The sequence below is a fragment of the Gymnoscopelus braueri genome, assembly GCF_963280865.1.
Source record: "Gymnoscopelus braueri genome assembly, chromosome: 4".
Classification (NCBI taxonomy): Eukaryota; Metazoa; Chordata; class Actinopteri; order Myctophiformes; family Myctophidae; genus Gymnoscopelus; species Gymnoscopelus braueri.
In genome coordinates this window covers 33,002,888-33,147,066 of record NC_137605.1, presented here as the reverse complement: position 1 = coordinate 33,147,066, position 144,179 = coordinate 33,002,888, and the positions used below count along the sequence as shown (strand labels likewise).

Here is a 144,179-nt window from a genome sequence, read left to right as displayed (position 1 = left end):
CAAAAGTAGCAAGAATCGCTGATCTACGAGCTCACAACACGTTGTGATGCGGTGAGATGTGAGCTTGTAGATCTGCTGATTTGTATGTGTTTGTGAAAGTGGTTAAGTGTGTCTGTGGGTTTTATAATTATTGATCCAATGATAAATATGAACAAGCGCTTGTGACTAATTAATAACTACATTTCATCCATTGGAGCACAGATAATTTTTTCCATTACCTGAAAAGTAACAGTTTTGGACACATAGTTTCCACCCAACAGCGACGATATAATAAGAAAAATAGGCTGGCTCCAAATACAGGGCTAACAAGGTTGCTTTTGCATTAGGGGTGAAGATAAGATAATAAAGAGCAACTTAAAGATTTCTAGGCTGTTCTATTGTGAAGATGGATGGATTACCGTACAGGTATACCAGGCACAGGCCCAGTGGCCCAAGGGGTCAGTTAAGCCCCTAAGCCAGAGCCTTGTTATGTGAAATCACTGTTATTAATGTTTTCACTACCAAGTTAAAGGGCTTAGTTAAAGGGCTTAGTTATTACTGTCAGTAATACATCCCCAAATATCCTTCCTAAAAAAACAAAAGGAATAGACTAAATATTCACTTTGAAGATTTCACAAAAAAGAAACCATCATGACACCTTCAAAGTGAATATTTTACTTCCAAGCTCCGGACGAGCATGGATAAAAGTTATAAAGCCTTTATTGTGTTGTGTCAGGGCATAACTATTCAAATCAATTAAAAATGCCATGGACGCTGACCGGTTTCAACCCACAGGTTTTCCTGAGATAGAGTAGGCGACACTGGTCAAATATGTCAGTAAATTTGGGAGTAAAACTATGTTTGCAAAGCAATGTACAGTACCAGGGTTTGCTGTTTTTCACAATGAAGCAGAGGACAATGAGAATGATGAAGATGGCCAAAGCGGTGACTGATGACAAGGTTATGTACAGAGCAGGACTGATGTGTCTTCTACTCCACAGTACAAGTGTCTGGTCTTTGGCTGGCCTGCCATCTACAGTACAGGACAAAATAACAGGGGTTCTGGGGTATCAGACATACACTACAGATCTCAACAATGGAAGTGTTATGTAGGTATAGATACTATAGAGGCATATAAACAATATATATATATATATATATATATATATATATATATATATATATATATATATATATATATATATATATATGTGTATATATGTGTGTATATATGTGTGTGTTCTATAGAATATATAGTTGTGTCACACGCTAATGCAGTCTTTTAGTAGCAGATATGATACCTTTAAACTTAATCGTGTGTTGAATCATTTTAAGTTGTTTTGTATAGGTATTATATTGTCCCACTACCACCAGTCTCGTCTCTGTGGAAACACCAAATTTTGAGATATCAAAATACAATTAGCAAGAAGTACACAATCATACATGTATGGGAACCTTCTGTCTTTTTTATAAAAGTTTGAACGTGTCAGAACTCAGAACAGCAAGAAATATATATCATAGCTGGTACAGAATTCACATATACTTTGGCTAGAATTAAACAATAGCTATTAACTTAAATCTAAGTTATTAGCTAATAACTATTATTTGGCAAAACAGACAATATTTGAATCATAAAAATACTTTACTGTACTATACTAAATAACATATACTAGTTAATTTCATAATGGAGGGAAATGTACAGCACCTTGAAATTGTCTCAGTTCAATCAATGCCACACGCTCCCCATTTCTGAATAGAACTGGGCCCTAGAAAGATTACAGCATTTTATTTTATTTTAATATTTAAAATATTGTTAGTCAGTCAACAAAGTTGATTTGATTCAATTCTATTCAATTCAATTATATTCAATGAAATATGGTCATGGAGTTGCTCAAGTATAAGTACTGTTATGACGCCTACAGTAACTCATAATTTGGAAATCACTGAAAACAAGCCAACGGTGCCGGAGATTAGCTGATCACAGACGGACGGACACACGGACACAAACACGGACACACGGACGGACGGACAGGGTGCAAAACATACTCTCTTGCCATGCCTTTCGGCCTGGTGGAGACAATAACAGATGTATTGCTTGAAAATGTGTCAGTGACGAGGTACAAATGAGGCCTTACTGTTACTCCTTCAAACTGCATCTGCTTCATAGAATCCAGCAGTATTTGTCCTATGTCCTTCTCCCTGATGGTGAGGTTGCGCTGAACACTGTATTTCTCTCTGTGTCTCACTGCCTCCATGACTTGGCTTAGAGCTTTGGCTATGACCCACACTCCATCGTAGGCAAAGCCATGGAGGTAGCTGGCTTTGACCCCTTCCTGCCTCACTTCTGTGAAATACGCATCTTCATATTCCTTGGGGGTCTAAGAAGAAAGGAGACATTTTATTTTGTGATTTATTTAATGGTTGGAAAGATTCTTTAAAAAAACAGTCATAACGTAGCTTTTACTCAAACACACCTCTGCTGTTTATAAATGGCTGAATTATGTTATGTACTTAAGCTTGAAAGAAGTATTATCTCAAGTGTTCTATTAGTGTATTTGTTACAAAACTTTCTACAATAACCCAGTCTGTGGGTTATTGTAAAATGTTTGAGCTTCTCATCATGCTTATCTTGTATGACTTAAATACATATAAAAATAAAAAAAACACACCCCTGCAAGGTGAACACACGGGGACAAGGGGGGGTTAAACACTCTGCAAACTACTTTTATATTTTAACCACTTGAACCCCAGCATCCATATTCCCAGGGGAACATAAATTTCTCACAACAGCTCACAACACGTCGCAACGTGACACGTTGTGAGCTTGTAGATGAAGAGATTTGGTGGCAACGAAAAAAGCGGTCCAAGTACAGAGCCAATCTCAGGTACAGTTTACTGCGGGTAGAGGGTTTAATTGGTTAAGGAAGGTGAAGGCTAAGGTTCTCACCCTTCCAGAGATGCCTCTTATGTTTCTGTCACTGAGGTGTGTGACATCCAGGGTGATGGAAGCCTCCCTGGCAGTCAGCAGACTGTGTGGAGTGCATCCAGAACCCTGCATGTCCAGCCTCCACCTGGTTAGCCCAGACCCACTGGTTAGAATCCACTGGTAGCTCCCTCCAAACAGGTTCAGTCTGTAGGCCTGTAAACAGAACAGAAATCACTGGGTCTACATTCACAGCTACTGTTATGTACAATTGTTATTGAAAAATAACAAGTCAAAAGGTTTAAATGGAAGATCCCACTGTGGAATGTTATGTGACCTACACACTCACGTGCTCCATTACATTTTAACAACTATGTTTTGAGCCTAGGCTCTTATATGTACTTATGGGGGTGCTACCATGGATGTTATGCATTGCTGTTCTATCCGTTTTTTGTTTTAAATGTATCTTGGTCTGGCGCCGCACGCACGCAACACACACACACACACACACACACACACACACACACACACACACACACACACACACACACACACACACACACACACGTTCCTTGATATTGTAAAACACATCCTCATATTTTCATCTTAATCATGTACTCACACAGCAGAAGACATCTGATGCAGAATGTTCTGCAAACTGTCCAATGATTATCCGTGTGTCACTATCCTGTTAAAGTGGGACAAAAGTCACTATTCCATTCATTATATTAAATATAATGTATATGTATTGTATAAAAGATTACACATTAAATGCACGTTATATGCTCACATCAAATCCTGACCTAATAACCCCAACTAAAAACAAACAAAATGTGAAATATTTAATCACAACAGACTCTGGTTAGTTATAGATACCAAGCTGGTATGGTACCAGCAGAGATATAGCCTACCTTTTTATAAATACTTGATATACCTTTGTGTGCACACTGGAGTAAAGCAGCCTGAGCTTTGACCACACCAAATTCCCTTTCAAATTCCCCTATTTTTACTCCATGTTTAATTAAGACTGTGCAGTTACCTTCAGTTTCTTGAGGCTCATGCACGGGTCGTCAGAGTAACTCTCTGTTGCAACAATCTGAATATCAGCCTTCATTAACTGTTTAATAAGATCAGTCTTCATCTGCATATAAAAGAGAGAAAAATAAACATTTAACAAATATGCTCTTGTCCCTATAGAGTGTCTGTGTATAATGTATACAGTATGTAAGGGCTAGATAAAGGCCCTTCTATTTAAAATGGTATGTGAAAGCACCTCTGAGAACCGCTGCCCTCTCTGGGTGAGAATTCCCACTCTGCTCCATCTGTAGCTCTGCAGGAGCTTCACCACAGCTCGATTCACTGTTCTTTCTGATGGAATGGTACTGAAGAAATTAGGATACTTCCCCCTGTCAGTCAAGGCAGGGGCTGTGGCAGCAAAAGACACCTGGAAAATCACAGAACATTAATAGCTGGAAGCAGTGAGCAAAATATTGGCTGGGAAAAATAAACATGTCACTAATGTCTTGCACCATAACAAGTCACCTTGCAAAACCTTTCAAACTCAATACACAGTGAAATCATTAGAAATGAAACAGTACTAGACTACTAACTAAGTTACTAAGAATGATAGAAAATTGTGTGGAGGTGCTTAATTATAACTGGGCATGAAACTGCATTGAATTGCCTTGGTGTAAGAAATACTTACCTAGAGCTTTTACTTCAAGTATTTACACTATGCAAGCAAATCATTAAGGTAATTGTTTTTAATGTGGACTGAGATTCATCACAGCAGACTTCTTGGGAGGAACCTCAATAATTCTTTGAATTTAGACCCTTTGTTCTTAGTCTTGACTTGGATTAGACTTGCCCCAATCATAACTCATCTTAACCTCCACTCTGGTATACTCTGAATTAAGTTGCAGTCACACTTAAGACAGTTTCACCCAGTTTTAGATACCTGCACGAGGTTCAGTGCTTGGAGGGAGCGAGCCATGAGAGTCATCACTGAAGAACACACACCTCCAAAAATCACAAGGTATTTTGGCCCTGTCCACACAGCATCAAACAAGGCTTTTAGTCCTTTGGCACTATCACACTAAAATAGAAAATCAAAAATAGAGCATATATAAACTAAAATCACAGTTTAAAGTATGTTATTGTGCTCAACATAATTCAAATTATATCTGCAAATGACATGTAAAAACAATTGTCAGTGCCTCTCACAGAAACGCAGACACCTATGTTTACATACACAAAAACACACGTCACACACATACTTTTCACTGTGGCCACAAACAGACCTGTGAATCTAGTAGCTGAAAGTGGATCTCATAGCTTCCCAGTGGAGGAGGTTGTCTCCTCAGGTCTTGCAGGGCCAGCTTGATGGCTGGTGCCACTGCTGCAGTTAGGTTCTCCTGGCCTGGAGGAGGTGTGACTGGCATGAGCCACAAGACTGGCAGTGGGTGGTAGATCTGTGAGCAGCAGGGAAATACCATAAACCATGCAAATATCAGGAATCTTCCCACCTCTGTCCATCTATTCATTCTCTGCTCTGCTTATGGACCGCTTTCCCTCTATCCTTGCAATGCACTTTTCCCGGACAAGCCAACAGCCAACACACGGTCCCTGCAAAGAATCCCTAATCCTTTGTTAGAGAATAACCAGCTAACTCTGTGTTGACTGCAGGCTGCTAAAGAGGCCATGCGGTGGGGATAAAAGGATCAAGATCACCACAGATCGCTGACATCTGCCACTAGGATCCCTGGCTTAGACTCTAAGAGCTCTACCGCTGAGGTTATAGTAATTTAGAGAAATTAGGCGTTTGTCCTCCTTGACTCCAGAATCTATTTGCGCATTGTGGGGACATCATAGGCACAATAGTATTGTGCCTTGTATGTTTGCCCTGATGAAGGTCTAATGACCGAAACGTTGAGTTAATAAAAGAGCATCCTTTTTGCAAGTTCCAGACAGTGTGCCAGACCTTTTTTCTTTGATTTGACATGAAAAGAGACCAACAAAGCAGTTCATATTTACCACCCAAAGTTGGATTGCTGTTAGGCCTGTTCTCCTTCCACAGTTAAACACAGATTATAATTTCCTGTGATTTTATGAAATAGGGACACTACTCTCAATAAAACACTTTTTTTGCTGTAAGTGAAAACAGTGTGCAGGATCTAATTTTTTTCCTGTCTCGTGAAATAGGGACACAGCATCACAAAACAGACATTGAACAATTATTCAATTTATCAAACAGTATTTAAAGCAAATCTTCTCCCTGGTTTGGTTTACTCTCATGAAACTTTCATTTTACACTCAGTTCTGTTGTGCATTTCTCTGTTAAGATAAGATTTTAAAATAGTTTTTAGGCCACCACAGGTTCACCTCTATCTATGATCTTATTTATATTAAGGATGTATATTCTCATGACACTTGACCTCCCAATTCTTATTTCTAAGTACCTTTGTATCTGCCATTAAAAGCACACATTCCCTCTTTTCCTGTTCTCACACCTGATACAATGTGGTGAAAACTCACCTGTACCTTAAATGTGTACTGTAGTCCCAAATATGTATTTGGAGGACCATGACCTAAACACAACGAAAGTCAAGTGGGAAAATTAACTGGGTCAACTGTTGAGCTTAACTAAAATACTATTGAAAGGGAACACTTAAAATGGTCCACTCCTTCATGTGCCCAATTGGGGTTTATTCAATTTAAAGGTTTTGCACCGGGCTCATCTACAGTAATTAAACCTAGGTTTGATGACATATAGTTTTCAAGACTATCTCCTAAGAGTGGCATTAACACCTTGTCCTATGATGTCTATATTTCGTTTACCAGATAAATCTAACCCTAAACAATGACATCACTGGGGAAAATGTCCTGTTGGCACACTGGATATGCAATATGACTGTATAAAATGAAAATGTAAAGAAATCATTGGTTAATTTTATTTCTCAAACAAAGTCAAAATTACTGTAAAGATCTAGACTGAGGCGTATGCCTTCCACACACTTCTTGTTGAAACAAATTAGACCCCAAAAGTTGATAGATTAGGTAAAAAGAAAACGTTGGTGATTTCCGGAGAAATATAAAATAATACAAGTTACCTTGTTTAAAAGCAAATTAAAAGTCCAAAGTAATGAAGTTACCGTTTTCACCCATCAAAATAAGAAAATACACCTTAAAACAAAATGGCTTCAGCTGCATGGCTGTGAGGAATCGCATGAAAGTAAAAGCATCTATCAATGCAATTTTGGTACAATGTAATTAACAGAACGTTGTGATATCAGAGCGTTTTATATCAATGTTCTGCATTAAGGTGGTCAAATGATGCAAGCAGTGGTAATAAGATCCTAGTTGGCTGGACATAAAATAGCTGAGTGTCCAGGTGTCTATGTCTAACTTAAATATATTTTTCTAACCTACATGACCTTAATTAACTCTGGCCTTTACTTGGCTCTTTTGGCCGACCAGTATGACGTCCAGACCCTCCCTTTCCTCTGCTGCCGCTGCCGCTGCCTCCACCTCCTCTCTTTCTCTTGTGTCCATGTCTCTGACCCCCAAAAGCCCCTGCCTCTTCTTTGGCTGAATGAGCCCAGAGGGCATCAAAGTTCCCTGGAGCCTGGTACCCTGGCAGAGTGGAATCTACAGGGTCCCTGGAGAGGAGGATCCAGATGGCCGGCACATTCCTGTTGACTGTCAGACTGTCCAGCCCTGCCGTGGGCTCCAAGGGCTCCCACACCTCCTCCACTGTGCTGTACAACAGCTTGGTGTGCTGGTGCAGCCCCTTCACACGGCGCTTCATGATCTCCACACACGTGATGGCTTTGGAGACCCCTTTACCAGTCGCTGTGAACACTATCTGCCGGCTGAGGGACTTCTCGGTGGTGAGCGAGCGGCCTGTCACTTCCCGATTCTCCATGGCCACTACATCGCCTTCATCAGTTCTAGACTGTCCCTTCTCCTCATCCTCAGCCACTCTCTGCTTGGGCTCCATGCGGCTCAGGGCATAGCGCATTAGGTTGCGGATCTTGCTGCCATCTTTGACCCGTACTTCCGGGGTGGTGTTGGGGAGACCAGGGAAGGGGCAGGGACAGGGCTGTTCCACTGTCCTGGCCTTACTGTAGTTTTCCATTTGACAGCTGCAGAGAGAAACGTTTTGATCATGCAATGCAAAAACGTAATGGTTATTAACAGACAACAACACAGTTATGAATTACCTGCAAAGAAATTCAATTGTAACATAAATCATATCATTGTTATTGGAATTTATGTATAGTAAGCGTTATGTAGTCTCATAGTATGTCGACATTCACTAGCATACAGGACATTAATGCTCAGTATTAAGTTCTGTTGTTAACATGTCACTGTGCAACCTACATTATGCAAATACCAATGTATTGTACATATTTAGGATTTGATGACATGATCAAAATCATTACTGACATCCAGTGGTGGAAAAAGTACATTTTTTTTACTTAACAAAAAGTATCAATACTGCAATGTAGAAATAATCTGTTACAAGTAAAAGTCCGGAATTAAAATTTTACTTGAGAAAAAGTACAAAAGTATTGGTATAAAAATGTACTTAAAGTACCAAAAATAGAAAGTACTCATTATGCACAATGTCCCCATTTCACAAGTTTTCTAATGTATAAAATGTATATAAACCTTTTGAAAATAGTAGATTGGCTATTTTCAAATGGCCGAAATGTATGGTTGAAGTGGGTATTGTATGTTTTGTAATAATAATAAAAATCTACAACAACTAATACCTCAAGTTTTCAAATAATTGTAGTGGAGTAAAAGTACAATATTTGCCCCTGAGATAGTGGAGAAGTAAAAGTACTGAAAATTATAAATACTGCAGTAAAGTAAAAAAAATACCTCAAAATTGTACTTCAGTACTTGAGAAAATGTACTTAGTTACTTTACACCACTGCTGACATCTAATGTTAGTTTGTAGAATTATTAAACAGCTATGATACTCATTGACACGGCTGTAGTCCACCAATACTACATAAGCTAAGCAGCGAGGCTAAGCTAATCAATTAGGGTGGACAAAATTGTGTCTAGAAATAATTCAGTTGGTTAGCACTTAGCATGTAACGTTATGTAATTTAACTACAGTCATAGCCTGGTTCAACCAGCTAGCTAGATGTATACGAATACTGAATGTATATTTAATAATAATCTCACTTGAGGTAAAACTGTCCACATGTTTACTGCTCCTGCGAATTTCTAACGTGAGGCGATACCAACTGCCGCAAATTGCTGTGATCTTCTTTTTCTTCTCCTAATTTCCGGCAGTGGGCAGCACTGTTTGATACTATGGTTTGATCAGAGCATAGGGATCAGAGCCGTAACGAGAGTTATGACATTAGCGTTAACTCCCATCGTAAAGAATGGACTGCGAAAGTGCTCTGTCTATCTCATCAATGAGATAGTTACTCTCTCTTCTACACTCTGGGTTTGATACCAGTTGAGCAGTGTTGCCATGTCTGCTTATTATAAGCGACTTTGGGCTCGTTTTTCTATAAAGTTGCTTGCAAATATTGGTAGTTGCGGGTTGAGGTTTTTTGGGCTTGTTTCTAAAGTGTAGTATCTTATTGGGGCTTGTTTCTTAAATGTTGTTAAAACCAGTGGTTCTCAAACATTTTCATGTTAAGGACTGTTGGCTTTCTCTTCTGTGTGTATATTATATATATATATATATATATATATATATATATTTTTTTTTTTTGTACATATTCTAAGTTTAACCCCAGAAATGACCCCTCCCGCCCCCAACTGTCTTTTTTTGTACTTTTTTGTTCATTTTGCTTCTAGCGTTAATGATGGATCGAGCAAAATGCGGAGCAGGAGTCAGGACCACGGAAACAAGGGCTAAAATCGTATCACTGTACTGTTTACAAACTGTTAATAAAGAATTCAATCCATCAATCAATCAATCAATAAATACATGAAAACAAATCAGGCAGGCTATTAATTGTCTCCTCCGCCAACGGTGTGCGTGTCTATCTATCAGAGACTTTAATTATCGTTAAGGATTTATTGTTCCAGTGCAGAACACAAAGGGCTGAGGTCATTCTACAGTATGCAACCACAAGCTTGCCATAAATACACACTTATAATAGGCTACATAAGAGTTATAATGAAAGACAAGTCGTCGTCGTCATCATCATCATCATCACACTGCTGTCATGATGAAATCAATTATATCTATCAAGGTGCAACAGTGCCCTCTTGTGTCTAAAGGTCGAAAGGAAATGTTGCTCGTGACGTGAGGTTACTATTTGTAGAAGCCATTTCACTGTTTTTGTTTATTATCATTATTGTAGTTGTTATTTTAGCATGTTTAGTTTTATTAGTTGATTGATTAATTGGTATAGATTTGTGGGCACCAAGGGCACGCCTCTAGGGCATATCAGGAGACAAGTGATTGTGAGACAGGATGCACCTGAGGGACAAATGGTTTTTACCAGCACACACAGCAGCACACACAGCAGCACACAGAACAATGCCATGACAGAGAAATGTTTGTATCTGTATCTGTATATGTTTTGGAGTAAAAGCAACACAAAAACTACAACTCAAACCTGTGGAAAATGTGTTATTTCGCCTGCGTAGAGCCACCACATAGGTGCATCAGTGGGTTTTGATGAGCAATTGGGAGCCAACAAAATAGCCATTACACTATTGGTTTTCTTTTCCCTTAAGTTTCATTTTCCTGACCTCACTGATGTCATCATCATGACTCATGTTTATAATTACCTACCATGGCCAGACCTTTCACAGCTCCGCCCACTGCGCTCCTCAGGCAGAGAGCCAGAAAGCACTGGCGGAGCTGTGGAGAGGCTGGGCATGCGATCAGACTAATTATTACCTAGTATAGTAACCTGCATGACTGGCAGTCAGTTTTATTTGACTATTCATCATGCCATCGCGGGGACATTTGTATTATACAGTATCGATGATGATGTTTGATATAGACCTACCTTCGATCCCCTTCAAAATTGACTCATATAAAATTGATAAAAGTAACAAGGATCCACACACACACACACACACACACACACACACACACACACACACACACACACACTGGATGATCCGCAATCTGCTCTGCATCCTACAGGAATTTGATAGCATATACCATGGACCACAAATATACTGTATAGTAATGTAATACACAAATATATTGTTTAGCTACTGCAGTATCCATAATGAAGCAGTATGTATAGTGTATATAATTTACATATAAGAAGTATGTGATTGTGAGTTCTGAAAAATAGGCTTCATTTACGGTCTGTAGAGTCTATGGGCATAACGCTGTCCATTCTTTTTTTACAGTTATGGTATGTACACAGTTCTTTGCACATTTGACAATAACAAAATAAGGATGTGAGGACATGTTCTTTAGACTAGTATAGACTCTATTTCAGGTAATTGCATGAGTCCTTGCTGGTAATGGCACTATCATCAACAACATCCTTATCTCCCCACACCACATTCACCTGGCTCCAGATGCAAAAATCTTGCTTCGCACACACATTTGGGGAATCTGGTTACTTAATACCACGCCCATCTGGCGGAGTCAGGTTAACGCCACATGACATGAGTGAGGAAAGGAAAATGAAACTTAAGGAATAGAAAACTGCAGATTGCTATACATACAGGCATCACTCAGTTGCACTGGACATCAAGGCACAGAATCTGAACTCACAATGGGGATCTGGGGCTTGACTACCTTTATCGAGAACAACTGTCAGATATTTAGAGATATTCGTTTCAGAAACAGTAAGCTTGTTATTGACGGGGGTAACTTCTTTCATTTTCTCTACTTTAAAACTGGCTTGGAACAGAACCATGGTGGAGAGTATGATGCATTTGAGGACATTATTACAAAGTTTGTCAAGGCTCTGAGAGATTGTGGGATTGAACCTTATGTAGTACTGGATTTACACTACATAAATGACACCCTGATGAAACAAGCTGAAGACAGGATCAGGAGAGCCCATATTGCAGCTATGGGTGGTAAGGGTACGTACATCCTGCCAACCCTGGTTAAGTTGGTGCTCAAACAGACACTGACCAACCTGAAGGTGCCATTTGCACAGTGCTTTGGAGAGGCTGACAGCCAAATCGCCTCCTTGGCTAGAGAGTGGAGGTGCCCGGTATTGAGCAACGACAGTGACTTCTATGTCTTTGACCTCCCCGGAGGGTTACTGCCCATCTCACACTTCAAGTGGGACGCGGTGTCACAGAGGGGGAGACAGAGCTATATTCCCTGCAAATACTACTCCACATCCTGCTTCTGCGTCTATTTCGATATTAAACTCCAACTCCTGCCTCTCATGGCTGCACTGGCCGGCAACGACTATGTCAAGCTGCATGAAATGGGCCTGTCAATACGCTGGCCTGAATACATCCCACCGGGAAGAGAGACCACGAGCCGCTTTGACAGGATAGTGCGATGGCTGAAGGACTTTCAGAGTCCCGATGATGCTTTGAAGGCGGTGCTGGGGCTAATGGGTGGCTCGAGCAGACAAACAGATGCTGAGGTCCTGCAGGCCTTGACTCTGGGAATGAAGGAGTACCAGTTCCCTCCAACCTGCCTTCTCCGGTTCTTCAACGACGGTACAGCGCCGGATCTTGAACCAGAGGCGGTGGGCATAGTCCCCGACTGGGCTCGCCTTCCTTTGACCCAGGGCCGGTTGACCTCCAACATTCTAGACGTGCTGCTGCTCCAAAGACTGGTCCAGCCTTTACAGGTGGACCACGCCTACCTGCCAAGCGCCAATATTACTTCTCGGCCTATCCGACAGGTGATGTACGGGCTGTTGTTAGGTAATAAGACAAGAACCAGAGTGGAGGAATGGGACAGAGAGGGCACACAGCTGTCAGAGATCATGGTCCGACCAATCGTCCGTGGTGTTGCCCAAAAACTAAAACTGGATTTACTGCATCAGGTAAGATATCATGTTTTTTTGTTTTTACATAGCTACAGATCTGAAGGCAAGGTTAAATGTGGAGCAAGGTTGCCTCATGCTGTAAAGACACGTAACTTGAATTTCTTGCTGCTATCGTAGCTTTGAGTTGTTTGAGAAACACGGATTATAGGCTACAAATTATGCTTCTGTTTCAGTGCACATAATGTGCATACTTAATTGTGTGTTGTGTATTTAACAGGCTGAGCAGTCCATTCTTGAACGGGTATTTTTGGAGACGCTTGGGGTGAGCCATAACATTTTGAGTGGAGTACCACCCAACCTGCGCCTGCCAGTCGCTGTCACTTGCTACTGGTTGCAGCACAGCAGGCCTCCCCCTGATGAGAAGGTCATTCAGGCTCTGCTGCTTGGGATGGTGGCTGGAGAAATCAACAGACAACAAGGTAGGACAACAAAAGAAAGATATGCATGCATGTGTAGGCTACTGTAGTATTCAACTACGAGCTAAATACTAAATACTCACACATGTGTGAGTCAACTCATTCTTTACAGGGTACCTTTAACGTTTTGCTAATTACATTCAGTAACTATTCCATGATAGGCCTGGAGGACAATTTCCATTGCAAATCATCATTAATATTCAGCATAATTATGTAAATGTTTAGTGTTTGGTTATTTGAAGCCCCCAACAAATCTTTTGTTAAAGGTAGGTGATATTTTTTGGTTAAAACAAAAAGCTATAGAGTGTTTGCTATATCATAGCAAACACTCATTGCTATAGAGTGTTTGTTCAGTAACAGGAGTCTCCCCGTCTCTCCAGCTCTTAAATAAACAGAAAATACATTTTCCGGTAGGTGTCAAAATCTCAGTCAATCAGGAGAAAGTACCCATTTTTAAGCTAAGACTTTTATAGTGTTCCAGTTCCAATTTTGTCTGCTCATTTCTTAGCGTCATCACTTCCAATTTCACTTGTTTAATCTATATCCTGATTGAGTTCTCTATCCTAATTGGCTAAAATTGGAAATGAAACTGAAACTGAAACGAAAATGCATTTTCTGTTTTATAAAGAGCTGGAGAGACAAGGAGACTCCTTTTACTGAACAAACACTCTATAGCAATGAGTACTATCAGAATATAGAGCTATTTAACACTTATTTTAACCAAAGAAAATCACTTACCCTACCTTTAATTGGGTCTTATAGAAAGTTAAAAATGTAGTTAGGCTATCATTCATGGAAAAGTAATAATATAAACAGCTAAGCTTAACACATTATGTTTGAAAAATGGTTACATCTCCAAAACATTTGGATATCTTTTCCAAGCAGTCAAACTTACTTGGCAATATAAAATAAAACAAGAACAGTGACATCAATCATGTGTATATGTGTTTGTTGTAGGCTTGAAGCGCCACATAAAGAACTACAGACGCAAACAGGACTTGGGTGTAGCTCATGCCTACAACCAATGGCAGGTCTGCTTGAACGACAGCATTCACCTCAACCAGCTACTATGTTTTCCTCTACCAGAGCCTGAAATTGCATGGTAAGGCACCCTTACGGGTCAATGTTTACACACTCTGAGTTAAATTAACACTGGGGATTTTGTCGTATAAAGTATATCAAGCAGAAAGACCCTAAGAGGTCTGTACTTCCCTTGAGGACTTGTGCCATACAAATAGAGTTTACTATTATTATTATTAGTAGTAGTAGTAGTAGTAGTAGTAGTAGTAGTAGTAGTAGTAGTAGTAGTAGTAGTAGTAGTAGTAGTAGTAGTGGTAGTGGTGGTAGTAGTAGTAGTAGTAGTAGTAGTAGTAGTATTCTGTTGGACTTGATAAAATATAATGGAATTGGGTGTTGGGTGTAGTTATGGCTGCAGATATAGACTATAATTATTCATTATAATTTGACAAATTATTTGGAAAATAATTCTCAATGATTGTTGCCTATTTATGCATCTGATCTGCAGTCCACTTTACTTCTGGATTGGGGGATCAGAACAGCTGTGATTACCCTCCAAGCTGATCTGATATGTCTTAGTTAATGCTCTGATGTGTCTAACTTTTCATTTTGTGGTGTTGAGCAGGTTGTACAAGGGAACACTGGTCCACTACCTGGTGCATAGGCTGAGGCTGGGGGCGGACACTGAGAAGCTCTTGCGGAGGAAGGCCACCAGCAGGCCACTCTACAAGATCTTGCTTACTGCTGTGCTCCAACACCAGCCAGTAGATGACCTGACTGCCCACCTGAATTTCCTGCAGTTCCAGGAAGAAGACCTGGAAAACGATGGAAGGAGGGGCGACACAGAGGAATACCCAAGCTGGGATTCAGGATCAGTGAAAACACGCTACAAGGCCAAAGACAGGGGCCAATGGTACAAGAACCCAGAACTCACCCGAAAGCAGGGGCGTATTGATCGGGACTTCAGCATGCGTCCTCAGATCCGTGGTTAGGAATGTAGGATAGCTTCTGAAGCAACCGATTTGGACGGCCAAATCTGGGATGTTTATCATCAGCTATATCATCTATGTAAGCGGCAATCTGGGTCTTTGTAGACGAGAGCTGTGTGAAAAGAGATTATTAATACCCAGCACCCAGCATAGTGACTCTAGAGGAATACTCAGACAGGGATTCAGTATCAGTGAAAACACGCTACAAGGCCAAAGACAGGGGCCAAAGGCCCAAGAACCCAGAACTCTCCCGAAAGCAGGGGCATGTTGCATGGACTTCATAATGCAGATCAGATACATTTTTAGGAAGGCAGGCTAGCTTCTGAAACAACCATTTGGATGGACAAATAAAAAGGGCAAATGTCATGGGTTCACAAGGTGTGCTGGGTGTTATGAATTATGATTGACCCAGTACACACATGTGGTGAATCACTCATCTACGTAAGCATAAGATACCTGTGATGCGATGACCATACTTACTGACGTCTGTGCACAATGATACGAGATGCATGTTCTATTTCTATCCATTCTGTTCTTGTCCTTGTTCCATATCTTCTGGTCACGTCATGTGTCCACTGTCCAATACTGTACCCAGCAAGCACAGTTAGGACCCGGACGAATCAGTGACGTCTCGATTGGGGCTAGATCCAGTCAAACCAAGACTAGTCAGATCTGGCCCAGAATATCACCTGATTTCAACCAAAATAATTCCTGACCACGAAAATGGACGTCCTGGATGAATCAGAGAGAGTACGATCGAGGCCAGATCAAGTCAAATCATAACTAGTCGGATCTGGCCCAGAATATAACCTTATTTCAACTAACATAAATCCCACAGACAGAATACTTTTAAAAAAAACTACTCATAATGAAATGGTAATATTGGTCAAATCACATATTTTTCAATCCTGGTCTGTTATTATTGAAAATCTGATCATTTGACAGTCTTACTAGCCTTAGGCCTACTATCAACTAATTGTGTTGATTTACAAGCTGTTTTCATAGGCATAAAACAACATTATGAAATACCTTCACTTTTCCTGTGGGTTATTTTCGTATCAAAAGGGGCCCGTTTATTATTCAAATATTGAATGTATCTGAATGTGTAACTACCCTAACTAGGGGTCATCAACATGTTACATGTCTGTACACGGACTTGTCTATGTCCGTGGCCCATTTTATTTAATTGTATTTATTTTGAATAAATATACATTATAGTCTATGTATTATTTTTTCATGACAATGTAAAAACATACTAAATATTCACAATCTAATCTTTGAATTCAAATTGGTTTGAATAATTTTGGTGACTCGTAAAGTGTCTGGATGACATGCTCATTAATATGTTGCAGGAGATTTGTGGTATTGTACAAGGTACTGTACATGCATCAGGTGAGGACAAGACAGCTAGAAGTAATGTTTGATAATAGCTAATAGCAACCTGAAAATAGCAAAAAATCAATCAATCAATCAATCAATAAATACATGAAAACAAATCACATCTCAGGCAGGCTATTAATTGTCTCCTCCGCCAACGGTGTGCGTGTCTATCTATCAGAGACTTTAATTATCATGAAGTATTTATTGTTCCAGTGCAGAACACAAAGGGCTGAGGTCATTCTACAGTATGCAACCACAAGCTTGCCATAAATACACACTTATAATAGGCTACACAAGTCGTCGTCGTCGTCATCATCATCACACTGCTGTCATGAAATCAATTATATCTATCAAGGTGCAACAGACAGTGCCCTCTTGTGTCTAAAGGTCGAAAGGAAATGTTGCTCTTGACGTGAGGTTACTATTGGTTTTCTTTTCCTTTAAGTTTCATTTTCCTGACCTCACTGATGGCATGTTTATAATTACCTACCATGGCCAGAGCTTTCACAACTCCGCCCACTGCGCTCCTCAGGCAGAGAGACAGTACTGGCGGAGCTGTGGAGAGGCTGGCCATGCGATCAGGCTAATTATTACCTAGTAACCTGCATGACTGGCAGTTTTATTTGACTATTCATCATACCATCGCGGGGACATTTTTATTATACAGTATCGATGATGATGTTTGATATAGACCAACCTTCGATCCCCTTCAAAATTGACTCATATAAAACTGATAAAAGTAACAAGGATCCACACACACACACACACACACACACACACACACACACACACATACACAGACTGGATGATCCGCAATCTGCTCTGCATCCTACAGGAATTTGATAGCATACCATGGACCACAAATATACTGTATAGTAATGTAATACACAAATATATTGTTTAGTTACTGCAGTATCCACAATGAAGCAGTAGTATGTATAGTGTATATCATTTATATATAACAAAATGTACTGGCCCAGTAGGGTAAAGTTATGGTATAGGCTATCTACAAGACAATTGATAATTGACAAGACAATTGATAATTGTCTTGTAGATCTACAGATCTGGTCAATAGTAATTTATATTGACCAGATCTGTAGACGGCGCAGTGGAGTTAGGGTTGCCAACATCCAGAATTGGAGAACATTGACAATAACAAAATAAGGATGTGAGGACATGTTCTTTAGACTAGTATAGACTCAATTTCAGGTAATTGCATGAGTCCTTGCAGGTAATGGCACTATCATCAAAAACATAGCCTTATCTCCCCACTGACCCACATCACATTAACCTGGCTCTGCCAGATGCAAAAAGCTTGCTTCACACACACATTTGGGGAATGTGGTTACTCAAGTCAGGTTGACACCACATGACATCAGTGAGGAAAGGAAAATGAAACTTAAGGAATAGAAAACTGCAGGTTACTATAAATACAGGCATCACTCAGTTGCACTGGACATCAAGGCACAGAATCTGAACTCACAATGGGGGTCCAGGGCTTGACTACCTTTATCGAGAACAACTGTCAGATATTTAGAGATATTCGTTTCAGAAACAGTAAGCTTGTTATTGACGGGGGTAACTTCTTTCATTTTCTCTACTTTAAAACAGGCTTGGAACAGAACCATGGTATGATGCATTTGAGGACATTATTACAAAGTTTGTCAAGGTTCTCAGAGACTGTGGGATTGAACCTTATGTAGTACTGGATTTACACTACATAAATGACACCCTGATGAAACGAGCTGAAGACAGGATCAGGAGAGCCCATATTGCAGCTATGGGTGGTAAGGGGTACATCCTGCCAACCCTGGTTAAGTTGGTGCTCAAACAGACACTGACCAACCTGAAGGTGCCATTCGCACAGTGCTTTGGAGAGGCTGACAGCCAAATCGCCTCCTTGGCTAGAGAGTGGAGGTGCCCGGTATTGAGCAACGACAGTGACTTCTATGTCTTTGACCTCCCCGGAGGGTTACTGCCCATCTCACACTTCAAGTGGGACGCGCTGTCACAGAGCGGGAGACAGAGCTATATTCCCTGCAAATACTACACCACATCCTGCTTCTGCGTCTATTTCGATATTAAACGCCAACTCCTGCCTCTCATGGCTGCACTGGCCGGCAACGACTATGTCAAGGTGCATGAAATGGGCCTGTCAATACGCTGGCCTGAATACATCCCACCGGGAAGAGAGACCACGAGCCGCTTTGACAGGATAGTGCGATGGCTGAAGGACTTTCAGAGTCCCGATGATGCTTTGAAGGCGGTGCTGGGGCTAATGGGTGGCTCGAGCAGACAAACAGATGCTGAGGTCCTGCAGGCCTTGACCCTGGGAATGAAGGAGTATCAGTTCCCTCCAACCTGCCTTCTCCGGTTCTTCAACGAGGGTACAGCGCCGTATCTTGAACCAGAGGCGGTGGGCATAGTCCCCGACTGGGCTCGCCTTCCTTTGACCCAGGGCCGGTTGACCTCCAACATTCTGGACGTGCTGCTGCTCGGAAGACTGGTCCAGCCTTTACAGGTGGACCACGCCCACCTGCCAAGCGCCAATATTACATCTCGGCCTATCCGACAGGTGATGTATGGGCTGTTGTTAGGTAATAAGACAAGAACCAGAGTGAAGGAATGGGACAGAGAGGGCACACAGCTGTCAGAGATCATGGTCCGACCAATCGTCCGTGGTGTTGCCCAAAAACTAAAACTGGATTTACTGCATCAGGTAAGATATCATGTTTTTTTGTTTTGTTTGTTTTTACATACATATCTGAAGGCAAGGTTAAATGTGGAGCAAGGTTGCCTCATGCTGTAAAGACACGTAACTTGAATTTCTTGCTGCTATCGTAGCTTTGAGTTATTTGAGAAACACAGATTATAAGCTACAAATTATGCTTCTGTTTCAGTGCACATAATGTGAATACTTAATTGTGTGTTGTGTATTTAACAGGCTGAGCAGTCCATTCTTGAACGGGTATTTTTGGAGACGCTTGGGGTGAGCCATAACACTTTGAGTCGAGTGCCACCCAACCTGCGTCTGCCAGTCGCTGTCACTTGCTACTGGTTGCAGCACAGCAGTCCCCCCCCTGATGAGAAGGTCATTCAGGCTCTGCTGCTTGGGATAGTGGCTGGAGAAATCAATAGACAACGAGGTAGGACAACAAAAGAAAGATGTGCATGCATGTGTAGGCTACTGTAGTATTCAACTACGAGCTAAATACTAAATACTCACACATGTGAAAACATTCTTTACAGGGTACCTTTAACGTTTTGCTAATTACATTCAGTAACTATTCCATGATAGGCCTGGAGGACAATTTCCATTGCAAATCATCATTAATATTCAGCATAATTATGTAAATGTTTAGTGTTTTGTTATTTGAAGCCCCCAACAAATCTTTTGTTAATTGGTTCTTATACAAAGTTAAAATTTGACTTAGGCTATCATTCATTGAAAAGTAATAATATAAACAGCTAAGCTTAACACATGATGTTTGAAAAATGTTTACATCTCCAAAACATTTTGGATATCCTTTCCAAGCAGTCAAACTTACTTGGCAATAAAAAATTAAATAAGAACAGTGACATCAATCGTGTGTATATGTGTTTGTTGTAGGCTTGAAGCGCCACATAAAGAACTACAGACACAAACAGGACTTGGGTGTAGCTCATGCCTACAACCAATGGCAGGTCTGCTTGAACGACAGCATTCACCTCAACCAGCTACTATGTTTTCCTCTACCAGAGCCTGAAATCGCATGGTAAGGCACCCTTATGGGTCAATGTTTACACACTCTGAGTTAAATTAACACTGGGGATTTTGTCGTATAAAGTATTTCAGCAGAAAGGCCCCAAGAGGTCTGTACTTCCCTTGAGGACTTTATACAAATAGAGTTTACTATTATTATTATTATTATTATTATTATTATGAGTAGTAGTAGTAGTAGTAGTAGTAGTAGTAGTAGTAGTAGTAGTAGTAGTAGTAGTAGTAGTAGTAGTAGTAGTAGTAGTAGTAGTAGTAGTAGTAGTATTCTGTTGGACTTGATAAAATATAATGGAATTGGGTGTTGGGTGTAGTTATGGCTGCAGATTTACAGTATAATTATTCATTATAATTTGACAAATTATTTGGACAATAATTCTCAATGATTGTTGCCTATTTATGCATCTGATCTGCAGTCCACTTTACTTCTGGATGGGGGATTCAGAACAGCTGTGATTGCCCTCCAAGCTGATCTGATATGTCTTAGTTAATGCTCTGATGTGTCTAACTTTTCTTTTTGTGGTGTTGAGCAGGTTGTACAAGGGAACACTGGTCCACTATCTGGTGCATAGGCTGAGGCTGGGGGCGGACACTGAGCAGCTCTTGCGGAGGAAGGCCACCAGCAGGCCACTCTACAAGACCTTGCTTACTGCTGTGCTCCAGAAGCAGGATGTTGTGTCCACCTCAGCAACAAGGAGGAGAGGAGCAGCTCCAAAGCAGCACCAGCCAGTAGATGACCTGACTGCCCACCTGGATTTCCTGCAGTTCCAGGAAGAAGACCTGGAAAACGATGGAAGGAGGGGCAACACAGTGACTCTAGAGGAATACTCAGACAGGGATTCAGTATCAGTGAAAACACGCTACAAGGCCAAAGACAGGGGCCAAAGGCCCAAGAACCCAGAACTCTCCCGGAAGCAGGGGCATGTTGACTTCATAATGCAGATAAGATACATTTTTAGGAAGGCAGGCTAGCTTCTGAAACAACCATTTGGATGGACAAATAAAAAGGGAAAATATCATGGGTTCACAAGGTGTGCTGGGTGTTATGAATTATGATTGACCCAGTACACACATGTGGTGAATCACTCATCTACGTAAGCATAAGATACCCGTGATGCAATGACCATACTTTATCAGTGAGACTGACATCTGTGCACAATGATACGAGATGCATGTTCTATTTCTATCCATTCTGTTCTTGTTCCATATCTTCTGGTCACGTCATGTGTCCACTGTCCAATACTGTATATATTAATTCTCTGTGTGTGTATTAAACTTCAGAACTTGTCGTGTGATACTGCCTGGTTCATCATGTTCTCTGCACGTGCGACTCAACTGAAACATCACTCACCACCCATAGTTAGATGGAGACTCTTAAGGGACCACAAGGTTGATCAAGTGTTCTGCTATTCTGTTCATTCTTCACACTTCTACTTCCGTTCCTCCACCATGTGTGATGCCTGTTCAGCTGTAAAAAAAATCTTCAACAGGCTTTGTGCGTGTTTAAAAATAAACAAAAAAATAGATACCCCCACACGCACGCACACACACGCAGGCATTCGTCTGATGTGACCATTTTATGCAGAATTATTTCAGGTATAGGGTACATTACAGACTCCTGCTCTTTTATCCATTTTTGTATTACTCTTCACCTTGTGATTACAGTTGATTACCAAGACACCCAAGTCACTGTATTTCTATGTTGGTGGCAATCAGGGGCTGCTTTGATATATGAAAGACCAGAGCAGTGTGGAAAGAGATTATTAATACCCAGCACAGATTTAAAAAATGCTTTATGGACAAAATCAAATATCATGGTATTTTTCACCAAATACCGTTACTAATATTGTATTGTAATATCTATATATATATATATATATCTATATATATATATATATATATATATATATATATATATATATATATATATATCTATATATATATATATATATATATATACATACTGTATATATATTTATTTATTTCCAAAAATGTGCCGATCTACAAGCTCACAACATGTGGTGATGCAATGTGTTGTGATTTGGCAATTTTATTTATTTTTGAAAATGTTTTTAACTTTTTGAAAGTTAAAACTGTCCAAACACACTCCCTGGATGCCAATTCAGAACCTCTGCCCCACATTCTTCACATGGGCCTGTTATAGCGCCCCCAGGAGGACAATTTGTGCAAAACATTTTTTTTAATATTACTCCTACAGATTTTATCCAAACATCACGCAAATCGGTACACAGTATCTCTATAAGTCATGTGATCAACACGGATCTGTCCGATTTTCCATATTCCATCCTAATTGGCTAACATTGCCTTCCAAAGTTTGCAGGATTGGTTCGTTTTGAACAAAATGCCTCAAATCATGAACGCAGTATGCGATTTCCTTTAAACTTTCCATGTAGATTCCCACTTGGCCCAGGAAGAAATGCCACTTACAAACTTTCAAATCAGCCTCATGGTGGCGCTATAACAGGCCAATTCACATTTTTACCTATAACTGCACCGATCTGCGTGAAACTTTGCACGCACACTCCCTAGAGGCCAAGGAACAACCTTTGCCCTGCATTTCTTACATCTGCCTTTTAGAGCGCCACCAGGAGGCCGACTTTTGTAAAACAAATGTTTTGCTCTTACTCCTTCAGATTGTGTCCAAAAAACACGCAAATCGGTACACAGTATCTCTACAGTCATGTGATCAAGACGGATGTGTCCGATATTTCACATTCCATCCTAATAGAACATTCCATCCTAATTCCAAAGTTTGCAGGATAGGTCCGTTTTGAAACAAAATCATGACGCATGAAATTTTGCACGCACATTACCAATATGCAGAGGAAGAAATGCCACCCTCTTCACATTGGCCTGTTATAGCGCCACCAGCAGGACTCATTTAGCAAACCACATTTTTGGAATAAAATGCCTCAAATCATGAATGCAGTGTCCGATTGCCGTGAAAGGCCTAAGAAGAAATGGCACCCTTTTCACATTGGCATATTTTGGTGCCACCAGGAGGCCACAATAACCTACCTGACCTGGCGGAGACTTGTGCTCCGAGGAGCACCTTTTCTAGTTTTTATCTGTTTCAGTTCAATACTGTCTTAATATTAATAAAAAACTATTTATTGAGCCTCTCTAACTCAAGTTTACAAATTGCTTTGAAAGTACAATAAGACAGAGGCAGTGAAAGACCATAACAGATAAAGGACTGATTGATTGATTGAATACTTCATTAACAGTTTGCAAAGACAAGCAAAGGGTAGTACAGTTCAATACAAGGTCGGTTAAGAGGATTTTAAACCCAAGAAAGTACTATGGCTTGTTTCCATTGGGGTCCTTTGTGCTCAATTCATCGAAGACAATGAAATTAGTAAGAATAGTAAAAGAATCACAAAAAAGTTTATGAAATTGATTTTTAGGAGAGTGTTCTTATAAGATATCAAATCCAGCAGTATATGAAGAAAATTAACCAAGCACCAAGCACCAACTCATACAATGGTGTTGTGGGCCACAAATAGCAGATTTACAAGCTCACAACAAGTCATATCCAAGACATCATTATACGATGGATCATAAATTAAGCATCTGAACGTTGTTGAGAAAAATCGCAGTGGTCTGAACCTGATCCTAGGGATCAAAGGCTGCACTGAGATCTAGGAGGACAAGACTAGAGGGGTGCCCAGCATCAGCTGATAAGAAATCATTCATGACCTTAAGGTGGGCACTGGGAAGTTTCAGTACTGGGGGGGTTCTATGACCTGACCCCTAGATTTGAAATCTTTCAAACCTAGAATAAAAAGTACTTCAAGCTGTTAACCACTAACTAGACATACAATAACGATCTGCAGGGATTCCACAACTGATCTAATTTATATAAATATATGAAATAATTAATTGTATTGCATTATTGATCAGAAAAACTACCTCCTGCAATGTGCAATAAACAGGTGTTCTGTTTATTGTAGCCATAGGTTTCACATTCCTCTCAAGTAGAAAACTCTCACATAGAACAATAAACAGGTGGAGTGTTTATTGTAGCTATAGGTTTCACTTTCCTTCCAGTGGAAATCTCACACATTGCACAATAAACTAGGCCTAGGGTATCAATTGGCCAACTGATTATCTCAACTGGAGCAGATGACAGAGTCAAATTATGTGTAAACCGTGTTAAAACGCAGGAATCATTGTTCTTCCCCTAAGGAAAACTGGAAATAACAGCATTAATAACACTACACTAATAAAGCATTCTCTCTCACTTGTCTCTTTGTTGGTTCATTCTCATGATGATTAATACAATGCTTACAGATATTAATTAAAAAGGAAGAAATGTAAAATCTTCTCAAAGTTCGTGCACAGGCCTGTTACAAATCAAATCTTTCCTAAAATATAAGATAATAATTAATAGTTTTACTGTTTTGAAGTTTCATACTCAATTAAACATACTATAAAAAAACAGGATCTGTGTGCGGTTGAAAGGGATATGAGTGTATGTATACTATAAAACTGGATTGGATCTTAGGGGGAATGGTGTTCATAGGCCAGCCTATTTCATGCAGTGTGTAAGGAGTTTAGTTGAAGTAATACGACTAATAATAAATAGCTGGTTCAGAATATGTATCTGTCACAGTGGGGTGTCCATCAGAGACTTGATGATCTTTAAGGATTTATTGCACCAGTGCAGGCACATAAAGGTGTAACACAAAGGGCAAAGGTCGTCCTATAGTATGCAGCCACATGCTGACCATAAAGACATTCTTAAATAGGCTATGAGTCTATTCTATTAGAAAGTCATTTATGAATGGGAGATATAATGAAAGTCATCATCATCATCATCGCACTACTGTCATGAAATCAATTATAATCTATCAACGTGCAACAGTGCCCTCTTGTGTCTAAAGGTCGAAAGGATATGTTGGCACCCACAGGGAGGCGGGGTTGTTTTTCACATAGTGATACATGATCCTGACATTGGTTTCCTTTTCCTAATGTTTCGTTTTCCTTACCTCACTGTTGTCATGTCTATAATTGTGACATAACCTGACTGGGCAGTTTGTTTCATTTGACTATTCATCATGCCAAATATGCCAAAGATTGTTAATGCTACTGTAGGCTATAATACAGTATCGATGATGTTTGATATACCTACCACCTGCAAATGGACTCATAAAAGTAACAAGGCTGTACACACACACACACACACACACACAGACACACACACACGCACGCACGCACAACCCTCCTCGCTACTCCTACCCACCTATGAGCACTCATTCTGGGAATAGAAGTGAAACTGGAATAACGTCCTTAAGTAATGATATATTACACTTGGTTAAGTTCACCATGTACAAGATCAATTCATGTATGAGTTTATCATTAATTAAGCGTTAATTATGTGTCTGAATTTGAAGTCTCAAGTAAAGTGTGATCGATAGAGTCAATTTCTGATAATTGCATGAGTCCTTATTTCATGTGTGGAAGGTATTGGCACTATCATCAACAATGTATAAAGCCTTATCTCCCAACACCCTAAATGAAAAGCACAATGTGACAACTGGTCTGTGTACTTTGTTTTTGCCTATTTAACTATTCATGACATCAGTAAGGAAAATGAAACTCAAGGAAAGGAAAACTCAACTTGCTATAAATACAGGCATCACTCGGTTGCACTGCACAACACTCTGTTCCACTGGACAACAAGGCACAGAATCTGAACTCACAATGGGGGTCCAGGGCTTGACTACACTTATCGAGTGATATTTAGAGATATTCGTTTCAGAAACAGTAAGCTTGTTATTGACGGCTGTAACTTGTATCATTTGCTCTATTTCAACGCTGGCTTGGAACAGAACCATGGTGGAGAGTATGATGCATTTGAGGACCTTATTACAAAGTTTGTCAAGGCTCTGAGAGACTGTGGGATTGAACCTTATGTAGTACTGGATGGGGGGTCAGACTGCTCCGATATAAAATATGACACCCTGATGAAACGAGCTGAAGACAGGATCAGGAGAGCCCATATTAAAGCTATGGGTGGTAAGGGGAACATCCTGCCAACCCTGGTTAAGTTGGTGCTCAAACAGACACTGACCAACCTGAAGGTGCCATTCGCACAGTGCTTTGGAGAGGCTGACAGCCAAATCGCCTCCTTGGCTAGAGAGTGGAGGTGCCCGGTATTGAGCAACGACAGTGACTTCTTTGTCTTTGACCTCCCTGGGGGATTTCTGCCCATCTCGCACTTCAAGTGGGACGCGGTGTCACAGAGCGGGAGACAGAGCTATATTCCTTGCAAATACTACTCCACATCCTGCTTCTGCGTCTATTTCGATATTAAACTCCAACTCCTGCCTCTCATGGCTGCACTTGCCGGCAACGACTATGTCAAGTTGCGTGAAATGGGCCTGTCAATACGCTGGCCTGAATACATCCCACCGGGAAGAGAGACCACGAGCCGCTTTGACGGGATAGTGCGATGGCTGAAGGACTTTCAGAGTCCCGATGATGCTTTGAAGGCGGTGCTGGGGCTAATAGGTGGCTTGAGCAGAAAAAGAGATGCTGAGGTCCTACAGGCCTTGACTCTGGGAATGAAGGAGTATCAGTTCCCTCCAACCTGCCTTCTCCGGTTCTTCAACGACGGCACAGCGCCGTATCTTGAACCAGAGGCGGTGGGCATAGTCCCCGACTGGGCTCGCCTTCCTTTGACCCAGGGCCGGTTGACCTCCGACATTCTGGACGTGCTGCTGCTCGGAAGACTGGTCCAGCCTTTCCAGGTGGACCAGAAACCCGGTTTATAGGCTACATTGCGCCTCTGTTTCAGTGCACATAATGTGCATACTTAATTGTGTGTTGTGTATTTAACAGGCTGAGCAGTCCATTCTTGAACGGGTATTTTTGGAGACGCTTGGGGTGAGCCACAACACTTTGAGTGGAGTGCCACCCTGACCCAACCTGCGCCTGCCAGTCGCTGTCACTTGCTACTGGTTGCAGCACAGCAGTCCTCCCCCTGATGAGAAGGTCATTCAGGCTCTGCTGCTTGGGATGCTGGATGGAGAAATCAACAGACAACGAGGTAGGACAACAAAAGAAAGATATGCATGCATGTGTAGGCTACTGTAGTATTCAACTACGAGCTAAATACTAAATAAACACACATGTGAAAACATTCTTTACAGGGTTACCTTTAACTTTTTGCTAATTACATTCAGTAACTATTCCATGATAGACCAGGAGACAATTTCCATTACAAACCATCATTAATATTCAGCATAATTATGCAAATGTTTAGTGTTTTGTTGAATAACTTATTTGAAGCCCCCAACAAATCTTTTGTTAATTGGGTCTTATAGAAAGTTACAAATTTACTTATGCTATCATTCTTTGAAAAGTAACAATACAAACAGCTAAGCTTAACAAATGATGTTTGAAACATGGTTACATCTCCAAAACATTTTGGATATCCTTTCCAAGCAGTCAATCTTACTTGGCAATAAAAATAAAATAAGAATAATTACATCAATCATGTGTATATGTGTTTGTTGTAGGCTTTCACCTCAACCAGCTACTATGTTTTCCTCTCCCAGAGCCTGAAATCGCATGGTAAGGCACCCTTACGGGTCAATGTTTACACACTCTGAGTTAAATTAACACTGGGGATTTTGGGGAAGTATATCAAGCAGAAAGGCGGGGCCCCAAGAGGTCTGTATTTCCATTGAGGACTTAAACGTGCAATACAAATAGAGTTTACTATTATTATTATTAGTAGTAGTAGTAGTAGTAGTAGTATTAGTAGTAGTAGTAGTAGTATTCTGTTGGACTTGATACAATATAAAAAATGGAATTGGGTGTAGTTATGGCTGCAGATTTAGACTATAATTATTCATTATGATTTGACAAATTATTTGGAAAATAATTCTCAATGATTGTTGCCTATTTATGCATCTGATCAGCACTCCACTTTACTTCTGGATGGGGGGATCAGAACAGCTGTGATTGCCCTCTAAGCTGATCTGATATGTCTTAGTTAATGCTCTGATGTGTCTAACTTTTCATTTTGTGGTGTTGAGCAGGTTGTACAAGGGAACACTGGTCCACTGCCTGGTGCATAGGCTGAGGCTGGGGGCGGACACTGAGCAGCTCTTGCGGAGGAAGCGGAGGAAGCGGAGGAAGGCCACCAGCAGGCCACTCTACAAGACCTTGCTTACTGCTGTGCTCCAACACCAGCCAGTAGATGACCTGACTGCCCACCTGGTTTTCCTGCAGTTCCAGGAAGAAGACCTGGAAAACGATGGAAGGAGGAGCAATACAGTGACTCTAGAGGAATACTCAGACAGGGATTCTGTATCAGTGAAAACACGCTACAAGGCCAAAGACAGGGGCCAAAGGCCCAAGAACCCAGAACTCTCCCGGAAGCAGGGGCATGTTGCATGGACTTCATAATGCAGATAAGATAAATTTTTAGGAAGGCAGGCTAGCTTCTGAAACAACCATTTGGATGGACAAATAAAAAGGGCAAATGTCATGGGTTCACAAGGTGTGCTGGGTGTTATGAATTATGATTGACCCAGTACACACATGTGGTGAATCACTCATCTACGTAAGCATAAGATACCCGTGATGCGATGACCATACTTACTGACGTCTGTGCACAATGATACGAGATTCATGTTCTATTTCTATCCATTCTGTTCTTGTCCTTGTTCCATATCTTCTGGTCACGTCATGTGTCCACTGTCCAATACTGTATATATTATTTCTCTATGTGTGTATTAAACTTCAGAACTTGTCGTGTGATACTGCCTGGTTCATCATGTTCTCTGCACGTGCGACTCAACTGAAACATCACTCACCACCCATAGTTAGATGGAGACTCTTAAGGGACCACAAGGTTGGTCAAGTGTTCTGCTATTCTGTTCATTCTTCACACTTCTACTTCCGTTCCTCCACCATGTGTGATGCCTGTAAAAAAATCTTCAACAGGCTTTGTGCGTGTTTAAAAATAAACAAAAAAATAGATACCCCCACACGCACGGGCACGGACACACACGCAGGCATTCGTCTGATGTGACCATTTTATGCAGAATTATTTCAGGTATAGGGTAAATTACAGACTCCTGCTCTTTTATCCATTTTTCTATTACTCTTCACCTTGTGATTAGATTACCAAGACACCCAAGTCACTGTATTTCTATGTCGGTGGCAATCAGGGGCTGCTTTGATATATGAAAGACCAGAGCAGTGTGGAAAGAGATTATTAATACCCAGCGTTTTAAAAATGCTTTATGGACAAAATCAAATATCATGGTATTTTTCACCAAATACCGTTACTAATATTGTATTGTATTGTAATATCTATATATATATATATGTATATATATACATACTGTTTATATATTTATTTATTTCTAAAAATGTGCCGATCTACAAGCTCACAAAATGTGGTGATGCAATGTGTTGTGATTTGGCAATTTTATTTATTTTGGAAAATGTTTTTAACTTTTTGAAAGTATAAGAAGAAGAGTTTGAAAATAAATTTGTCCATGAAAGGTGGAGTACAATTTTGTCCTGTGTAATAGCAAAATTGTGTCTGTGTGTCCTTCCGTGTGTCCATCTGTCTCTGTCTGCGAGCAGCTAATCTCCGCCACCGTTGGCCCGCTCGCTGCGAAACACACACACTCCCTGGATGCCAATTCAGAACCTCTGCCCCACATTCTTCACATGGGCCTGTTATAGCGCCCCCAGGAGGACAATATGTGCAAATCATTTTTTTTATATTACTCCTACAGATTTTATCCAAATATCATGCAAATCGGTACACAGTATCTCTATAGTCATGTGATCAACACAGATCTGTCGGATTTTCCATATTCCATCCTAATTGGCTAAAATTGCCTTCCAAAGTTTGCAGGATTGGTTCGTTTAGAACAAAATGGCTCAAATCATGAACGCAGTATGTGATTTCCTTGAAAATTTCCACGTAGATTCCCACTTGGCCCAGGAAGAAATGCCACTTACAAACTTTCAAATCAGCCTCATGGTGGCGCTATAACAGGCCAAATTCACGTTTTACCTATAACTGCACCGATCTGCGTGAAACTTTGCACGCACACTCCCTAGAGGCCAAGGAACAACCTTTGCCCTGCATTTCTCACATCTGCCTTTTAGAGCGCCACCAGGAGGCCGACTTTTGTAAAACACATTTTTTGCTCTTACTCCTTCAGATTGTGTCCAAAAAACACGCAAATCGGTACACAGTATCTCTATAGTCATGTGATCAAGACGGATGTGTCCGATATTTCACATTCCATCCTAATAGAACATTCCATCCTAATTCCAAAGTTTGCAGGATAGGTCCGTTTTGAACAAAATCATGACGCAGTGTGTGTCAGGATCTGCATTGCACGTGTTTTGTGTTCTTGAATCTTATTTTGTTTTGAAGTATGGTCTTGTGTTTCCTGTCTTCCACTGTGGTTGTTACCTGTCTTGTCTCACCTTCCCTGATTTATGGTTCACGTTTATCACCTGCAGAGGTGGGACAAAGTCCCTATGTTGCAAGTCCAAGTCGAGTCTCAAGTCTTTGCTCTCAAGTCCCGAGTCAAGTCCAAGTCAACACAGCCAAGTCCCAAGTCAAGTCCAAGTTCTCAGCTTTTTGTTTCGAGTCCCAAACAAGTCCTAACCTTTTGTTTCGAGTCCCACACAAGTCCTAACCTTTTGTTTCAAGTCCCAAACAAGTCAAAATGTTAATTCAAGATATGTAAAGATTTACATAAATCATGAGCATTTTTCACAATTTGCATTTGTTTTAAAACAAGGTTTCTTCCAGGCCAACAGAACGCAGATACTGTACTTTTAATTTCCTCCTTGAGGACAGGGTTTAAAAGGGCCCTTTTTAATGAATATAATGTAATTTTGTACAATCTGTATGGTAGAGTATGTTACTACAATATAACTTATACAATCAGGGTGGTTGTATTTTGTCTCCCTGCTCTTCTATTGAGACATTTAGATAATGTCAAAGGCCATGTCTCACCTAGACACAGGATCTGACACAAATTCAGTGTATCCTCTGATCAAGCAGGCAGGCTCTATTATCACAATGGTGAAATTTCAGCAATTGCACTGGAAACCGCGTTCAAATCCGGGGTAGAAGAGGAAATGTATATAGCGCTGAAGTGGTCAATGTATGTTTTGTATTAATAACCAAAATCTACAAAGTAACTGGTACCTAAAGTTTTCAAATAATTGTAGTGGAGTAAAAGTAGGCTAATATCTGCCTCTGATATGTATGTAGTTGAGTAGAAGTAGGTAGCTGATATATTGCACTTTTACCTTAGCGCTAGGTATACTCTTGGTTGCTTGTTTTTGCAGAAAATGCACTTAGGACTTCTGGTGATTAGTAGTTTCGTTCCCTACCTATGTTGAATGCACTTACTGTAAGTCGTTTTGGATAAAAGCGTCTGCTAAATGACTGTAATGTAGAAGTAAAGTACTGAAAATTGCAAATACTTCAGTAAAGTAAAAAATAAGTCAAAAATGTACTTAAGTAAAGTACTTGAGTAAATGTACTTAGTTACTTTCCACCACTGGTTATACTGTAGTTTGCTCTTAGCACGCCGTAATGTTAATGTGAAGTATAGGTCTTGCCTTGCATACTGCTTTTCTCGTCTTGTCTTCCACCTTGTAATCTTTAAAACCGAAAGCTATAACTGCTGGAGTTGACATTTTATTCCACCTGGCTTCAGTTCCAGCAGCGACGGCAGGAGTGAAGCCGGTGTGTTGTTTGTTTGGTAACGTGCAACATGTGGGCCAGTGTTGCCAAGTATCGGGACAGAAACAAGCGAACCGACTTCCAAAAACAAGCCAAAAACAAGCCAAAGTTTGTCCAAAAGTTAGGGTAAATAAGCAGCTTTGGCAACACTATACTAGGTGTCACTGACGGCCGGGATTTCTGACTAATAACATTATAGTTGATGCACACTTTTTAAACATTTTTGGCTTGCTTAAGTGACTTGAAAAGACTTGAATTTTCAAGTCAAGAGGGCTCAAGTCAAGTCAAGTCTCAAGTCTTTAGTGTTCAAGTCAAGTCAAGTCTCAAGTCTTTGGCATTCAAGTCCCAAGCAAGTCCAAGTCTATTTTTGATTTGGTCAAGCAAGTCTAAAGTCATCAAAATCGGGACTTCAAGTCAAGTCGAGTCTCGAGTCTCGAGTCCAAGTCCCCACCTCTGATCACCTGTATCCTGTTTGCCCCAGCCAATCCCTGTGTTAACTGTCTGTTGAGTTCACCTGTGTCCTGCTGTTATCCTCGTGTGTATTTAAGCCCTGTGTTTGGGCGTGTATGTTGCTTTGTTGGATTATTGTGTTTGTAACCTAAGTTTCCCAGTCTGTTCATGTATACTGTTTTTGCTCTCCTGCAAACTTCTGTTTAATTAAACTCTGCCTTCCACTTAAATATTCCAACTTCCTTGCATTTGGGTCCTACTAGAAAAACGCCCTGACATAATAATCCAACCAAAATTGGACCCAGCAGGAAGAGTTTTTTGTTTAGTTTTTTATTTTATTCTAGATGCCAGCAGTTTGGAGCAAGCTGCTAATGGGCCTAGTGGGTCCAAGACTGTCAGTGCACACACCTGTGACACTTGCCTATACTCTGCCGTCTCCTGCCCATGCCATGCCCACCCAGGGGCCCCACGTTCCTCACCCTGAGCGTTATGGAGGTGATCCTCAGACCTGTGACTCTTTCATTGCCCAGTGTTGGGCAGTTTTTAAGGACCAGGCACCTGCCTTCTCCACTGAACATTCCCGCCTGACTTATGTGAGGTACATAACAGGAGAGGCCCTGTCCTGGGCTATTGATGTGTGGGAGGAGGAACAAGAGTTTTGCTCCAGCTACTACTCATTCACAGCAGAGCTGAAAAGGGTTTTTGGTTCTCCAGTTTCCAGCGTTCAAGAGCCCGTGCTGCCCAGCACCACAGAGCCCATGCTGCCCAGCGCCACAGGGCACGTGCTGCCCAGCATCACAGAGCCCATGCTGCCCAGCACCACAGAGCCCATGCTGCCCAGCGCCACAGAGCCCATGCTGCCCAGTGCCACAGGGCCCGTGCTGCCCAGCATCACAGAGCCTTGTGCTGCCCAGCGCCACAGAGCCCGTGCTGCCCAGTGCTGCTGACACTCTGCTGCCTAGCACTGATGAACCCTCATTGGCTGTCCCTACACCTGCCTGTTCCATGATGTTCCCTGATCCTGACTCCGCACCTGTCTGTCCTGAGCCGACTCCAGCCAAAGACCCATTTGAGGGGTCTCGTTTGGTCGTGTTCAGGGGAATCCGTGGGTCCTCCAGAAGGGGGCGTGATCGCCATGGTTCCCGACACCCCCAACACTCCCTGTTGCCCAGCGCCCTGGAGTCCCCGCTGCCCAGCGCCTTGGAGTCCTTGCTGCCCAGTGTCCAGTGTGTCTCGCTACCCATCGTTCACAAGGCTCCACTGCTGGCCAGCGCTACAGTTTCTCCCCACCCAGTCTTGCCTGAGATCTTGTTGGCTGTTCCCGCCTGTCTTGCCAGATTCCTCGTTGGCTGTCCCCACCTGTGTCCTGTCTGAGTACTCGTTGTCTGTCCCCGCCTGTGTCCCGTCTGTGTACTCGCCGGCTGCCCCCGCCTGTTTCCCACCTGTTTCCTTGTTGGTTGGCCTCGCCGACGTCTCGCCTGAACCCCCGTCGGCTGCCCCCACCGACGCCCTGCCAGAGACTTTGTCAGTGGACTATGCCGATGCCCGAGCAGATGTCCTGTCGGCTGTCCCTACTGACAGTCTGCCGGGACCCTTGTCTGTTTCCCCCGCTGACACCCCCGTTGAACTTTCTGAACTGCCACTGGTTGTCACTGCTGAACCCAACTCAGCACTCCAGCCATTGGACCCTGGTCCCATACCCAAGTCGTCAGGTCTTGGGTCTGCACTCCATTGGTTGGACCCCGGGCCGGCACTTCAGTTGCCGAGTTCTGGTCTTGCACTCCAGTCGCCGGACCCCGGGATTGCTGTTAAGCCACCTGACCCCTGTTCTGTCCTCCAGTTTTTCAGCCTTGCACCCCTGTTTCTCCGAATGTCAGCCCCTTTGTTCCCCAGGTCTCTGTCCCTCAGTTTCCCCAGGCTACTCTCTCTTCCCGGCCCCCTCTGCTCCGCTCTGGAATGTCCTGTCCTTTGGTGAAGGGTTCGCTTGGTCTGCCAACCAGCCCGTTAGCCGCTCTCCCTTTCTGTTTGTCTGCCTGTCTCCCTCTCTGCTTGTCTGCTAGTTTGTCTGCAAGTCTTTTCGTCCGTCTGTCTACTCCCCAGTCCTTCAGTCTTCCCTCTGACTTGTTTTTCCGCCTGTTTTTGTGTCAGTCCACTTTCTCCACATGTCTGTCTGTCAATTGATTTGTTTGTCACTTGGTCTGTCTCAGCTTGTGCCTATGGGTTTATCTATGTGCCTTTCTGCATGTCTGTCTGTGTGTCTGCCGACCTGCCTTTCTGTGTGGTTCTGCTGGTATGTTTGTTCATCCTTCTGTCGGTCTCAGTCAGTCTCGTTGGTTGTGTGTAGTCTCTGTCTAGTCCTGTCTGTCTGCACCTCTGTCTATGTCTTGGTTTTCCTCTCGTCTGTCTGTCAGTGTTTCCTTGTTCTCTGTCCAGTTTATCAGCATTACAGCTAGCCGTCTGCCTGTTGGCTAGTCTGTGTGATGTCTGTTGGCTGTGATCGGTCTCTTTGTCTGGTTTAATGTGCTTGTCCTTGTGTGTGTCTTCTTGTATGCCTGTGTGCTTGTTTCCTTTTCTCTGTCTTGTCTTGTCTCTTCTCTGCCTGTTTCTCTTCACCTTTTCCCTGCCGGTGTCCTCAGTCCTTCTCCCCGTACTTGGTCAGTTTCCCCAGTTCTTAACCACCCTGCCCCGAGCCAGTTTTGCACTGTCGTCCTGTTCTTACCCTGCCCCGTACGAGTCCTGTGCGTTTGTTCTGTCCTGCCCTGTCCCTGCCAGTTCAGTCCTGTTCCCCGGTGCAGTGCCCCGGTCCCTCCACCGGACCGTCCCTTTGAGGGGGGGTAATGTCAGGATCTGCATTGCACGTGTTGTTTGGAAGTGTGTTCTTGAATCTTATTTTGTTTTGAAGTATGGTCTTGTGTTTCCTGTCTTCCATTGTGGTTGTTACCTGTCTTGTCTCACCTTCCCTGATTTATGGTTCACGTTTATCACCTGTATCCTGTTTGCCCCAGCCAATCCCTGTGTTAACTGTCTGTTGAGTTCACCTGTGTCCTGTTATCCTCGTGTGTATTTAACCCCTGTGTTTGGGCGTGTTGCTTTGTTGGATTATTGTGTTTGTAACCTAAGTATCCCAGTCTGTTCATGTACACTGTTTTTGCTCTCCTGCAAACTTCTGTTTAATTAAACTCTGTCTTCCACTTAAATATTCCAACTTCCTTGCATTTGGGTCCTACTAGAAAAACGCCCTGACAGTGTGCAATTTCCGTGAAATTTTGAACGCACATTCCCACTATGCCGAGGAAGAAATGCCACCCCCTTCACATTGGCCTGTTATAGCGCCACCAGCAGGTCTCATTTAGCAAACCACATTTTTGGAACAAAATGCCTCAAATCATGAATGCAGTGTCCGATTGCTGTGAAAGGCCTAAGAAGAAATGGCACCCTTTTCACATTGGCATATTTTAGTGCCACCAGGAAACCACAATAACCTACCTGACCTGGCGGAGACTTGTGCTCCGCGGAGCACTTTTTCTAGTTTTTATCTGTTTCAGTTCAATACTGTTTTAATATAATAAAACACTATTTATAGAGCCTCTCTAACTCAAGTTTACAAATTGCTTTGCAAAATTAAAAACATATGCTCTAAAGTACAATAAGACAGAGGCATTGAAAGACCATAAGAGATAAAGGACTGATTGATTGAAAACTTTTTTAACAGTTTGCAAAGACAAGCAAAGGGTAGTACAGTTCAATACAAGGTCGGTTAAGAGGATTTTAAACCCAAGAAAGCACTATGGCTTGTTTCCATTGGGGTCCTTTGTGCTCAATTCATCGAAGACAATGAAATTAGTAAGAATAGTAAAATAATCACAAAAAATGTTTATGAAATGGATTTTTAGGAGAGTGTTCTTATAAGATATCCAATCCAGCAGTATATGAAGAAAATTAACCAAGCACCAACTTCATAATACAATGGTGTTGTGGGCCACAAATAGCAGATCTACAAGCTCACAAGTCATATCCAAGACATCATTATACGATGGATCATAAATCAAGAAATCAAACTAGGTGACTACATCCAAAAATAGTCTACTACAGTATGTGTAAATACTGGGCATAGAAGTGAAACTGGAATAACGTCCTTAACTAATGATATATTGCATTTGGTTAAGTTCACCATGTACAAGATCAATTCATGTATAAGTTCATCATTGATTAAGAGGTAATTACATGTCTGAATTTGCAGTCTCAAGTAAAGTGTGTCAATTTCTGATAATTGCATCAGTCCATTGCATGTGTGGAAGGTATTGGCACTATCATCAACAATGTATAAAGCCTTATCTCCCCACACCCTAAATGAAAAGCACAATGTGACAACTGGTCTGTGTACTTTGTTTTTGCCAATTTAACTATTCATGACATCAGTAAGGAAAATGAAACTCAAGGAAAGGAAAACTCAACTTGCTATAAATACAGCCATCACTCTGTTCCACTGGACAACAAGGCACAGAATCTGAAATCACAATGGGGGTCCAGGGCTTGACTACATTTATCGAGAACAACAGTAAGATATTTAGAGATATTAGTTTCAGAAACAGTAAGCTCGTTATTGACGGCTGTAACTTGTATCATTTGCTCTATTTCAACGCTGGCTTGGAACAGAACCATGGTGGAGAGTATGATGCATTTGATGACCTTATTACAAAGTTTGTCAAGGCTCTGAGAGACTGTGGGATTGAACCTTATGTAGTACTGGATGGGGGGTCAGACTGCTCCGATATAAAATATGACACCCGGATGAAACGAGCTGAAGAGAAGATCAAGAAAGCCCAGATTGCAGCTATGGGTGGTAAGGGGAACATCCTGCCAACCCTGGTTAAGTTGGTGCTCAAACAGACACTGACCAACCTGAAGGTGCCATTCGCACAGTGCTTTGGAGAGGCTGACAGCCAAATCGCCTCCTTGGCTAGAGAGTGGAGGTGCCCGGTATTGAGCAACGACAGTGACTTCTTTGTCTTTGACCTCCCTGGGGGATTTCTGCCCATCTCGCACTTCAAGTGGGACGCAGTGTCACAGAGCGGGAGACAGAGCTATATTCCTTGCAAATACTACACCACATCCTGCTTCTGCGTCTATTTCGATATTAAACTCCAACTCCTGCCTCTCATGGCTGCACTTGCCGGCAACGACTATGTGAAGCTGCATGAAATGGGCCTGTTAATACGCTGGCCTGAATACATCCCACCGGGAAGGGAGACCACGAGCCGCTTTGATGGGATGGTGCGATGGCTGAAGGACTTTCAGAGTCCCGATGATGCTTCGAAGGCGGTGCTGGGGCTAATGGGTGGCTCGAGCAGACAAACAGATGCTGAGGTCCTGCAGGCCTTGACTCTGGGAATGAAGGAGTATCAGTTCCCTCCAACCTGCCTTCCCCGGTTCTTCAACGACGGTACAGCACCGGATCTCGAACCAGAGGCGGTGGGCATAATCCCCGACTGGGCTCGCCTTCCTTTGACCCAGGGCCGGTTGACCTCCGACATTCTGGACGTGCTGCTGCTCGGAAGACTGGTCCAGCATAGCCAGGTGGACCACGCCCACCTGTCAAGCGCCAATATTACATCTCGGCCTATCCGACAGGTGATGTACGGGCTGTTGTTGGGTAATAAGACAAGAACCAGAGTGGAGGAATGGGACAGAGAGGGCACACAGCTGTCCAAGATCATGGTACAACCAATCGTCCATGGAGATGCTAATAAAATTCAAATTGACTTACTGCATCAGGTAAGATATAATGTTAAATTCCAATAGTACATGCTTTATTTAGGTAATTTCAATGCACGTATTATGAGCACATGCAATGAATTGTGAGCTTTATCACAAGCTTTATTAGTGTTATTATGCAGTAGTAAGCCTAACTAAAACTAGTTTTAGTTAAGTTTGCTTGCTCAGGGGAGAAATAGAATTTTGACCATCAGTAGGCCTACCACTTGCCAACCACTCGTGTCAAACCAGACACAGGATCTAAATGTCTAAATAGAAGATACAAATACAGTCATCCCAATTGTATAAGTTATATCGTATTAACATACCATACCGTACAGACAAAATATCATTGTAATCACACCAAAAAAACGATTCATATTTTATTAAATATTTTAGATGTGCCAATTTAAGAACATAATAATAATTAAATAGCAAAAATAGCAGATCCAAAAGCTCACAATACGTTGTGATGCGATGCGTTGTGAGCTTGTAGATCTGCTATTTTTGCTATTGTTCTGACCTTGGTAAATCTCGCCCCTGACTAATCCATATACAACCTAAAACTAACACTAAAACTAAAACTAATAAAAACTAAACTAAAACTGAGCCTTCAAAACTAAAAGAATAAACTAAACTAAACTAGCAAACTAGTAAAAAAAACTGAAAAAAAAGAAGAAGAAAGAAAAACATTTAAAAAGAAGCCAAAACGGAATGAAAAACTACCTACTAACCTTGCTGTTTACTCCTGCATTAACAGGCTGAGCAGTCCGTTCTTGAACGGGTATTTTTGGAGACGCTTGGGGTGAGCCACAACACTTTGAGTGGAGTGCCACCCAACCTGCGCCTGCCAGTCGCTGCCACTTGCTACTGGTTGCAGCACAGCAGTCCTCCCCCTGATGAGAAGGTCATTCAGGCTCTGCTGCTTGGGATGGTGGCTGGAGAAATCAACAGACAACGAGGTAGGACTGTTCATGACAGCAAGAGAACTACTGTAAATACAACTGTTGTAACTATACTTGTACAAGGTAGCTTACATTTCTGTTAATCACATACAATAACTATTCCATGATAATGATATAGCAGAATTTCCATGACAAATGTTCATTAATCAGTATTATGTAAACGTTCTGTTTTTGTTGAATAACTTACTTGAAGCCCATCTTGCTTTGATTATTTCATATAATACAGCTAAAACAGCTAAGTTCAAAATGAAATGGTGGGAAAATGGTTGAATCTTTGATCTCCAAAATCTTTTGGATATCCTTTCCAAGCAGTACACCTTATATGGCATTGGCAATTCAAAATGGTTGTGTGTGTGTGTGTTGTAGATGTGACGGGAGAGATCAAAATGGACGTACATGAACAGCCCAAACAGGACTCTGATGTAACTCATGCCTACAACCAATGGCAGATCTGCTTTAAAGACAGCATTCACCTCAACCAGCTGCTGTGTTTTCCTCTACAAGAGCCTCGAATTGCATGGTAAGGCATCCTTACAGGACTATTGTTACACTACAGTTAAATGAATACAGAGGGGGGCGCCCACTGGCCTAGCGGTCCAGGCCGCATATCACATACACTGGAAATCCAGCTTGATAGCGTGTCGCGGGTTCGACTCCCGATCCCGACGACCTTTGCTGTGTGTCACCCCCCCATCTCTCTCCCCGTTTCCTGTCAGCCTACTGTCCTGTCAAATAAAGGCATAAAAGACCCCAAAAATATTTGAAAAAAAATACACAGAGGATTTTATTGTGTTAACTGCATCAACCAATGGGCCGTGTCAATCAAGTTTGAGAGGCTCCGAGATTGAAGTCGTGCAGTTTCATTCCTTTCCTTTATGGTGTACAATGAGAGCAGCAGTAAGATATGCTTCAGTTCATTGATTGCCAAAGTTACAAGCAACCAATAATAAGGAGTAGAGCCTAGAGCTGCATGATGACAAATCTATGATATTGTGGGATTTTCTCTGAACTTTGCAATAATATTTCAATCATGATATTTGGATGCCTTATTCTGTAGCACTTGAAAAAGCAGTTGTCAGTAATATTCAAACAAACATGGTGATCAACTTAATCTATTTTGCTTTTGCTGATGCTCTGATGTGTCTAACACCTTTCATTTCTGGTGATGACCAGGTTGTACAAGGGAACACTGGTCCACTACCTGGTGCATAGGCTGAGGAAGGGGGTGGACCCTGAGCTGCTTTTGCAGAAGGAGACCAGCAGGCAACTCTACAAGGACTTGCTTACGGCTGTGCTCCAGTCTCAGGATGTGACCACCTCGCCAACCAGGAGGAGAGGAGCAGCTCCAAAGCAGCACCAGCCAGTAGATGACCTGGCTGCCCACCTGGATGCCCTACAGCTCCTGGAAGAAGACCTTGAAAAAGATGGAAGGAGGGGCGACACAGAGGAATACCCAAGCTGGGATTCAGTATCAGTGAAAACACGCTACAAGGCCAAAGACAGGGGCCAATGGTCCAAGAACCCAGAACTCACCCGAAAGCAGGGGCGTATTGATCGGGACTTCAGCATGCGTCCTCAGATCCGTGGTTAGGAATTTAGGATAGCTTCTGAAGCAACCGATTTGGACGGCCAAATCTTGGACGTTTTTCATCAGCTATATCATCTATGTAAGCGGCAATCTTTGTAGACGAGAGCTGTGTGAAAAGAGATTATTAATACCCAGCACAGATGTAAAAAATGTATATAATATTTTCAGTATTTAGAAATATCATTGGGTATTGTTGTATAACTTGTATTTGTTTTTAAATGCATATTACTACTACTATTGATGATTCCTAGATTTCCTACCGTTGAAAATAATATAAGTTACTGATTTCTTTGTTTGTTTCTGTTTAATACTGTTTTAAGAATAAAAATAGAGCATGTTAAATGGGGTTTATTCTTGCACACAACAAGAGTAATAAATCTACCAGGAGGGTAGGTGTAGAAATAAACCAAAACAGAGCCCTAACTAAAATCCTATTAACAAACAAAAAAAGGGATGGGCTGGCCAGAAAGCAAAAGTGGAGAGTCTGGTGAGCCAAGCACTATGTGCCAGTCGTCTCACCAGACTCCCATAAACTACCAGGACAACAAGTAAAAGAAAAACGCGAAACAATACTTACGACCAAGCCCATCATAACTGAAATAGATAAATACAAATGAGGAATCCCATAACTCAGGTGTTCTCTAAAATAAAATGTAAAAAATATACATATTAAAAAATTTGTGCCAATTTTCACGATCTTTCACAATGGCGCAGATGCTTTCCCCAAAAACCGTCAATAACAGCATTAATAACACCACACTAATGAAGCATTCTCTCTCTCTCTTGTCTCTTAGTTGGTTCATTCTCATGATTGATAATACAATGATTGCAAATAAAATAAAGGAAGAAATGTAAAATCTTCTGAAAGTTAGTGCACAGGCCTCACCCTGTTGCACATCAAATCTTTCCTAAAATATAAGATTATTATTATTATAATTATTTTAATCAAGTTTCATACTCAAACATACAATAGAAAAACAGGATCTGTGTGCGGTTTTGAATTGGATATGAGTGTATGTACTGTATACTATAAAACTGCATGGATTGGATGTTAGGGGACTGGTGTTCATACACATAGACCAGCCTATTTCATGCAGTGAGTTTAGTTGAAGTAATATGACGAATAAATAGCTGGTTCAGAATATTTATCTTCCTGATGGAATTGATCCGGTAAGAGAGTTGCTCCGAATATGAATCTGTCACAGTGGGGTGTCTATCAGAGACTTGGTGATCTTTAATGATTTATTGCACCAGTGCAGGCACATAAAAGTGTAACACAAAGGGCAAAGGTCATTCTTCAGTATGCAGCCACAAGCTTGCCATAAAGAAATTCTTAAAAAGGCTACTATGAGTCTATTCTATTAGAAAGTCATCTATGAATAGGAGTTATAATGAAATTCATCATCCTCATCATCATCTCACTGTTGTCATGAAATCAATTATATCTATCAAGGTGCAACAATTCCCTCTTGTGTCTAAAGGTCGAAAGGAAATGTTGCCAGTTGCCACACACAGGGAGGCGGGGTTGTTTATGTTTTGCACGTGCCACATAGTGACACATGCTCTTGAACACGAGGTTACTATTGGTTTCCTTTTCCTTACCTCACTGATGTCATGTTTATAATTGTAAAAAATGTGACTGGACACAAAAACGCACGCGCGCACACGCACACGCGCGCACACACACACACACACACACACACACACACACACACACACACACACACACACACACACACACACACACACACAGACACACACACAGACAGACAGACAGACAGACAGACAGACAGACAGACAGACAGACACACACACACACCAATGGTAAAACATATATTCTTTCCCTTAATAGACAAGAGTCACACAAGAAATCAAACAAGGTGGCTACATCCGAAAATAGTCTACTAAGTGTAGAGTTCCTAATCAGAAGCTGTGTCATATCCATAGACTGTAAAAAGAATGGACAGCTAGCTTTACGCCCCTAGACTACAGTCTCTACAGGGGGGGGGGGGGGGGGTGAATGCTATTGGTTGTGTAGCTTGTCAATCAAATCATCCCACCCCTCCTAGAGCATAGCCTACTTTATCGTAAATTTTAAAATAAATGGGACCATAATTTAGCAAAACGCATATCATGGTGATTGAAAGGAGACTTTCAACTAGCGACTGGAAGCATATAGTATTTATGAAAATTTTTATTAAGGTAAGAAAATCGAGTCTAAAGTTTGTCAAAAAACTATCCGCCTGCGTTAAGATAAATTCTTTCTGACACCAGCAGGGGTAAAACAGCGAAACTACAAGCCATTCATATGAACTGTCTCTTCCGTATTGGAGTCAATGTAAAAATCTCAAGCTGGCCCCTTGGTCATATCATATGGCTCTTCCTTCAAAACCCTAGACTGCTGTAGGCTACGCTGTAACTCACAATACTTCTTGCCCTAATCATCCCTTTGTACTCAGTGGTCACACTACTTGAGCATACAAATTCATACACATAATTAATGGTGAATTAATGATGAACTCAAACATTAACTCATCGTGAATGTATCATGAACTCATCATTAATTCCTGTTCCTCACCATTAACTAATGGTGAACTTAACCAAGTGTAATATACCACCTCTGATGGTTGTTCAGAGACCGACCCTCCTCGCTACTCCTACCCGCCTATGAGCACTCATTCTGGGCATAGAAGTGGAACTGTGGAATAACGTCCTTAACTAATGATATATTACACTTGGTTAAGTTCACCATGTACAAGATCAATTCATGTATGAGTTCATCATTAATTAAGCGTTAATTACGTGTCTGAATTTGCATGCTCAAGTAAAGTGTGACCCACAGAGTCTATTTCTGATAATTGCATGGAGTCCTTTGCATGTGTGGAAGGTATTGGCACTATCATCAACTATGTATAAAGCCTTATCTCCCCACACTCTAAATGAAAAGCACAATGTGACAACCTGTCTGGACTTTGTTTTAGCCTATTTAACTATTCATCACATCAGTAAGGAAAATGAGACTCAAGGAAAAGAAAACTTCACTTGCTATTTTTTTTTTTTTTAGCGAATGCGAAGTCCTTAAAGGAGGAGTTCACCCAAAAAATGACTTATTTTCTATCAATTGCACACCCTATGAAGCCTTGAATCCATGGATTCTTTTTTGTTTTTGTCGCATTCTTAAGCTAATAATTTGATTCCCGTCTCCTACCGGCTAATGTATCCGGTAGGAGACACAAAGTAGATTATTTGTGTCTCCTACCGGAAATACACACAGTCATCAAATTATTGTCTTAGGAATGCCACCAAAACAAAAATAAATCCATGAAATCAAGGCTTCATGGGGTGAGTAATTGATAAAAAATAAGTAATTTTTTGGGTGAACTCCTCAGTTGCCTCCTGGTCTGCTGTGTGGAGGGTGACTAATCCTCCTTTCAGTCTTTGGAGAGGACAAACTTCTATGATGTGCTCCATAGTTTGCTCCTCTCCACAAGCACACAGTGGGCTTGGGCTACTGCCCCACTTGTGAAGGCTGGCCAAGCAGGGGCCATGTCCAGTCCTGAATCGATTGAGTGTCGACCATTGTCTCCTTGGGAGGTTGGTGCCAGGGACCTGTTGGTTGGGGTCTGACACCAGATGTTTGTTTGGGACCTCCTTGGACTCCCATTCATTTTTCCAAGCTGATTGGATGGTGAAGTCAGCTGGTGGGGTGTTCTTCCAAATTGGCCGTCTGGATGGAAGTCGAGCAGTGGGTGGGTTGTAGATGTCTGCATGGATTGGTAGATGGGGGGAGTCTTTGGACTTTTGAAGCATCCTTTGAGTAAATGCTGCTCGCCGGATATGTGGAGGAGCTATGTTCCACATTTCCATTTATAGCCACTTGCTATAAATACAGGCATCAGTCGGTTCCACTGCACACCACTCTGTTCCACTGGACAACAAGGCACAGAATCTGAACTCACAATGGGGGTCCAGGGCTTGTCTACCTTCATCGAGAACAACAGTAAGATAGTTAGAGATATTCGTTTCAGAAACAGTAAGCTTGTTATTGACGGCTGTAACTTGTATTATTTGCTCTATTTTAACACTGGCTTGGAACAGAACCATGGTGGAGAGTATGATGCATTTGAGGACCTTATTACAAAGTTTGTCAAGGCTCTGAGAGACTGTGGGATTGAACCTTATGTAGTACTGGATGGGGGGTCAGACTGCTCCGATGTAAAATATGACACCCTGATGAAACGAGCTGAAGACAGGATCAGGAGAGCCCATATTGCAGCTATGGGTGGTAAGGGGAACATCCTGCCAACCCTGGTTAAGTTGGTGCTCAAACAGACACTGACCAACCTGAAGGTGCCATTCGCACAGTGCTTTGGAGAGGCTGACAGCCAAATCGCCTCCTTGGCTAGAGAGTGGAGGTGCCCGGTATTGAGCAACGACAGTGACTTCTATGTCTTTGACCTCCCCGGGGGATTTCTGCCCATCTCCCACTTCAAGTGGGACGCGGTGTCACAGAGCGGGAGACAGAGCTATATTCCTTGTGTAACCCTTTTCCTCACTATAAAGGGCCAAAAGTCTCATAAAATAAAAACAGGATCCTGTGTTCTCAGCTGTTGGTGTTGAACTGGCTGATTCACCTAGTTTACCAGTACTAATGCAGGCTTGAGTTGATAGCAACAGAATACTTATGGTGCAGTGCCTCCACTGGAGATTACTAACCCATAAACTATGAGCTTTCTTTGTATTCCCCAGAAAAATGTGAATAGTTAGTAACAGTACCAAAATTGACAACCTCAGAATAGTAACAATAAAGTGCTCAGGACAACCATATAAACGGAATAACAAACAAAGGGATTTATTCCGTTTCTGTTGTATGAGTGGATGGGTGTGGGTGTGTGTGTGTATAATGTTTGACAGCAATAACTGTTTCAAAACAGTTGACAATAACCAAATTAAAGATTTAACAAACCTCTGCATATAAAGCCAATAACACTTATTAACCTTGAAATAACAAATGTACCTTCTTCAGGGATATCCCAAACCAACACAAAAATAGTGTGTGTGTGTGTGTGTGTGTGTGTGTGTGTGTGTGTGTGTGTGTGTGTGTGTGTGTGTGTGTGTGTGTGTGTGTGTGTGTGGAGTTCACAATTCACAGCTCACTCAGAGCAAAATGTTCAATAACACTAATACCAAGCGCTTGGATTTTGTAAAACGGTGGGGCCCATACGTTGGTGCACAAAATCACTCCTTAGCAACACGTTCAGTCAGTGTCAGATATCCTCCTTTTACTCACGGCTCCGCGCGAGTCACGGCCAAGTTCACAAGGGCTCCAAGGGCTTGAATGAATGAGCAACACAGTATATTCCACAGGATATATTCCACCGCGGCAGCGTTGACGCGCGACCCGTCGGCGACTCCTCTTCTCCACCGGTTCTCCCGTTTAAGCCCGGTTCGCGGTGCTACTGTCCTCACAGCAGGTCGAGCAGACGTTTAACGTGAACGTCCCCGAAAAACAAGCATGTAAACAAAACACCGGACCCGTCGATTCTTCCGAGACAAGACTGAACTGGAGAATAGTTTTTAGCGAGGCACTAGACTTACAAACAAAATAAAATAAGACAGAGAATACTTGTGCCAATACTGTGAATGTCTTTCAGTTTACAAAACCCTCGTTTTCTTAAAGAAAGTGGCTCTTTCCCTCGCAAACCACAATCAGGATATTCACACTCTCCTTCTCTTTGGCGCGTTAGAAAACAAGGAAGTCTTTTTATATGCCAACCCCCTCGCACTGATGCCACATTGGCACAAAAACAGGCACCAGTAGGCAGGAAGTATTATTAGCAAAATAAAAGCTGAAGTTAACCAACGCTGCATTGCTGAGAGAGAATAAATAATAAACATATATGCCACATATTCATTTCCATTCATTTCCTATATTTAGCAGGGCTCTACATTCTCCCCCCACCAAATTTCAGCATGCCCCCATGCTGGCAACATGACATAGAACCAAAGTTAACCCCACGTAACTTAGATGCCTGGTACATCAGTTTTTTTCTTTAATGGTTCCCTTGACATACACAACTTACATTTAGCAAAAGAGTTACACCACCAAGTATGACAACTAGTGTAGTGTTCAGGGAAATGTAGTGTGTGTGATGTGGGTAAGTGAACAATATGCGTCGTCACTACAGGCTCTATGCATGGCTCTCCTAGCTTTTCATACGTGAATCGTTCTGCTGGCTTCCTGTCTCTCTCTGATTTCCTTAATTTAGGTTCTGAGTTCACTATAGTAGGATCCGTTGCAGTGCTGGTACTTTCAATAGGGCATTCCCGTTCTACTTCCCTTTCTTCACCGGCATCTACTACCTCAGCACTATCTTCTATTAAAGCAGATAGATCTTCTGAACATTCTGAGACCCTGGGCACTTCTGGGGCAGATTTAGCAGCATCAGACTCTATCACCTCCGGGTCTGTCTGATCACATATTTCCAGAGTGTCAATGACCACGTCCTCTAAATAACACCCATACTCAGACTCTGAATCTGAAGAGTGCTCCAGGGGTACATTAATGGCGGAGTCAACTTTGTGATCATCCTGAGCTTGTCTCCTTTCCTTGGCCTTCCTGCGCCTGAACCTTCTTTTGGTGGGAGCAGGCTCTGGGTCAACTTCAGGACTTAATCTGACTCCTTGGCCCAAAGGCAGAATATGATTCCGGTGCATGACCTTGACAGGTCCTGACCCATCCACAGGCTTCAGACGATAGACCGGGAGATCAGATAATTGCCCCTCAACCACATACAGAGTTGGACTCCAACGATCAGCAAGCTTTTGTTTACCTTTCAGGCCGAGGTTTCGAAGGAGGACGTTATCCCCAGGATTCAAGCAATGGTACCGCACTCTCTGGTCATATCTCTCTTTGTTACCTTGGTTCATTTTAGCGGCAGTGGATTTAGCCAGCTGGTATGCTGCTTGGAGTTCTTTCTTCATCTTAGATATGTATTTCAGGTGAGAAGTCGTTGATGTTCCATCTGCTGACACTCCAAAACAAACATCCACAGGTAACCTGGCTTCCCTTCCGAACATGAGGAAGTATGGGGAATAGCCGGTAGCCTCATTTGGGGTGCAGTTATATGCATGTACAAGATGGGTGATATGCTGACTCCATTTGGACTTCTGACTGGGTTCAAGAGTTCCTAGCATGTTCAGAAGTGTTCTATTGAAACGTTCGGGTTGAGGATCACCTTGTGGGTGGTAGGGTGACGTCCTTGATTTCCTCACTCCTAACATGGTCAGCATCTCTTTCACCAACTTGCTTTCAAAATCACGACCTTGGTCGGAATGTATGCGAGTCGGAACCCCATAGTGAATGAAGTATTTTTCCCATAGGGTTCTTGCCACTGTTATGGCCGTTTGATCCTTTGTAGGGATTGCCTGTGCATACCTTGTGAAGTGGTCCGTTATTACTAGCACGTTGCACACATTGCGGGAGTCTGGTTCTATGGACAGGAAATCAATGCATACAAGATCCATGGGGCCTGAACTGTGGATATGTGAGAGTGGTGCAGCTCTTTGGGGCAGAGTCTTTCTCTTTATGCATCGTTCACAAGTCTTACAGTACGCCTCTACATCAAGCTTCATGCGAGGCCAGAAGAATCTGTCACAAACTAGGGCATACGTCTTGTCGAACCCTAGATGTCCATTGCTATCATGCAGTGACTTGAGGACAATGCTGTGATATTGCTTGGGGAGCACCAACTGTCGCCGTATACGCTGGTCAGACTGCTTAACTGTTCTGTATAGCAGACCCTGATTGATCGACAATTTCCCCCAATCTCTTTTCAGCAGTGTAATATCTGGATGGTCTGTCGATATGTAACTGGCAGGTGCCTTCTGACTGACAGCTAGCCATACTTTGCCTAGGCAGGGGTCACCTTTTTGAGCAGCCTGAAGCTCAGCTGGGCTGAAAGTGGGCAGTTGATCAGCTGCTACTGCAGTAGTGTGACAGAAAACCTTTGGAATGGCAGACACACTAGCTCCCATCGGCTCAACCATGCAGGGATAGTGTCCAGTTCCGGTGTCAATGGACATGGTCTGGCAGAGAGCCCTTACCCCAGGAACTGGAATTTCCTGCCATTTGTCATCCGGTGACGCACTATCATGTGGACGTCGGGACAGAGAGTCGGCATCAATGTTCTGTCGACCTGGCCTGTATTTCAAACTGAAGGTGTAAGTAGACAAAGCCGAGAGCCAGCGGTGTCCAGTGGCATCCAGTTTAGCTGACGTCAGAATGTAGGTCAGTGGGTTGTTGTCGGTTATGACTTGTACTGGAACTCCGTAGAGGTAGTCATGGAGTTTATCGACAACAGCCCACTTCAGTGCTAGAAACTCCAGTTTGTGTGCTGGATAGTTTTTCTCAGATGGCGACAGACTCCTGCTGATGAAAGCGACTGGGCGTAGACCATCACCATGTTCTTGGTATAAAACACCACCTAAGCCGTCCAAGCTGGCATCCACATGCAAAACATAAGGCTTCTGGGGATCTGCAAACAGCAACACAGGGGCCTTGGTAAGCCGAGTCTTGAGTTCTTGAAAAGCATGTTCACACTGCTCATTCCATCGGGAACCAAAAGGCTCAGAAGGTTTGAAGTAAGTCTTGTCGGGCGAATTCGCAGCCTTACTTCCCTTTGAGTGGGAGCTGGGAGGATACCCTTGAAGGAGTTCATTTAGTGGACGACAGAGCTTTGAGAAATCCTTCACGAAACGGCGATAGTAGCCGCAAAATCCAAGATACGATCTGAGCGCCGTCACAGTTTGAGGTCTTGGCCAGGTGGCAACAGCCTCAATCTTGGATGGATCTGTCGCTACTCCATTTTGCGACACAACATGTCCAACATAAGTGACAGAAGTCCTGCCAAACTGACACTTGTCAAGTGATAGCTTTAAGCCTTCTTCTTCCAACCGGTCAAGAACTTTGAGCAGCCGCTCCTCGTGTTCTTCGAGAGTTCGCCCAAACACAATTACGTCATCCAGATACACCAACACTTCCAGAAAGTTCATGTCACCGACTGTACGTTCCATGATTCTCTGGAATGTGGCAGGGGCTCCTGAAATTCCTTGGGGCATGCGCTCGAATTGGTAAAAGCCCAAAGGACAAATAAAAGCAGTCTTTTCCTTGTCTGACTCGCTCATGGGAATCTGATAGTACCCACTCCTCAGGTCAAGCACGGTAAACCATTTACTGCCGGACAGAGAATGGAGAGCATCTTCTATTCTGGGAACAGTGTACTGGTCTGGTATCGTTCGGAGGTTAAGGGTTCTGTAGTCAACGCACATTCGAACCTTCCCTGATTTCTTGCGTACAACCACGATTGGCGAGGCATAAGGACTTCGTGATTCAGAGATAATGCCATGGTTTTGGAGGTCATGCAAGTGCTTCCGCACATCCTCGAAGTCAGCAGGCGACAAGCGGCGTGACCTCTCTCTGAAAGGTCTGGCATTTTTCAGTCTTATCTCGTGCCTTGTGCTCTTAGAGCAGCCCACATCCCACTCATGGCAAGAGAAAACCTCTTTTCTCTCCATCATTCTTTCACAGAGACGTCTCTTTGCCTCCTTTGGCATAGTAGAGGTCCCAAAATCAAAGGACTCAGGGGTCAGCTCAACAGCATTTTCAGTGGTACTTTGCGCCATTGGCAGTGGAACAGAGGCTACCGGATAAATGTGGGCTAGGGGAGTTCCACGTTTCAGGAAAATTTCTCTTGATGACATGTTTTTAACAGTCACTGTAATGCGCCTACTGAACACGACCTCAGACGGGTGAACCTCAGGTCTCACCTGTAACTCTTCGGGAGAGGAAGTATCTTTAGGCTGATCAATAAGAGCAAGCTGGTCTGTGAACTCACCGGGGAACTTGGGGAGGCCAGTGACTTTAAACACCTGTCCCGGTTTTACTGTAATCGCCTTGCGTTGGGCAAACCACACCGTTCCATGCTTGTCTGTATCTTTTGGGGAAAGGTCAGTCTGTTTAATAGTCTTGTAGGCTTCTCGGAAAACAGGGTGTATGGCCAAAGTTTTTAGGAATTCTTCCCCTGCCTGTTTTCTGCAAGACTCGAACATTGTTCTCACCAGCTGAGTGTTGGTTCCCACCAATATGGCAATGTTTTCATTTGTCACTGGGTCAGGACAGACTAGAGCCAAGGTGTCAACTGTCTGTGGCACTCCGGTTACAGTTTCAGTAAATCTGAGTTGGACAGACAGGTAACCATCATAGGGGTACTTGTGAGTGCTTAAGCCCCATATTTCAAGTTGTTCGATCGGTTGGAGAGGTAAGTGTTTCAGGTAAGAGTCATAGAAACTACGATACAGGAGAGTCACTTGGGAACCACTGTCAATCAGGGCTCTTGTGTAAATTCCTTCTATCTGCACTGGTACATCAGATGAGGGGCCCACCAGACCTGAAGGTAACTGGTTTTGGCTTCCCCTCACTGGGGGCGAACATGTGGTGGAACGAACCTCATGTGGAGCCAAGGACCGTTCCTTTACCTGGCTCCGGGGAAGTTTCCCTGCTGCCGGGACCCTCTAATCAGCTTCTGAGTCACTTTCCGCAGATCCTCAGGTTGCTGACAGTTAGTTTTAGTGTGCCCATCTTCCCCACACTGGTAGCAAAAGATTCCTGGCTGTGGAGCTCTGGACGTTCTCACTCTGGATGGTGCATCCCGGGCAGCAACTTCTGGCATTTGAGTTACAGGCCCAGCCATCACCATCGAACGCTCAGGGGTAGTAGGAGTTACTGGAGCGACGTTCAACAGTCGGGTTACTTGAGAAGATAATTCCTTCACTTCGTTTCTTAAACTGCTCAGCTCAGAGGTCACAGAAGTCTGGGTTACAGTGGCAGCAGCGACGGTAGCAGCAGTCTTCACACCTTCTCTGGCGCTGATCCAATTTTCTTCTTCTCGTACGTCACGCATCAGCTGTGAGAAGGAAGGGGGTTTCGCCAGAGTGTGGCTCAGTCTTATGCGCAGAGCGACCATGTCATGAGTTAGTGCACCCTTGACGAGCTGTTCTATCCGTGCTCGATTCATGTCTTCTGCCCTAATTCCTCCCTTTAGAAGAGTGCGGTGGAGAAGTTTGTCAAGTCGATACAGGAACGCAGAGAGTTTTTCCCCTTCATTCTGGTATGTGTGTCTGAAGGTGGCCAGAAGGTCTGCTCCACTTTCTGTAGTGCCATAGGCTGTGTCAAGAGCAGATAAATAATCAGTGGCTGTGGCATTGGGAATGCTGACCTTCAAAAATCGAACAATATCAGCAGCAGGCCCTTTTAAGCTCTCCACTATGCGCTGTCTCTTTGCGGCATCGTTGCACTGCCACTCACTGATCATTTGAGTAGCCTGCTCCATCCATGCATCATATTCTTCCTCACCAGGGGATACAGGTTTCAATCCTGAAAACAATCTGAGCTTTCTGTAGCTAGGTCCGTCTGCAGAGACCTGGTTGCACTTGTCCACTAATTGGCCAATAGCATGTACTAAATCCATGTTCACATCTGCTTTAGGAGATTGGCTTTCTGATGCAATGGCCCGGAAATCTTCCATAGATTTACCTTCTGTTTGTAGTAGTGACAACAACTTTGTTCGGAAAGCATCTTCCACAGGAGCAGTTTCTGGTGTTACAAGAGTTTCAACTACATGCACAGCCCAGGGTCCAGCTTCGCCATCAATGCCTATTTCTGGAGGTACGGTAAGAGGGTCCAAATCTCTGCTAGCCTCCAGTAACAGGAACAGCTGGGTGCCAGTGGAGTCTCCGCGGCGGCCACAAATCTTAGGATTCCCAAAAATCTTTACTGTATCTAATACTTTAGTGATAGTCTCTTCCTTAACATCTATAGGTACCCTGCTCAGTAATATGGCACGAGAAGGGCTGACTTTTTCCTGTTGAATCCATTCAACAGCCTTAGAAAGATCCATTTTGTCTTGTCTCTTTTTTTTTTTTTCTCAAATGGAAACAAAAAACATGTGCCTGTCTGGTAAATAGGTGAAGAAAATAATAAATCTCAGTAGTGCCTCCAAAATGTAACCCTTTTCCTCACTATAAAGGGCCAAAAGTCTCATAAAATAAAAACAGGATCCTGTGTTCTCAGCTGTTGGTGTTGAACTGGCTGATTCACCTAGTTTACCAGTACTAATGCAGGCTTGAGTTGATAGCAACAGAATACTTATGGTGCAGTGCCTCCACTGGAGATTACTAACCCATAAACTATGAGCTTTCTTTGTATTCCCCAGAAAAATGTGAATAGTTAGTAACAGTACCAAAATTGACAACCTCAGAATAGTAACAATAAAGTGCTCAGGACAACCATATAAACGGAATAACAAACAAAGGGATTTATTCCGTTTCTGTTGTATGAGTGGATGGGTGTGGGTGTGTGTGTGTATAATGTTTGACAGCAATAACTGTTTCAAAACAGTTGACAATAACCAAATTAAAGATTTAACAAACCTCTGCATATAAAGCCAATAACACTTATTAACCTTGAAATAACAAATGTACCTTCTTCAGGGATATCCCAAACCAACACAAAAATAGTGTGTGTGTGTGTGTGTGTGTGTGTGTGTGTGTGTGTGTGTGTGTGTGTGTGTGTGTGTGTGTGTGTGTGTGTGTGTGTGTGTGTGTGGAGTTCACAATTCACAGCTCACTCAGAGCAAAATGTTCAATAACACTAATACCAAGCGCTTGGATTTTGTAAAACGGTGGGGCCCATACGTTGGTGCACAAAATCACTCCTTAGCAACACGTTCAGTCAGTGTTAGATATCCTCCTTTTACTCACGGCTCCGCGCGAGTCACGGCCAAGTTCACAAGGGCTCCAAGGGCTTGAATGAATGAGCAACACAGTATATTCCACAGGATATATTCCACCGCGGCAGCGTTGACGCGCGACCCGTCGGCGACTCCTCTTCTCCACCGGTTCTCCCGTTTAAGCCCGGTTCGCGGTGCTACTGTCCTCACAGCAGGTCGAGCAGACGTTTAACGTGAACGTCCCCGAAAAACAAGCATGTAAACAAAACACCGGACCCGTCGATTCTTCCGAGACAAGACTGAACTGGAGAATAGTTTTTAGCGAGGCACTAGACTTACAAACAAAATAAAATAAGACAGAGAATACTTGTGCCAATACTGTTTACAAAACCCTCGTTTTCTTAAAGAAAGTGGCTCTTTCCCTCGCAAACCACAATCAGGATATTCACACTCTCCTTCTCTTTGGCGCGTTAGAAAACAAGGAAGTCTTTTTATATGCCAACCCCCTCGCACTGATGCCACATTGGCACAAAAACAGGCACCAGTAGGCAGGAAGTATTATTAGCAAAATAAAAGCTGAAGTTAACCAACGCTGCATTGCTGAGAGAGAATAAATAATAAACATATATGCCACATATTCATTTCCATTCATTTCCTATATTTAGCAGGGCTCTACACTTGCAAATACTACACCACATCCTGCTTCTGCGTCTATTTCAATATTAAACTCCAACTCCTGCCTCTCATGGCTGCACTGGCCGGCAACGACTATGTCAAGTTGCGTGAAATGGGCCTGTCAATACGCTGGCCTGAATACATCCCACCGGGAAGAGAGACCACGAGCCGCTTTGACGGGATAGTGCGATGGCTGAAGGACTTTCAGAGTCCCGATGATGCTTTGAAGGCGGTGCTGGGGCTAATGGGTGGATTGAGCAGAAAAAGAGATGCTGAGGTCCTACAGGCCTTGACTCTGGGAATGAAGGAGTATCAGTTCCCTCCAACCTGCCTTCTCCGGTTCTTCAACGACGGCACAGCGCCGTATCTTGAACCAGAGGCGGTGGGCATAGTCCCCGACTGGGCTCGCCTACCTTTGACCCAGGGCCGGTTGACCTCCGACATTCTGGACGTGCTGCTGCTCGGAAGACTGGTCCAGCCTTTCCAGGTGGACCACGCCCACCTGCCAAGCGCCAATATTACTTCTCGGCCTATCCGACAGGTGATGTACGGGCTGTTGTTAGGTTGTAAGACAAGAACCAGAGTGGAGGAATGGGACAGAGATGGCATAGAGCTGTCAGAGATCATGGTCCGACCAATCGTCCGTGGTGTTGCCCAAAAACTAAAACTGGACTTACTGCATCAGGTAAGATATCATGTTTTTTTGTTTTGTTTGTTTTTATATATATGAAGGCAAGGTTAAATGTGAAGCAAGGTTGCCGCATGCTGCACACATCATTTGTTGCTGGTATCATAGCTTTGAGTTGTTTTAGAAACCCGGTTTATAGGCTACATTGCGCCTCTGTTTCAGTGCACATAATGTGCATACTTAATTGTGTGTTGTGTATTTAACAGGCTGAGCAGTCCATTCTTGAACGGGTGTTTTTGGAGACGCTTGGGGTGAGCCACAACACTTTGAGTGGAGTGCCACCCAACCTACGCCTGCCAGTCGCTGTCACTTGCTACTGGTTGCAGCACAGCAGTCCTCCCCCTGATGAGAAGGTCATTCAGGCTCTGCTGCTTGGGATGGTGGATGGAGAAATCAACAGACAACGAGGTAGGACTACAAAAGAAAGATGTGCATGCATGTGTAGGCTACTGTAGCATTCAACTACGAGCTAAATACAAAATACACACACATGTGAAAACATTCTTTACAGGGTTACCTTTAACTTTTTGCTAATTACATTCAGTAACTATTCCATGATAGACCAGGAGACAATTTCCATTACAAACCATCATTAATATTCAGCATAATTATGCAAATGTTTAGTGTTTTGTTGAATAACTTATTTGAAGCCCCCAACAAATCTTTTGTTAATTGGGTCTTATAGAAAGTTACAAATTTACTTACGCTATCATTCTTTGAAAAGTAACAATATAAACAGCTAAGCTTAACACATGATGTTTGAAACATGGTTACATCTCCAAAACATTTTGGATATCCTTTCCAAGCAGTCTTTTTTTTTTTTTGATTGAATATTTTATTAGGCAAAAAATGTAAAACAGCACAGTTACATTTAAAATACTTTGTCTAACAGGTCCGTTCATAAAAGTCCTTGCGGACTTGTTTCCAATGAGGGCCTTGGTATTCAATTCATAGGCATATATAGTGGCACCACAGTTCAAATACCATTACAAAATAAACAGCAAAAAAAATAACACTATGTACAACAAAAAATTAAAAAAGAGGGGGAAAAAAATATGTACAAGAACAGGGGGGGGGGAGGGTCTGCTGTCTAATGGGAAAATGGTACTACCTCCTCCTTTGGCCTCCTGAAAGGTGATTTTTTAAGGCTCTTTTAAATGAGCCCAGCGAACTGCATTTTTTGAGGGATGGAGTTAGACTATTCCAATCCTGGATGGCAGTGCTGTAGAAGGAGAATTTGCCCATGTTTGTTTTATGGGTGGGTGGTACCAAATTGTTGTTAACGCTCCCTCTGGTATTGTGACTGTGGGTGTCGCTAACCTTTTGGAGGTATTTACTCAGATATGCGGGAATAGGGGGCATATCGGGCAAATTTGCATTTACAATTTTGAAGGCCAGTCCCATTTTTAGTTGTTTAACCCTGTCTTCCACCCAGAGCCAGCCTAGGCTGGCAAAATGGGTGGGAGAAAGGTGGGTCATGGGCCCCAATCCGAGGAGTAGCCGAATCAGTTTGTTTTGGGAGGTTTGAAGCTTAGTCTTCAGTGACACTGAGGTGTTGGAGTACCAGGAGGTGCAAGCATAGTCAAAAAGTGGTTGAATCAGGGCCCCAGAGAGGGTCCTGAGGGCCTGAGGGTTGACAAAAGAGGAAACTCTGCCCATAAATTTGGTTCTCTGGTTTACTCTTTTGACCACCTTTGTAGCCATGCTTTCACCTGTCAGGTATTTGTCAAGAACACAACCCAAATAGGTAATCTCTTCTTTGCTAGAGATAATTGTGTCATCGACTTTGACCTTGAAATTATTTACATCCATCTGTCTGAGGGAATGTTTGGTCCCAAAGAGAATGGATTCAGTTTTCCCAAGGTGTAGTGACAGTTTGTTATCGGTAAGCCAAGTACGGATTTTTGAGAGTTCGGAGCTGAGCGCCTCCTCAACTTGCAACTTGTCCTCTCCCGAGATCAGGAGTGCCGAGTCATCAGCGAACAGGAACAATTTGCAGTTACAGGCAGCACTCATGTCGTTAATGTATAGAAGAAACAGTAACGGCCCTAGAATGCTGCCCTGAGGAACCCCACAGCTCACCGGGAGGGATGAGGACATGGTTCCGTTGATGTCAACCACTTGTTCTCTTCCCTCCAGGTAAGATCTCATCCAGTTTAGTGATGTGCAGTCAAAACCAATCGCCCTCAGCTTATCAAGTAAAATGTAATGGTTTACAGTGTCGAACGCTTTTTGGAGGTCCAACATGACCATGCCGCAGTATTTGCCCGCGTCTACCTCACGTTTGATGTAGTCGGTCAGATACAGTAGGCATGTGTCAGTGGAATGGGAGGTTCTGAAGCCCGATTGGAATTCAAACAACAGTTTATGCTCGCTGAGGTAGCTGTTGATTTGTTCTTGAATTAATCGCTCTACAACCTTTGAGATGGAACAAAGGATGGAAACAGGCCTATAGTTGCCAGGTTCTAATTTTCTTCCTTTTTTATGCAGAGGGATTACTCTTGCCAACTTGAAATCCTGTGGGACGTGACACTGGCTGATGGATAGGTTTGTGATTTGGGCTACTATGGGGGCAATAGCAGTAGCTGCGTCTCTGAGGAATCTGGTGGGGATATTGTCAAGGCCGGTGGCCTTGTTTGGCTGGCGGGCGAGTAGTTTTTTCTGCACATCATCAGCATTTACTGGTTTGAATGAAAAGGAGTCTTTTTTAGCCCCTAGTTTAACATAGTGAGCATGGATGTGGTCAGAGCCGTACAAACCTGAATGCTGAGGAAGTTTGCTTACCAACTGGGTTGCAATGGTGGTAAAAAAGCTGTTAAAACAGTTCGCTACCGCTTGCTTGTCGGTAATGAGCACGCCACTTGAAATAATGCAGATGTTTGTAGCTTTGGTTTGAATTTTGTTGTTGCAGCCCAATTTCTGTAGCGCTTCCTAATATTTTGAAGTGTCATACTTATCAATTAAACATACTATCAACAAAATATCAACAAAACAGGATCTGTGTGCGGTTTTGAACGGGATATGAGTGTAAAACTGGATTGGATGTTAGGGGGAATGGTGTTCATATACACATAGGCCAGTCTATTTCATGCAGTGTGTTAGTTGAAGTAATATGACTAATAATAGCTGGTTCAGAATATGTATCTGTCACAGTGGGGTGTCTATCAGAGACTTGATGATCTTTAAGGATTTTTTTTGCTCCAGTGCAGGCACATAAAGGTGTAACACAAAGGGCAATGGTCATTCTACAGTATGCAGCCACACGCTTGCCATACATAATTATTAATTAGAGTTAATGAAAGTCATCATCATCATCATCCTCATCATCACACTGCTGTCATGGAATCAATTATAATCTATCAAGGTGTAACAGTGCCCTCTTGTGTCTAAAGGTAGAAAGGAAATGTTGGCCCACACAGGGAGGCGGGGTTGTTTAAGTTTTGCACATAGTGACACATGCTCCTGACATTGGTTTCCTTTTCTTCAAGTTTCATTTTCCTTACCTCACTGTTGTCATGTTTACAATTGTAAAGATGTGACATAACCTGACTGGCAGTTTGTTTCATTTGACTATTTCATCATGCCAAATATGCCAAAGATTGTTAATGCTACTGTAGGCTATAGCATAGTATCGATGGCTCCAGTCCCCACACACACACACACGCGCACGCACGCACGCACGCACGCACGCACGCACGCACGCACGCACGCACGCACGCACGCACGCACGCACGCACGCACGCACGCACGCACGCACGCACGCACGCACGCACGCACGCACGCACGCACGCACGCACGCACACACACACACACACACACACACACACACACACACACACACACACACACACACACACACACACACACACACACACACACACACACACACACACCCCTTGTTACCTCACTGATGTCATGTTTATAATTAGCCACAGTAATCTTGCACGGCCAGACCTTTCACAGCTCCGCCCACTGCGCTCCTCAGGCAGAGAGTAGGCGGAGCTGTGGAGAGGCTGGCCATGCGATCAGACTAATTATTTATTACCTAGTAACCTGACTGGCAGTTCGTTTTATTTGATTATTCATCATGCCACCGTGACCGCGTGGACATTTTTTTTGCCACTCTACAAGACCTTGCTTACTGCTGTGCTCCAACACCAGCCAGTAGATGACCTGACTGCCCACCTGGTTTTCCTGCAGTTCCAGGAAGAAGACCTGGAAAATGATGGAAGGAGGAGCAATACAGTGACTCTAGAGGAATACTCAGACAGGGCTTCAGTATCAGTGAAAACACGCTACAAGGCCAAAGACAGGGGCCAAAGGCCCAAGAACCCAGAACTCTCCCGGAAGCAGGGGCATGTTGCATGGACTTCATAATGCAGATCAGATACATTTTTAGGAAGGCAGGCTAGCTTCTGAAACAACCATTTGGATGGACAAATAAAAAGGGAAAATGTCATGGGTTCACAAGGTGTGCTGGGTGTTATGAATTATGATTGACCCAGTACACACGTGGTGAATCACTCATCTACGTAAGCATAAGATACCCGTGATGCGATGACCATACTTACTGACGTCTGTGCACAATGATACGAGATGCATGTTCTATTTCTATCCATTCTGTTCTTGTCCTTGTTCCATATCTTCTGGTCACGTCATGTGTCCACTGTCTAATACTGTATATATTATTTCTCTATGTGTGTATTAAACTTCAGAACTTGTCGTGTGATACTGCCTGGTTCATCATGTTCTCTGCACGTGCGACTCAACTGAAACATCACTCACCACCCATAGTTAGATGGAGACTCTTAAGGGACCACAAGGTTGGTCAAGTGTTCTGCTATTCTGTTCATTCTTCACACTTCTACTTCCGTTCCTCCACCATGTGTGATGCCTGTTCAGCTGTAAAAAAAAATTCAACAGGCTTTGTGCGTGTTTAAAAATAAACAAAAAAATAGATACCCCCACACGCACAGGCACGGACACACACACGCAGGCATTCGTCTGATGTGACCATTTTATGCAGAATTATTACAGGTATAGGGTAAATTACAGACTCCTGCTCTTTTATCCATTTTTCTATTACTCTTCACCTTGTGATTAGATTACCAAGACACCCAAGTCACTGTATTTCTATGTCGGTGGCAATCAGGGGCTGCTTTGATATATGAAAGACCAGAGCAGTGTGGAAAGAGATTATTAATACCCAGCACAGGTTTTAAAAATGCTTTATGGACAAAATCAAATATCATGGTATTTTTCACCAAATACCGTTACTAATATTGTATTGTATTGTAATATCTATATATATATATATACTGTATATTTATTTATTTATAAAAATGTGCCGATCTAAGCTCACAACATGTGGTGATGCAATGTGTTGTGATTTGGCAATTTTATTTATTTTTGAAAATGTTTTTAACTTTTTAAAAGTATAAGAAGAAGAGTTTGAAAATAAATGTGTCCATGAAAGGTGGAGTACAATTTTGTCCTGTGTAATAGCAAAATTGTGTCTGTGTGTCCTTCCGTGTGTCCATCTGTCTCTGTCTGCGAGCAGCTAATCTCCGCCACCGTTGGCCCGCTCGCTGCGAAACTGTCCAAACACACTCCCTGGATGCCAATTCAGAACCTCTGCCCCACATTCTTCACATGGGCCTGTTATAGCGCCCCCAGGAGGACAATTTGTGCAAATTTTTTTTATTAAATATTACTCCTACAGATTTTATCCAAACATCACGCAAATCGGTACACAGTATCTCTATAAGTCATGTAATCAACACGGATCTGTCCGATTTTCCATATTCCATCCTAATTGGTTAACATTGCCTTCCAAAGTTTGCAGGATTGGTTCGTTTTGAACAAAATGCCTCAAATCATGAACGCAGTATGCGATTTCCTTGAAACTTTCCATGTAGATTCCCACTTGGCCCAGGAAGAAATGCCACTTACAAACTTTCAAATCAGCCTCATGGTGGCGCTATAACAGGCCAATTCACGTTTTTACCTATAACTGCACCGATCTGCGTGAAACTTTGCACGCACACTCCCTAGAGGCCAAGGAACAACCTTTGCCCTGCATTTCTCACATCTGCCTTTTAGAGCGCCACCAGGAGGCCGACTTTTGTAAAACACATTTTTTGCTCTTACTCCTTCAGATTGTGTCCACAAAACATTCAAAAATCTGTACACAGTATCTCTATAGTCATGTGATCAAGACGGATGTGTCCGATATTTCACATTCCATCCTAATAGAACATTCCATCCTAATTCCAAAGTTTGCAGGATAGGTCCGTTTTGAACAAAATCATGACGCATGAAATTTTGCACGCACATTACCAATATGCAGAGGAAGAAATGCCACCCTCTTCACATTGGCCTGTTATAGCGCCACCAGCAGGACTCATTTAGCAAACCACATTTTTGGAATAAAATGCCTCAAATCATGAATGCAGTGTCCGATTGCCGTGAAAGGCCTAAGAAGAAATGGCACCCTTTTCACATTGGCATATTTTGGTGCCACCAGGAGGCCACAATAACCTACCTGACCTGGCGGAGACTTGTGCTCCGAGGAGCACTTTTTCTAGTTTTTATCTGTTTCAGTTCAATACTGTCTTAATATTAATAAAAAAAACTATTTATAGAGCCTCTCTAACTCAAGTTTACAAATTGCTTTGAAAGATTAAAAACTTATGCTCTAAAGTACAATAAGACAGAGGCAGTGAAAGACCAGCTGGTTCAGAATATGTATCTGTCACAGTGGGGTGCCTATCAGAGACTTGATGATCTTTAAGGATTTATTGCACCAGTGCAGGCACATACTGTAAAGGTGTAACACAAAGGGCGTCCTATAGTATGCAGCCACATGCTGACCATAAAGACATTCTTAAATAGGCTATGAGTCTATTCTATTAGAAAGTCATTTATGAATAGGAGTTATAATGAAAGTCATCATCATCATCATCATCATCATCACACTGCTGTCATGAAATCAATTATAATCTATCAAGGTGCAACAGTGCCCTCTTGTGTCTAAAGGTCGAAAGGAAATGTTGGCCCACACAGGGAGGCGGGGTTGTTTATGTTTTGGTTTCCTTTTCCTAATGTTTCGTTTTCCTTACCTCACTGATGTCATGTTTATAATTGTAAAAAATGTGACATAACCTGACTGGGCAGTTTGTTTCATTTGACTATTCATCATGCCAAATATGCCAAAGATTGTTAATGCTACTGTAGGCTATAATACAGTATCGATGATGTTTGATATACCTACCACCTGCAAATGGACTCATAAAAGTAACAAGGCTGTACACACATACACACACACACACACACACACACACACACACACACACACACACACACACACACACACACACACACGCACGCGCGCGCGCGCACACACACACACGCACGCACAACCCTCCTCGCTACTCCTACCCGCCTATGAGCACTCATTCTGGGCATAGAAGTGAAACTGGAATAATGTCCTTAAGTAATGATATATTACACTTGGTTAAGTTCACCATGTACAAGATCAATTCATGTATGAGTTCATAATTAATTAAGCGTTACATGTCTGAATTTGCAGTCTCAAGTAAAGTGTGATCGATAGAGTCAATTTCTGATAATTGCATGAGTGCTTATTTCATGTGTGGAAGGTAATGGCACTATCATCAACAATGTATATGCCTATTTAACTATTCATGACATCAGTAAGGAAAATGAAACTCAAGGAAAGGAAAATGAAACTCAAGGAAAGGAAAACTCAACTTGCTATAAATACAGGCATCACTCGGTTGCACTGCACAACACTCTGTTCCACTGGACATCAAGGCACAGAATCTGAACTCACAATGGGGGTCCAGGGCTTGACTACATTCATCGAGAACAACAGTAAGATATTTAGAGATATTCGTTTCAGAAACAGTAAGCTTGTTATTGACGGCTGTAACTTGTATCATTTGCTCTATTTCAACGCTGGCTTGGAACAGAACCATGGTGGAGAGTATGATGCATTTGAGGACCTTATTACAAAGTTTGTCAAGGCTCTGAGAGACTGTGGGATTGAACCGTATGTAGTACTGGATGGGGGGTCAGACTGCTCCGATATAAAATATGACACCCTGATGAAACGAGCTGAAGACAGGATCAGGAGAGCCCATATTGCAGCTATGGGTGGTAAGGGGAACATCCTGCCAACCCTGGTTAAGTTGGTGCTCAAACAGACACTGACCAACCTGAAGGTGCCATTCGCACAGTGCTTTGGAGAGGCTGACAGCCAAATCGCCTCCTTGGCTAGAGAGTGGAGGTGCCCGGTATTGAGCAACGACAGTGACTTCTATGTCTTTGACCTCCCCGGGGGATTTCTGCCCATCTCGCACTTCAAGTGGGACGCGTTGTCACAGAGCGGGAGACAGAGCTATATTCCCTGCAAATACTATACCACATCCTGCTTCTGCGTCTATTTCAATATTAAACTCCAACTCCTGCCTCTCATGGCTGCACTGGCCGGCAACGACTATGTCAAGCTGCATGAAATGGGCCTGTTAATACGCTGGCCTGAATACATCCCACCGGGAAGGGAGACCACGAGCCGCTTTGATGGGATGGTGCGATGGCTGAAGGACTTTCAGAGTCCCGATGATGCTTTGAAGGCGGTGCAGGGGCTAATGGGTGGCTCGAGCAGACAAACAGATGCTGAGGTCCTGCAGGCCTTGACTCTGGGAATGAAGGAGTACCAGTTCCCTCCAACCTGCCTTCCCCGGTTCTTCAATGACGGAACAGCGCCGGATCTTGAACCAGAGGCGGTGGGCATAGTCCCCGACTGGGCTCGCCTTCCTTTGACCCAGGGCCGGTTGACCTCCGACATTCTGGACGTGCTGCTGCTCAAAAGACTGGTCCAGGCTTGCCAGGTGGACCACGCCCACCTGCCAAGCGCCAATATTACTTCTCGGCCTATCCGACAGGTGATGTACGGGCTGTTGTTAGGTAATAAGACAAGAACCGGAGTGGAGGAATGGGATAGAGAGGGCACACAGCTCTCCAACATCATGGTCCAACCAATCGTCCATGGAGATGCTAATAAAATTCTAATTGACTTACTGCATCAGGTAAGATATAATAATGTTAAATTCCAATAGTACATGCTTTATTTAGGTATTTTTATGTTTCAATGCACGTATTATGAGCACATGCAATGAATTGTGAGCTTTATTGTGTTATTATGCAGTAGTAAGCCTAACTAAAACTAGTTTTAGTTAGGTTTGCTTGCTCAGGGGAGAAATAGAAGTTTGACCATCAGTAGGCCTACCATTGCCAACCACTCGTGTCAAACCAGACACAGGATCTAAATGTCTAAATAGAAGATACAAATACAGTCATCCCAATTGTATAAGTTATATCGTATTAACATACCATACCGTACAGACAAAATATCATTGTAATCACACCAAAAAAACGATTCATATTTTATTAAATATTTTAGATGTGCCAATTTAAGAAAATAATAATAATTAAATAGCAAAAATAGCAGATCCAAAAGCTCACAATACGTTGTGATGCATGCGATGCGTTGTGAGCTTGTAGATCTGCTATTTTTGCTGTTGTTCTGACCTTGGTAAATCTCGCCCCTGACTAATCCATATACAACCTAAAACTAACACTAAAACTAAAACTAATAAAAAATAAACTAAAACTAAGCCTTAAAAACTAAAAGAATAAACTAAACTAAACTAGCAAACTAGTAAAAAACTAGTACATTTAAAGTGAAAAAAAAGAAAGAAAAACATTTAAAAATAAGCCAAAACGGAATATAAAAAAATGAATGAAAAACTACCTACTAACCTTGCTGTTTACTCCTGCATTAACAGGCTGAGCAGTCCGTTCTTGAACGGGTATATTTGGAGACGCTTGGGGTGAGACACAACACTTTGAGTGGAGTGCCACCCAACCTGCGCCTGCCAGTCGCTGTCACTTGCTACTGGTTGCAGCACAGCAGTCCTCCCCCTGATGAGAAGGTCATTCAGGCTCTGCTGCTTGGGATGGTGGCTGGAGAAATCAACAGACAACGAGGTAAGACTGTTCAGGACAGCAAGAGAACTACTGTAAATACAACTGTTGTAACTACTTGTACAAGGTAGCTTACATTTCTGTTAATCACATACAATAACTATTCCATGATAATGATATAGCACAATTTCCATGACAAATGTTCATTAATCAGTATCATGTAAACGTTCTGTTTTTGTTGAATAACTTACTTGAAGCCCATCTTGCTTTGATTATTACATATAACACAGCTAAAAAGCGAAGTTCAACACGAAATGGTGGGAAAATGGTTGAATCTTTGATCTCCAAAACCTTTTGGATATCCTTTCCAAGCAGTACACCTTACATGGCATTGGCAATTCAAAATGGTTGTGTGTGTGTGTTGTAGATGTGACGGGAGAGATCAAAATGGACGTACATGAACAGCCCAAACAGGACTCTGATGTGACTCATGTCTACAACCAATGGCAGATCTGCTTTAAAGACAGCATTCACCTCAACCAGCTGCTGTGTTTTCCTCTACAAGAGCCTCGAATTGCATGGTAAGGCATCCTTACAGGACTATTGTTACACTACAGTTAAATGAATGCTGAGGGGGCGCCCGCTGGCCTAGTGGTCCAGGCCGCATATCACATACACTGGTAATCCAGCTTGATAGCGTGTCGCGGGTTCGACTCCCGATCCCGACGACCTTTGCTGTGTGTCACCCCCCCATCTCTCTCCCTGTTTCCTGTCAGCCTACTGTCCTGTCAAATAAAGGCATAAAAGACCCCAAAAATATTTGAAAAAAAATACACAGAGGATTTTATTGTGTTAACTGCATCAACCAATGGGCCGTGTCAATCAAGTTTGAGAGGCTCCCAGATTGAAGTCCTGCAGTTTCATTCCTTTCCTTTATGGTGTACAATGAGAGCAGCAGTAAGATATGCTTCAGTTCATTGATTGCCAAAGTTACAAGCAACCAATAATAAGGAGTAGAGCCTAGAGCTGCATGATGACAAATATATGATATTGTGGGATTTTCTCTGAACTTTGCAATAATATTTCAATCATGATATTTGGATGCCTTATTCTGTAGCACTTGAAAAAGCAGTTGTCAGTAATATTCAAACAAACATGGTGATCAACTTAATCTATTTTGCTTTTGCTGATGCTCTGATGTGTCTAACGCTTTTCATTTCTGGTGATGACCAGGTTGTACAAGGGAACACTGGTCCACTACCTGGTGCATAGGCTGAGGAAGGGGGTGGACCCTGAGCTGCTTTTGCAGAAGGAGACCAGCAGGCAACTCTACAAGGACTTGCTTACGGCTGTGCTCCAGTCTCAGGATGTTGTGACCACCTCGCCAACCAGGAGGAGAGGATCAGCTCCAAAGCAGCACCAGCCAGTAGATGACCTGGCTGCCCACCTGGATGCCCTACAGCTCCTGGAAGAAGACCTGGAAAAAGATGGAAGGAGGGGCGACACAGAGGAATACCCAAGCTGGGATTCAGTATCAGTGAAAACACGCTACAAGGCCAAAGACAGGGGCCAATGGTCCAAGAACCCAGAACTCACCCGAAAGCAGGGGCGTAATGATCGGGACTTCAGCATGCGTCCTCAGATCCGTGGTTAGGAATGTAGGATAGCTTCTGAAGCAACCGATTTGGACGGCCAAATCTTGGACGTTTATCATCAGTTATATCATCTATGTAAGCGTCTATCTTTGTAGACGAGAGCTGTGTGAAAAGAGATTATTAATACCCAGCACAGATTTAAAAAATGTATATAATATTTTCAGTATTAAGAAATATCATTGGGTATTGTTGTATAACTTGTATTTGTTTTTAAATGCATAGTACTACTACAAGTAAGACGCGCGAACGCTGGAAGCGAACGCAGATTGACTGTGGCTGCTATATTTCAACCACACTGTAGTAGTGCACTCTGGCGCACTCTGGCGGCTGCAGACAGGCAGTGCAGCTGCTGGCATTTCAGCACGGAGTTTCGAGTCACATGGGGGCGCGAGCCAATGAGAGGGCGGCTGTACACAGACACACACAGTCACAATACAACCCGAGCACGGTTACATAGTAAGCTCCACTTGGTCCTTCCGCGTTCGCAACTATTGATGATTCCTAGATTTCCTACCGTTGAAAATAATATAAGTTATTGATTTCTTTGTCTGTTTCTGTTTAATACTGTTTTAACAATAAAAAATGGAGCATGTTAAATGGGGTTTATTCTTGCACACAACAAGAGTAATAAACATACCAGGAGGGTAGGTGCAGAAATAAACCAAAACAGAGCCCTAACTAAAATCCTAACCAAACAAAAAAAGGGATGGGCTGGCCAGAAAGCAAAAGTGGAGAGTCTGGTGAGCCAAGCACTATGTGCCAGTCGTCTCACCAGACTCCCATAAACTACCAGGACTAACAAGTAAACTAACAAGTAAAAGAAAAACGTGAAACAATACTTACGACCAAGCCCATCATAACTGAAATAGAGAAATACAAATGAGAAATCCCATAACTCAGGTGTTCTCTAAAATAAAATGTAAAAAATATATATATTTAAAGATTTGCGCCAATTTTCACGATTTTTCACAATGGCACAGATGCTCTCCCCAAAAAACATCAATAACAGCAAAAACATGTAGTAATCCTGGTCGCTATACCGCCTCCCCCATGACAGCCGGGGCGCCTGATGGAGGGGAAGGGAACTGGTTGGAATAACGTGTTCCTTCCACGCGCTACGTCCAACCAGGGAAACTCCCTCCTGTCAGGTGACAAGAAGGTCAGTTGGCTCTCATGCCTGAAGGAAGCATGAGCTCGGCCCTGGCCTCCCTACTGTGGGGGACTGGTGTAGTGCTGGTGTAGGGCGGGAGTAGCGCCCAGGATCACTTAGGAAATTGGCACCGGGTGAAAAAAATGGGTTACAAAAATCGCGGGATAAAAAATTAAAAAAAAGAAAAGAAAAAAAAAAAGAATAACAGCATTAATAACACCACACCAATGAAGCATTCTCTCTCTCTCTTGTCTCTTAGTTGGTTCATTCTCATGATTGATAATACAATGATTGCAAATAAATTAAAGGAAGAAATGTAAAATCTTCTAAAAGTTAGTGCACAGGCCTCACCCTGTTGCACATCAAATCTTTCCTAAAATATAAGATTATTATTATTATCATTATTTTAATCAAGTTTCATACTCAAACATACAATAGAAAAACAGGATCTGTGTGCTGTTTTGAATTGGATATGAGTGTATGTACTGTATACTATAAAACTGCATGGATTGGATGTTAGGGGACTGGTGTTCATACACATAGACCAGCCTATTTCATGCAGTGAGTTTAGTTAAAGTAATATGACGAATAAATAGCTGGTTCAGAATATTTATCTTCCTGATGGAATTGATCCGGTAAGAGAGTTGCTCCGAATATGAATCTGTCACAGTGGGGTGTCTATCAGAGACTTGGTGATCTTTAATGATTTATTGCACCAGTGCAGGCACATAAAAGTGTAACACAAAGGGCAAAGGTCATTCTACAGTATGCAGCCTCAAGCTTGCCATAAAGAAATTCTTAAAAAGGCTACTATGAGTCTATTCTATTAGAAAGTCATCTATGAATAGGAGTTATAATTAAATTCATCATCCTCATCATCATCTCACTGTTGTCATGAAATCAATTATATCTATCAAGGTGCAACAGTGCCCTCTTGTGTCTAAAGGTCGAAAGGAAATGTTGCCACACACAGGGAGGCGGGGTTGTTTATGTTTTGCACATAGTGACACATGCTCTTGAACACGAGGTTACTATTGGTTTCCTTTTCCTTACCTCACTGATGTCATGTTTATAATTGTAAAAAATGTGACTGGACACACAAACAAGCACGCACGCACACGCACACACGACACACACACACACACACAGACAGACAGACAGACAGACAGACAGACAGACAGACAGACAGACAGACAGACAGACAGACAGACAGACATAAACACACACACACACACACACACACACACACACACACACACACACACACACACACACACACACACACACACACACACACACACACACACACACACACACACACACACACACACACACACACACACACGTCTGCTCGGTATTATATGGTTAGGTCTGGCTATCTACATCACAATGGTAAAACATATATTCTTTCCCTTAATAGACAAGAGTCACACAAGAAATCAAACAAGGTGGCTACATCCGAAAATAGTCTACTAAGTGTAGAGTTCCTAATCAGAAGCTGTGTCATATCCATAGACTGTAAAAAGAATGGACAGCTAGCTTTACGCCCCTAGACTACAGTCTCTACGGGGGGGGGGGGGGATGAATGCTATTGGTTGTGTAGCTTGTCAATCAAATCATCCCGCCCCTCCTAGAGCATAGCCTACTTTATCGTAAATTTTAAAATAAATGGGACCATAATTTAGCAAAACGCATATCATGATGATTGAAAGGAGACTTTAAACTAGCGACTGGAAGCATATAGTATTTATGACAATTTTTATTAAGGTAAGAAAATTGAGTCTAAAGTTTGTCAAAAAACAATCCGCCTGCGTTAAGATAAATTCTTTCTGACACCAGCAGGGGTAAAACAGCGAAACTACAAGCCATTCATATGAACTGTCTCTTCCGTATTGGAGTCAATGTAAAAATCTCAAGCTGGCCCCTTGGTCATGTCATATGGCTCTTCCTTCAAAACCCTAGACTGCTGTAGGCTACGCTGTAACTCACAATACTTCTTGCCCTAATCATCCCTTTGTACTCAGTGGTCACACTACTTGAGCATACAAATTCATACACATAATTAATGATGAACTCATACATTAATTCATCGTGAATGTATCATGAACTCATCATTAATTCCTGTTCCTCACCATTAACTAATGGTGAACTTAACCAAGTGTAATATACCACCTCTGATGGTTGTTCAGAGACCGACCCTCCTCGCTACTCCTACCCGCCTATGAGCACTCATTCTGGGCATAGAAGTGGAACTGTGGAATAACGTCCTTAAGTAATGATATATTACACTTGGCTAAGTTCACCATGTACAAGATCAATTCATGTATGAGTTCATCATTAATTAAGCGTTAATTACATGTCTGAATTTGCATGCTCAAGTAAAGTGTGACCCACAGAGTCTATTTCTGATAATTGCATGAGTCCTTATTGCATGTGTGGAAGGTAATGGCACTATCATCAACTATGTATAAAGCCTTATCTCCCCACACCCTAAATGCAAAGTAGAATGTGACAACCTGTCTGGACTTTGTTTTAGCCTATTTAACTATTCATCACATCAGTAAGGAAAATGAGACTCAAGGAAAAGAAAACTCAACTTGCTATAAATACAGGCATCACTCGGTTGCACTGCACAACTCTGTTCCACTGGACAACAAGGCACAGAACCTGAACTCACAATGGGGGTCCAGGGCTTGTCTACCTTCATCGAGAACAACAGTAAGATAGTTAGAGATATTCGTTTCAGAAACAGTAAGCTTGTTATTGACGGCTGTAACTTGTATTATTTGCTCTATTTTAACACTGGCTTGGAACAGAACCATGGTGGAGAGTATGATGCATTTGATGACCTTATTACAAAGTTTGTCAAGGCTCTGAGAGACTGTGGGATTGAACCTTATGTAGTACTGGATGGGGGGTCAGACTGCTCCGATGTAAAATATGACACCCTGATGAAACGAGCTGAAGAGAAGATCAAGAAAGCCCAGATTGCAGCTATGGGTGGTAAGGGGAACATCCTGCCAACCCTGGTTAAGTTGGTGCTCAAACAGACACTGACCAACTTGAAGGTGCCATTCGCACAGTGCTTTGGAGAGGCTGACAGCCAAATCGCCTCCTTGGCTAGAGAGTGGAGGTGCCCGGTATTGAGCAACGACAGTGACTTCTATGTCTTTGACCTCCCCGGGGGATTTCTGAACATCTCACACTTCAAGTGGGACGCGGTGTCACAGAGCGGGGGACAGAGCTATATTCCCTGCAAATACTACACCACATCCTGCTTCTGCGTCTATTTCAATATTAAACTCCAACTCCTGCCTCTCATGGCTGCACTGGCCGGCAACGACTATGTCAAGCTGCGTGAAATGGGCCTGTCAATACGCTGGCCACCTGGAAGAAAGACCACGAGCCGTTTTGATGGGATAATGCGATGGCTGAAGGACTTTCAGAGTCCCGATGATGCTTTGAAGGCGGTGCTGGGGCTAATGGGTGGCTTGAGCAGACAAAGAGAGGCTGAGGTCCTACAGGCCTCGACTCTGGGAATGAAGGAGTACCAGTTCCCTCCAACCTGCCTTCCCCGGTTCTTCAACGACGGTACAGCGCTGGATCTCGAACCAGAGATGGTGGGCATAGTCCCCGACTGGGCTCGCCTTCCTTTGACCCAGGGCCGGTTGACCTCCGACATTCTGGACGTGCTGCTGCTCAAAAGACTGGTCCAGCCTACCTGCCAAGCGCCAATATTACTTCTCGGCCTATCCGACAGGTGATGTACGGGCTGTTGTTAGGTAATAAGACAAGAACCGGAGTGGAGGAATGGGACAGAGAGGGCACACAGCTGTCCAAGATCATGGTCCAACCAATCGTCCATGGAGATGCTAATAAAATTCAAATTGACTTACTGCATCAGGTAAGATATAATAATGTTAAATTCCAACAGTACATGCTTTATTTAGGTATTTTTATGTTTCAATGCACGTATTGTGAGCTTTATCTGTTTATCAGTGTATTATTATACAGTAGCCTAACTAAAACTAACAAAATAATTCAGACTAAAATTGGAAAGACATAGTTACAGCTACCTTCTGTAATTATCCTGCTCTACCCCGGTTATTTATTTATAATTATTTATTATTTAACCACTGAGCCAATAGAGCCTGTCTGCTTGCTCAGGGGAGAAATTGAAGTTTGACCTTTAGGCAGTAGGCCTACCACTTGTCAACCACTCGTGTCAAACCAGACACAGGATCTAAATGTCTAAATAGAAGATACAAATGCAGTTATCCCAATTGTATAAGTTATATCGTATTAACATACCAAATAGACAAAATATCATTGTAATCACACCAACAAATTATTCATATTTTATTAAGTATTCTAGATAAGCCAATTTAAGAAAAAAAATAACAATAGCAGATCCAAAAGCTCACAACACGTTGTGATGCAATGCGTTGTGAGCTTGTAGATCTGCTATTTTTGCAATTGTTAAATCTCGCCCCTGACTAATCCATATACTGTACAACCTAAAACTAACACTAAAACTGAAACTAATAAAAACTAAACTAAAACTAAGCCTTCAAAACTAAAATAATAAACTAAACTAAACTAGCAAACTAGTCAAAACCAAATCAAACTAAAAAAAAGAAAAACATTTAAAAATAAGCCAAAACCGAATAAAAAAAAATAAAGAAAATGAAAAACTACCTACTAACCTTGCTGTTTACTCCTGCATTAACAGGCTGAGCAGTCCGTTCTTGAACAGGTATTTTTGGAGACGCTTGGGGTGAGACACAACACTTTGAGTGGAGTGCCACCCAACCTGCGCCTGCCAGTCGCTGTCACTTGCTACTGGTTGCAGCACAGCAGTCCTCCCCCTGATGAGAAGGTCATTCAGGCTCTGCTGCTTGGGATGGTGGCTGGAGAAATCAACAGACAACGAGGTAGGACTGTTAAGAACAGCAAGAGAACTACTATTCCATGATAATGATATAGCACAATTTCCATGATAAATGTTCATTAATCAGTATTACGCAAACGTTCTGTTTTTGTTGAATAACTTACTTGAAGCCCATTATAATACAGCTAAAACAGCTACGTTCAACATGGAATGGTGGGAAAATTGTTGAATCTTTGATCTCCAAAACCTTTTGGATATCCTTTCCAAGCAGTACACCTTACATGGCATTGGCAATTCAAAATGGTTGTGTGTGTGTGTTGTAGATGTGACGGGAGAGATCAAAATGGACGTACATGAACAGCCCAAACAGGACTTTGATGTAACTCATGCCTACAACCAATGGCAGATCTGCTTTAAAGACAGCATTCACCTCAACCAGCTGCTATGTTTTCCTCTACAAGAGCCTCGAATTGCCTGGTAAGGCATCCTTACAGGACTATTGTTACACTACAGTTAAATGAACACTGAGGATTTTGTTGTGTTAACTGTATCAACCAATGGGCCTTGTCAATCAAGTTTGAGAGGCTCCTAGATTGAAGTCGTGCAGTTTCATTCCTTTCCTTTATGGTGTAGTATGAGAGCAGCAGTAGAATATGCTTCAGTTCATTGATTGCCAAAGTTACAAGCAACCAATAATAAGGAGTAGAGCCTAGAGCTGCATGATATTGACAAATATATGATATTGCAGGATTGCAATAATATTTCAATCATGATATTTGGATGCCTTATTCTGTAGCACTTGAGAAAAACTGTTGATATTCTGGTGATATTCAACAAACATGGGGATAAACTTAATCTATTTTGCTTTTGCTGATGCGCTGATGTGTCTAACCTTTCATTTCTGGTGATGACCAGGTTGTACAAGGGAACACTGGTCCACTACCTGGTGCATAGGCTGAGGAGGGGGGTGGACCCTGAGCTGCTTTTGCAGGAGACCAGCAGGCAACTCTACAAGGACTTGCTTACTGCTGTGCTCCAGTCTCAGGATGTTGTGTCCACCTCGCCAACCAGGAGGAGAGGAGCAGCTCTAAGGCAGCACCAGCCAGTAGATGACCTGGCTGCCCACCTGGATGCCCTGCAGCTCCCGGAAGACGACCTGGAAAAAGGTGGAAGGAGGGGCAACACAGTGTCCCTAGAGCAGCGGTTCTCAAACTATGGGTCGCAGGAAGGTGCGCATTGGCAACCAAAAAAATAAGATTTTTTTCATTCTTTTTTTTTAAGTGAGGTCATCGCGACCAGAGCAACGTGAAGACGACGGCCACTACACACACACACACAGCTGACAGCTCCGCCTCAAACACCAACCGAGAAACAGCATGGTATAAAAAAGTTTGAGAACCCCTGCCCTAGAGGAATACCCAGGCTGGGATTCGTTGTTAGGAATGTAGGCTAGCTTCTGAAACAACTGATTTGGACGACCAAATCTTGGACGTTTGCGTCAGACTTTTTCTGTACCTTTCCAAAAAGGACAAATCGAATTTCATGAGTTCACCAGGTGTGAAATGGCCAGGGTTTCAAATGGTCTGCAAATTCTATTCTGTTCATTCTTCACACATCTACTTCCGTTCCTCCACCACATGTGATGCCTGTTCAGCATTAAATCTTCAACAAGATTTGTGCACGTTTTAAAAACAGTGTATAGAGTACCATTCATGTCAGTACAGGAGAAAATATAAAAAATACCCCCCATCACACACACATTTGTCCCATGTGACTGTTTTATGTAGAATTATTTTAGGTATAGGGTAAATGAAATTAGACTTCTTTCTTGTATCCATATTTGTATCACTCTTCTTGTGATTACCAAGACACCCAAAAGTCACTGTATTTCTAAAATCTATGGCAATCTGGGTCTTTGAAGACAAGAGCAGTGTGAAAGGAGATTGATACAAGGATTGGTTGCTTGTTTTTGCAGAAAATGCACTAAAGACTTCTGGTGATTAGTAGTTTTCGTTCCCTACCTATGTTGAATACACTTATTGTAAGTCGCTTTGGATAAAAGCGTCTGCTAAATGACTAATGTAATGATACCCAGCACAGATGTAAACATTTGCCTGATTCTCTAGACATGCCAAATCAATATTTTTTGCATTTTTAAATATCTTTGGGTATTGTTGTATAACTTGTATTTGTTGTATTTGATGTGACGCGTTGTGAGCGTGCAGATCTATTTTTGTCGCACGACACCATTGTACGATGACGTATAAATAAAAGAATTAGAACGTAGCAGTTAAAGGCACGCATCAGTAAAACGTCATGAATGAATAAGACACTTTTTGTATTTCCATTTCATAATGTAAGTTTAAATGTAATATTTCAATGATAATAAAAAAAACATATCAGGCCGTTTTTTAAAAGATTCATAGAAAATTTTAATATACATTTTCATCCAGTGACAAAGTATTAACTTCCGCTGTACTGCACACACAAATTATAAATAAAATATTATAAAGAGAGTGAGTTCATCGTTTGACTAATGTCCACGCCTAGTAGCATGAGACCAAAGCAGTAGCTGACTCAGAAAGAAAAGGGAAAGAGAAACTCAACTCAAAGAGGAGAAACTGTCTTCCACCAGCCAAAGTGGCAAGGTGCTTCCAATAACTCAAATAGCCCGAAAAACAAGAAAACATGACTTTTAGAACAGAGCAGTGTAGCTTGTCATGTACCGCAGTGGCTGGTAGAGTATAGACAATCTTACTAGCCACAGTAAAATTTGCAGCATTTGACTGTGGCTGGTAGTCCCACTTCCATGTCGGCCATCCCACCCATGACCCAATATTGCATTATAAAACCAAATGCCAGGCGACAAGGATCTCTGTTGCTTTACCGATAGCAATTTCACAAAGAAATACAGCTGGTCAAGGGGATAGCTTTGCATTTCGTTGCCGTCAGGCAAAAACCTTTTATATATTTCAACTTATGCTTTTTCATAAATGAATGCCAACTTCCATCATACAAGAGTGCCGCACAAAAGTAGTACAAATAGCCAACAAGCATTACGATGTGATGTGTTGAGCTTGTAGGTGGCCATTTTCACCATTTCAAAATGTTTAATAATAAATTAACGGTTTTGGACATATAAGGTTTTCACCCGACAGTAACAATTTAATACTATTAACAGAAATGTAATATGGGATTGCAGACAGGAGTACATCAGTTGTGGTGGCTGGTAAACTTCACCAGTCCTCCCAATGTGCCTGGTAGAGTAAACCAATTTACCAATCATAGCCAAAATATAAACAGCATTTTGCTGCAGGCATTTGAAGCTACTGCTTCCTAACTTCTGCCTAGCGGGAGCAAAACTCAATGCTAACTCGGTAAACAAGGCCCATGTGCTCCCTAATGCAGAACACAGTTGTATCTAGAGAAAAGACTTTATGTCAATCATGTTTGGCCCCGATACACAAGATACAGTAAGCATAATTTATATAGCAAGCGCATATGAATGTCATTAAGACTGAGACATATTTGCACTTATATTACAGTGTAGACTGTACAAGTTTACATACAGTACCTAGTATCTTCCATCATATCCAAAATTGATGGAAAAGTTTGTTCTGAAAAGTGAGGAAGAGGAATTCCAGTCAATCTTAGGTGGCTGGTTTCTGGATGGTGTGAAAACTTAATAACTGTACATCTGGAAGAAACCTGGACACAGGAAGTGGAATAGGCCTCAAAAACACAGGAAGTACAGGGATAAGAAAGAGATACTTAGTATTATTAAGATTATACTTTACTTTCAAAGTTAATAGGAAAAAGTAGCCCTACTTTATATTTCTACTCCAGTTTTAATTTGCTCTATCAGTACAGACATTTTTGTGCAATCTAAGAGCATTGTACCATGGCCAGTGTAGGCTGGGGAAGTAACAAAAACTAGTTATGTGCGAGTAAGACTGCACGATAACATTTCTCATAAAGCACCACGCATCCTGTTTAAAAATAATAAAATTAGGGATATAACTGTCGACAAAACATATGGGAAATTGTATCAATCATCTGTAAGGAACTGAATGTTTGAACCGAAAATGTCCATTTAATTTGGATGAGGCCGATATGGGTTGATTCTTTCCCCCCTTCAAGTGTTGCACCTCCTGAACATTTAGTTAACACTTGAGTGAAGATGTTTTTTTTCCAGTGATGTAAAGTTAAGGAAAAAGTAATTACTTTTCTAAGGCACAGAAAGAGAGAATGAGAGAAAGCCGTAATAAAGGTGTCCACATTGTACCCTGAAGCTACCATATCAGTGCTGTCCTGTTCTGAGAACAGATTGTTGCGGTTTTTGAGGACTAATTCCACATTTAAAACGAAAGAATAGTTTGCATCAGGATGCAGGACAAGAATCTAACACCAAGCCCAAAGGCTGATTCATTCAACAGCCACAACCTCAATTGCACCTGCCAAATTCTTAGACACGTAACTGTAATCTGTCTCTTACAGAGTAAATTAGCCACAGAAACATGTTTGCAATGATTTGGCTGTCGGCTGGTGTTAATTTTCCGAACTCTTAGGACAGCATGGCACTGCACTCCCTGTTTTTTCTTTTCTTTTTTATCACTTGCTCACAGAGGAGCATTATGCATTTGGAATCATAGTAAGTGCAATGAAGCCTAAACGTGACATGTGAGAAAAAAACTCACTTTATGATTAAAATAATAATAATAATAATAATAATAATAACATTTGCTATTGTCCGTATAAACCAAACCATGGTTTCTTTTAATTCCTTAAACAATGTGCTTAGAATTAACCAGAAGATCTAATAGACCACAGAAAATGCTGTATATTCACTTGTATAAGAGTTAAAAGTATTCCACCCATTGCAAATAATTTACCATTATATTCAACCACACAAAGCAGGCTGTGTAGTGGTCAACACCTCCTTAACTATAATACCAAAACAAAACATTGAAAAGAAGGATGGCACACATTTCAAGCCATGACTCTTTCAAATTTAGCCTGCATGATTCCTTGATAACAGGAAGATTAACTAGGAAGTTAAAAGCTGGAATGCAGGAAGGCCAGCGCCAATCTTCCACAAAGCTATGGTCTGGTACCTTCACTTAAGCCAGACAAGAGGGGCAAAGAGAGCACAAGTCAAACAAAAGACATGGATAGATGGTGCGTTGAGCTGTAACAGTGTCGTCCACTGGGCTGAGTACCAAGTCTACAGCGAGCTCTCTCAGCAACCACACTGTCCTCCCACATCTGTCTGGCAAATCCAGCTCCAGTATCCATAGCCTGGGGGCCAAGAGCAACGTCCAGTCCCCAACAAAAACCTCTGCTGGGTCAGGGGGCCCCTGTCAGTGACAAACATGGATCCTTTTCAGCTTCCCAGCAGCCTCAGTTAGTGGTTGCCGGTTGTTATCCCAGACTCAGTGCAGTCCCCAACCACTACCATCCTCATCTCCATCAATCAATCCTCTTTGTCTTTACATCTTAACTCCACCAGTCATTGCCCAAAAATTCTATTGTCCTTTGGCCTGGAGTTCCTTGTGCGTCATACTTCGTGGAAGGACTCTATGGCCATGCTAGTTGTCCTCTCAGCTCCTCTCCACCTCTCTACCTTCTTGATAGCCTCAGAGACGACACAGACAGATGAGGTGAGGGCCACTAGGAACAGCAGGTCTGAAGGAACAGAGATGCAGATAGGGGGAGAGAAGAGTTAAAAAATATAAAAAAAACTTGTCTGGATGTCCTTCATCTCACATAAGTAGAAGTTGTGCACATCCAGCCGCAGAGAAATCTGTCCACACAACATAGTCATCTTCCCCCAAGAATGCATTAAGCTCCCAGTACTTTATGAAAACAAAGCTTCAACCAATTAGGTCTTCACATTTGCACAGCTTTTAGCACCCAACTCCATCCAATCAGCGGCTCTTTATTGTATATTGTAAATTTTATAATTTGTACTCCAATTGATGACAACAAACTTCTGGGCTAAAGCAATATTGGGGGCTTCATTCCAGTCTGCAGACAGGCATACTTTTTTCTTGGTGTGTGCCCATCCCACTAATCCCCCCCTTTCCATTGCATAGTCCTGGCTCAGCAGGCCACAGTTCTACCCTAATTTTTTCCCTTTCCATTAGTACCCGTTACTTGGAGGTACCTTTTTTGTGTGCCGTCACATCCAAAGTTCCATGTGAGCCAAGCAGTTCTGAATCTATACCAAATGGTGACGTGAAACGCTGCAGACTATTGATTGGTGAGAGAATCCTCACTAGCAATGCATGGAGAACAGTTTTCATGGTGGCGGCGCTTGATAACTATCACCTCTGGGAGGAGGGGCTACAAAGAGGGGGGCCCATATCAATCCAGTACAGTGGGAAAGCAAAGCAAACCGAGCAAAGTAGTGGTGTGGCGAGCTGGGACTGTATGTATGGAAAAGGGACATAACAATCTAAACAGGGCTTGACATTATTGACCACATGCTAGTAAATATTTTCTCGTCTACAATATACAAAGTCTTTACCATTTTTTTAACTTAGTTTGACAGCCAAATGGACAACACTAGCCACTGTAGTATGCTGACAAAAAAACAACTTACTTGCAAGATGGAGAAATAGAATGTGCTCCTAAACATTCAAAAGTTGAATAGTTTCTAGGCTTAGCTCTTACCAAAAAAGCTCAGGCTCTCAGTCTGGAAGACACTCTGGAGAGGAGGAAAGTAGATGACCAACAGTTGTCCCATAATGGAGCCCAGCACGGCGTAGCAGAACATCGGGTTACTGCACAGACCCATTTCATGTACCATACGGGTCTGAGAAATAGGGAGAGGATGTGTGTTAAAGCTGGGTGCCCAATTCACCTGTTTTGGGGTTTGGTATTGGGGCAACAGAAGCATTCTGATACTCAAGATACTCAAATCCATTTACCCAGAGAAAGGTGTTCTAATATTTGACCCTGATACACGCCCCTAGATTCTGAACACGCCTCAGTGGACCATTGAGGCCCCAATACAATGTTGCTGCAGCTCACATAGAATTCAAAAGAAATTCTGGTTTTCCTACATTTTCCAAACAAATAAATAAATCCAGGTTAATAGTTTGAATATTGTCTCATTAACAGCTGAGGAGGCTTTAAGTGGTTTCAGTGTATGGTCATGATTGTGTATCGTACCTGTGAGCGGGAACTGAGAGCATTGAACATGTCAAAGAACACAAAGCAGGTGAATGTCATGGTGGTGTCTCGTGGAGTGATGACGTTGTCCCGGAGCTACAATACAACAGCAACAGAAAAGACAACAAAAATGGTCAAACAGTGTATCCTTCTGATAATGGTTGAAGTTAAAAGACTAAAATAACCACTGCATCATTAACTCATTGAGTGCCATTATGGGCCAGACCAGAAGTCAGGGACACGAAAGGTGGCAAAATCTCTTTGGCACCATTTTGTTTGTAGGGTCCATATAAGTACTTTGAAACATGATAGCCTTTTCAAATGAGTAGCTTTAATACTTTTTTAGGATATTATTTTTTTTGCCATTATCTCCCCACATTATCTGCACAGTAGTCCTGTACCTGGCCTATAGACCCGTTCGCAATTTGGTGGTAGGAGAATTTCTCACTTGAACAATGGGTACTAGTGATGTGCGGGTCGGGTTTTTTCATGACCCGCCCCGCCCCAACCCGCGACGGAACGCGACCCGCCTCAACCCGCCCCGCGAACCCATATATAAATCTATGGCTCAACCCGCCCCGCGACCCGCGGTGGGAATATATATATATATTATATAGCGCTCTTTTAAGTACCCAAAGTCCCTTTAAATGTCTACAGTAGCACAACATTGTCATGGGCTGAATAAACAAGCATGTTGGTCAAAATAGGGTTTTTTTTTTTTTTTTTCGTGGAGAGCGGCTGACCCGCTCACCCTCAGCCCGCATAATTTTCTCTGAAATCCTGACTCGACCTACCCGCGCCGCGGGTTGACCCGCGGGTCCCGCGGGTTACGGGTCGACCCGCTCATCACTAATGGGTACCGTACCTAGACATGAAAAATCACAGAGGTGCTCGTCCGCCATAGTGCCACGAATGGCGCAATAGCCAAATCAAATATGGCTGCCATCGGCTATGATGAAAATCCAACTTCTTTGTTTCTGAGTGTATATAAACATGCAATACCTCCTTTTTGACTAATTGTGGGGTGGGGAATTCATTTCTGATATTGTTATGACCACTTTGGGTGATGTTGACCTTGAAAGGTCCTTGGCCATAACTTGGCCATTGTTAAGACTAAAAACAGGTGCAATAAGACTAATTCAACTAATTCTGACATTTATAATTCCTTTCTGATATTGTTTTGACCATTAAGGAGCATCTTGTCATTGAAATATCAAAGTCAATGTAATTTTTCAATAACTCAATAATTTTGTTCTTCACAATCACTTTCATTGTATTTTTTTTCAATAATGATTTGTTTTATTTATAACAAAAGACATACACATGAGACATATAACAATTGTAAATATCCCCTTTAACTTTTATTTTAATTTGGAAATGAGCAAATAAGAGTGTTATAGACCTACAAAATGAAATACAAATAAAATCATAACACAATATCAATCTAGAAAAAGTGCTCCTCGGAGCTCAAGTCTCCGCCAGGTCAGGTAGGTTATTATGGCCTCTTGGTAGCGCTATAACAGGCAAATGTGAAAAGGAGGGCATTTCTTCCTTGGCAAAGTGGGAATCTAGGCTAGGAAAAAGGCTGTATCTCACTTCCTAAGCACTTTTTTTTTACTTTGAAAAAATAAAAAAATAAAAATCGTAATGGCCAGAAATAGATAATAATAATTTGGGCACCCAATGAGTTAAACAAGCACCATATACTGTATTTTCAAATATTTAAATTCCTATCAGGTAGAGCACTGAAGATTTTTGTCAGTGTTTTAATCGGAAGAAGAGACGATTTGGCAAATCCCAATATCAATGCGGATTAATATTTATCAAATCAAATAAATATGCAAATAATTCAATCAAAGAAGACGACAAGCTAAATCGTCACAAATGTTCCAGAGGTTTCAGTTAAGAAAGAGCTCACCTCTCTCCAGAAGACAAACAGTGTTCCAGAGACAATGATGAATGCTGAGACCAGAACTTTGATGAGCAGACTGCGGGTGATGATGCTGTCTCTGACGTTACGAGGAGGCTTTCGGATCACGTCTCTGTCCACAGGTTCAACCCCCAAACTAAGGAGGACAGGACTTATATCACTCAATATCCATTGTGTCTATGACACCTGATTTTCCCTCCAGGGATCAATAAAGGTTTATCTATAAAACACTGGAGGAAACCTCTTAACTCATATATAAATGGAATCTTGGGGTAATTTTAAAATAATTAAAGCAGTTCATGACAGCTTGCGCGCTCTCTCTCTCTTTTCAAGTTTGGACCCATTTTCTTATGCACCTGTTGCTAAGATACTTAAGTTGTGCATTGGCCTTCAGCCAGGTTCTTGGCGTATTTTGCCATTCCAGAGCACATACAGTACACCAAGGTTTTGCCCATTGGCTAAAGCCATCAGTGTATTTTTTATGTATTCATTTTATTTTTTATTTTCTATTAACTCTTTGACTGCGGACGACGCGATAACGCGTCAAGTGCTACTTTGTCCAGTTGGCCGTCGACGCGCTCGACGCGCTGGACGCGCGTTCATTGTTTAATCTCTGATTGCGCTATGCTGCTTAATATTCAATGTTATTCTCGAGTTCCACTTACTTCACGGACATCTGCATCCGGTTCCATGACCTGGATTCCGTTTCCGGTTTTTGATTCTTTTCCCCAGTCATTTTCGTCCAAAATAGGTAAATAAACGGGTTTTCACACGGTATAACGGACAAACGGAACGGTTCTCTTCTATAATCTATGGTCTGGGTGACGATCAGTCATCGCCGTCGTATATCACAACGTAATTTTCGCTGATCAAAACAATGGGGGGGACGTCACATCCGTTTTCATGTTTTTCCTTGTCTAATCTATGAAGAAGGGTGAGAGAGACCCAACGACATGGATCAAGCTGTCATGTGCTGCGCCCTAGTGGCGGATTTGTGCTGGGTCTTTACATTATGTGTCCTTAAATTATTTTCATGAGAAAAATTCAAAATATAAAAATAAAAAAACACGAAAATTGCTGGCACTGGGGGAGTACTTTATGAAAATACTCTGGCAGTCAAAGAGTTAATGAACATCTTCTCTTATTTTACCAGCCAGAAAGTAACAATATATATATATATATATATATATATATATATATATATATATATATATATATATATATATATATATATATATATATATATATATATATATATATATATATATATATATATATATATATATATAATAATAGAACACAGTGCCTCCAAATGATGACTGGTTACTTGCCATAGTAGCAGCAAGAAACTAATGACTCTTGGGTCCATTAAAATCATGCAAAGCACAATTCCAACAGATGGATGTAAGATTGTCATCAAAAAGGAACAGTATTTTAAAATTTAAACAGTATTAATAATAAGAGCATTCTACAATACATACATTACATTTTTTAGCCAAATCCTTTCCATTGCAGTAAAATCCATGTTATTGTTACTGTACCTTTGGGCTGGAGGTCCGTCCATAATGATGTTGATCCACAGGATCTGCATTGCATTCAGAGGGTTAGGGAAGTTCATCAGTGTTGCCAGGGAAATCAGTGTCAGTGCTGCGATACTCCTGTTGACCACCAGAGGTCCAGAATGCATTAGGGATTAGGAGGAAGAAGTGTTAGGTAGGTCACTACCAAAAGCAAACTTTGGTAATTAGTATTTACACATGATTCTTGACATTTGTTTTATAGCCTGCTTGACGTACTCTGAGTGGGTGTGATTTTCCACAAAGTGGTAATGAGTGCTAGATTTTTGACAAACACAAAATGTAATTATGTTCTATACTTTTATGTAAACGAAAACTGACCTGACTGTGTAACCCCACCTATTTTCTATTAAAAGGAAATAAAACAGTAAATATGATCAACTTCATTCCAATTGTTACTCACGTGCTCAGCTGGAAGCGAACAAAGTTTTTGATGTTGTTGTATATCCCTTTACCTTCCTCTATGGCAGACCTGAGAACAAACCACACAAGGACGTACAAAATAAAGACAATGTTCACCAATGACTTGTCTTGTCTGTGATGTACACATTAAACTACATTTTAAAGACAAGCATCAGGATTTTCAACAGCACAGAGCAAAAATAAAAACAGAAAAGCTAATTTAAACAAATTTACACAGTCAGCAATCAAAGCATGAACTCGTCAAATTGAGCCTATGATTCCAATTACATTTTTGCAAAAGAAACGATTAGACATGAAATTCCTGCTAATTTCTCATTACATTGCATGCCCTTTCCTTTACCATATTAACCCATTAAAACGATTTTTTACGTTGGCTATTCAAACATAGCAGATATACAAGCTCACAGAGCGTCACTTCGTGCCGCATTGCGAGCTTTTACATCTGCTATTTGTGAATTAAAAAAAAATCCTGATAGTGTCGGAACTGATTTAGAAGGCATTTGTAGAATCAGGTCTTAATGAGTTAATGCCCCAGCTCTTCCTTCAGCTAAGTCTCAGTTGGGATTTTGATAATAACATAAAAAATAAAGGTTTTCCATCAGCAGTTTTTATTAACGCATTGACTGCCAGAATTATTTCAGATTTTTAGCTGTAGCCTGCCAGAGATTTTTCATTGAAAAAAAAAAGTACTCAGGAGCCGAGATACAGAATTTTTAAGTTTTAAGTTAACAAGGAAGTGGATAGGAGTCTAAATCTTCGAACAATCATATCTCCTTGGTCTTTGGGTCAAATTAAATAAAAAAAACGAAAAAAAAGAAAAAAAGAAATGGCAGCCAATGTGTTAACAATCTCTATAATTATGGGTGTGCTTGGAAATACGCTCCGAGAGTGCTGGAGCGTATACCCAAGGTGCTCTCTGTTCGTTCGGAAATTCAGAGCGGTCAGAGTGTCACCGTTTGAAAATACAGAGCATTGCCCGCTGGGAGCATTCAGAGCACACAATGACCACTCCCACTAAAAAGCTGGGTTGTTCCGAGCATAGACATATAAAGGTAGACGCCTCTTCTGGCTCTGAGGCGTCTGTATCTTGGGCGCACTTCCACTTCCGCGGGGCAAGCGGGAAGCTTCCGCGTGTGTCACAGAAGGGGGCGTTCGGTAGGCCAATCAGAGGCAGGTGGGGGCGGGACAACTACAGTAGATTCTGACAAGTACTGGAAAAGACGCACTGTGATTGGCCAATAGTCACTTTGAGTGGCAGCGTGCCCCCTCTAATATGGCGGCCGCGATACAGGTCGCTCCAACGAACTAAAGCGGCCAATGAGGTATCTAGATTTCTATATCTATGGTTCAGAGTATCTGAACAATGGAGGTGGAAGTCATTACAAAATGCGATGGTTGCAGCTTGTTTGGAAACCTACCTTTAACAAAATAGGTACTATTCAAGTTTATACTGAACATGGGATGAATTGAATTAATTCATCAAGAGATGAAATGGCAACTTTAATTAATGAGTACAGTATCTGTTCTGACCATTCATAAATTAACACATCAGAGCACTCTATAACGTCAACACCAGAGCACTCTGAAATCTTTGAAAATTCTCAGAGCATATTTCTGAATGCACACATTATGAAAAGTATTTCTAGGTCTGGAAAACGGAACATGTTATACACAGTTATTTCATTTCAAGGTTCGGTCCATCACTACACGTACAAGATGGTCTGAAAGTCATCATCGACAAGGATCATGTCTGCAGCCTCTTTGCAGACGTCAGTACCCGTCTGGCCCATCGCCACACCGATGTCTGCTGCTTTCAGAGCCACAGCGTCATTAACACCATCCCCCGTCATGGCAACCACAGCCCCGATGTTCTGTAGCGACTGGATAGACAATGGGAGAGCAGGAGTTGATCGCAGGTTAAATCAAACATTCACATCATAAAGTGACACATGTAAAGATGGTTTGATATAACTACAAGGCCTAGGGTCCCTTTCAGAGACCTACAATGACTCTTTTTAAATAGAAAACTGGAGAAGAGTTTGTAACAGTATAACCTTCATAAGATGACAAAGCAGCAGCGTTAATGTGCAGCTTTCAGGGGCCTTATGTGTGCAATTCAGACCAGATATGCATTTGATACTTCTGAGATGCAAAAATATTTTCTCAACAGACTAATCATCGCCATCATCTTATGCCTTACCTTGACTATCTTCAGCTTGTGTCTGGGGCTGGCTCTGTAAAACACTGCTATCTGTGGAGAGAGAAAATACACCCCCAGCCTTTAAAGAGCCACTCTATTATAGCTTTATGAATAAATTAACTTACAAAAAATACAAACGCTACAAAGCAAAATCCTTAGTGTTAAATTGCATTGGAGCCTAAAATGTAAAAAAAAAAAAAACACTCTCAGGGTTAAATTAACACATTGGGTGCCAGAGGTTTATTAAAATATTATACGTTGAGTGCCAGCATTTCTTCCATCCACTTGCGTTATACATTTCGTGCTGTGAGAAGCCCCGACGCGGAAATGCATGTAAACAAAGCGTGCGTGCGAGACGGCGGAGGGTCCCGACTAACGCCTGGAACAATAATATTTCCAACGCGACCCTCCATTGCAGCGTGATCGCCGATCGAAAACGGCTCGTTTCCTCCACATTAAAAAGAAATGGAGATATTAAGCTTTTAATCAAGGAGATAACATTGAAAACGCCAACCGGAAGGATTTTTGACATGGAGCCACATCCAGCCTCTTCTTCTCAGAAACTGCTTGGGTGATGTCAAAGTTTCGTTTTAGCGCCCCACGTGGCCCACATGTATAAAAATAGAATTGGGTCAAAAACGGTCCGGACCGTTTTCGGCACTTCTCGTTTGGACCCTCAAAAACGGTCCGGACCGTTTTTGGCATTCAATGTGTTAATACTGAGGAGTTTATTGTGATTTCAATGTATCAAATGTGTCATTGATATGGGCAGTAGGGCTGCAACTATTAATTGTTTTCTTAGCGTTTATTCTATTCACAATTACTTTTTCAATTAATTGAAAAATAATGGAAATAGCTGATTAACAAGCTCACAATGTGTCGCACCCCAAAAATAGATGAAGTCTATCCCTTAACCCATTAAGCCTGGAACGCATCTGTGTCACATTAGATTTCTTTGGCTATTCAAAAATAGCAGATAATAAGCTCATAGCGCGGCACCGAGTGACACGCTATGAGCTTATAGGTCTGCTATTTTTGAAAAATCTTGAAAAGAAATTATTTTGTTTTTTTTCTAAAAACTGTTAGGATTTAGAAAACATTTTTAAGAATCGCCTCAGGTCTTAATGGGTTAATTTGTTTATTCATTGATTAGTTCAATTAGCTGTCACCCCTACCCCTAATGGGCAGTGAGGAACAGTTTAAACATCAACAGTGATGATATGTGCAGTGAGAAAATGGTTGTGGGGTGGACAGCAGGGAGGCCTACCCTGGGGACAATCTGTGACAACTGCTGGATATCCATCTGATCCACCTCTTCACCTGACAGCGACTGGGAGCCCTTAGTGTACAGACCTAGACGACTCGCTGGACACACACACACACACACACACACACACACACACACACACACACACACACACACACACACACACACACACACACACACACACACACACACACACACACACACACACACACACACACACACACCTCTTTGCACTTTTTCGGTTTCTTGTTTTTCATTAACATGAATTGAATGTGTAAAAGAAGTGAAAAGCTGAGACCACACACACACCTATGGATACTGCTGTCTCCTGGGAGTCTCCAGTGACCATTTTGATGGCCACTCCAGAGGCGATAAGTGTACCCACTGCTTCTTTGACCCCTATCCTAGGTGGGTCGATGATGCCTACCAGGCCAAGGAAAGTCAGGTTGCCCGTCTCTGTTCCGGATGCAAATGCCAGGACTACAAAGATAAAAGACACAGCATTTAAGTCTGGGGCTTGGCACAACTGTTAACTCTTTCAGTGCCATGCTTATTTATGGAATTTTGGTTCTGAGTGCCACAACCAAAATTAATTGTAAAAAAAAAAGTGCTTAGGAGCCGAGATACAGCCTTTTTCAGTAAAAAGTTAAACAAGAAGTGAATGGAGCAGCAAATCTTCAAATCATCATATCTTGGGTTCTGAACATGTTTTTCCAAAAAAAATAAAAAGTTTTTTTTTTTTTTAATGACGTATTTGACGTCTTGTGGCACACGGGCGTCAGGCCTCATGACGTATTTGACGTCTTGTGGCACTGAAAGAGTTCATTTGACTGTTAACTCTTTCAGTGCCAATGAAGAAAAAAAAAATTTGCGAACTTTGCCAGATTTTTTGTTTTGTTTTTTCAAATAAAAAAAAAAAGTGCTTAGGAAGCGAGATACAGCCTTTTTCAGTTATAGGTTAAACAAAGAGTGGATGGAGCTGAAAATCTTCAGATAATGATATCTTGGGTTCTGAACACTTAAAAAAAAATAAAAAATAAAAAACTCGGGATTTCTCGTTCTGGCACTGAGGGTATAACCCTAAAACTTGGGATAACTCGGGGCTTGGCACTGAGAGAGTTAATACTAAATACTAAAGGACCTCGCTGAAATGTGCTATACAAATAAACTTGCCTTTAAGGAATGAACACAACTTCCAATAACTGCGATTTAACATTTCACGGAAATATGCAAAATAGAGGTAGAAGGAGAAAAATAATAAAGCAGCATAAAACCAATAGGGTTTCAGCCCTTGAACCCCCAATAAAGTAAACACTGGCAAAAGTATGAAGTAAACACTGGCAAAAGTAAAGCTGCTTACCTCTGAGTCCTGCAGTGCCCATGTAGGCCTTCTGCTGGTGGTAGAACTCCCTTTGCTGGTTGTTGAGGGGAAGAGTAGCTCCACGACTGTTGTATGAGCTGCACAAACGGATGACCTGCTCATAGGCACCCTTCATGAAATATACTGCAGGCTTGTCCTGAGGGGATCAAGACGGTGGGGAAAAGACAAACAAAGATATCATAATGTATGGCATATTTAATTTAATTTAATATTTAATCTTTGCTTGACATCTGTCCCAGTTATGACTATGACTGGTGCAAGTTATAGAGCTAGATGAATTTCTTTATTATTATTGTGTCTGGGGCTGGCTCTGTAAAACACTATTATTATTAATTACATTTAAAATATGTACTGTCAACTTTGAGATAATGCCTCTTCATGTTTTACAAGTAAACCGTATACTAAAGTACAACTCCCATTTTCCCTAGTGGTGGTGAGATTGTGCTACTGCAATCACTGCTGAATAAAAATGGACAAAAACAAAGCTGAGAAGAGAAGTAAAGCAGGTGAGTATCAGGTGCAGACCTGCTGGGTGCGGTGAACACAGCGGACGGACATCCACTTCTGCTCGGAGCTGAAGGGTTGCTCTTGCTGACGCACATACTCTTGCTTGAGGCCTTCCAAACCCATCTGGAGAGCAAAGGGAGCAGGGGAGATTGTGGCTGAGCCAAAGCACAACTACCATCTTCAAAATTTCACAATGCACACATCCAAAACTTATGTTGTTAACCCATAAGGCCTGAGGCCGATCCTAACAGTTTTCCGAAAATACTTGTTTCTATATCAGAGGTGCTCAAACCTTTTCCTGTTAAGGACCCCCCAAATGATATGCATTTGGCCGCAGACCCACATCTAAAAATATAATGCTCCAGGGACCCCTAGAAGCAAAGATTTGAGTAACAAATGTTCACTTTAAAAAATATATATTCAAAGATTTGCACACATTTTCACGATTTTTCAAAAATAGCAGATCTACAAGCTCGCTATGAGCTTGTATGCTATTTTTGAATAGCCAAAGAAATCTAAAATGACACAGATTACCTGGGAGGGAACTCATAAGAATCGTGCACTTGGTGACAAGCTTTAGATTTTTGGCATGGTGTTAGGTATGGGCATAAGGTTTTCAAAAACCATCGGAAGCAAGTTGGGATCGCCCCCTAGTGGTCTGTTTGCAATTAATCCAATATTAGATAGGTATGGTTGAAACCCCAAATAATTGAAGGAAGTGATTTTTCTGTGGATTCTGTTACTATTGGGTATGCTAAACAACATACAAAAAACTTCTAGAAATGCATAATTTTCAAGTTGGTGTCCACGATGGCTGGCGGGAGCTTAACATGCTTATAAGCGGTTAGGGAATATGTATAAAATCATAATTGTGCACTTGGTGACAAGTTTTAGATTTTTGGCATGCTGTTAGGTATGGGCATAAGGTTTTCAAAAACCATCGGAAACAAGTTGGGATCGCCCCCTAGTGGTCTGTTTGCAATGAATCAAATATTAGATAGGTTAGTATATGGTTGAAACCCCAAATAATTTATAGAGGGTATTTTCAATGGATTCTGTTACTATTGGGTATGCTAAATAACATACATCTAGGAAAATCAAACTTCTGGAAAGGCATCGTTTTCAAGATGGCACATATTTCCTCCCAGCTTATAGGCATTTTAAGCTCCTGGCATTTTAAGCTCCCGCCATCTTGAAAATGATGTCTTTACAGGAGTTTGACTTTCCTACATTTTTAGTAACAACAACCAGCTTCCGATGGTTTTTGAAAACCTTATGCCCATACCTAACACCATGCCAAAAATCTAAAACTTCACGATCTTGATGATTTCCGCCGGATTCCCTCCAAGCTAGATACGTTCCCGGTCTTAATGGGTTAAACAAAAAGAAAAGCATCACCATTTTACTCTAGTGCTGTTCTGTGCCTCACTAACCACAAACACATTCATGCAGAACGCAGGAGAAAATCTTATAAATAGACAAAGCAGGACCATACAGCAAATACAGGAAACATCAGATGTTAAACAATCATTTAGGGCTGTATTGTCCAAAATAGGAATAGCTTGTTTGATGTTGGCAGTTTTAATTGCACCTTGGAGGTTCTGAATGTATGAAGTAACACTCTCTCCAAATGTTCAGCTGGTCTTAATGAATTTTAACCCCCATATAAGCAAGGTGACCAGGACAGCCTTCTTTCACCTTAGAAACATTGCAGAGGTACGCTCGTTTTTATCCCATAATGATGCTGAAAAACTGATTCATGCTTTTGTGTCAAGTCGGCTGAACTATTGTAACGCCTTATTTACTGGTCTGCCCAAGAAATCCTTACAGAGACTGCAATTAATTCCGAACTCTGCAGCTAGACTGCTAACAAGAACCAGAAGACGTGAGCATACCGTATCACCCCAGTCTTGGCTACTTTACATTGGCTCCCCGTTTCATTTAGAGTAGACAAAGATTTTGCTTCTCGTTTTTAAAGCACTACATGGTATGGACCCAGCCTATCTCATGGACTCATTAAAAATATATAGGGTTCCATGAGTACTTAGATCTTCTTCAGCAGGTCTATTAGAGATTACAGTTAACACCCAGAAGAAAATTGGTGACACTGCATTCATCAGTTACGCCCCTATCCCTAATCTGTGGAACACATTACCTCAAGAAATCAGGCAGGCAAACACTGTAAACATCTTTAAGCGTCTACTGAAAACCCACCTTTTTAACTTAGCTTTTAACTAGCATCTTATATGTATTAGTCAGCACCTAGATGTTGCTGCTGTTTTGTTGTCGTTTTCATCCGTTTAGATTTTTTGCTGTATTGTACAGCACTTTGAGCTGCATTTCAATTTATGAAAAGTGCTATATAAAGCAAGCTCGTTATCATTAAGCAAGCATTTAACCCCCGACAACCAGCAGTTAGAGTATGGTTGTATTGGGCAATCCGCATATTTGAGATGTACCGGTATGTGTATGAATGTGAAGAAGGCAATTGCTGATAAGCTTATCGACAAATATTCCTGTATGCAAATTGAAGGTTGAAAAATATGGTAACTATAGAGATTAAGCCCCCCAAAGGTATATTGCAATCTTTAATGGACCCATGGCAGACTTTAAATTTTCAACAAGCAGAGTTTTTTGTTTTGAGCTTCGTGCTTTGTAGTTACTACAAAGCATGTATACTAGAGTCAAGTATACATTTCTGAACAATGTGAAGCATTGTGGTCAGGAGAAGTAAACTGAGGAGGTTTTCTCTTTCCACTGTATAACTCACAGCAGTTTCCTTGGACTGAATTGCAAGTGCGTTGATCACCCTAAACAAATACTCTGGATACACCCTTGTGTATCCACATACAAAACAATTAATTTGCATACATTTAAACTTCAGTTTTGACAAGGACATCCACACAAAACGCAAATAACGAGGGGATAAAGCCTGTAGTGAATGAGCATCCCGGTGGGTTAAGGACCTTAACAACACATTGCCTGCCAAGAACGCTTTTAAATTTGACCCAAAGAACAAGGAGATATGATTTTTCGAAGATCTAGACTCCTATCCACTTCCTTGTTAACTTAAAACTAAAAAATTCTGTATCTCGGCTCCTGAGTACTTTTTGTTTTTTCAATGAAAGATCTCTGGCAGAAAACTGCAAAAAATCTGAAATTATTCTGGCAGTCAATCGGTTAAGAGTCAGAAATAGCAAACACCCTTTAAAATACGTGTGTCAGCAGTCACAATAGACATGTGAAACAGGCTCAGCTAATAAGACCGCAGGTATGACCTAAGACGCCTTTATCCTTTGTACTTTACAATACTGTGAGCACATAGTAAATTTTATTTGTAAGGGTGGTTCCAGTAGCAATTGAAACCTAGGCTAGTCACCCCTAGGCATAGTGCCAAGCCACACACAGAACCACACAAACATTTAAGAATCAATAGCCTGGTGCAGTTGCTGGGGGAAGGAAGATTATACACAACATACACTCCACAGACATTCAGTGACTTCCCACAGTCACAGGGATTGGTACTGTGCCTTTGTTAAGGGCACTGCTGAGGGAGGTGAATGAGTCACCTCAGCTCAAGGTTTTTCAGTCAAAGAATGTGAACCAGCAACATTTAGATCAACAGATAACTTCTCTGACATTAGAAGGATACTTTATCAATTTTAGACACCAGAATCTCTTTACTCGTTGTGTGGAGTAGAATGTAGCATGTGAAATGTATTTTTTTGTGTACAGTCTCTAGAGTGAGTGGATGAAATTCTGGAGAATATTGAATTGAAAATTGAGTAACATCAGTCAGGTAAAAGAGGGAAAATATAGCTGAAATGAGCTGATGTTATAACGGTTACACAAACTTAGAATTCAATTAACAGTCAGGTTTTTGCTGTGTAATCTACAGTATGTTGTGTATATTCTATCAAATTACAACCATCTTGCAGACATCATACCAGTTTGTCTGCTTTATCAACACAGTTACCTGGCTCCAAGCGAGATGTCCCTTTACCCAAGGCAATCATCTAAAGCAGATCATTATCAGTTGTCATGGCAGCATGCTCGCAGCAAGCCACTCCCAAGAGGCTCATGGCTTGCTTGTTCAGCAGAGACATTCACACTCACACTTTGTGATATGATGCAACAAGTGTTAATAAGGACTGTATGTTCCTCTTTGTTGGGATCAACTAAAAAAACATGCATTTTTACCACCTACAACAAGGCCGCAAACAATATGTTCAAAGCACGATGGCTGCCTTCCAGACATCACTGAGGAAAATAAAGAACCTGTGCCCATTAGTTTAATTCATTAAGACCGGGAACGCATCTGTGTAATTTTAAGATGTCTTTAGCTATTTAAAAATAGCAGATCTGCAAGCTCATAGCACGGCACACAGAGTGCCGCGCTATGAGCTTGCATTTCTGCTATTTTTTAATAGCAAAAGACATCTAAAATGACATGATAGAATGGGTTAATCAAACAAGTTTGTGGTCAATGGACAGTCCTCACAGGTGCAGCAGCACTAAAGTAGAAGTGTTGGTGTTTGTGTTTCTACCTTCATGGCCAGGGCGATCAGCGCTCCCTCGGTGGGCTGACCCATGAGTGTATTGTTCCTGATCAGAGAGTCATTGCACACGCAACCAGCCTAGCAACACAAACGCACACATTAAGAACACACAGGCATCCAATCTGTTTTGCATCAACCCTTTTTCAGGCCTTCTCTTAATGTACATTTTCATTCATTGGGTACATTTTTTGTTTGGGTAGTTGTACAGTATTTATTATACAGCATTTTAGAATTTTCCGTTACAGCCGTTTGGTATGCTGCAGTTGTGGCTTCCTAGCCTGGTCACCATGACTCTGGACTGTGTCTGGGAAGGCTCCTTTGATCTTGTCTGCATAATATGCTGATTATTAAAGGGTTCTGCCAGTAGGATCCTACGCTGGTCGATACCCCCAGCTTGAATCATGATCCATGTATGGTGGGGATTTAACGATTCACTGAACTCACAATTAGATAGGATTCATGATACTGGGTTCACAATACAATTATAATATTTTTTTTTACAAAATGAGATCCTACAAAGAATGGTTCAGGTTATGGTTAACACATTCCCTGCCATTGACGAAAATCTCCGTCATTTAAATGTATTTATTTTTTTAATAGGAAAAACGTCCAGAACCCAAGATAATGTGATCCGAAGATTTACTTCTCCATTCACTTCCTGGTTAACTTAAAAATCTGTAAATCTTAAAATTAAAATCCTGTATCTCGGCTCCTGTGTTTTACTATGTATTTTTGGCGAGAGATGCTATTTTCAACTGGGTATAACAAGAGTATGGGAGGTCGTGATGATATATATTTTTTTCACGTAAGCACAGTGAAACCCTCCGTGATTAGCAACCATCAGGGGATCGATCATACTGGAGATAAATATTTGGTGGTTCTTGATAAATTTGTCAGAATGCTTAGAAATGCTGGCAGAAGCTACCTGCCAGTATTAGAAAGCCCCTGCCAGTGAATGTGTTAATGTATACTCCTTTGTACGAAGGTGGCATGCATTGAAAATAAGAGATCTACAGTACAAGCTCATAACGCGCTGTGATGAGAGGGGTTATTAACTTTTAGGTTTCCATTTTAGGCTATGAGGTCAGTCTTACTGTGTAAGTCAATTTGAAAACGCTGGAAGCACCGCCCCAAAAACAAATGTTGAGTTGATCATTAGGGGAGTTCACGGGTGGACACGCCCCTCCACCAGATCAAAAACATCTCCAAGAGTAGGATCAGTGGGAACAAATAATGTAAACTGGACAAACACTGCTGTGTTCACAACTTTACCACTAAAGAGTCATTTATAATTCCAATTGTCTAATTGTAGTATGACAGACACAAACACACACTTGTGATGATATAGTAATTAAGTCTAGCTACCTGGTACGTCTAGTGGCTGTGTAGCTGATAGGCAGGGGCATTCAAATGTGAGAACCAATCAAATTAAGCACTCTGGCTGAGCAAATACTGAAAAATAAATGGAGCCTTCCCAGACCTAGTCGTATACAGTAGCTCACTGATGCTGTACCACGCAGTCAGCATTAGCAAGACTAGATGATTCTTCCTCACAGCAACAAAAGAATATCAGGACTAAAAAACATTTTGTTTCAGTTTCCTACAAACGTTTTTCTACTTTTTCTTTTTATAAAGCATCTAATGCTCAAAGAGCTGCAGTACGAACACTCACCTCTACTATTTTAGTGATAGAGGGGTTAGAGAAGCCATGAACCACCTCTCCATCCAGCAGCACCTCTCCGGCTCCATTGTAGCCAACACCCGTCACCTGAGAATGGACAGCTTGGTCAATGATTCCATCAAATACAACAATGAAAACACACTGCCCCAAAGAAAAAATATCAGGAATGTCAACTGAAAACGAGGAAAAATAGCTGTGTTCTCTCCAGTTAAAATATATTTAAATTACTTGAAAATAAATGGTGTCATTGTTGATTCTGTGCTCTATGGAGTAATGCAAGACAAACTGTTCCCTGATGACAGGAAATGGAAGTGAGTGTTTGTTTACAAAGAGTAAACAGTCCCAACCGTCCTAGGGCATAGGAATAACACAAAGTCAACATTCAGTTGTTCTCCCTTTAATGTTTAAAGGCACGAACTTCCAAGTTCTTAGTTCTGAATAAGTGCAGTCCGGTGGACTGTATGTTTGAACACAAATGAAGGAGATGAGACGTCACCTCAGCATGGAATCCATCTGATGTGAACAGGTGAGTAACAGTCATCTCATTCTTGGTCAAAGTGCCTGTCTTGTCAGAGCAGATCACATTACAGCAGCCTGGAAGGAAGGTTGGGAAGACAAAATGATACATTAACTCACATCACTATAAATATAATACCCTTCAATCTGTTGTATAATCCTCAGTCATCTGTGGGTGAACGCCTCAAGCAATTCAGGAAACCATTCTCTAAGAGTCCAATTTCCACAACCAAGGAAACATTTATTCACAAACCATGGCTGTCTCATTTGTTCACGTGAAACGTTTGGCAAACATCGCTCTAACAGGAGCCATACTGTAAATGCGCTATGGCTTCCCATCAACTGACTCAATCTAGCCATTGGCCAACAGCACTGTGTTGTGGTTGCTTACAGTGTAAAGACTAGAATCTACTGTGTTACATGTACCAGGAACATACCAAGGGCTTCCACGATGGGGAGCTTCTTGATGATAGCCCTTTTCTTCACCATGCGCATGACACCCAGAGCCAGGGTTACTGTCACCACGATGGGCAGACCCTCTGGGATGGCGGCTACTGCCAGGCTGAAGAGGGAAGGAAACAGATCCACAATCAATACAGAGTGAAGTTTCACTTCAAGTGTTACACAATACCAAAAAGGCACAATATGCACACAGTAAACAAAACATGAAATTGTGTAATCTTAATTACAGCCATAATATTTGTGAAATAAAAGTACAAATAAAATCAGGGTATGGGTTCCCACTGAGCTAACCAGCTCAGTGGCCTTGTGGTTAGAGTGTCCGCCCTGAGATTGGGAGGTCGGGTTTGATCACAGGTTTACAGGTATAAAGAAGTGGGTGAAATTATTTGCCGTACAAGCTCCACGGCTCCAATGCCGGTTCAATAAAAGTGGAAAGAAAGGAAGAAACAGATCAGATATCAACCGCTGCATACCTCACACCAATAGTGAACATGTCCAATATCCGTTTTCCTTGGAGCCAGCCCACCAGCATGATCACGCCTGAAACATGACACATTTGCATGTTGGTAGTTAACAGACAAAACTACACAGGCCTGGGAGAAGTTACACACAATGACAATACATTAAAAATATGAATTTGAGAAAACAAACATGGCCAACCTATTATCCCAAAGGAATATAGAGAGAGCTGTTTCCCTAGCAGGTCCATGCTTTTCTGTAGAGGAGTTTTAGGTGCCTGGATACAATAAACGATAAGGCTTATTTATTTCAACACAGTGAAACCTTCAACAAGAGTGAAGATATATATATATATATTGTGTTCCCACAAGATGCTGGGTCTACTGTACATTTAACTGTCATGGAATGTTTTTCCCCTACAAAACGAATACATACTGTACCTCCTCTGCTTGCATCATCTTAAAAACTTCCCCAAATTCAGAATTCTCTCCAGTTCCTATGACGATGCCCTGGAAGATACCAAACCAAAGGGAGACAAAACCTTTTGGTGACCAGCAGAACAAATATTTTACATATTTACTGTATATATTACAGTAGAAGACAAATATTTTGCTTATAATAGTTCTAGTTTCAGACAAAAAACACATAGATAACAGCAGAATTCACCTATACTGTCTTTAATGTTGTGCATTGTCTTTGTACTGTACACAAGGTATTGTTGTCTTTGTACTGTGTGCGTCAGCATGTGACTACTACGTAACAAGAGCAGCATTTAATTTCATGAGAGAGATTAAACCAGCGATTATGGGGTGTCGAGGCGAGGTGAGATTGTGAGGTGTTGTTGGTACCTTGGCTTTACCACAGCGCACCAGGGTGCCCATGAAGGATAGGTTGCTGCGGGAGGCCGGGTCTCCATTAAGGGCAGCAGGCTGGGGAAAGGTGGACTTGGGGCAGGGCGCCGTCTCTCCTGTTAAACTGGACTCATCCACAGACAAGTCAGTCGCCTGGCAAAGGGGCACAGAGAGCATTGAGATTTCCCATTCAAAGTTATCAAAGTGGGGTCTGGGGACCCCCAGGGTTCCTTGCGGAGGTTCCAGGGGGTCCCCAGCAAAATTAGTCAACAGTTTAATTCCATGTGTAAATAGCCAATTTACAAGCGAGCAGTGAGCCATTATAACTGCTATTTTTGAAACATTTTGAAAGATCTTGACAAATTTTACTCTTATGGGGGTGCCTGGCACAAGCACTTCTCTAAAGGGGGTCCGCGGCCTATTGCATTTCAATTTGGGGGTCCTAGAGACCACTGTTGTATAGGACCACCTACTGTGTTGTGTGCGTGTCAGTACCTCAAAGAGGCGGAGGTCAGCTGGGACCCTCTCTCCCACAGACAGACACACTGTGTCTCCTGGGACCAGGTCCCTGGCTAAAAGGTGCTCCAGTTTCCCGTCTCTTACACTGGAGGATGAGCAGGGAGGACGGAGACAGACATGGACAGAAAGATGGAGTACATGGGCGGAAAGACAGAGGAAGGGAGAGAGAAATGGAGGAGGAGATAAGGAAAAGAGGTTTTGGGTTGAGACAGTTACTAACATATTTTTCCCTTGTTTTTTTTATAATTGTATTAGATGTATTTGCCTTTATCACTCAGTTATTAAATAAAAACACACAGAGAGAGACACACACAGAGATTGTGATTCTCACCAGTAGCATTCTGGAGGCACTAGTTTTCCCAGTTCTTCCAGAGACTTCTCTGAGCGGTACTCCTACACAATAGTTCCAATGTAATTATTTTTGGCAGTATCATTGCAGCCCATTGCTTACGTACAAAATAAGTACGAGTATTCAGAGTAATCCACAGAGTAACATTGGAACACCGTTCAAACATACACCTCCAAGTCAAAAGGCAGTCATGCATGAACACATACACACACACACACACAACTTGAAGCTTACCTGGACAAAGGCAACTGTTACAACAATTATAATGGCCTGTCAGGGAGAGAAAGAGAGGAGAGAGAGAGATGAAGGGGTCTGTGAGTGATCAGCAAAAATGACACCAATAGCAGTGAATCCTGATCAAAACCAATGACATGCGCTCGTCAAAAGAATCTAGAGCTATCAAGCACAGCTCATCTCTCATGCTTTCTGGTGACGTTACATGTGATAGAAACTGGAAACTTAGAATGCCAATGTCAACTTTCATAGTGGAATACTAAAGGAGGGAGGAATGAAAATGACCAGGCATATTCTATCATGTAAAAACCAGCCATTCTGCTAAGTTACCATAAACTACCGTTTTAAACAGTCAGCTCGTGATGTGAATCAAGTATTTGTCTTCAAAGTTAACTGCACTTCCCATGGACTGCTTCTACACCTGAACTGTCATTAAATACGACTGCTGTGTTGAACAACCTACTGTCTGTTTAAAAACATTCCCAGACTAGAAAATGTGCTGAGGACAGAGGGTAAAACATACTCTCCACCATGCCTTCGGCCTGGCGGAGACAATAACTATATAATATCAGGCATTACGATTATGGTACACACTTTTATATCAAGACTCTAAGTTGAGGTTGGGCTTTTCTATGATCAAGATTCCTGAGACCCATGTCTCAGGAATACGTAGCCAAGACACCCATGTCTTGGCTACCTAATTTGTTATCTGAGAGGGGTAACTGATTGAAGAGCTCCATAGAGGTTTTCGCACAGATCTACAACTTGGTTTAGGCTATAATTCCTTTTCCTTTTAACAGGTCCATGAAAGTCCTTGCGGGCTTGTTTCCAATGAGGGCCTGTGAGCAATTAGGGGTTAAGAGTCTTGCTCAGGGACAAATTTCATTTTATCGACACATATGCTGGCGTGGCCTGGAATCGTACCTGGGGCAACCAGGGCCTCTGGCTCCCTAGGCGGGCTCACTAACCACTCAGCTATAGCCGCCCCAATAACATATAATCTAAAATGAAGTCTACTGTATGATACAAGTCAAATGATCTATTCGTGTATGGAATTGGAAGTTTCCACCCTGCAGGAATGGAGTATTCAGTTGGCTTAGCAGGTCTCCATGTCTTATATAGTTTCTTCTTCTTACTTAAACATGTTTTAAGAATAGTGTAATAACAAAAATAGAAACATGCGACACTTCTGCCTGACAACAGCAACCTTAGCAAATTCATTAGGTTTTATATCTTCAGATTTTGAGCATCATGTGCTAGACATTACTTGTGGATTGGCTATTATTGTGGTAGGTAGGGGACTGCTGCTTGTTAATTTGTTTTTGATGTAATACGCGAGACCTGTATTGATTCGGTACGCGTTTCATTATGGTCAATTGAGTTGGGGTCAGTTCAGATTCAGTTATCTTGGATCCTGGGTCTGCATCATTATGTGTGAATTACACCTAATGATAAACAGAGTGGATCTGAGAAGACCTGTACTCAGGAGAGAAAAGCATGAAGTGCTGCGTGATTAGTTTGACCTAAGATCAGATTACTGCAGCGTATAATAAAAAGGGGGGGGGGGGGGGTTGAGCTGCGCATGAGTGCCAGCCGAGTTCAGTGAGCTGGGAGAGCGCATCAATCTATACCTCCATGGTATTAAAGGTGCGCGATCATAGATTACTTCTTCATGAGAAAACATGCAATTATATTTAATTGTCTCTTATTGTAGGCTGCTACGTAGCTGCTAGATTCCATTATGGAGTGTAAAATGGCATTTGTAATGGAAATTGTAAATATTAGGTTTGTCAGGTCCTAATAATACCCATCAGTTGGGAATCAGTTCCATAATATCTCGGAACCAATCAGATCTTGGAAAGAATTTCATGGGTCCCAAAAACTTTGGGACCAGTCGGATCTTGGAACAACTTTAATTTGTCATTTTGGACCCGTGAAGCAAACAAACGTCCCTTCGACAAATAATAAAGCTTAACTCTACACTACATGAACTAAGAAATAATGCTATGGATTAGTCTTCAACTCAAGGACTTTAGTTACATCATCCCCTCTCCTCCATGTTTCTCTGCACGGAATACTGATGAACCAGAAATGTCAAAAATTATCTCCACTAGCTCGTTCTCTGAGGCCCCAATTTGCTGGCGGTGACAGGTACCCTATATAGAACTAGATGACAATGACATCATTAATTTTTTGCAGACCATAAGTCAAGAGTGCTTTGCATGGCACACTTCCCCACACACACACACACACACACACACACACACACACACACACACACACACACTTTGCTGTAAGGTTCTGTGGTCCTGGAAACATTCGTCAGCACTCAGAGTGCAAAAAGCTGAAAATAACCCATGGCGACATCGTACAACATGTATAAAGGCTTTACTATGTAAGCTGTCCCTGCATCCATGTCACCAAGACGAAATGAAAGTGCATTTGATTCAATCTATGTTTTTAATTAGTGTAGGCGTATAAGAGAAGAACAAAAGAATGACCAAAGAAAAAGTAAGAAAGGTAAAGTCCCAGTAACCGTAATTTTACTTAAATAAAGAAAACTGAAAAATGTCGGGTTCACGTACCACAGTGATGCTACAAGCGTCATCAAACTGGCGCATGAGAACACTGATGACTGCCGAGGCCAGCAGCAACATGATGAGAGGATCCTTAAACTACAGACGAAGGGACAGAGATAGAGACAGAAAGAAGGAGAGTGTGTGTGTGTGTGAGGGGTGGGAGATAGTAGTGGTTGGGAGAAAGAGAGAGGAGAAGTTATGGCATAAATTAAATGGGTTAGGCTTACAATAGTGCAAAATCAATGTCAATGTTCTACATTCAATTAATATGCCCCCGTTACTATACTCCTGTGCGTGCGTGCGTGTGTTTTGGAAGGTCAATACCAACTTGACATGTCAACATGCTCAGAAAGGTGTCAATCATTCAGTGAGCGATTGTGGAGCACATTCTTTCAGTGATCCAGGCCAACAGGTCCACGGCTATTTTCAGCCGCACGCATTCAAATGACCCCATTTCCATCCTAACAACAGGATCGAACTGACCAACCAACAAAGCGCTTCTACTACATTCTTCTGCATTTTTCCAGTGAACGGCAGCAGCACTGCAGGAAACTAAGTGCTCGGCTCTAAAATTGAAAAAACACTTAAGCTTCTTTATTTTCCAGTGAGCTAGTTCATTTGAAGAGAAACTTGGTCGATATGTTTATATTACTGGTAAGAATTGCTGGTATAGTATCCAGGATGTGGGAGGAAATGAACCACCACCACCAACCAGCCAAATGCATTTATAAGTCCTTCATGACTATATAAATTCATCATGGCTGGTACATTTTGAGAGAAATTAAACCACTGCAACCTGTAGACACGATAAATTTCCTTCCATGGTCATAAAGTCCATGCAATTAACTGGTAGTAATTTCCTGTTCCGAGTAGCATCTGCCTGTTGCGACTACTGGATCCAGCCCGTCAGCTATGTGAAGCTGTTGTGTCTATGGCTCATTTGAAAAAGCAGACTGATGGGCATTCTGGTGGCTACGTGGGCTGAAGTGCAAGCAACATTTAGATCACATTCTGCATGTAATGTAACTACAATAACAATGCCAATACAATACCATAACTATGGTTTCAAATTGCAATAACATCAAGTGTATAACTAATTTTTTCTAGCTAGATGGAGCGGGAAGGAGATATGAGAGAGTGAGAGACAAGTGTAAATGTGTGTCTGAAAGACAGAATGGAAACTGAGGGTAGAAAAGAGAAAAATAGGACAAAGCCCTCTCTTTCATTTCAGGGAAGAACAAACAGCCTCTCCTCTGCTCCTCTCATCTCCTCACATCTCCCATACCATCCTTCCCATTTCTCTCATCTCCTGCCCTCTCTTCTGGTGGCTGTGCTATATTTAACCTCTCTCTGTTCTGCTTGTGGCCACAGAGGACACAGCTCAGCACCATAGCACACATCTCTCCTTTTTCCTCCTTCCCCCTAGAAACCAACACATAACATTTGGGAGTTTGTGTCCTTGTCAAAGACACCAAGCTCAGGGGTTGCCTGCGATTGCCTGGGGCAGAGTAGCAGAGATATTTCACTTTGAAAAACTAAGGGGCAATGAACGGACATTTCATCACCAGCCACTGAAACAATTTGACCAATTTGATATTATAAAAAGCGATGACTGATTACCTGCCAAAGCAGCTTGTAAATTAGGCAAACCACCGTCATTCATGACTAATTCCACTTGGTGTAACACATACATTTTGTATCCACCATAGTGACTTTGAGAGGAGAGTTTGGAAAAGAGGCTGGGAGAAAGACTATTCGCTGCGCCTCAGGAATTGACCGATGCCCTTAAGCTACTATTGGAGCTGACTAGAGTAAGAGTGACAGCTGTCAGTGTCAAAGCTACAGATTTATATTAGAATATAATAAAACAATACTAATATGTCTCTCTAGGTCGTCCTCAGACGAGCCCTCCATCGTCGCTTCCAGTCATCCCGGTTCTCAATACATCTGGCCAGTCCATTGGTACTGTGCTCTTGCATCACTCTTTTTTCTTTTTTTTTAAATCATTTTTATCCCACGATTTTGTAACCCATATTTTTTCACCCAGTGCCAATTGCCTATGTAATCCTGGGCGCTACTCTCCCTCTGCCAGCCTAGGGAGAGCCCAAGTGAAGCTCATGCCTCCTTCTTGCATCATTCTTGAGTACATCCACGTACTATATGGTATATGCTGTAACTCTATGGTCAAAACAATATTCCAAGAGGCTGTATTTTACACAATATTTGGAGCATACAGTCCTAATTTAATCTAGAATCCATCAAAAAGTCCTTTATAATGTCATGGAGATAAAATGGGGGATAAAAAAAATCACCCCATTTCGTATCCCATGCACATCTTTATACCATTTTCTACACAAACACAATTGGCCAGTCTGTGTTCAAGGGGAGGAAGGGGCAGGGTTGTGGGTGCATGTGCTCTCATGAGAGTATGTGTCTTTCTTATACTATTTATAAAGGGCCTACTTTTGCTTTCAGAAATTGTGCCATGCGACATGCTATGGTAAAATGAAGTTGACTGGAATTCCAGTTTTTGTTGTAAAGTAGTAACTACTCAGATACGTTGTCGGTCGTGAAGAAAGAAAAAAAGGAAAGAAAAAACACAAACATAATCCTGGTGTGAACTCTGCTCTACATACATGGGTTTAGTGCTGCTAACAATGAGAGACATGGCTCTATGGCTTTGCAGCGGATCAGTCTTGAAATTATGTCTTTAGGACTAAGACTAACCTTCTTAACATGTTTTCTTTGTGTTGTGGTGTGTTATTTATGTATTAAAAAAACGTAGGATTTAGTACCTGGGAGATGTATTTCTTCCATAGCGGCTCCTCCTCACTGATGTCAAACTCGTTCCAGCCATGATAGGCCCTTCGCCTGCACACCTCCTCCTGGGTCAGGCCTAATTGTAGGTCAGCCTGGGAAGAAGACACATTGCCACATCAGCATATGTGACAGCCATGTTTTGATATTCAATGAAAAGTATATGAAAAGGAATCCTCATCAGTACACTCGTTTCTGGAGTCAAAATTGCTACAAAGGATCACAGAATTCAGCTTTAGTGAACTCTGACATGATTATATTTACGCCGTTGAGCAATAAACAATACTGCTTTTAGTGTGTTCACCTTAGATGGTGTCTGAGCAGTAGTAGTACTGAGGAAGACGCTAAACTATCATTTTAAACTTTGTACAATTCTGCTCGGCCAGAATATAAATCAAAAGAGTTACATCATGGTTTGCCATGGTTTGTCAGTGGTGAGGCAGTAGTAGATGGTATAACAGTATTTCCTTAAGTTAACTTTCTTAAGTGCTTCTCTCACAAGCAAGCATACCACTGCACCTACCATTCATTAATAGTGTTTTGGTTCATCCTGTAAGCTTTAGTCCTGGTCACCAGCAATGTGGCGGTTCTATAGGATACGTGCACTGTTTTGCACTGCACTGTCAACCAATTTCCCCTCGGAAATTAATAAAGGCCAACTTATCTTACGTTATTGTGTACAAATACTCTAGCCACGTATGGTACAGTTTGTTGTCTATTACCTGGAGGATACACGCTACTTCGTTGACGGGGAGTTCACTGGCTTTCTTTGAGGCTAGTACTGGGACCATGGTCTCATCTTCACTATAGGGTTGTCTCTCGGAAAGCTGCAAGACAAAGACAGACAGCTCAGGCAGATAGAAACATGCAACACCGGGGAACAAATACAATACTTTAAGTGCTAATGTTCCATTAGTGCCATTAGTCTGTGTCTAGCATCTAGACACATAATCCACATCTGATAGTATTACAAGTACCGTATATGATCTGCCTGTAATCCGTACGCAGCTCAGACAGAGCAATGTTTTCTTGTCAGTGGTCACCTGAGATTAACTAGTAAATCCCCACAGATTAAATATATCTATTACAGGTGACAAAATGGTTAGTGTGATCTTAATCTGATCTACAGTATTTCAATTACTGAGAGAAAAAGAGGGATTTGCAGAAATTATGTAGAGGCGCTGCTCATCCTAAACAGTACATGGGAAAGTGTTCTGGTAAATGGTGTATGGTTGGACAAAGACATCATTTTACACACATTTTGAAGTAATGGATAATAGTAATGTAGATCATGGGCTGGTCCGCCAAATCTTTGTGTGCTAGGGACTTTATTATTTTCATATCAACCACTTAAACCCTCGCATCCCTATTCTGGGGGGGTAACATTAGCTGAAAATAGCAGATCTACAAGATCGGCTATTATCGGAGAAGAGGTTTGGTATACAGGGAAAAAAAGAAGTATAGAGCCAAAGGTCAAGTTTACAAAGTATTGAGGGTTTAAGGTTTAAGTGGTTAAATGTCTGAAAACACACATTTAACATGAATCCGATATGTAGTGGGGGTCCCTGCTTCATCTCTCTCTCTCAGTTAAGGGGTCCTTGGCCTGAAAAACGTTGAAGACCCCTGTACTAGAAGATGATAATTCATAATAGGCCTACATAATAGGCCTACATAAAAACAAAGGAAATAATGTCGGTCTTCATTTGGAATACATTTAATAAGCACTACACTTCATGAATAAGAATAATAAGAAGGATAAGAAGGTCTGTCAATTAAAAAATAAAGTCTTAATGCGTGTGATGAATTTGAAATGTGTTAAAAAAATCAAATCATGTGGGTGGATCTCAGGATACAAATGGGAGTCACACAGACTCAGAGAACACAGAGTCAGACCCTCTTATAGACGGCTAGACAGTAGAGCCATGCCGTATCAACTAATGCAAATTCCACAAATATGGGTTTCATTTAGATTTTTGACGGGTTCAAGCTGTGGGTTCTCCTAATGTGTCACAATAATTTTTACGGGGCCAGGTTGCCAGCATGGCTCCGTTTTGATATTGGCATTATTACGGGGCCAGGCTGCGAGCATGGCTCCGTTTTGATATCGGCATTATTTTTCTTCTCTGCATGTCTCCTCATGCTGAACAACTTTCACGTGCTGACTTTTGACCTTTAGATCTCCCACCATTTTGAATTATATGAAAAACAGTCATTGGCTCTTAAAAGCTTCATTATTTCACTTATGGAAAATCCGCCACTAAGGTTGTCGGCAGAGGTCCAAAGTTCATGTGTAAAAAGTTTCGTGCAGATTACTCAAAAATCCCAGGAGGAGATAGATTTTAACTATTGCATTTTTATGAAAATTATTCATCCGCCCCCAACACATACATGCAGACTCACATTTCTTTGAAACTTGGCAGAAATGTAGAGGGTCATTCCAAATATCACTGAAACCAATCTTACTCTAATTGGCCAAAGGGGGGCGCTATAGCAGTTTTTTGAACATGCAAACTTTAAACGGGCATGAGTCATGCGTCGTTTGGCCGAAACCATGAAACTTGCTTAGACTTGTGCCTTGACTCATGAGGAACACAACAATCACTTTGACCAGTAAGCTCCGCCCTTAGATTGTCCACAATTTTGAGCAGTTTGAAAAACACGTAAAGCAGGGATTTTTGAGCAATTTGCGTGAAATTGTGTCATCTGTGTGAGCTCCTTTTTCACCTGTTCTAGTCTGTTGGTCCGATGGCTTCTCTCTACAGCGTCTGCCTGACAACCGCAAGGTCGCCAGTTCAAGCCTCACTTCATGCAGACTTCATTTATAGTGCATTGCAAACAACATGACTGTATCAATGAATACATGTGCAATTGTTAAAGATATCATGAAATGCTTATTTGAGAGTATGTTTTTTCAATGTATGACATACTTCATTGTGAAAATAGCCGATCTACAATCTCAAAACTTTTCAGATAGCACGTTTTGTGAGCTTGTACATCGACTACTTTCACCAATTTCTGTTCCGAGGAGACGTACAATTTCTCTATCGGTAGATGTTTAGGGAACCAGTGATCTAGAGTAGTTCGCAAAACAGAGACTTGGTTCATCAGGGACGGAAAGACATATATATATATATATATCAACAGACGCTACCAGGGCTACCATATCTCTAGCTCAAGAAGAAAGGCAGCCTATGAGTCCGGAGGTCACTGGTTCGATCCCTGTCCCCGACGATGTGTCGAGGTGATCATGATTTGGCATTCTTAGGCTTACGCATAGTATTTCTTGAGGCTGGGGGTAGGCATACTTTTACTGAGGTTAGGGTTAGTGAGGGTTTAAAATGCTCATGTTAATTTCATGGTTTTCTTTCTCTCAAGTTCAGTCTTCTATGTTTCTATGGCTTATTGTGCATATTACTTATCATTGCTTCTTTCTTTTTTCTCTCTGCATTCCCTGGCCCCGCTTATCACTGCTTGCAGCTATATTTCTTATTATGTTTGGCCTTATCGATTGAAATGTGCTCAGTTTTGATATTTTCTGTGTGTTACCTTAATTATTGTTTTTTAGTTTTTACGATGAGGAATTTGTTTTGCAAGCCTTTTTTCTTACAAATATACCATTAACTGACTGATCTCAAACAGCACTGTTGCAGCCTAAGGCTATTTACAGAAAATATGCTAAAATAGACTAAAACCATATGACCCATATTTAAACAGATGGAAAAATACAAGTCAAAACTGCCTCATAGCATCAAATGGTTAGTGTGTGTAAAGTTCAGAGGCGGTCTCAAGGTAGATGTTCAGTTTAAGAAATCAACAGAATCATTGGATATGAACAATACAACCATTCATCACAAGTTTTAGCCAGTCATTTTGTCTATACTTTTCCCCTTGTTGATTTTTTAAAACATACTGAGCCAGTATTTGAAAAGGTTTCAATACTCTCATTTTCTGCACTATCGATACCAGATGCACTGTCTCCTAATATGTAAAAAACTAAAATACAAAAACGAAGAAAATAAAAACACAGAACACACACACACAAGTATTTGGTTTGGCTGATTTGTGGGCAATTTGAGCAGTGGCTCTATTTTTTGGCTTCAGTACCCTACCCCTTTCCCCTGATTTCTGGATCCAAGTAGTACCCCCTTTATCAGACATTTTGCTTAGAAAACGTAAAACAAGTGAATAGGAGAAGCATTGTGTACTGTGGGGCATGCATCTGCTGTAGACCCGTTTTCTTAAATAAAAAGTTGAAAAAGAAAAAAGAAAACTTTAAAAAAAGCATAACAATAACATTTTTTTTCTATTCATTAACAGTTGTGTAAGTCACCACCATATACTGGTAGAGAGATAAAGTGCGTGTGTATGTGTTGGGGTTGATGTTGGGTTGCGACAGCTTCAGATATAGTAAGTGAGCCAAGTGCATCTCTGTTTAGCTACTGGGTCGAGCTGTGTGTGTGACAGCAAACCAAGACTGTTCAATGAACAACATGCTTCCTATATTGGCGTAACTGAGAAAGGTGAAAAATATCTTTGCATGGAGATGAAGTGTCCAACTACAAAGCGTGTTAAAGTAGCGTAACAGCATTTATTACATTGTGGTGTGCGAAGGGAGTGTGTGTGAGTGGGCGCGAGAGGGAGAGAGAAAGGGAGGGAAAGAGATCTGTGACCAGAGTAGAGTTAGATGGTCTTGCAGCCTGCAGATGGATATTTATTGTTTCCGTTTGTTCCAAATACATATTTTATCATCCCCAAAAGATTAGAAATTGACAATTCAAAATATGCTCCTCGTTGACTTACATTGATTGTACGCTGAAACAGCTCTCAAAGTCACTCTTTTAGCACATAAACGAACGCAAACAAAGTTGGTTCAGACAATATAGAGCATCACCAAACCCAGTACGTTTTTTTTTTTAATAAAAATGTACACTTCCTGTTGATTTTGCCATTTTTATTAGGAAGAAAACCCGGACTGAATCCATGGATCCGGATCTTCAAATAGTAAAATCAACAGGAAGTTAACTACACAACCAAAACCTCTACCACAGTGGTCTTGCCCTTTAAGTACTACTGTACTGGTAACACTCTCTTGTGAGAACATTGCATGATGTAAGGAGGTTGATGTGTGAATGACTCTTCCCCACCTATTCTGGCCATTTATATAAAAGAAATTGCCGGCAATACTGGTTGTTGTGTAAACAGTTATAGATAGCTTAAGACTGCACACATACACGTCACGGTTGGCATGGTGTTAGTTTGCAGATCTGAACACAGTGTTGGCTTCCTAAAGTTTGCAAATGCAGGGCCTATGAGACTAGTTTTGATGAGCAAATATGAGGCGGCATTCTAAGCAAAAGTCAATCCAAATTGTGTTTCAATCTCTCCCTCACATGAGTGCAGTTTGGAAATATGTCACATTTCAGGCTAATGAACAAGAAAAGGCAACGGATACCAGCAAGCCCACGTGATGCTAAAGAGCAGTACCAACCAAGGGTGCCAGGCCTCACAGCTGTGCAAATGGTCATTGTGTCACAGTGCAGCGGTGAAACGATCTGGGCAGGAAACAGCACAGCTGCACTTTGTTGCTGACCAGCAAGGAAAAACGTATCAGCCTCCGTGGCCAGAGCACGGCAGTCAGTGATTTTAGTGTTGGCCAGAGAAGCCCATACCTGAGAAGATCGCCGTCGCTGGAACAGGTGTCCAAAGAGGAAATTGGGCTTGTCTTGTCGTAGGAGATTCAGCATTTTGTCCATGAGTTCAGACGGTTTGCTCTCACCCAGATCTCGCTTTGTGTCGGAATATTGGAACCTTTGCAACAGATGAGCTTTGAGTGTGTCGTATTTATTCCCTCGGAGGAGGACTGCTAAGTAAGCTACTCTGGCTGCTTTCGAACTCCTGAGGGCTGATACTACATAATAGTATTTATTTAGTAACCTCTTCAGTTATGCCCTGTAGGCAAGCCACGTTGCAGGTAAAGCCACGTTGCAGGTGCCACCACCTTTTTTTGGGTGGTGGCACCCGCTAGTGGTTGAGGCCCTAAGCGACCTTTGCATCTTTGTCCCTTCCTTGTGTATTATTGCCTCCAAGGAGTAATGCACAGAACATACAGTAGGTTCTACTGATCTCTAAAAACAATATTAAAACTAGTCTACTACAGCTTCTCTCCATCTCGTTCCCTGCTCTCATCTCTCCGTCACTTATATACACACACACACCTCAAATTGCAGGGCGGGCAGAGCGACAAAATGCAAGCTGAGACGGACATTGTAAGACCTTTGGATAAGCTTAGCTTGTAGTATCCCCCAAAGTGTATAAATCCTCATATAAAAAAGGGGGGAATCCCCGCCCATCATTTTGAAAAATGTTAGGCCCTGCTCATCACACTGCTGCTGCCGTTTCCAGCATAGTGTAAATAGTAAATACACAGAGCTGAGCGCTCCCGTTGAAACAATTCAATACATACGCTGCACTCAGGAAAAAACACCTGGTGGACACAGCCATTTAACGGTACAAATCAGAATATGGGGAAATACTGCATGACCCCATAAAGTCACTACAACAGCACTGTACCTGCAATATAAGTATGTTCCCCTGTTGGCTTTTTCTTGTGCATCATCCTCGTGATGTGCAACACCTCAGTGTTTCCCAGGGGGTGAAAGTAGGTTTTTGTAAAAAAAATATATATATTAACAATAATGTATTTTGCTATATATTGTGATAGTAGTCATGGTGCTATAGAGTTTTTGTCTTGCAACAGTGGTCTCCTCATCTTTCCAGCTCTTTAGTAAACAAAAAAAATGTTTTCAGGTTGGAATAACAGTTTTATCCAATCATCACATAAAAATTAACCACAACCCCTAAGCTATAAATACTACATCTCCAGAGTCACCATATCAGCACTGAGGCCCAGGAATTCTAGTCTCCTAGCCTCTGCCAAGACATTCAAAATCAAATCATCACAATTAGCCAAGATTCTGACATTTTTAATACTTCAGAATGATATTGGTAGTGTATTTGAGAACAGTAAACGAAGACAAAACATTGAAAAGGCTTTTAAAAAATGTACAGCTATAAATAGGATATGCATGTGTATATTTGGAAAGGATATGCAAGTATTTTGCATCAAACGTAAGTGCAACCCACACACTCAATCCTTTGTTCCAGCTTGATATACTGTAGACATAAGCCCACCACCAGTGACATACTGTAGACATAAGCCCACCACCAGCAACTAATTTACCTACTTTGATTAAACTGCAGGGTCTACAGAAGTACTGGTGGCTGTTTGCAGTCGTTTTTCTTGACCCCTTATCCAACAGTCAATGGTAGCCGCGAAGACAAGCCGACCATTAGCATGAACCAAGACAACAGCAATGCATTCCAGATTTCCAGAACCACCTATCCCCTGCTGCAGCCACCACCTGTAACTCTCAAGAACACTAGAGAGGGATAAAAGCAAAAGTGGCATCATGTTCCTTTGCTCCTGGAGACACTGTCCGATTGCCCTACTTGAAGGAGACAGTAGAAGGCATTGCATAAGACGAGGTTGAGTGGTTGAGAGGATTGTTTCTGATTAAGAGTGACAAGAGCTTAAAGCTGAGGTACTCCTGCTGTCTCCTCCCTCTCTGCTCCACTTGATCAATGAACACTAACACCTTGTCTGATTAAAAAGGGAAACTGATAATAAAAATAATAACTGCTTTAATGCTAAAGAAGTGATCAAATATAAATAAAAATCAAGTAACAACTTATACAAGTGAAATTCCCCTTTAAGCTGGAGCAGAACAACAAAATGAAATCTGAGGTGGTAAGAATAACACAATGCAAGACCTTCAGTTAAAATAGCATCAATGTACATACATATGTTTTGAGGACTCTGGAAGAGCCACAGAGCCTGGGCTATTTTCAATGCATATTTACTTATTGTTATCTGTCTGGATACTATTTTTTCCAAACAAATGTTCTAAAAATAAAAACTCAAAGAAAAAAAGGTTTCAGGCCCCCAATTCCATATCTTCCATTAATTGCGCCAGGTGATTTTTAATTGTCTGTGTTGTGATGTTTCTTTATATTCAACTTTTGCTGTCTGTTTTAGTTTGTTTATATCGTTTGTAAATCAAAATATCTAAACAAAATAACATATGAAAAGTGAAAAATAAATAAGAATCGTTCTCCCATCGCTGCTAGCAACAAAAAAAACTTTCAAAGAGCTATTGAGTTAGGTACTAACCCCCTCTGCTCCAATGTAGATGCTGTGAGGCCAACAGGAGCCCCCAGCAGTTCTGGGTATTGGGCAAATGTCCAAGAGGTTCAAGATGAGTAATATAACTGCTCTCTTCTCTTATCTCTAGCCTCGTTCTCTTCCTCCTCAAGTGTACAACCTTTCTTCCCACTCAGCGGGGTTAATTATTTTCAGGCAACTCCAATTAGATCCAGGTCAAACTCTATTAACGATCTTGGAGACAGTGATGGAGAAGTGCCAAAGCCCTGAAGGGAGGGCCTTTTTTTTTTAACCACAGCAACTTACAGATGAGTCACGTCACACTGCCTTTAGAATGCACATCACATAAAGCTGATAAGAGCCAAGACCTGTTTCACAATTCCATGAGCGTGATATACATGCTAAGTGAGTATAAAGCCATGTCCAGCACATGGAGATAACTCTAGTTTATGACCAAGATTACCAGGTAGATATTAGAGAGCAATGATCATGGGGCTAAACCCACCGGCTGCAGCTACTGCAAGCATATAAACTATGCTCTTAGTGGCACTAAACACTTTCCACTTGGAAGCGTAAAGTCAAATTTACACTTTCTGAACTCAACTACTTTCAACCACTGAATAAGATGTTTTTTGTTGCCATTGTATTACTACAGTAGCCAGCTATAGTAGTCACTTACTCAAACCTATTTGATTGGTTTAGATCCATTAGAACAGTTTGGGTCATGTGTACAGATCACATGCAACAAGACAACGCACACAAGACTGAAGACATACACAATACACAATCAATACAGCTTCACATGACTTCACACATGAGCACAAAAAAGGGCAAGATGCCAAAATGCACAGTGCAGGGTCTGACTTCTACCACCTACTAATAGATGGCATTATATTCATGGACATGTCTCTGTAACTAAACTAGTCCACTGAAATGTAAGCCAGTCTAACCGCCCACTAACGGACGCAAGTAAACTTTCCTTGCCGGCATTCTAAATCAGATTGAAACATCATTCTAACATCCTGGCTATTCAGCCATAAAGGAACTTGTTTGTCGAGTTCAACAACAGTTAGGCTATAGATGGGTTTCCCGTTGGTAAACATGAGAGGATGATGCGCGCGCAGTGGAGGGAAGAGCCTGTAGATGGCGCTATTACCCGCAGCAGCTCTGGCCATAGTACATTGATAAAATAAATGGTCTTCACCGGGTTTAATGAAAGTAGATTAAATGATGCAGTTTGTAATATCTTCTTTACTCAATAAAAATGATTTGTCGGAAGTTGGATCTGTCTGTATATAATAGCAGCATTATGCCTATTATGCCTATAATAGCAGCATTATGCCTATCTAAATCCCGAAAATAACAATAGAGTGAATGGCACTTCCGGGTCGTTCTACCTCCCGCATGCGCAGATTGCACACTCTGCTCTGTGATGACGTCGCGCGGAAACCCATCTATAATCTTCACTGTACTTTCCAGCCATGAGTAAACATGCAAACAGTGCATGCCTTTTTCTAAATGAGGTAAAGGTTTTACCGCAAATAAAATCATCCACCTGTATGAATGATGCATCACCAAATTAATAGTTTGATGTGTAATATTCCCGGATGCATTTTCGCATTGTTTATTCGTGTTGATCCTGATAAGGAGCCATATTTATTTAGTTTCCTTAACTCTTTGACTGCCAGAGTATTTTCATAAAGTACTCCCCCAGTGCCAGCAATTTTCGTGTTTTTTTATTTTTATATTTTGAATTTTTCTCATGAAAATAATTTAAGGACACATAATGTAAAGACCCAGCACAAATCCGCCACTAGAGCGCAGCACATGACAGCTTTGATCATGTCGTTGGGTCTCTCTCACCCTTCTTCATAGATTAGACAAGGAAAAACATGAAAACGGATGTGACGTCCCCCCCATTGTTTTGATCGGCGAAAATTACGTTGTGATATACGACGGCGATGACTGATCGTCACCCAGACCATAGATTATAGAAGAGAAACTGTCCGTTTGTCCGTCATACCGTGTGAAAGACCGTTTATTTACCTATTTTGGACGAAAATGACTGGGGAAAAGAATCAAAAACCGGAAACGGAATCCAGGTCATGAAACCGGATGCAGATGTCCGTGAAGTAAGTGGAACTCGAGAATAACATTGAATATTAAGCAGCATAGCGCAATCAGAGATTAAACAATGAACGCGCGTCCAGCGCGTCGAGCGCGTCGACGGCCAACTGGACAAAGTAGCACTTGACGCGTTATCGCGTCGTCCGCAGTCAAAGAGTTAATGACTCAGGTCTCTCACTGTGTGCGAAAAGGGGCTGCCTTTTGTCTTTTGGCGGGAAAGAATTAAAGCCTGAGCGATGACCGATTTTTTTGTCCAAAGCCGATCCTGATTTTGGAGGTTTCCTATCTAGACCAGATTACTGATGCTTAGTCCGATATTTTGTGTACATTTTTTTTTAATGATACATTTGAAAAACGTAGATTTGACTAATGTTTCTATTTTGAGAACATTTAACTTATATTATAGCCAAACTAAGCTATAATGTCTATCTCCGGCATCACCTTGTGTGTGAATGCAATGTACATTCAACTTTAATTCTACATTGAACTAGCAAACATGTTGTAAATAAATATAAAACACAGAAACTACATGAAATCAATCACAAAAGGTTAAAAACAGGGTTATAAAAATAATGTCAAAAACAAAAAGTATATTGCTCATAGTAACAACCCAAAAAGTAGTTAAAAATTTGTATAATTGCCAAAAACTGCAGCTAACGAGGAAAGGACATGAGTACCTAATTTATTATCAGGAGCGACATGAATGTTAAGTGCACCCTACAGTTTGATCATACCACCTCCAGCCTAACTAGGCTATAATGTCTATCTCCGGCATCACCTTGTGAAAGTTCTGCCAATTTTGTGTCACAATTCAGTCAAAATGATCACTGCCGTCTACAATGAGATCACAGTGAATCAGGTCATCGTCAAGGACAAGGCAAAACTTTCTAACCACAGATTTGAGACCAGACTCGATTAACTTCTTCAGCCCTGGAGGAAATGTAGGGAGGCAGAAACACAAAGCCCCCCCCCCCCCAACACACACACACACACACACACACACACACACACACACACACACACACACACACACACACACACACACACACACACACACACACACACACACACACACACACACACACACACACACACACACACACACACACACACACACACACACACACACACAAAAGTAATGACCAGTGTGTGAATGTTACAAGTGAGGGATGGCTACTTGGCTAGCATAGGAGATCGCTGGTCTGCCTGAAGAGGTGTGAGAAATACAGACTGAGAGAAAGAGAGACAGTTCGAGAGCTGGTGATGCCAGCATGGCCACAAAATGCCCTTCCTCCCTTTGGCAGGTACACAACAAGAGCAAACATAGAGTTTCAACACACATCACACTGAGTATACAGACAGCTTTTTAAGTACAAGCGGACAATATTACGAATATCTGACCAATAGTATATTATGGAGAAGGATGTACGAGTTGTTTACATACATTTTACATGCATTTTCCTATTCTTCTTAATCTGAGTCTTTCCATGGAAAACAAGGATGCACACAGATTCAGGCTACCCATGTCTCAGTATCTCAGATAAATATCTAATCTGGGTATCTGAAAACAAAACCATCTCATTATTCGCATGTTGCTTTATATGATTTTTTCACTATTTCACACACTATTTGTGGAAAATACTCCAGCTCAGAAACTTCACCGTCACGCTTACTGCACTAGTTGGTTTGTCTTTAGTGCAGAAATTTCACAGGTTGGTGTGGCCTCAATGGGCAGAATCCAGGCTGAAATCTATATAAGACATGCTTGGAAGCTCTTTTGTGGTACATTTTGCCAGTTATGAGAAAGAAATACCTAATTTAAATGAGGGGAAACGTGAATTATTTTTCTTTTCACTAACAATCAAGACTAAGTAGGTAATTCAGCAGGTAAATATAGAAATTGTGGGTAGTGTTCAGCATTCAATCTAGCCAAATACGTTATTTGCAAGAATTCTACTGTAAACGATCTCTTATTGGGCACTGGGGTGGCATAGAGGTGAGGTAAAGTGCGCCCCCCCCACCCCCCCCATCAGGGACTAGGGGTTCGAATCCAGCGTGGTGCCTCCGGCTTGCCCGGGCATCCTTATGAGCACAATTGGCCATTTTGCTGGAGGGAAGAGGCAGTCTTTGTTGCTGCACCAGTGACTCCTACAGGTTGGTAAAGGGTGACAAATTCATTGTGTATAGGAAGAGGATGTTGTTTCAATACTGCCCCTAGGACCAACCAGTTCTCCTCCTCCTTCTCTCTTTGTAGTCAGACTGCCATTGGACAATGTAAAATGTAGAATTTCATCAAATTTCCAGTCTGGCCACCATTGTGGAAACTCCCATTAAAACTTTTTTTCTTGCATTTGAAGACAGTGTGCCTTCAGTCTGGCCACCTACAAACTGAGTATGGGTTACATCCATACGAATGGCAAAAGCGCAGGAGACCAGCCTTTGTAGCATACATTTCACAAACATTTTTTTTTTTTACATCTGAGTAGTTGGCAGAGTAGATAAACCTACAGTACCAGCCCCATTCTAAATATACAAGACTTTGACTGGTGGTTTACCATTAGTTAGTAGTTACTAAATATTGGGTGTAATTCTGTGACACATAATCATCAACATCTGTCACATCAGTACTCGGTCGGTACCCAATAAACCAATTTCCTAAAAATCAAGGGCCTCAGTACCCATTTTAGATAGTAAACAAACAGAATATGCTGAATGGACACACTGCACAACCACATCTCTCTGAGAATATTCTGGATCGTGGGTGTGCTCAGAAGTTAAATTATATAGTACAGTAGCTAATGCTCTCACAAATAACTGAAGCTGCTCCATCTTGACTTGCACCGAGTCTGAACATGCTGTGTCCATCCTCATAAAGCACTGTGGGCTCCATCATCACAGACTTTAACACCCATACAGGAAGGTTAGCATGACTGCAACGCTCATATTCAAACAAACACACAAACACCCACACCCACAGTTTTAATAATGTCGTTCCTTAAATGACATATGAATGTTGCTTTAATATTCATATTCATATAAACTCGTTTGTCTCTTGGGTAAATAAATAAATATACAATGTTATGATTCCAAAACTCGCCCAAAAAAGAAGGATAATTTACGACGAGGATCAACTTGAAAATTAAAAGTGTTTTCGTTCATTTTTGCAAAGAAATCTAAAAGTGATCCATTGATTACCAGTCAAAGCCAAGTTTATTTACATACCAAACACCAGGCGAATAAATAAAGGACATATCGTTGAAGCTAAAGCTAAATGGTCAATAACTGGCTGACAAGCCATAACGCTGTACTATAAAATACAAGTATTCATAAATATTCGATCCTAGAAGATATGGCGGCGGAACGAACGGTGGCATCAGCAGCGACCATGTAAACAACAATGTCACCGACATACTAGTACTACTACCCAAAGTTAGCAGTGTCTCTAAGCTGCTAACGTTAGCATGATAGCCTCGATCAGCAGCTTTGCTAAAAGATGCTGCTATCGCTGCGGAAGGAAGGAAGTTCAAGGCAATGTGGGTTAACTATCACCGACGCACATTATTTAGTTTAAATGGGCCGTGTTGTGTTTTCAAAGGCCGCGGTTTTAATGGAAACGTGGCGATAACACAGAAACTTACCAAAAGCTCCCGTTTCTTCAGCATCTTCCGTTAAATCCTGCCAGTGTGTCGTTTCGTTTTGTCTTTGACGGTGGATCGCTCTGTGGGCAGTGTTGCCAGGTTTTACGAGAGAAACAAGCAACCAGGTTTATGAAAACAAGCCCAAAAGAAGCGGTTACCGGTTATTTTCAAATAAATCTTTAAAGACAATGTGGAATATTTGGAAGATGTTTTAAACATTCTACAACACACGGGCTCCCTGGCACAACACATTTTCAGATGAGGGGTCCATGACATGAAATTATTTGAGAACCACTGGTTGAAATGATAATTTAAAACTTTTGGAAGCAAGCCCAAATAAGCAACTACACTTTAGAAACAAGCCCCAAAACACAACTCCCAACTACAATATTTACAAGCAACTTTACAGAAAAAGAAGCCCAAAGTCGCTTATAATAAGCGGACATGGCAACGCTGTTGGTGGGTCTCGGTGTAGAAGAGGCGGAGTCAGGTGTCATGCGTTAGTCTGGCTGAAGAGTTGGGCAATGGCCATTATTTTGCCCTCATAGCAGGCAGTGCTTCATCCCATTATTTATATATTACATGATATTTTTGTGTTAAAACAAAAGGTTTTTTGTTAAAAGGTTAAAGCACTATATTCTAAATCTATATTGTTATAGATAGAGTGTTTTTGTTCAGTAGTATGAGTCTCCCTGTCTTAGCCTTGGATCAAGACTATTATAGATATATTTAATCGAGTCCGACTTTTACTTTGGTATGATATCTATGCAAATATCAGAATCGGTTAAATACATAATATGACTTGATCCAAGGGCAGGCTATCCCTGTCAGGTGGGTTGCCAATTTCAGCTAGGCAGGAGAGAGGAAGTAATCATTTATCATTTCTTTGTGTCATCAATTCTGATTTCATTTGTTTACTCTGACTGTATCCTGTGTGAGTTCTCTTTCCTGATTGGATGCAATTGGTATCCCGACCTGAAAAGGCATTTTCTGTTTACTAAAGAGCTAGAGAGAGGCAGGGAGACCCCTACTGAACAAACATGCTATAATAACGAAGTAGTACTATCAGAATAATCTCTCAAAACCGATTCAGAGCTCCGAGCAGAGGGTGCTGTTTTTTCCTTTTTTTTGACTATGGGTTCCCAGATTGCTATCAGAATATAGAGCTATTTAACACAAATAAATATCACTTGGCTACCTACCTTTAAAACAGTGGTTATCAAACTTTTTCATGTGGAGTGGGACCCCCAAATGAATCAATTTGTGCCAGTAACCCTCATACAAAATGTGTGTTGTTAAAATGTTGAAAATAGCAGATCTACAAGGTCAAGGTGCTGTACAGTTCAGTATAGGGTTAAAGTGGTGAAACTGATGCTGAAACTGATGCTGTATTTTGCTGTATGTTCCAGGGGACCCCCTGGAACATCGTACATCGTTTTTTTTACACACACACACACACACACACACACACACACACACACACACACACACACACACACACACACACACACACACACACACACACACACACACACACACACACACCTACCTATGGTAAATTCTGGAACATAGTTTTTGTTATTGCTTGTGCTTAATGCATCTTGAGTCTAGATAGCCTTCATTAAGCAACAACAAAAACATGTGTTGCACAATTTCCACCTTCACAATAGAACATAATGTGACATATTGACCGCAAGGCACATTCCAACAGCCGAATGCCAAGTATGCCTTCTTCTAGGCCTACATTAAAATAAATAAAAATAATGTAGGCTATATGTGTTGGTCTCATTCAGTTCCAATCCTAGAAAGTTCCTAAAATGTTTCTGAGCAGAAAGAGTAGCCTAGTAGTCTATTCCTGCTGCTCAGACACTAGATCTAATTCAGAATAATGGAATTTCCTTTCTTAATTAGGTTAAGTGTCTCACACTCAGTCATATGACTATGAGTTTGTGACATGTGGGGCTAAAAATGCAGTGGCATACCTTACTGTTGGCCATTAAACGCACAGCAGTTTTGATAAAAGTTCAAAATTTCCAGGCAGACAGTAGCCTAATATAGAATAATAGTCGGGGGCGGCCATAGCTGAGTGGTTAGTGAGCCCGCCTAGGGAGCCAGAGGCCCTGGTTGCCCCAGGTGCGATTCCAGGCCACGCCAGCATATGTGTCGATGAAATGAAATTTGTTCCTGAGCAAGACTCTTAACCCCTAATTGCTCACAGGCCCTTATTGGAAACAAGCCCGCAAGGACTTTCATGAACGTCCTGTTAAAAGGAAAGGAATTAGTCAGCGATATTAGATGCAAAAGACAAATCGTTTTTTGACCATTATTTGATGTTTTATTTATATTCATATTACATTACATTACATTACAGTCATTTAGCAGACGCTTTTATCCAAAGCAACTTACAATAAGTGCATTGATTCAACATAGGTAGGGAACGAAACTACTAATCACCAGAAGTCCTAAGTGCATTTTCTACAAAAACAAGCAACTAAGAGTATACCTAGCACTAAGGTAAAAGTGCAATATATCAGCTACCTACTTTCTTAAACAGATGATACAAATAGCAAAATCAAATGAGCAAGAGCTAAAACAAATAAGTGTATCGACTAAACAAGATCTAATAAAACAATACAATAATAAAACAAGAGTTCGTACAACTAGTTAACAACAAGCAGACAAGGCGAAGAGGAAGGGTAGTGTTTCCTGAAGAGGTGGGTTTTCAGTCTGCTGCGAAAGATGGGCCGTGACTCTGCTGTCCTGACATCAGTGGGGAGTTCATTCCACCACTGTGGGGCCAGAACAGAAAAAAGTCATGACTGTGTAGATCGGCCAGAAGGACCCTTGAGCGACGAGGCAATCATATCTTTTTTACATTGAACATTTTCATTGACCATTGACACTGATATAGTATAGTATGCTGTTAAACCATGTAAAAAGGTCATATATGATGTTAAACCATGTAAAATGGTCATACTATAGTATGGTATGATGTTAAACCATGTAAAAATGTCATACTAGTAGTACATGATACCATACTATATTATTATACTATATTAACCATGTAAGAAGGTCATAGTATATATTCAACCATGTAAAAAGGTCATACTACTACTAGTAGTATGAAAATGTCAGAACTCTTATTGTGCAATAACTCAAACTGGCCAGCAGGGGCACTAGTTCTAAATGTGTTTCACGGCGGTATTTCTCAACCAAATGAACACTCAAGGAAGAAGCTGAACCAGCCAGCAGCAGCAGCAGCTTAGCTGAGTTAGTCCGTCAGGGCTGATGCGGCATTTATTTTATGTTTACCACGGGATCGAAGACGATCGCAAAACTCATTCAAAGCCAGACAGATTTTTGAGCCACTATGTCACGTAGATAAAGCATGAAACTGAATGACAAGTCTCCACGTTAAGGCTAAAGTCAGTCAAATGAACCAAGTGTAGACGTCGGCTCCAACACCATTGTCAACAACAACAACAACAGTAGTCTGCCAAAGACTATTTCTACATCATCTGGTAACGTTAATCGCCGCATGTGCCTTTTTATTTTTGCAGTGATCTTTAAACACTAGCATATGATATGGGTAACCGGAACCCCTCGGTGCTAAATTCCAGTGTATTTTCTGTTTTCTGTTATTGTGGGGAAAGCTTTAGCTGAAAATAGCCGATCGACAAGCTCACAACGCAATGCCTGGCGTTGTGAGCTTGTCGATCTGCTATTTTTATCGAAAGCTTCCCCACAATACCGATGCCGGGGTTTTAAGTGGTTAAATGATTTTAAATCTTGCGAACAGATAACATTTTATCCAGATCCACCCTGGCTAACCGCTAACGTTAGCAAGCTAAATAATGTAGCTCTGCCGTGTTTTTCTTGGTCATGGTAGCCCATAGTGCAACGGTTCGCAAACTTTAAAATGTCAAGGTCTCCCCTTAACTCTGACAGTGTACAAATGGTCCCTAACGGGTCCATTTGAGTTACATACTGAGTTAGATACTTGTAAGGGTCCATTTAGAACCCCTAAAAGGAACCCAGATCCACCCATCTGCAATCCACTTTGAGAACCACTGGCCTAGTGTGTCATGTGATTGCTGCATGCAGCATGCACTGTTAATAACGTTCTCTCTATTTTCTTCTGTTTTGCATTATATTGATCGTGTTTTGTTAGCCACCAAAGAAACGGGATGAATCACTAACTTCACATTTACGTCTGCATTTTTATTTTTTTCATTTGGAAATTAAGCTATTGATAACTGACATTGCTTGTCTAATTACCTCCATATCATCTCAATTCTGTGCAGTCATGGGGAATCAACTGGCAGGCATTGCTCCCTCACAGATCTTGTCTGTGGACAGCTACTTCTCTGACATCCATGACCATGAATATGACAAGAGCCTTGGAAGCACCCGCTTCTTTAAGGTGGCACGTGCAAAGCACAGAGAGGGGCTGGTGGTAGTTAAAGTCTTCGCCATTCAAGACCCTTCCCTGCCCCTCACCAGCTACAAGCAAGAGCTAGAGGAACTGAAGATAAGGCTCCATTCCTGCCAAAACTGTTTGCCCTTCCAGAAAGCATCTCTCACAGAGAAGGCTGCCATCCTCTTCCGTCAGTATGTTCGGGACAACCTGTATGACCGCATCAGCACACGGCCCTTCCTCAACGGTGTGGAGAAGCGCTGGCTAGCCTTCCAAATTCTCAACGCTGTCGACCAGGCGCACAAGGCGGGCGTACGCCACGGAGACATCAAAACGGAAAACGTCATGGTCACTAGCTGGAATTGGGTGTTGCTCACTGACTTTGCCAGCTTCAAACCCACATACCTGCCCGAGGACAACCCAGCCGACTTCAACTACTTCTTTGACACATCTAGACGGAGAACCTGCTACATTGCTCCTGAGAGGTTTGTGGATGGGAGCATGTTTGCAACAGAGAGCGACCAGAACACCCCTCTGGTAGACCTCACCAACAACAACCAGAGGAGCAGAGGAGAACTCAAACAGTCCATGGACATCTTCTCTGCAGGTAGGCTGTGTATTTATATTTGAAGATCAGCAGCCAGAATACCCACACCAGTGAGAAAACATGATCACATTAGGCATTAGCCTCGTGACCTAACTTGTTAGAGTCTAAATTACTTTTCTCACCAATAGACTACTGATTTGTATCCTCCATGTTCAATTATGAGTTTTGTTTTAAGATAGTTTTTTAGATACATTTGAAATTGCAAGCTGTTAAATAATCTCCTTACTCACTCTGCACTGCCTTTTGTCTTTTTCAGGATGTGTGATTGCAGAACTCTTCACAGAGGGGGTCCCGCTATTTGATCTCTCCCAGCTACTAGCCTATCGTAAAGGACACTATCAGACAGAGCAAATTCTAATGAAAATTGAGGACCAAAGTATTCGGGAGTTGGTAATTATCTGTTTTAGCTGCAGTTATTATGGAGAATGTTCTGTTAAGCATTTTGTTGATACATTGCTATATATTAGTGATTAAGGGAATTTAGGGAGGACCTCTAGTAACTGAAGGTTCACTACTTTGATGGTGCAAAAAATTATATAATACAACATGACAAGCAGTTGTGTGTGTGTGTGTGTGTCCTTGTTGTCTGTCTTTATATAAGGCCCAAACATGCATGCAAGAACATTGGGTGTGTGTTTTGTTTTGTCTTTGAATGATCTGTGTAAACAACGTCCTCGTCTGTCTCTGTATCAGGTTGCCCAGATGGTGCAGTGTGAGCCGGAGAGGCGGCTTACAGCAGAGGAGTATCTAAAGCAGCAGAGGGGTAAAGCCTTCCCAGATATCTTCTACACCTTTCTACAGCCCTACATGGCCCAGTTCGCCAAAGAAACCTTCCAGTCAGCCGATGAGCGAGTGCTCGTTATCCGCAAGGATCTGGACAATATCCTGCATAACCTAAGAGGTGGCGGAACAGGAGCAGGCTACTGTTCTGAGAAGGCAGCCCAAGAGAGTGGCTGTGGAGCAGTAAGTCCCAGAGAAGAACAAGGCCTTATCGTGTTGGTGTCAGTCATCACCTCTTGCCTGCAGACACTGCGATCCTGTGACTCAAAGTTAGCAGCACTGGAGCTGGTGCTCCATCTGGCACCACGGCTCAGTGTGGACATCCTGCTAGACCGAATCACACCTTACCTGCTGCATTTCTGCAACGACCCCGTGCCCCGTGTGCGTGCACAGGCGGTGCGCACTCTAGCCAAGGTGCTGGCTTTGGTAAAAGAAGTGCCCAGAAATGACGTCAACATCTATCCGGAGTACATCCTGCCAGGCATCGCCCACCTTGCCCAGGACGATGCCACCATTGTCAGGCTGGCATATGCAGGTGACTATTTTGGATGGTGGTGGAGATAGGTGCTCTATGAAGGGGCATTGTTACTGATGTTAACAAATGTATACCAGTAATGGTATTTTAATATTGCACAAATGTTTGGGCAAGGAGCCCTTCTTCAGCGTACCAGAAATGACATATCTGACTGACATACATGGCATGCTGAAGAAGGACTTCTTGCTCGAAACACGATATTAAAATACTATTATTGTGAGTGCTGTCCTGGAATTGTTTATTCTCCATAAAGTTAGAGTAGAGTGCATTTCTTCTCACATATTCTAAACAAATGTATACGGACAATAGGATTACCAAAGTAAATTCTTCAATTGAATGTTGTTCGGGCAGTCATTCAATTCTTAAAAACACATTCTAAATCCTAACCTTTCATTAAAAAAAAATACATTTCTGAAAAACTTTTCCCTTTTGTAATTGTAACAGAGAATATAGCCCACCTGGCAGAGACAGCACTTCGTTTCTTAGAGCTGGTCCAGGAGAACCACCTGAACACAGAACATGACCTGAGTGGAGAGGATGCAGAGGAGACCCTCCACCCTAATGAAAACTATGACTCAGGTAGACATTTCATGAGATCATTACAGTCACTTTCTTCAGATGAAAACCTTGTGACTTCAGAAAAGTAATGTTTTCAGGAATTCAGAAAAACTAAAAACATTTCCCATGTCCCATCAAGAACTTTTTAAACCTTCATTTTACGTAAAAAAACAACAGCAACCACAACAAAAAACGCAAAAGAATATATTATGGTATATACCTAACGTAAGGTTGAAAATTATTCATATGCATTCTATTTTTTTTTATCATTGACAGCAATCCAAATCGCCAATTCAGTCCACATGTTTACCACCAACCACATAGTCCTCAGATTTGGATTATCATTTTTGTACTTTGACACTTTTGGCTGTGTTTGTAGAGACCTACTGAACTTCCCTTTTGTCTGTCTCAGAGCTGCAGGCCCTCCATGAGATGGTACAACAGAAGGTGGTGACTCTGCTGAGTGACTCTGAAAACATCGTCAAACAGTCTCTGATGGAGAACGGCATCACACGTCTTTGTGTGTTCTTTGGCAGACAGAAGGCCAATGACGTGTTGCTCTCACACATGATCACCTTCCTCAATGATAAGAATGACTGGCATTTGCGTGGAGCTTTCTTCGACAGTATCGTGGGTATGTGGGTTTGTGGAGCATTTACATTCTAGTAGGATAGGACTGAGTATCAGAAAATGATGAAAATCTCAAATGTTTTGCAATCATTAATTTAGTTTAAAAATTTCAGATCCGCTCCGTTTCTATCAGCAAAACGAATAACAAAAATATTTTTTTCCTCCTCGTTGAGGCATTTAAGAGACAAGAAAAAAACATGCTGACACATTTTGGTGTAGACTAGAGCCTTTGTCCAGGTTTTTACACATGTCTGCAAATTAAACAAGGAGGTGATTTTGTTCTTTGTTTTGCTGATTCTAGGAGTGCTGCATGTTTCCCATCTTTCAGGGAGGAAAAAGCTGTATAACGATTCAATATGCATCTTTCACCTATTGTAGGATTTTAGATTTCTCTAATGAATACAAAAGGTTAGGTCAGCCTTAAGTTTTCAAGTCAATTGCTTTTGAGCAGTATTAGAGAAGAGAAATTATTTATTTATGTTCCATCGCACAATGTGTGCCAGCGAGTATGACTTTGACCAAACTGTTGACCCCATTACCTGTACTGTGTTGTCTAGGAGTGGCAGCCTATGTAGGTTGGCAGAGCTCTTCCATCCTGAAGCCTCTCCTCCAGCAGGGTCTGAGTGACGCTGAGGAGTTTGTCATCTACAAGGCCCTCAATGCCCTCACCTGCATGTGCCAGCTGGGCCTTTTGCAGAAGCCCCATATCTATGAATTTGTCAGTGACATTGGTGAGACGAATAGCTGTTATAATTAATGAGTGCTGTGTTTTTGAGTGACCTTCTAAAATATTTGATGTATATTTTATTTACTTTTCCAGTTATATCAAACAGAAATGTTAAATAATTTGTTTAATTTCAATTTAAATCATTGACTTGAATCAGTTGGAAGCAGTAAGAAGTGCGTAGTAGAACTTGTTTTCTATTCAAATTGTTAGGGGCACACAGTAAAATCTTCTGTGTTAATTAAACTGATGTAAAAAGTTGTCCTTTTGGGTACATTTTTCTCACTCAGTTAAATAAACATGAATTTGACTGCACAATCCTAAATACTGTGCATTCTATTCCACTGGTCATAGCTCCATTCCTGTGTCACCCGAATTTGTGGATCCGCTACGGAGCGGTGGGTTTCATCACTGTAGTGGCGCAGCACCTCAACGTGGCAGATATATACTGTAAACTAATGCCTCACCTCAACCCCTTCATCACCCAGCCCATCATACAGGCAAGTCCTCAATTTACCATTGGCATGACTTTATCTCTTAAAATCTGTTACTTTTGAGGAGCAGCACTGTCATGATAAATTGGGCTTTTCTTACAGTAGTCTTACCCCTGTATTCATAAGTTTGCCAGAATACCAGAACCATCGTCTTCAATTACAGGATCAATGTCGAGGCTGGATGTCAGTAAACATTGGCATGAGGATTTTTAATACCTGTAGTGAACAAGGCATTGCTTTCTCTTCAGATTGACAAGGAGTTAGTCCTTCTTAGTGTGCTGAAGGAGCCAGTGAGTCGTTCCATCTTTGACTATGCACTGCGCTCCAAGGACATTGCTAGCCTCTTCCGCCACCTGCTGCTCCGGCAGAAGAAACGCGCAGGCTCCATTCCAGAGTGTCCAATACCTGAGGACCCGGCCATCGCCCAGCTACTAAAAAAGCTCCTGTCACAGGTCAGAAAAAGATTATTAACAAATATCCATATATATAATATAAAACAGGTAGAATCACTCCTAAATCCAGATCAGAATGAAAGCATTTCTTTAGTTAATAGAACAAAAAATGGTTTATTTAAAATAAGTGAGTTTTGGTTCCTCACGTCACTAATATGGGTGGGGGTTCACTGCTACTCGTAGCTTTTAACTACAGATCTGATAATAACTTGTAATAATAAGTTGAAATGAAATCTTTTCCATGAGTCGAAAGGGATTTTAGCACATAATGGACAGCCCTGGCTGCGATTGTGCCAACCATAGACACAAACTCACACATAATCATTTTCATCCCCTTTGGCTGCCTTTTAAGACATATGGTGTGTCATTAAAGTTCCGCCTCCATCCCTCCTGGATCCAATCAACTTCCAGACCCTGTCCTGGAAGTGGATGTGTGGGACTCCCTTCTAGTATCACTGAAGTGGTGTAATAAAAAAGTAACATTCCTATAAAATGTTTGGCCGTGTGTTTTGGCACTCAGTTTAAAGTAACCCCATATGAAGTGTTGAACAGACATCCTGGCTTTCATTAATGATGTTGTTTGCATTGCACACCAGGTTAAATATTGTTGGGAGAACATTAAACAGTGTGAAGCCACAACATATTTTTTTGTACTTACGTTTTCTTTTGTGCGATAATAGCTGCACTATGGGGCATCCTAGTGGTGGCTCAATCATTTAATGCTACAGTCAGATAATTACAACTTTTCTGGTTAGATTCCCAGTGCCGTAGGACCTATGTTGAATGCCCCCCCCCCCATCTCTCTCTCTAAAAGCATAAATGCCACAATCTCAAAAGTCACACAAAATGTAAGGGTTTCTTTACATTATTTTCAAGGCTAATGTATACGGTATATCCATTGTTAGATAATATATATATATATTAGAGATGCGCGGATCGCGGTTTTAGCCGCGGTTGCCGCAGTTAACCGCAGTTCGGGTGGATTCGGGTCAATCAAATATAATTATTAATTAATATCGGATGAACCGCGGGTGAAATATTGCGGTAAATAAATTAATGACATCTAATATATCTATCCATAAAATAGCTAAATCTCTGCGTGCTTGTGAGTGTGTAGAGCAGCCTCTGTGCGATGCGATCACAAAATGCATTGATTTAGCCTATGGAATGTCGGTACGTCTTTTTTCTTTTTTTTAAAGAAAGCGCTGCTGCGCTGCTGCGCTGAACATACAGACTCAGCGCAGCAGAGCAGCACCGATCGCATCGCACAACTAATACTAAAACTAACGTGAATACCAGAAAATAATAATATTTTGACTTACGGGAAAAACGGTTGGTGCGGATGCAGATATTTAAATTGGATAATATAATTATTGCGGTTGGATAACGGGCGGATAATTAATTTGTACATGCGGATTCGGGTGACGTGAGAGGCCATCCGCGCATCTCTAATATATATATATATATATATATATATATATATATATATATATATATATATATTGACTTAAAAAATATGCCCACAGTCATTTTGTAAGAATGTCACCCTTTTATTTCTTTTACAGAGCCAACATTTCAACACAGTACAGATCAAAACATTACCTACTTCAACCTGAGACCTCCATTTTGGTGTTGCGCCTGAAATGTTGCCCACCCAAAATGTAAATCCTGGCTACGCCAGTGCATTTGCAGACATGCAAAAGTGTCACTTTTCAGCTACAGTCACCTTTTTGAACCCAAATAGGGCAATTGTGTGACACCTGACCCGAAAGAAAACAACATGTTGTCACCTTTTTCACCTCGGGGCTGTTTGCATGCCTGCATTTGGCCCAGACAGGAAATCAGAATGATTTAGTGCAGTATAGCAATAAATACCTTTCACTTGTAGAAATGAATCACTTTCTTTGCAAAGTACAACCTGTACACATTTGTGGAGCCAGGGTCAGGGTCAGAATTCTGCTTGGAAAGGAATCCCTCCACATGCGGTCAAGGAGAGGTCATGTCTAGTCAAGACACATGGTGTGTTAACTTAACATCCAGCCTACTTGGTCTTTGCAGGGAATGACTGAGGCTGAGGAGGACAAGCTTCTGGCGCTAAAAGACTTCATGCTGAAATCCAACAAAGCCAAGGCTAACATGGGTGAGCAGAGCCACCTGGGAGAGACGGCCCAAACCGGTGTTATTGACCTGGCCACGCTGGGCATCACAGGCTGCCAGGTGGACTTGGTGAAACCCAAGTCAGAGACAGAGGACAAGAGAGGTAACGTGTGATATGATGAGAAGAAACATTGTGTGTCAAGAGATGTTAAGACTCCAGATCCCACCAATATGTTTCCTGTGTTTACGTTATTGTGTCCCATTCCTCCATAATGCTTTCATCAGATGTAATTCATTATTTGTCACTGTATATTTGCACATACGTGAAATTTGTCCTCTGCATTTTACCCTATAATCATTAAGAGCAGTGAGCGCTCGGGGAGCACAGGTCAAACAATATAACTCCAAAGAAATTCAAAAGTAGGCAGGTACCACACTATTAAAGCAATAACTAATGCAATAAGATTTAAAAATGTCATTTTAACCACTTAAACCCTGTATACTTCATACTTACTAGGCCCTCTATGTTTCCCTCTACACCAAATGTCTTTTGGTAATATAGCCGAGCTTGTAGATGGATATCTACTGTATTTCTGCTGAATGTTTGCAGCAGAATAGGGAAGCTAGGGTTCATGTGGTGGTTATCGTAAGTCATGTTCAGAATGTTGGCCAGCAGGGTTACAGAGAGTTGAGTAATTCCATTACTCTATGAACATCAGATTTGTGTATTAAGCTCAGCATCATTAGGGCTGTCACGATTCCAAATTTAAGTTGATGATTAATTGTCACACAAATACTTGCGATTAACGACTTAATCGTGTTGTTGGCATTGAACATATGAATAAAACTTAATTTCTGTTTGCCTTTTAGGCTTTGTAATCATAAGTTGCACAGGGCAGATATGACAAATAACTGAAATATTCAAAGAAATGACTGATTATAGTAATTTTATCATTTAATAAAATCAAATTGCAGAAATAGCTGATCTGCAAGCGTACAGCTTGTTGATCTGCTATTTCTGGAAAATGTTTGATTTTTCAGCATGGAAACGATTATGACGGTTATGCAAAATAATTGTGATTTTCTCAAAATAATTGCGATTCGGCGATTATGTAATAATCGTGACAGGCCTCTAAGCATCATATGATGATGAGCCATAAGACTGGCTTGTAAGCAACAGTATACTAGTGTCATGTACATTAGCTACCACGCAAAAAGCTTTGTGAAAGGATCAAGTTTTCTGATTGAGTGAAACGGATCCTAATGTTGGTCAACTAAACATAATGTTCTGATGAAGAAGGCTCAGATAATATAGTCCAAGTGAATGGGTTAATTCTTGTCCATGCATTTCCTTTGCATTTAATCATAGAAACATAGAAACCATTGGTGACTGCTCTATTTGGTATTGTATTGTGCTTTGGTTTTGGTTTTTCAGACGCCATCATCACCACAACATCTGGTATATTGTTATGTGATCTAGCTTGAAGTGATATGCATGCATGTTTGATTTGGAAATGATAACAAACGACTACCAAAGTCGTCAAAGACACCCTATCTTACCACGCATTTTCATATTGGTTTTGTGAACACCTGCATTTTCAGTGCAAATGTAACCACATGAACCCTGGTGTCCCTATTCAGGCATGAACACTCGGCAAGAATAGCAGCGCTACAAGCTCACAACGCTCACAATGCAGCACCTTGTGAGCTTGTAGATGGCCTATTTTCAGCAAAGATATTTAGTGTACAGGGGAAAAAAGGATGGGCCTAATAGACCCCTGGAGGGCTCCGGTCAACTAAGTATATAGGGTTTAAGTGGTTAAACCTTTTTGTCTAATGGAGGTTTTGGTCTCAAATCTGACTTTAACCCATTTTGGGCGGGAACCCCTACTTGTAACTATACCTTTCAACACGGGAACCACTTTTGGGGTTCTTGTTGCTATGTGCAGTTTATAGCAACATACATTTGTTGTAATTTTTGAATAAATATTTGAAGTTTTTCAGAAAACTTAGGTCAGGATTTAGAAGGCGTTTTTAGAATCGGCCTCAGGTCTAAATGGGTTGAAATGTGGCCCTGACTAACATTTAAATTAAACTGGCTTATTTTCTCTCTCTCTCTCTCCCTCCCTCCCTCCCTCCCTCCCTCCCTCCCTCCCTCCTCCTCCTCCTTCCTTTCCATTCCTTCTACTCCTTCCTCCTATTCTTGTCCTCTACCTTCTCTTAACCCCTCCTGATGTCACTACAGAGTTTGTTGTCAGTGTTTAACCTTTGCATTGTTTGTGTTCCAGCCGGTATGTTACAGTCGCACGGCCACGTCCTCCTGGAGTGTTGGATTGCCGGTGACTTGCACTTAACTAGTAGCGACAGTGTAGTTGTGTTTGCTTTTAGTTTGTGCCGCATATGGTGCAGCTGTATTATTAGCAGACATTTAGAGATGAAGAAACAGACCAGTGTTGACATGATCTAAAGGAAATCCCCTTTAGTGATCTTTTGCACAAAAAATGCCCTCAGGGATACTGAAGATCTTTTCAATTCTGTCCTGCCCCATCTTGCCCTGTTCTGCTGACTAATATGCCCCATTCAGATAGCTTAAGCTAGGTCTTCAGAGACTAACTTTAGTGTTTTAATACAGCATAATATATGCACGTTATTTGACTCTGGACCAAGCACAACGTACATTATTATGCTACCATAAACTTTGGAAGATTAGACGTAGAAGTATGTGTAGTTCACCCCCTGTGCTATGTACCCCTTTGTTTTGAAACAAAAGGCCTTGAATTAATCTGGTACAGAACCCCTCTCATGTTCTGTTTTCACAGAAACATTTTCTCTCTCTGTCTCTGTATAGCTTTTCTAAATAATTACAAATCCTTGTTTTGCCTTGGTAATTGTGAACAGCCCTGTTTACCCCATGGCATGTGGTAAACAACCTGTAGAACCTTATTGCTGAGTTTTCCTTAATATCCCTAGCTGTTAAAACTAAATCATGGTACTGACTCCATCAACATCTCATTCTTCTATACTGTGTTTTGTGTTTTTCCCCATAGCGAGGAAGCACACCAAGCAGGACTCTAACATGAATGAAGAATGGAAGAGCATGTTTGGATCACAAGAGCCAGCCTCGCAACAACCCCCCACGGTAAACTACCCCTAAAGAGCACATTGGTTGCACAATGGCACACAATGAAGTCCTATTGTTATCAATTGTTCTGTTCTAAGCATAGCAAAAAACTAAGTCATATTAATCCCTGCATAATCAAGGCATCAGAAAATCTGTTTCTTTGCAATGCTTATGGATGAAAAGAATAGAAATCCATGTCAAAGACAACCCCTCTAAACTACGGGAGAAAATATTGCGTTTAGCTAACATCCATATAAATGATACAACACTGGGAAAAAAAGCGATGTAACATTGTTAGTGGTCATATAGATTTTATAGCATGCAGATGATGTGAATTGGATATAATAGTATAACAGTGGTGACACCTTCTGAAGGCAACAGCTTATGTTAATTATGAACTCTGGAAGTCTTTCTCAATTTGATTTAGATCTACCATCTGTATAATGGTATATATTCGGAAGCACGTTAATACGAAGGGGAGTAGTCCATGCATGCCGACGCATCCGCGCCACTGCGTAGAGTTCAACATTGTTGAAGTCTACACGACGGCATGTGAAGCGTCAATGCGCCACAACCGGATGCTCCACCCCTACACTCGCATTGAATAGAAGTAAAGTGGGTTAGTTAGGCTACATCTGCTGTGGTCAGATCCGGAACATACTTGCAACTTTAGGACAAGTCATTTGATTGCTTTTTTAAATCTAAAGTTCCTTACAGTGCATGCATTTTCAACAGAAAACCTCCTGTATGAAATAAACCAAAAACACATTTCACTGTTAGGGCCATGGTCTGCTGATTGTGTTGTATAGGGAAGTGGACCGTTACCCCTAACAATATCAATGTCATGTTCTTCACTATGGGACCTAAACACAGGAACAAAAGCAATTGGTAGATGTGGTCCATTTAGCACAGCTTATGCACAGTTGACGGGGAAGGAGCAGACACTTTCTAGCCAGGCTTGATGCACATTTCCAGAAAGAAAAAAAACATTTACTTGGCAGCGGGACAATGATACATGTGGTCCTGTCTGTGGTTCACTGCCACAGCACGCATGTGTCTCATCTTGAAAATGACAACAATTACAACAAGTCTAAAGAGTTTTAATTTAGGGTGGAAAGAATGTAACGCATAATTAACAGATGTAGCAAATATATTCTCATAAATCATATAGAAAATGGTCGAAATGTTTTTCTCATTGGGAATGCATGCCCCCCTGGTTATGCAATACCCGTTGTACCTGTTCTTAGTGCAGTACCAATTATCATAGCACTTGGAGGCCAGCCTATGATGTCAGTACTATGATGTAATATTGATGACAACCGGGATCTCCATATACTATGGGATAAAAGGGACTTTGACAGACAGACAGAGATCTCCATATACGGGCACAAAAGGGACACAGACAGACTTACATACATACAGAGACACTTATCCGACAGGTTCCACACACCCTCGGCCTCGGGTCCTCTGTGATACACATGCCAAGTCATACGGTTGGACGGTCCTCGTGATTTGTGCAAGACACACACACACACACACACACACACACACACACACACACACACACACACACACACACACACACACACACACACACACAGAGAGATGGTAGAAGTGCGGTGCTGTAGTAGCATAAGTATTACTTAGTTGCTGTTGTTTATGTCAAGATATTTACAGCCAGCTGTTGTGTCCCCCAGGCAGCGGAGGGTCCAGTGAGTCAGAATAGAAAGAGCACCGTGGCGCCTGCTGTTCCCGTGGCGCAGTCAGTTGCCGGGGGTCCCACCTACCAGCGGCGCCTCAACACCTGCAAGGCAGAGCTCCAGCAACTTTTGCAGCAGAAGAGAGAGCAGTGCAGCGCTGAACGCATGGCCAAACAGATGATGGAGAGCGCCGAGTGGGAGAGCCGGCCCCCACCACCTGGTAACAAACTATGCTCTCAGGCTATGGAAAAGTTCACTAGTAACCATGAAGGCCTTTAATATGTTAATGATATGTGGGCTGTGAGAAGGAGGTTCAGGGTTTGTTTTTCAGACTGCTTTAATGAAAACCACTTGACAAGAGAGGTAGTTGACTTGATTAGAAGGATACATGCTTACTTCAAACCACATCAACGAAAGGAAACACGAATCCAGTCTTTGAGAAGTATACTTTAGATCAAGAAACTTTAATCATAAGACCAGCATAGTTTGGCTAACACGGCCCTCAATAGCGTTTCAGGAAATGTTTAGGTATATACGTTCAACCAAAATCTTAACTAGTTTAACCCATTCAATCCGGGAACGCATCTATCATTTTAGATTTCTTTGGCTATTAAAAAATAGCAGATATACAAGCTCATAGCTCATGAGCAGGTAGATCTGCTATTGTTGAAAAATCGTGAATTATTTGGCTAATCTTTAAATATATCTTTTATTTTTAAGCGAACATTTGTCAAATATTTTGTTCCAGGGACCCCCACGCCCCAGACGCAAAGATTTGAGTTAAAATGTTCGCTTTAAAAATATGTATATTCAAAGATTTGAAAAAACGTAATAGCAGATCTACAAGCTCATAGTGCGGCACTCGGTGCCGCGCTATGATGCTTGTATATCTGCTATTTTTTAATAGCCAAAGACATCTAAAATGACAGAGATGCGTTCCAGGTCTTAATGGGTTAAATTCACAGGAGGAGCCGCAGTAGTATTCATGGAAAGACGGATAGAGACAAATAAATCCTTGTTCTCAAATGTTTTTCTTACAGTGTAGATTTGATTAGGCTTTATAGAAGTCCAAAACGTAGAATCCACCGTCTGTATGTGTTTGGTTTGGGCTTCCAGGTTGGCACCCCAAGGGTCTTTTAGTGGCCCACCTCCACGAGCACAAGTCTGCCGTCAACCGCATTCGCGTCTCCGATGAGCACTCCATCTTCGCCACCGCCTCTAACGATGGCACTGTAAAGGTATGGGACAGCCAGAAGATGGAGGGAAAAACCACAACCACCAGGTAGGTTGTCATCACAACCACTGTACCTAAACTACTATGACATGGTAGTTTATCATGACGACTATCAAAACTGCTACTACATGGTAGCTTAACATCACAGCTACCAAAACAACAGCTTGAGACTCTGAACTATTACCTTTAACTAACATTGTAATAGTGATGGTGAACATAGTAGATGTGTATTGTATACTTGCCGACCGTATAAGTATACGAAATTCCCTTCATAAAAATACATTGTGTTTACTGTGTGATATCCTTCTAAATGAATACCTCCAGGTCTGTGCTGACTTACTCCCGTATCGGTGGCCACGTCAAGACCTTAACCTTCTGTCAGGGGTCACATTACTTGGCAGTGGCCTCAGACAATGGTTCCATCCAACTGTTAGCTGTCGAGGCTAACAAACCTCCCAAATCTCCCAAGGTTCAGCCCTTCCAGACAAGGTTGGCAACACATAACATTTTTATCATTATGCTTTCATTATGCTGAAAAAAGGATAAAAACCAGACATGATGACTAAGATGTCATATTTGGGGCAGTAGTTTAGGGGAGTATTTGCAATGGTAGTGAAGATTACACGCACACACACACACACACACACACTCACACACTCACACTCACACATATACCTGTACACACACTCACACATGGGAGCTGCCCAATACACCCACAGTCTTCTAATGTTGGCCAATGAATAGCTGTATGGAGCATGTGGGGGTTATTTGTCTTGTTCAAGAGCTTTTCAGCAGGATGTAGAGGATATTATATTAACAGATGAGTGGGTCTTATTCACTTCCGAGCCAATGCTTGAACCAGTTAACTTTTAGTCACAAGTACATTCCTCACCTTTGTGTACTCTGTTTTCAACAGCCTTGCATGCCTGACATTTTCCCCTCTGTCCTCCAGGTCTCTGGATCAGCAGGATGATGGATGTGTAGTTGACGTTCACCATTTCAACTCTGGAGCCCAGTCGGTGTTGGCGTACGCTACAGTGAATGGCTCTCTGGTTGGCTGGGACCTTCGCTCCAACTCCAACGCCTGGACCCTGCGTCATGACCTCCGCCTCGGCCTCATCACCTCCTTCACCGTGGACATGCACCAGTGCTGGCTCTGTCTAGGTGTGTGTGTTTTTGTAAACTTGCAAAGATCGGAAGTTTCCACTTTATTAATGTTAGTAGTGTAAATAACGACCAAGATACAGAGATATTGAGTTAATATCGGTAATGAAAAATCTTCCTTCTTAGGTACAAGCAACGGCACCATGGCCTGCTGGGATATGCGGTTCCAGCTTCCCATCTCAAACCACTCCCACCCTGCCCGAGCACGAATCAGAAGACTGCTAATGCACCCACTCTACCAACAATCTGTCATTGCTGGTGAGAAGACCGTACTTGTATTAACTTAATTTGTCGTAGTTTCCTGGACAAAACAATAAACTGGTTTGTGGGGCTGAGACGTTAAGTGGAGTGACTTGTGTGAGTCATCTAGAGCAGAGGTTCCCAAACATTTTAGCTCGTGACCCAAAAGAGAAATTTGATGTCTCCCCGGGACCCAAACATCAAAAAATACATTATGAATTAACCACTTCAGCACTTTTTTTTGTTGTTAATGTATTAGAGGGCAATGGAGTGATGGACCAGTCTCCTTAATGATTCCTATAGTCTATTCATGCCATGCTCATATGAGTGAACTGCATTGAGCAAAATCAATTCTATTCAACTCTCAGGACTCTTTTGTCTGTTGCGAGGACCTCAAATTACGTCACTGTTAGGTCCTTTCCTGACATACTGCGATGCAAGAAAGAAAAAAGTGGTTAAAAGGCATTTATTCCAGCCAGGCTATCCTGACCTGCGCAGCAGTTATGTTCACCCCACAAATATTAGTTTGCCGTGACACTAGATGAGCGAGTGTTATTGGCTATGTCTTGACCCGAAACACTCTTTTTTGATGAAGATCTGCATGATACTTTGCACCTGTTCCGTATTATGGAACATGATTGTTTATGATTGTAAGTTTGTAACATGGACAAGAAGCTGATTTAGTTTGCTAAACTTAATATCAATTTGGAAATGGGTCATGATATTCAGATGCGTGTTTTACTTTCCCCCAATAATTCACAATATGCCTACGTTCCAGCCCACAAACAATGTTGCAATTCACAACTTTGCAATCGACAAAACAACTTGGCACTCATCCAGATCAGAACTTGACAGACACTTTTTTTTTGCTAAAGAACACATGCTCCTAAGTTGAAAAATGTAGGAGCACATAAGGAATTTTAGGGGCGCAATAAAAATCTATCAACTAATGTATTTTTCCTTAATGAAGGGATAGGGGACAACAAGGTCACCCACCCCATGTTTCAAGCAATCCAAAAACAATATTCAGTATGCAGTACCAAATAGCTGATCTTAACATTACAGCAGCCATGTGATGGTTTGGATCACACATTGTTTAGGCTAGTTACAGCTTAAGGTAATAAATCAGATGCAATGTTTGGTCTGTCATGCTGTGTACATTTATTTGTTCAGATAGTGATTATATGGGGTAAAATGAGCAGCTGGTTTAAGTTGAGCCTATATTATTATATCAATGAAAACAAACATTTCTTAAAGAAGATTGTTATGGTGTTCTTATTTAATACATGTAGTGTACAATTACATTACATTACAGTCATTTAGCAGACGCTTTTATCCAAAGCGACTTACAATAAGTGCATTCAACATAGGTAGGGAACGAAACTACTAATCACCAGAAGTATTAAGTGCATTTCCTGCAAAAACAAGCAACCAAGAATATAATAATGTACAATAATGTAAATCTTTTGATGCAATTTTAGATTAGATGTAAGCCTATTTGATCATGTGCTGGATATTTTCCCCACAGAGAATTAGTGCAAATGAACTTCCAACTGTTTATACTTATGTATTTTGTCTGTATCTTTTGTGTGTATATTTTCAAGTGAACATTTTTTGTACATATTAAGTACTCTGACAACGGCTGCGTTTTTGTCATTAATAGTAAAAAGAGTAGATGCAAACTTCCTAACCCTACCCTGTAAATCACAATTGGAAATACGCCAGGAAGTGTGTTATTATATTGTAACAATAGGAAATAATATGGTAAAGCTATCGTTGTTATGCAGTATATTATGGCTTTCACTGCTGGTACAACTTCCTTTCAGAATGAGACAATTTGAGGAAAGCGATGCACTTCTTGTGCAACAGAGTTACTCATGGCTGGTCTAACTTGATGTATTGTCCTACTCTTGCACAGCGGAAATTGCAAATAAATGTGTGCCCAATTGTCAGTTCAATAAACCATGTGCAAATGTAGAGATATAGGCGAAGTTAGTTAGACAGTGACAATATGTGTGTTTTCTGTTGCAGCGGTCCAAGGAAACAACGAGGTTTCAATATGGGACATGGAAACTGGGGACCGCAAGTTCACTCTTTGGGCCAGCTCAGCTCCACCATTATCTGAGATGCAGGTGCGTGTGGGTGGTGCCTGTGTATTAGTGTGTACTTGTTTGTGGTGAGAGAACATGTAAAACAGGCCTCTCTAACACATCTGGGAACGGCAGTAAATATGATTGATGGTTTTAGTTGGGAGTATCTCCGCGATTTCGATGCCTGGTGCATTCTTTATATTACTCAAACTCAGAGAAGCATGAGTTTTTATGTTTCAACTATCATCATTGTTTAGCATGTTATACTGTAGGGCTAATAACTGATTATCTGGCTCACGTTTACCTGTCACTGGTAAATTAACGAGGCTTTTTCAAGCTGCTTTGTTTTGATTCCATGTATACAGTATATCTCTCTTGTTAACAACTCCACAATGCACATTGTCGAGCCAAAAGGGCGGTGATGCTGACAAATGAGCAGCAGGATTAGCCATAGCATTAGCATGTTATTGTTGAGACAGATGAGGATGGCTGGAACTAATCAGATGAGGTGCTATAGAGAAACTGTCACTCTAGTGAAAGTTGTTGTAGAGTGTAGATCAGGACAATAGTCAGAAGAGCAGATTGGTGTATCTGTTATGGTAATGTTGAATCTTAGATTGTGTGATGAAAAGTAAAATAAATCTGAAAATAACAGTTCTATTCGTTTGTGTGTGTGTGTGTGTGTGTGTGTGTGTGTGTGTGTGTGTGTGTGTGTACACACGTGTGCGTGTACCTCAGCCATCTCCACACAGTGTTCATGGGATCTATTGCAGTCCAGCTGATGGAAACCCCTTACTCCTGACTGCAGGCTCTGACATGAGAATCAGGTACATACTGCACTACAATGCAGTACATATTATTTCCTATATGTCCCATAAATGCCAATGTTAGAGAAATACTGAACCAAAACCAGGAAGTGAACATGAAGAATTTAAGTACTACTCATAAACTAGGTTAGAATGGTACAGGACCAGCTGGTCATTCCACTGCATGACATGGTCACAGGCACAGCCTTAAGTCTAATTCATGTTGCTTGACGAAAATAACTATAAATAACTAAAAATATATATTTTTATTGTATTTTTTACTTATTCTCATCAAGAGACACAATGTAATTCAATGAAATGGGGTTTAAATGGGGCCTGTATGTGATTTTTTTTTTTTTCAGGTTCTGGGACTTGGCATATCCAGAGAGGTCATATATTGTTGCAGGTGGGGCTAACGACTCCCTCCACTGCCCGTCCGTCCTTTACAGCCGCAAGATCATCGAGGGCACAGAAGTAGTGCAGGTACTGAAGGTGTAATGGATGAGCTTAAGATAGACTAGCTGGTTTGAAAGAACAAGAACTGTTAGATTTCACTTACTGTTGCTGTTTATTTTGTTCATTTCTTTATCGATCTTTATCATTGTTAGGATTAGACCAAATTCACATTTACTTTGTGTTCTGTTGGAATTTCTCATCTAATTATTGTCAGAAATAAATTAAATGCCAATAGAAAGCCACTCACAAGGAGGGTGTTTTATTGCAGTTCATGTGAGAATGAGACATGAGGGCATACATGTTCTATATGCTCACAGCACATGTGATGCAACACGTTTGAGTTTGTATTTATGCCCTTTTTTGAAAAGAGGCTTAATTCATAATGTATTTTTGTAAGTTTGGGTTCCGGGAAGACACCAAATGTATTTTTGGGGTCTAGGGCAGAAAAAGTTTGGGAACCCCTTGTTTTTTTAGATAGGACAGTGTAGAGGAAGAAAGCTAAGGGTAGAAAGGGGGAATGACGGGCAAGATGTGTAGATCTCTGGCCTTATTCGAAATGTATCGATAATAATATATTATCATCAATGCACTACCCAATCAGCTGTTGTTCATACATTTTCATTAACATAAAAAAAAATCTAGTTTTAAACTATTATCAGTAATTATTAATATATATAAATATGTCGATATAAATTGATTAGTTGATTGTGTTCAACCAATTGTTTGACAATTGTTTGAACAAGCAGAACTTGTCAAATCTTGGCATGGTGTCCTTGCAGGAAATCCACAGTAAGCAGAAGAGTGGGGCGCCAGAGGACACACCCCGCCGGGGGCCGGAGTCCCTCCCCGTTGGCCACCATGACATCATCACTGACATCGCCACCTTCCAGACCACACAGGGCTTCATTGTCACCTCCTCCCGAGATGGCATCGTCAAAGTCTGGAAGTAAACCGCCGCTTATCGCAGGCAGAAGTGTAGTATATCTAAAGATATACACACAAGGATATGCACTCGTACTCTCTCTCGTACACTTACGGGCACAAATACCCCCCTACACACACTGTACTCTCCTTACCCGTCTCCCCATTTCCTCCCTATTCCCCCTACACTTGAGTCTTCAATGGTAGACTTCCTGTACATAGCATATTTTAAATCAATTGAATAATATAAATGACTATTAGAATCTTGTATAAAATAGAATAGAATATTAAGTTGTTTTTTATGACATTCATTGCAGTAATTGCTAAGCAATGCCGACAAAACATGTGACTAGCATTTTTGATGTTCTTTGTCAACTGCTCAAAATGACAATAAAAAAAAAGTCCAATACCACCACTGGCTCCTCATTGCTTCAAGGTTAGTCATACAGTATATTACAAGATATTTCAGTGTTTATACATATCTTCTCCAAACTAATCTCCCTGATTTATTTGGGCCTTTCTCCCCTCAACACATTGCAGATATTAATTCCAGAAGATAACAGACTCATTTGCCATTATAAGCCAATGTTAGGACTCAGGAATTTCTTAAAACTTTGATTTAAGATTATAACAAATTGACAGTCTTGTTTATGTGGCCCATATTTATTATCCATGACACATGCTTCTTTGTTTGAAGTGGCAGCGGTGGCCTAGTGGTTAGAGGGGCGGCCTTGATACCGGAAGGTCCCTAGTTCGATTCCCCAATTCATCACATCAATCATGAATCACCGCTGAATAGCCCTTGAGCAAGGCTTCCATGCAGGGCCTGGCTGTAAATAAGTGTTAACTTAGTCCAACACCCTGGGTAAACAACAAACTTTGCTTTGCTTTGCTTTGTTACTTCTTGTTACAGTTTAAAAATGTGTTACGTAAGACCTGTGACACTGAACCTTGTAATCTCGACTACTGGTTGTTGGTAATGTTTGTGCTGTAGGAGTCTGATGTTATTCAGCTGTTGTTGCACTCGTTGAGAGCCAACAAAAAAAGGAGTGCAAGATACATTCCTCAAGCAACCAAACATATTTTATCTTTGTATCCTGCAGAGCGGCAAATAATTAACCTAACATTAACCACCAATGCAGTGTAAACAGATTTTCACATAACCCTGTTGGCTTAATTCTTACATAAATTAAAGGTTTCACTTCGTCCAGCTGCTTGCACTTTTGCACATTTCTTTTTCTTCAGCTGTGTAGCATAAACACTTCAATGGCAGGTTAACTCCAGGCTATCCATAAAGCCCACACACAAACAAGCACACAACCCTGAAGTTTTTTTTTATGTATTTATTTTTTTACAATGAAGCACCATTGGTCAGTTAGATAAACCACACACACTGAAGTTATGTTCAATTTACAAACAGTGAGAGAGGATGACAGAGACTGAACGTTTGACGAGGTTCACGTTCAAGCTCTATCCAGTGCAGTGAGGAGTTCCACACCATTTAAGGCCGACTCTAACTCGGACCTGAGGTTTGCTCCAGCCACTTTAGGGATCTGTTTATGGTGCAAAGTTGAGACTGTACAGACACCAGGGAAGCCCCTTCATCTGCAGTTCATTCCTCTGTGGTGTAAACCATAATCTGTCCCATTTCCAAGCGCTATCTTCATTCAACATTCAAATGACTGCTTTGACTGTGTTTTCTATTGCATGCAATTACTTGATATTTCGAACTTTCTTGGCAATTATGTCATAGTATGATCAATGAGAGCCAATAAAGCACAGCAGCAAGAATGGTGTACATCAACACCTGGGGCCAGTTGCTTAAAGGGTGCGCGTACACATAAAAATGATTGATGAACCACTGTCAGGCATTCCTAAACAAAAGTAACTTGAGAGAGATCAGCTTTTCTTCTCACTGAGTATAGCACCAATGTGTACAGAAATTGAATAATAATGATGTGTGATAGTATAGGAGTTATGTAATTACTGGCAACGCTGAAAGCAATGGACAGACACTAAATAGAATGTAAAAAAAAAGAAGGCTGATTATACCAACTTTCATTACCATTTGATTACACTAATTTAACTCTGAAGATGTGTCCACTCTCAGATATTTAGCTGTGAAGTATGTTTTACACCTGCTGATAGTTTGTTTACTGTAATTTCTATGAAGTGCACTGTGAATCATCCGAAAAGCGAAACAGAAAATCTAGCAAACGTTTGACACTCCAACAACCATGTGTATTACAGGTAGCTGACAAATTATGACTATTGGCATTGATAATGTAAACATAATTTTAACATTTTAATTTATAATCTGAAATACTGTATATATTGGTAGCAAAATCAGCTTTATTTAAATCTAATTAAAATCACATTCATCAGCACATTTACACCAAGTCGTTTACTCGTGAATTTATGCAAAGTGACATACAGTATCTGGCCCCAGGCTTGACTAGTACATCTGCAATTTTTGACTACACCTGCAGGGAAGTAAAACTCAAATCAGCAGGTCATGCTGTATCTTAACACATTGAGTGCCCGAGGTTTTTTAAAACAGGGTACAGCCAGTGCCAACGATTTTTTCAATCGTTAAAATCGTATTAATTTTTTTCCGTGATCACCGTCCTCTCAGTGATAATAATAATAATAATAACTTTATTTATATAGCACTTTTCAAAAACAGGTTTACAAAGTGCTTAACAATACAAATACAATACATACACAGGGAATATAAAGGCAATTCAATAATGTAAAATGTAAAAACAAAGGAACCATACAAAAATAATAAGACCAAAAATAAGAGTGAAAGCAGAGAAATAGCTGACTATTCCTTCTAGCTAAAGGCCATTCTAAA

At 41.5% G+C, this 144,179-nt stretch overlaps 11 protein-coding genes across 13 annotated transcripts in view; 8 read left to right on the top strand and 3 right to left on the bottom strand.

Annotated features, from left to right (window-relative positions):
* The window catches only part of LOC308083572 (gamma-aminobutyric acid type B receptor subunit 2-like), a gene marked incomplete at its 3' end in the record, with an annotated part of 11,481 nt that extends 6,046 nt beyond the window's left edge, over nt 1-5,435 (bottom strand). The window contains exons 1-8 of the mRNA XM_080425886.1: nt 5,203-5,435; nt 4,860-4,997; nt 4,176-4,346; nt 3,942-4,043; nt 3,525-3,590; nt 2,927-3,118; nt 2,115-2,357; nt 1,348-1,361 (exon numbers count right to left, since the gene is read on the bottom strand). Of these exons, the coding sequence (XP_080282012.1) occupies nt 1,348-1,361; nt 2,115-2,357; nt 2,927-3,118; nt 3,525-3,590; nt 3,942-4,043; nt 4,176-4,346; nt 4,860-4,997; nt 5,203-5,397 (1,121 nt within the window). The 5' untranslated portion in view covers nt 5,398-5,435. The remainder of the gene's footprint in view (nt 1-1,347; nt 1,362-2,114; nt 2,358-2,926; nt 3,119-3,524; nt 3,591-3,941; nt 4,044-4,175; nt 4,347-4,859; nt 4,998-5,202) is intronic.
* Nucleotides 5,436-6,817: 1,382 nt separating this feature from the next.
* rpp25l (ribonuclease P/MRP 25 subunit-like) lies at nt 6,818-9,242 on the bottom strand. The gene is made up of 2 exons (XM_080426091.1): nt 9,104-9,242; nt 6,818-8,046 (listed from the first exon to the last, which is right to left on the bottom strand). The coding sequence occupies exon 2, from the start codon at nt 8,037-8,039 to the stop codon at nt 7,341-7,343; it is 699 nt and encodes a 232-aa protein (XP_080282217.1). The 5' UTR covers nt 8,040-8,046; nt 9,104-9,242; the 3' UTR covers nt 6,818-7,340.
* Nucleotides 9,243-11,563: 2,321 nt separating this feature from the next.
* Nucleotides 11,564-16,426, top strand: LOC308084416 (single-strand DNA endonuclease ASTE1-like). Its single transcript, XM_080427069.1, has 4 exons — nt 11,564-12,876; nt 13,097-13,298; nt 14,253-14,397; nt 14,938-16,426. The coding sequence occupies exons 1-4, from the start codon at nt 11,632-11,634 to the stop codon at nt 15,302-15,304; spliced, it is 1,959 nt and encodes a 652-aa protein (XP_080283195.1). The 5' UTR covers nt 11,564-11,631; the 3' UTR covers nt 15,305-16,426.
* Nucleotides 16,427-18,324: 1,898 nt separating this feature from the next.
* On the top strand, nt 18,325-21,665 carry LOC308083571 (single-strand DNA endonuclease ASTE1-like). The gene is made up of 4 exons (XM_080425885.1): nt 18,325-19,400; nt 19,626-19,827; nt 20,292-20,436; nt 20,972-21,665. The coding sequence occupies exons 1-4, from the start codon at nt 18,417-18,419 to the stop codon at nt 21,408-21,410; spliced, it is 1,770 nt and encodes a 589-aa protein (XP_080282011.1). The 5' UTR covers nt 18,325-18,416; the 3' UTR covers nt 21,411-21,665.
* A 4,780-nt stretch (nt 21,666-26,445) lies between these two features.
* On the top strand, nt 26,446-28,880 carry LOC308083570 (single-strand DNA endonuclease ASTE1-like; the record flags this gene model as incomplete). Its single annotated transcript, XM_080425884.1, has 4 exons — nt 26,446-27,230; nt 27,406-27,513; nt 27,986-28,040; nt 28,511-28,880. Exons 1-4 carry the CDS (start codon nt 26,474-26,476, stop codon nt 28,878-28,880), a joined length of 1,290 nt encoding a protein of 429 aa, XP_080282010.1. The 5' UTR covers nt 26,446-26,473.
* Nucleotides 28,881-37,176: 8,296 nt separating this feature from the next.
* On the top strand, nt 37,177-39,509 carry LOC308083569 (single-strand DNA endonuclease ASTE1-like; the record flags this gene model as incomplete). Its single annotated transcript, XM_080425883.1, has 3 exons — nt 37,177-38,433; nt 39,173-39,374; nt 39,496-39,509. The coding sequence occupies 3 exons, from the start codon at nt 37,177-37,179 to the stop codon at nt 39,507-39,509; spliced, it is 1,473 nt and encodes a 490-aa protein (XP_080282009.1).
* Nucleotides 39,510-44,925: 5,416 nt separating this feature from the next.
* On the top strand, nt 44,926-59,493 carry LOC308083567 (single-strand DNA endonuclease ASTE1-like; the record flags this gene model as incomplete). Its single annotated transcript, XM_080425881.1, has 9 exons — nt 44,926-45,504; nt 49,930-50,029; nt 50,165-50,244; nt 51,396-51,584; nt 52,068-52,133; nt 52,632-52,695; nt 54,422-55,113; nt 55,323-55,496; nt 59,278-59,493. 9 exons carry the CDS (start codon nt 44,926-44,928, stop codon nt 59,491-59,493), a joined length of 2,160 nt encoding a protein of 719 aa, XP_080282007.1.
* A 3,479-nt stretch (nt 59,494-62,972) lies between these two features.
* On the top strand, nt 62,973-66,781 carry LOC308083566 (single-strand DNA endonuclease ASTE1-like; the record flags this gene model as incomplete). Its single annotated transcript, XM_080425880.1, has 4 exons — nt 62,973-64,229; nt 64,989-65,190; nt 65,555-65,708; nt 66,361-66,781. The coding sequence occupies 4 exons, from the start codon at nt 62,973-62,975 to the stop codon at nt 66,779-66,781; spliced, it is 2,034 nt and encodes a 677-aa protein (XP_080282006.1).
* Nucleotides 66,782-70,610: 3,829 nt separating this feature from the next.
* On the top strand, nt 70,611-76,248 carry LOC308083565 (single-strand DNA endonuclease ASTE1-like; the record flags this gene model as incomplete). The annotated part of the gene is made up of 6 exons (XM_080425879.1): nt 70,611-71,552; nt 71,639-71,836; nt 72,665-72,866; nt 73,147-73,300; nt 73,739-74,052; nt 76,232-76,248. The coding sequence occupies 6 exons, from the start codon at nt 70,611-70,613 to the stop codon at nt 76,246-76,248; spliced, it is 1,827 nt and encodes a 608-aa protein (XP_080282005.1).
* A 576-nt stretch (nt 76,249-76,824) lies between these two features.
* Nucleotides 76,825-118,402, bottom strand: atp2c1 (ATPase secretory pathway Ca2+ transporting 1). Of its 3 annotated transcripts, XM_080426415.1 has the most exons (28): nt 118,297-118,375; nt 111,555-111,749; nt 105,033-105,137; nt 104,289-104,405; nt 101,500-101,589; nt 98,915-98,950; nt 98,663-98,724; nt 98,308-98,416; nt 97,810-97,965; nt 97,402-97,470; nt 97,163-97,238; nt 96,976-97,042; nt 96,478-96,602; nt 96,021-96,118; nt 95,516-95,611; nt 93,832-93,921; nt 89,303-89,407; nt 88,757-88,913; nt 87,706-87,876; nt 87,397-87,494; nt 86,130-86,180; nt 85,643-85,809; nt 83,910-83,978; nt 83,471-83,587; nt 81,918-82,065; nt 80,000-80,095; nt 79,499-79,640; nt 76,825-78,508 (listed from the first exon to the last, which is right to left on the bottom strand). In XM_080426415.1, the coding sequence occupies exons 3-28, from the start codon at nt 105,099-105,101 to the stop codon at nt 78,381-78,383; spliced, it is 2,709 nt and encodes a 902-aa protein (XP_080282541.1). In that variant the 5' UTR covers nt 105,102-105,137; nt 111,555-111,749; nt 118,297-118,375; the 3' UTR covers nt 76,825-78,380. The 3 variants fall into 3 exon arrangements, with proteins under 3 accessions (XP_080282541.1, XP_080282540.1, XP_080282539.1); XM_080426414.1 differs by lacking the exon at nt 111,555-111,749 and having other exon boundaries at nt 118,297-118,402; XM_080426413.1 differs by lacking the exons at nt 111,555-111,749; nt 118,297-118,375 and adding an exon at nt 109,980-110,172.
* Nucleotides 118,403-121,553: 3,151 nt separating this feature from the next.
* pik3r4 (phosphoinositide-3-kinase, regulatory subunit 4) lies at nt 121,554-141,734 on the top strand. Its single transcript, XM_080427719.1, has 20 exons — nt 121,554-121,817; nt 122,601-123,320; nt 123,577-123,710; nt 124,014-124,635; nt 125,080-125,214; nt 125,606-125,827; nt 126,381-126,554; nt 126,902-127,047; nt 127,290-127,493; nt 129,552-129,753; nt 132,638-132,729; nt 134,409-134,631; nt 135,528-135,693; nt 135,970-136,134; nt 136,598-136,809; nt 136,936-137,067; nt 139,081-139,181; nt 139,878-139,966; nt 140,308-140,428; nt 141,181-141,734. Exons 2-20 carry the CDS (start codon nt 122,603-122,605, stop codon nt 141,349-141,351), a joined length of 4,029 nt encoding a protein of 1,342 aa, XP_080283845.1. The 5' UTR covers nt 121,554-121,817; nt 122,601-122,602; the 3' UTR covers nt 141,352-141,734.
* Nucleotides 141,735-144,179: the final 2,445 nt, after the last annotated feature.

Excerpts from the sequence above, each read along its gene's own strand:
- rpp25l (XM_080426091.1), bottom strand. The coding sequence starts at position 8,039 with ATGGAAAACTACAGTAAGGCCAGGACAGTGGAACAGCCCTGTCCCTGC.
- LOC308084416 (XM_080427069.1), top strand. The coding sequence starts at position 11,632 with ATGGGGATCTGGGGCTTGACTACCTTTATCGAGAACAACTGTCAGATA. Across the intron at positions 12,877-13,096 it reads AACTGGATTTACTGCATCAG|GCTGAGCAGTCCATTCTTGA; the intron begins GTAAGATATCAT and ends TGTATTTAACAG. Across the intron at positions 14,398-14,937 it reads CCAGAGCCTGAAATTGCATG|GTTGTACAAGGGAACACTGG; the intron begins GTAAGGCACCCT and ends GGTGTTGAGCAG.
- LOC308083571 (XM_080425885.1), top strand. The coding sequence starts at position 18,417 with ATGAAACGAGCTGAAGACAGGATCAGGAGAGCCCATATTGCAGCTATG. Across the intron at positions 19,828-20,291 it reads AGAAATCAATAGACAACGAG|GCTTGAAGCGCCACATAAAG; the intron begins GTAGGACAACAA and ends TGTTTGTTGTAG. Across the intron at positions 20,437-20,971 it reads CCAGAGCCTGAAATCGCATG|GTTGTACAAGGGAACACTGG; the intron begins GTAAGGCACCCT and ends GGTGTTGAGCAG.
- atp2c1 (XM_080426413.1), bottom strand. The coding sequence starts at position 110,063 with ATGGACAAAATGCTGAATCTCCTACGACAAGACAAGCCCAATTTCCTC. Across the intron at positions 97,239-97,401 it reads AGATGATGCAAGCAGAGGAG|GCACCTAAAACTCCTCTACA; the intron begins GTACAGTATGTA and ends TATTGTATCCAG. Across the intron at positions 88,914-89,302 it reads GTGTTCACCGCACCCAGCAG|GACAAGCCTGCAGTATATTT; the intron begins GTCTGCACCTGA and ends TGATCCCCTCAG.
- pik3r4 (XM_080427719.1), top strand. The coding sequence starts at position 122,603 with ATGGGGAATCAACTGGCAGGCATTGCTCCCTCACAGATCTTGTCTGTG. Across the intron at positions 129,754-132,637 it reads AGAGACAGAGGACAAGAGAG|CGAGGAAGCACACCAAGCAG; the intron begins GTAACGTGTGAT and ends TTTTCCCCATAG. Across the intron at positions 136,135-136,597 it reads GTTCAGCCCTTCCAGACAAG|GTCTCTGGATCAGCAGGATG; the intron begins GTTGGCAACACA and ends TCTGTCCTCCAG.